Below are 144,179 nucleotides of genomic sequence, written 5' to 3'. Positions count from 1 at the left end.
TGGCTAGTAAAGATTTCAGTTCAGTCCTGGCTGATGTGGCTCAGTGGATTGAATGCTGGCCTTTGAACCAAAGGATCACTGGTTTGATCCCCAGTTAGGGCACATGCCTGGGATACAGGCCAGGTCCCCAGTAGGGGGCATACTAGAGGCAACCACACATTGATGTTTCTCTCCCTCTCTTTCTCCCTCCTTTCCACTCTCTTTAAAGATAAATAAATAAAATCATTTTTTTAATTTCATTCAAATTTTTTCCCAGACCTTTTTCATAATCCATATTCTTTGGACCTGTCTAACCTTACCTTTCACAAAGTCCAGTACAACACGGGTCAAATCCATTTTTTTTTCACTGCTCCCAAACCATGTCCTGCTTTCCAAATTAGCCTCTGCTCAAGTTATGTTTCATGTCTATGCCCAAGGTAACTATATCACCTGAGCAATATTAAAGTTGGAATCTTCATGAATTCAATCTCTGCCCAGAATCACATAGAAAAAAATATACCCCAACTGTCAAAAGTAATTCACCCTCAAAAAAGTCTTTTCTTTACATCTCTCAAAGGTCATCAAAAGGAGATCCAATTCATGAGCCACAGCCACACTGACCCAAGTCCATCCCACCTCTTCCACGCTTCCCTCACACCCCCACAGCGCTAATTACCTTTCTTCCAGGTGCCTACACAGCTTTTCTCACCTTCCTCTTACCTCCCTTCTTTAAGATTAATTTGACCTTTTTAGCTAAGTCTTCTTTCTTTTCCACATCACCTCTTTGCCTCTGACCAGTTTCCTATGAGAGAATGAGCCTCAGTTCCCACACCTGTAAAGATGGCAAAATAATAAATCCTGCCCTACCAAAGTCATAAGCCATAAGGTTTAAGTATTTTTAAACTGTCAAGATTTGAGCCCTGGCTGGCGTAGCTCAGTGGATTGAGCGTGGGCTGCGAATCAAAGTGTCGCAGGTTCAATTCCCAGTCAGGGCACATGCCTAGGTTGCAGGCCACAGCCCCCAGCAACCACACATTGATGTTTCTCTCTCTCTCTCTTTCTCCCTCCTTTCCCTCTCTAAAAATAAATAAATAAAATCTAAAAAAAAAACTGTAGAGATTTGTATATGTTGTGACCAGTGGATCCCCCTTTTCTCTTTCAAGCAACAGGTATTAATTACTAATATGTAATGAGTAACCTGCCAGCACTACTTTACACAACTATGGAAATTATACTTCATTATTCCGTCTCTGTGCTGTTTTGAACCAAATTCACCATTAATTCAATTTTACTTCTGAAATACATCTCAAGCCATTCATAGTTGTTTGTGTCTGTTAGCACCAGCCTAACCTGAGTGCTAATCTCTCCCTAAACTCAAGGAACTCCTGGCTTGTCTTCCCATCCATTCTTGCCCCCTCCATTGTACTACAAACGCAAGGCACCAAATATTTTCTTTAAAAAGTTTATCAAAAGCAATCAATTCTAAGATTCAAAATGTCCAGTGGTTTCTTTAACAGACATGATAGGTCCAGTAATTTGGGTAACACACAGATAATGAGGCTCATATATAACGGCATAAGAGTTCAAGGGAGCCCTGACCTTTGTGGCTCAGTTGGTTGGGCATCATCGCACAAAGAGAAAGGTTGCAGTGTGATTCCCAGTCAGGGCACATACCTGGGTTGCAGGTTCAGTCCCCAGTCAGGTCTGGAATGAGAGGCAACCAATCGATGTCTCTCTCTCACATCAGTGTTTCTCCCCTTCTCTTTCACTCTCCCTTCTCCCCTCACTAAAAAAATAAAAATAAAATAAAGTATTTAAATTGAAAAAAAGAGTACAAGAGGAAAACTAGAACCCATGAAAGAGGTATTTACTTGCCAAGGAACTCTGCGTGTCTGTGCAATGCGGGGGAGAGAGAAGTCTACAGAAACCTTCACTGATATTCAGACCTGTGTTTTCCTCCTTGAACGTGTAAGGTCCTGGAGGTGCCTTTCAGAGTGATTCATTGAATGCATCAAAACTGATGAATTACTCAACTTTACAAAAATATTTTAACACATTTAAATTGTTTTTCCTATGGATGACAGAACTAGTGAAGTTTGTAAACCAAGCATGCACTCTATACGAGCTAAGTATCTCAACAGCTTCTATTACACTTAGGAATCTTCAACCCTTACCATCAACCTACAAACCTATGGATGACATGGCCCCTTCCTACCTCTCTAGCCAACCTCTCCATGGCTTACTGTACACATACTGAATTTTTACTTTTTTACTATTTCAACTCTTTCCCACATGTGTGTAGTGCCATTCCTTCTGCCCTACTCCTCACCCGGATAATTTCCACAAGGGTTCAACTATGTTGAAGTATGCATGTCAAACTGATGATAGAGTTTGACAGGAATGCATTTGCATGTGTGGCTAATGAGCCTCCTGAGAGAATAGTTCTATTAAAGCAGAAAGCACCCAGCTACTGAAATGCGCTCAACCCTTTAGCACTGCTCATTGCATCAAAAAAGTGATTCTGAGGATGACATGGTTCTATTGCTAGCATGTGTTTCATGCCAGTCCCATGAACTGGGAGAGTTGTGATTTAAAGATTGTTGTGTAAAATCAGTAATTGCTTTTTCTCTTCTGGGAAACTGGTATACTATATAAAGAAAAATGAGTTGAATGCCTACTGGGTTATGCTCTGTTAGTCACTTACTCCATATCAATTTCCCCCTCTTTGCTGATTGAACTTTGATTTTTATTTGGGGTGCCAGTGTGTCTAGTTAAATGCTCACTTCTGCACACTCCAGTGTGTGGTGTCCATGTGATAATTACATTTATGGCTAATGACACACATCCAGGACAATCCTGGGGAAGATTGTACATTTTCAGAAAAAGGAATGAAAGTACCTGAGAAGATCTTTTCCCCCTCTCATATCTTGCTCCTTTGAATGTAGACATGATGACTGGATCTCCAGCAGCCATCTGGTAAACATAAAGTGGCAAACTAAAGCAAAGGTCAAGAGATTCACAGAGATGCTGGCCTGACACCATCAAGCTACTCAACAATTCCATCAGACATTTATTTCCAATTTTACATGAGCCTCCCTTTATGTGTATAAACAAATCAAATATGTTCATGAAGTCTAGACCTGCTATGCTTTTGTCTTTAGGGAACTACTGCTGTTAATGTGACCTCATGCACCAGCAAAGCCAGAGAGCCCTCGAAGTCCCAAAACCATGTGGTGGTTAATAATGAGGCATAGGAGAATATTTCTTTCCTTATTATGTCTCATATCTACTGTGTAATTATAACTGAGGCATTTTCCTGAAACTCTCATTTCCAAATAAGCAGCAATTATAGAAAAGACAGTGTCCAACTGAGAGTAAAGTTACTGAATTCTGGAGGTTGAGACAGAAATAAAGAAACTTGTTTTTGTTTTTATTTTATTTTATTTTTGTTTAAATTATATCTTATTGAGTATGCTATTACAGTTGTCCTGATTTTCCCCCTTCACCCCGTCTCCACGTAGCACCCCACACTCCCCCAGGCAATCCCCCCACCATTCTTCATGTCCATGGGTCATGGGTCATATAAGTTCTTTGGCTACTCCATTTCCTATACTGTACTTTACATCCCGAGGATGTACTTTACTACCTATTTGTACTTCTTTTTTTTAAGATGTATGTATTTATTTATTTTAGAGAGCGGGGAAGGGGGTGAACATTAACGTGTGGTTGCCTCTCACTCACCCCTAACTGGAGACTTGGCCTACAACCTAGGCATATGCCCTGATAGGGAATTGAACAAGCAACCCTTTGGTTCACAGTCTGGCACTCAATCCACTGAGCAACACCAGCCAGAGCTATTTGTACTTCTTAATCCCCTCCCCTCTTCACCCATTCCCCCAAAACCCTCTCCCATTTAACAACCATCAAAATGCTCTCTGTATCCAGGATTCTGTCTCTGCTGCTCTTGCTCTTCTTGTTTTTTAGATTAAATTATTGATAGATTGTAGGGGACTGCTTCACATGGTGTGGAATTGTAGCTCAGCCTCCACATGGAGAATGAGTGGGGAGTGGGTGGCACACAGGACCACACCCACAGGGAGGTTTTCCAGTGGGGAATCATGCCTGCATTGTACCTAGACTACTATGAGACTTGCTTTTGCTAAAACTCCCTCACCCTGAATTGAGGCAGCAAGGGCTTACTGCAGCTTCCTAAAATCTGAGCTAAATCTCCCAAGTATGGAGTGTGACTGGTTCAACCACTTTTCCCCTTGGTCTGCAACATCCTTCTCATTGAAGTAATTAGCAACATTCTTTCCTTTGTGATCTGTAAAAGGTAATCCCCCGCAGGGAACCTGTGTACAGTAAATGAGGACTACCTTCCTTGTAATGTACCCAGAGAAGCAATAAAACCTTGTCTAGTCAGGGGCTGGTCTCTCTGGTCCTCTTGCCCTCTCTCAGAGAGCAGCCATGCTGTCCCTTTTTCTCCACAGGACTTCTGCTGTCCATGTGTATTTGTTCACTAGCAGCCACAACATACATGGATCCTGCTGGCCAGGATCTGGCAAAATAGATTTGTATTTATTGCCATTTTATTATTCATAGCTTTGATCTTCTTTTTCTTAAATAAATTCCTTTAACATTTTATATAATAATGGTTTGGTGATGATGAATTCCTCTAGATTTTTCTTGTTTGTGAAGCTCTATATCGACCCTTTGATTCTAAATGATAGCTTTGCTGGGTAAAACAATTTTGGTTGTAGGTCTCTGCTTTTCATGATCTTGAATATTTCTTGGCAATCCCTTCTAGCTTGCAAAGTTTCTTTTAAGAAATCAGCTGACAGTCTTATGTGACCTTCCCCATAGGTAACTTTTTTTCTCTTGCTGCTTTTAAGATTCTTTCTTTATCTTAACTTTTGGCATTTTAATTATGACGTGTCTTGAAGTGGGCCTTTTTGTATCCATCTTGTTTGGGACTCTCTGTGCTTCCTGGACATGCATGTCTATTTCCTTCACCAATTTAGGGAAGTTTTCTTTCATTATTTTTTCAAGTAGATTTCCAAGTTCTTGCTCTTTCTCTTCTCCTTCTGGTACCCCTATTATGCATATATTGGACCTCTTGAAGTTGTCCTAGAGGATGCTCATACTATACTCATTTTGGGGGGTTCTTTTTTCATTTTGTTGTTCTGATTGGTTGTTTTTACTTCCTTATGTTCAAATCATTGATTTCATTCTCGGCTTAATCCACTCTACTGTTGTTTCCCCGTAGATTGTTCTTTATTTCAACTAGTATATCCTTTGTTTCTGACTTGATCTTTTTCATAATATTGAGGTCCTTACTAAGTCCCTTGAGCATCCTCATAACCAGTGTTTTGAACTCAGCATCTGAGAGATTGCTTATCTCCATTTCATTTAGCTCTTTTTCTGGAGTTTTGATCTGTTCTTTCATTAGGGCCATGTTTCTTTGTCTCCTCATTTAGGCAGCCTCCCTGTATTTGTTTCTATGTATTATGTAGAGCTGCTATGACTCCCTGTCTTGATAGTGGGGCCTAACATAGCAGATGGACATTAGGGTCCAGTGGCACAGCCTCTCCTATTACCCAAGCTGGATACTCAAGGTGCCCTTTGTGTGGACTGAGTATACCCTCTTCTTGTAGTTGAGCCTTGGCTGCTGTTGGCAGGTAAATGGGAGGGATTTACCCAGGCCAGTCAGCTGCAAGGATTGGCTTTGACCTCTTACCACCAACCTCCACCCTCTGTAGAGGATCAGCTGTGCAGGGGCAGGGTGGTCATGCTCCCACATACTCTGTAGCTGTCCACTGGATGCACTGGCCCTGCAGATTTCCTGGAGAGTGCAGGCCAAGGGTCAGTTCCCACCTGTGTTTTGCATAGGCCACTGTTCCTTGAGCTATAAAGCAATCTAAGATGGCTGCTATTTATGCTGGCCTTGGAGATTCCCAGGTGAAGCCAAGGTATGAAACTAGTCTGGGTGATGCTAGTGCCCAGCCTGGAGCTTACTGAGGCCAGGTGTTGCTCATTTGATAGGATTTAGGAAGTTGTGAAGCATGAGCCATGACCAGTCATTCATGTGGAAAAGGAGCTTGGGTGGGCCCATAAGTTGGGAGGAGTCTCTGGGGACCTCCAAAGTGGGTCAAACAGTGTTAGGTTGATGGAGGAGTCTCAGATATGGCACCAGCTTGCCACCTCTGTGTGTGGAGGGTTTAGAAAAGAAACCATGGCCTCTGTTCACCTTGATGCCAGATACTTCAGTTTCTCCCTGTATACCACTGGTGCCTTTCAAGCTGCTAACCCATTGCTGGAGCTCAGAGGGAGTAAGTCTGAGTTGGTAAGGTATATGTGGGTTCTTTAAAAGGAACTGCTTGGGGTCCCAGAAGTTTCTTCCACTGACTCAATCCCCACTAGTTTTTGCAGCCATAACTTGTGGGAACTTATCTTCCTGGCACTAGAACCCTAGGCTGAGGCCTGGTGTGGGGCCAAGACTCCTCTCTCCCAAGATATCCCTCCAGAATTTTTATCTACCACATGTGGGTGAGAGACCAGCCCATTCCCTGTCTGTGCCCCTCCTAACAGTCTGGATGGATGTGGTTTCTTTAATACCATAGTTGTCCAATTCAACTCGATTTCTGAAGATTCTGCTTGGTGGTTGTTCTATATTTTAGTTGTAATTTTGATGTGGTTATGCAAAGAAGCAAGCCATGTCCACTTAGGTCACCATATTGACTGAAAGTCTAAGAAATTTTTAATTCACCCCTGTCATTCCATGACAGAACAAGTGGTTGCATATAATCAGTAATAATCAGTAAAGATATCAGTATCCTAAATAATATAAACAATATGGTATCTATAATTGATATTTCTTAAACTCTTCATTCTGAAAAAATAGGACAAGCTGTATTTTTCAAGCATCCATAGAACAGTTATACAGATTGGTTTCTGAGTTCTAAGTAGTAAGAGGGATTTGAATAAAGATGGATTGTACAGTTTCACTAAAACTCTAGAGCTGCTTAATCCAATATGATGGCCACTAGAAAGAGGTGGCTATTTAAATATAAATTAAATAAATTTAATTTAATTTAAATTTGAGTTCCTCAGTAATACTAGCCACATGTAGCTATTGGAAATCACAGGTATAGAATATTTCCATTACTGCAAAAAATTCTATTCAACAGTGTTGCTGTACAGGCTGAGATACAGCCTGTGTGGCTTGGACATTCCTCAGTATATAACTAGTTTGATTATTACTAGAAAGTAAGCTCCATGAGTAAGAGATTTTAATCTAAATTGTACATGTTCTATCTCTAATATCTATATAATAGCTTATAAACACCTGGTGGCTAATAAATGACTGCTTGATGGATTCAAAATTCCCACTTCAGTTAGGTATAACATGAACTATGTTTTATTTTCAAAATTCCTTGACCTTGAACATTCAATATGCCTAGAGCACACATCTCATGTTCTTTCCATCCTATTTCTATTTAAATTTTAGTCCAGTCTAATAATTTCGGTAAGCTCATTCACTTATTAAAATCTCAGTCTCATTTTAAAAAGTATGCCATCAAGTTCAAATATTATTTTTATAATTACCATACATAGTTTCCAGGTGGGGCACTGACTCTTGCCCCCTCTCTCTCTTCCCCCTCCTGCTCATCGCTGGTTCTCCTGTCCTCACCTTCCCATCAGAGCAAACTCTAGGAGGCTCACTCTAACCTGTGTTAATCAGGAGAGGGGGCAGAAGCAGGGAGGGAAAAGATTTTGACTCCGTGAGTATCAATCCACATAAAGTGGGCAGGGCCTTCCCAAGTTCTGGTCTGCCTCTCCTACTATCTATGGTCTTTGCTGTCAAGGTGATCTTATTGTATAAGGTTGCACTGTTTTCTTGGGGCTTCCCCTAGGATCCCCCCACACTGAACGAGACCCTTCAGCCTCCTCTGAATCTCTGCCAAAGAGACAGTCACTGATACCACTCTGATTTTTCTTAATATATGCTTAATCTGATTCATATTTCCAGTATCTTTAATTTTTAAAGCACTTTCTATACTTACCTTAGATTTTTATTTGCTCTATTCCATTAATTATTCCTCTAGAATAAGTATCATATTGTGTATCTCCCTTTTTAATCCTGGGCAACTCAGATGCTTGCTTATTTTTTGTGATCGCAAATTCTTTTAATAGTGTCAGTTTCCTTGGATGCTCCTAACAAGATGATGGACTTGGGTGTATAATTTGACATTGTTGACATATATGTGATATTTAAGACTGTGGAAATGGATGAGTCGTCTAGGGAGGAAATGTGCACAGTGAAACAAGAAGAGGATTATGAGGAGCTTAAAGGGATTTTAATATTTAAGGTTAGAGAAAAGCAGAGGAATCAGCACAGAATACTGAGAGCCAGTGGAGTAAAAGGAACAAAGCAAGGCTGTTGTGTTACAGAAGCCGAGGATGTTTTTAGTATGGACCACAGGGGTATTATGTCAAATTCATGTCGACTCTGGCTCAAGTGAGATAAAAACTGAAAAACCTGATTGCAAACAATTTCACTCAATCCTTTGAATCTCACAAAATCTGCAGAGACATTCTTGTTACTGCCTTCCCAGATAGCGTGCACAAAGATGGACATGAACCACAGGCAGCTATGCCTTCGACCTTTCCCCACAGAGTGAGTTCCCTAATTCCACCACCACCTCAGTCACCACCCTACCTCAGGAGGGACTGACAGGCAGTCCACAAAAGGAGCAAACATCTGTCATGGCCTGCATGCACAAAAGAAAATATAACATTTTGCCCAAAGGTTACCAAAGATTCACTTGCCTTCTCAGCAGCCACCTTCTCATAGGAGAACTGCATAAAACAAACAGTCCAAGGGGCTCCAAACTGTGATTTTACAGGATTTGGGGTACCCTACATATTTGGTTCAAATTATGTATGTGTGTGATGTATTATGTAAGGTTTTAATAAATTGGAAACAAGAAAATCCGTATACTAGCTAGAGTTTGAGCAGACCTCAGTTGACAGTGTTCCTACCATCTTGAAACTGCATGGTGAGCTGTTATATAAAAGTAAATATAAATATAAATATAAGTATAAATATATATACACACACCATACTACATATCTTTGTGATTCAGGGATTTGTTGGAGGAGGAGAGAGGTCACTGGGACAAAAGTGCAGATGTTGGCTCCTAGTAATTAAAATAGCCTTATCATTATTGAACTTCATAAGTCTTGTTAAATTTCATATAGAAAATTATTTTTCATAACACAATGCCAGTTTTGGGTTTTCTTCTTTTTCATTAGGGTTCTTCCTTTACATTTTATTTTGTTGTTGTTGGAGTTAACATTTTTACTGAAATGTAAAAAAATACACAGAAAAGACCATAAATCTTAAGCTTGATGAAATGTCATAAAGAAAATACATTCATGTAGCCACACCAATATCAAAAATACAACACTAGCAGCACCTCAAAAACCTCCTTATGCCCACTCCTGATCACATGTTCCTCCCTCCTCCCCAAATACTACTCTGGCTTATCATTCTGACATCACAGTCATGTTACTTATTTATGGACTTTATATGAATAAAATAATACAGAATGAATTATTTTGGGACTGGATTCCTTCAATAACATTATATTTGTAAGATTCATATAATTTATGTGCAGTACTTCATTTATTCTAATAGATATGTAGAATTTTATTATATGAATATACTAAATCTATCTACTTTATTCTCCATGGAAATTTTGGGTTTGCTTGTTTTTTTATTTATTACAAGGGCAATTATGATCATTCTTTGCATGTATTTTGGTACACAAATTTTTGTGGTTATAGAATGCACATATATTTGACTTGAGTAGATCATAACAACAAATTTTCCAAGTGATTGTGTGACTACCCAAAGCCACCTATTGATTCAATGCAATCCCTATCAAAATTCCAATGACATTTTTCACAAAAACAGAAAAAATGCTACTAAAATTTGTGTACAACCACAAAAGACCCAGGGATAGCTAAAGCAATCTTGAGATAAATAACAATCTGGAGGCATCACACTCTCTATTTCAAACTTTATTACAAAGTTATAATTATCAAAACAGTATGGCAAAACTGGCATAAAAACAGACACATAAACCAATGGAACAGAATCAAGAGCCCCAAAATAAACCCACACATATATGGTCAACATATTTTAAACAAAAAGCCAAGAATACTCAATGGGAAAAAGATAGTTTCTTCAATAAATGGTGCTGGGAAAAGATCATATGCAAAAGAATGAAATTGGACCTCATTTCATGCCACTTATAAAAATCAACATGGAGTAGATTAAAGATTTAAACATAAGACCTGAAACCATTAAACTCTTAAAAGAAAACAAAGGGGAAAAGCTCCCTGACCCTGGGTTTTGCAAAAATTTGGGGGGAAGGGGTATGACACCAAAAGCTCAAGTAACAAAAGCACAAATAAGTAAAAGTGTGTTGAACTAAAAAAAAAAAGAAAGAAAGAAACAATCAACAAAAATGAAAAGACAACCTACAAAATGAGAGAAAATATTTCCAAACCATTATCTGATAAGGGGTTAATATCCAAAATCTATAAGAAATTCATATAACTCAACAAATAATCATCATCATCATCATCTGATTTTAAAATGGGCAGAGGACTAAAATAGAGGTTTTTCAAAAAAATAGACAAATGGCCCACAGGTACATGAAAAGGTATTCAATATCACTAACCATCAGGAAACACAGTAAGATATCACCTCACACCTGTTAGAATAGTTATTATCAAGAAATAAGAAATAAAAAATGGTGGCAAGGGTGTGGAGAAAAGGGAGCTCTTGTGCACTGTGGAGTAATATAGATTGGTACACCCACTATGGAAAACAGTCAGGAGGTTGCTCAAAAAATCTGAAGTTGAACAAGCATGTGATCCAGCAATCCCACTTCTGGGTATATATTTGAAGGAAATGAAATCACTGTCTCAAAGAGATAGCTGCACCTCTGTGTTCATCATAGCATTATTAACAATAGCCAATGTAAGTGTCCATCAACAGATGAATGGATCAAGACAATATTATATAGGCACATGTATGTGTTATATATATTATGTATGTGTGTGTGTATACACACATAAAAATAAATGCCACCTTCTGTGACAATATGGATGGCCTTTCAGGGAATTATGCTAAGTGAAATAAATCAGACACAAGGAACCAAACAAACATTGCCTGATCTCACTTACATGTGAAAGCTGAAAAAGCTGAACTAATAGAAACAGAAAATAGAATGTTGATTGATGAGGGACGGGGTTGGGGTAAATGGGAATATTTTTGTCAAGGGTACAGACTTCCAGTTATAAGATAATTATGTCCTGGAATCTAATGTACAGCATGGTGACTATAGTCAACAATACTGTGTAGTATACTTGAAAGTTGCTGAAATTCTGTTTTCTTACCACACACACACACACACACATACACACACACAATGGCAATTATATGAGGTGATGGAGGTGTTAACTAACATTATTGGGATAATCATTCCACAATAATATATGTGCATCTCAAATCATCACATGCACACCTTAAACTTACATAATGTTATGTGTCAAATATATCTCAAAAAATCTAGAAAATAAAATTATTTATTTACTTAATTTGAGGGAAGTGGTCATACAAATTAAAAACCCTCCAGCGGTGTATGAGAATTCCCATTGCTCTATATACAATCCTTAGTGTATATCACTCTTTTTAATTTTAATAAGTCTGGCAGATATAGACTGATATCTCATACTGATTTTAAATTTAATTTCTCTTATGATTATTGAGGTTGAAGTTTCTTTTCATTCGTTTTATGGTCATTTGTTAAGTATGTGGTCAGGACTGTTTCACATTTTTCTATTGGACATCAGATCTTTCTTATTAATTTGTAGAAGTTTGTTCAGGCAAAGATATAGATGGTTTCAGATATGGCCTCTTTGTCATTGCACATTGTATGTATCTTCCATTCTGTGGCTTACTTTTTCAATATCTTAATGATTTTAATGACCAGAAAAATTCTTAATTTTACTGTAGTTGGACTTATCAATATTTCCTTCTAAAGTAAATTATTTTTGTGCTTTTTTAAAGAAAGTTTTGCCTATCCCAAGTATAAAAATATTCTCCTATGTCATCCTCTTAAAACCTATTATTTTATTTTTTGCATTTAGATCTAAAATTTACCTGGGATAAGTTTGCATGTGTGGTGTGAAGTAGAGTTTCCCTTTAGTCTTTTATCTTGGGGGCAAGGGGATCAAAATGTTTTCACTCTTATAATAGTTTGAAAACTGCATGGCTATTCTAATCATCACTTAATGGGTACAGAAATAAAATCCACAAAGATGAAGTGATTGTTCTAGAATTGTATACCTGTGACTGAATCCTGGTAGCTATTGACCCGACTTCTAATTTTAACTTGCTTCTCTCTTCTCCTCTCTGTCTTCCTCAAGGGCCAGTGTCCTAATTCTGTTCCCACTGTTACAGAACAGACCCAGGGTGGGGGGTGGGGTGAACGATATACTATTACGAAATGGACTCACCCTTGTGCTCCAGGGGTCCCCCACCCCATACTAGGTTCCTCTTGCCTGCCATCCAGGAAAGACTTCTCTCAATGTCAGAGATTGGTGAAAAGGAAAGGGGTTATTTATTTAAAGAGTTATACAAACTTAAGAGTAGTAACTTAATGTTTTCATTGAGATCCCAAAGTCCTTTAGAATATACACAAACACACAGTCCTTCCTTCCCCCTCTGCCCAGTCTGGGGTACCATATCTCAGAAAAAGAAATAGAAGTCTGTAGTTCTTCTCTGCCCAAACAAAGTGGTCCCAAAAAGACCCCATATGGCTGCTGCGCTTGGGTTTAAATCCCAGCACCAATCTTCCTCTGCTGCACCATTTCTGACTTCTCCCACAACTGGCCACAGCTGCTAGCATTCCCGTATTTTTCCAGTTTTACTGGGCTGCCATAGTAAGTCTGGGGAGGTGTGGCCCTATCGTGTGGAACCAGTCATCTCCAAGCTCTTACACAGGCTCTGTAACCAGGGGGAGTTGCCTCTCAGTTATATCATGGGTTGAAGTCACTCCCATCCCCCTGGCTCAAAGCATGGCCACAGATGTTTAACATGTCTATGAAACCAGTTAAAGGTTATAGATACATTAAATGACCTTTCTAGAGGTTATCTGCAAAACTGTTGCTATTCAAAACAACCCTCAATGGCCCTGCTCCATGTGTCCCATCCCCCAGGTCAGACTTGTGGTGATGAGGACATCCTATATTTTTTTTTTCTAATATTTCCTGGACACCAAGTTCTGGACTTCATTACAAATCCTTATCTGCGCCCCCTCACCTTGGCTGCACCCTGTTACATGACTTATACATTTAAAAATATGTTCTGTATTTATATAAACTATCAGTGGCCATAGCTTAGTGTTATCTTCCCCATTGATATCTACATAAAAAATGATGACATTCTAAGGTAGACTCTTAACAGGCTGCTATTATATGTGGAAGAATTAGGCAGATGCAACAAGATGTTAAAATGTCATTAATTCTGATAAAGACTCAAATCTTAGGACAGAGGTAACAGAGAACCATACATTTTAGGGACATGCTACCCACAAACAGCAGGACATGTGATAAACCAGTGCCACCATGCTGTCCCAAGCTACTGATCTTTAGGTGTCTTTCCTGGTCTTACAACCATCACCCTCAAAAGCCTGTATTACCTAAGGGTAGAGATCCACTAAGGGAGGAGACTCTTTGAAGAGAATGCATAGGAGTAGAGAAAGTTATATAATTCTCCTTTTCTCCCTACAGCTAAAAATTATTGATCTAGTAAGTAGCGAGCAGTCATTGTGTGTTAAAAACTATCCTGAGTTCTGTTAAAGATTTCTCTCATTTGACCACCGTGATATTCCTAGGCGGTGGACATCTGCAATGTGGATGCCTGCGCCTGAAACTGAGGACCTCTATCAGTTTCGTGTCCCAGGTTCCTCTCTTGCTTCACCCTGGTCCTGGCCCATCTAGAGAGAAATGGATACTAAAACAAAAACAAAATCTCACATTCCCTAGTCTCTCAGATTCTGCATTTGATTTAGGTTTTACCAATTAGATCCCCTTGAATGACCCTTACAAGATGAAATTGAGCGGAGCCCACCTTTCCATTGTTGGTTATACTGACAAGTAAAGACCTGGACACAGGAGAATCAAGACATGGCAGCCAGATGTGACATTTCAGTGTCCAGCTCCCAGCTTTATGGGGCTCAAGAGGCATGAATGTCAAAGACTATGGCTTTCTGATCCCTGGATGGCAGCTGTACTAGTATGTCCTTGAGCTCAATAATTTCAGCACTTGACTGTGTTCCTGCAGTAATTCCAATTATTTTGAAGCACTTAATTTTCTATATTAAGTCCCTTTCTGCTTAAGGTACCCAGAGTGGTTTCTGTTTCATGATTGCAACAATGAGCAGAGAATGGCACTGGCATTTGGTTTTCTGCTTTGCCCTAATAGACACATCAAATCCCACAGCGAGACAGAGTCGAGCCTTTCCTGTCTGGAACTTGCTCTATTGTCATGAGTCAAGTTAGCTATGGAGCGAAGAGCCAGGTGGTACCCACACATAGGCAGCAAGAGCTGGCATGTGCTTAGCTTTTCATTAAAAGCAGCTCTGAGGAAAGATGCTATCCAATTGATCTAAGTCAGATCACCCTGGAAACTATCCACTCAGGCCTCATCACTGGCACCTGCCACACGTCTTCCCAGAGTACTGATCTTCAGGTTTCCTTCTTGGCCATATCTCTGATCCTCCCAGCATCAGTTCTCAACTCTCCCTACTGAGCACTGTACTCTGTACTTGACCTTGACTGTCCCCCGTAACTGTACCTTTTAGGTGTACATAAAACCCTTGTCCGTTCACTGCTTCTATAACACCCCACCCCTCATCTTCATCTTCATCCTGCTAACCTTCATGTTGAGACAGTAATACTTCCTATTACTATTTTTGACTTAGGAAGAAAACATCACCAGAAATTTGTAGTAAGTAATGAAGCAGTGATGGTTTCAGCAGGATACTGGCCTTCTCTTAGCAGAATATTTTTTGCTCTGCACGGCAGCTTAATCATAATCATGACGATGCCTTCCCCACTGTTGAATGTAGTGCTGCTCCTGTCTCACAAGCCAGGCGCGCTGTGGACACTGGACACCCCAGGGCTTCCACATGTCTGGATTGTCAAGCTCAGCTCTCAGGAAGCTGTTCATTTCCTCTGCAGTAATTTGACTGCAGTTAAGATACCACCAGGTGAACACTGGAGCACTAGTTAAGCCACTTTAATCTCAGTAGCCAGACTCCCTACAGGCCTGATAGAATGAAGAGAGAATGTAGTTTGATTCCCACTTAATTGTGATTAAAAAAATAAACAAAAAAGAAAAAATAGTCCTTTAGCATAGTATTTAACCAGAATTAAAATGGAGTATTACAAAGATACCATATTCCTGTGTTTAACCAAAATTTATTGAGTGCCTACTATGTGAAAAAGATTGCTCTAGAAGCAGGGAGAGGGCAGAAAACATGTCAAATGAAGTACCTGACTTCATAGAGCTACATTCTGAGGAGTAAAACAAGCAACAAAAAAATAAAAATACTTATTTATCCTACATAACGTTATATATACACATGCTTTTCATTAAAAGCAGCTCTGGGGAAAGATGCTATATTATAGTATATGGTATGTATTATAATAATTATATATTATTATATAATGATTTATATAATTATATAATATATAGTATATTCCCAAGTGCATCAGCCTATAAAAACAGATAAAATCACAATAATAATAATACCCTAGATTTTACTGACTCTCCTTGCCCCCCCCCAGTTTAGCCATGAAGAACTTCATTCCTCTATGGAGGAATGTCCCCAACCTTGTCTCCAACCCTGAAGTATTTCTGTACTTTTTAAAACATGTCTCAGATATGCTTATAGGTAAGTCTAGCCAATAATTTCAGTCTTGTGTGGCTCAGTGGATTGAGTGCTAGCCTGAAACCAAAGGGTCACCAGTTCAATCCCCAGTCTAGGACACAGGCCTGGGTTTGTGGGCCAGGTTCCCAGTAGGAGCCATGTAAGATGCAGGCACACATTGATGTGTCTCTCCCTCCCTTCCCCTCTCTAAAAATAAATAAATAAAATCTTTAAGAAATACTAATAATTTCAGTCAGCTACCATGTGATTCCCATCAGCAACAATTACTGTTTATTCTGAATACCAATGGTACCATCACTCACCAGGTACCATCACCCCTGCCACAGACGCTGTTTTTATTGTCTATTTATTGGTCAAACATTCATTAAACCTACTTTGCTCCAGCAGGGAATAAGACCATTATGTCTTTGTCCTCACAGAGCTTGCAGTGAAGAAAGACAAGGAGAAGACATAGCTGTGAAAAAGTGCACCAAGAGGAAAAGTGCAGAATATTACAACGTCATCTAAAAGGGGAAGCTAAAGAAGAACACATGCCCACAGCACAGGTTTCTGAACAAACTCCTGTGTGGACTGAGACTTAAAGGACTAATAGCCGTTAATCGGGTGACCAGTATGTGGAACAGTGTTTTCTGCAGAGGGAACAGCACACTCTGTGATCCTGAGATGGCCCATATTGGGCATCTCCTGCCCTGCACTTCTATCAATGTCCCAGAACAGTGTGAACATAGATGCTGGTCCAAGGAGAAGTAACAGGAACTGGATAAAACCTCCCACTTAAAACAGCTAAAAACTAAGACAGACATATGAAATAATAGTCCTGAAGACATTGGACATTAGGTATCGAGAGACAGTGATTAGCGATAAGAAATAAAGTTAGTCCTATTATTGCCCCAGTCTACTCAGGAGGGGGGACCCCTGCAGACCCCTGCACATTCCTTGAATTAAGGAGATGGAGGTGGGAGCCAAAGAGGTAAAGGCAGTTAGAATTTAGGAGCCAGGTACCGGTAAGGAGAGAGCTTCAAGGAACGAGGACTCCAGAGATCTGCAAAGAATTCCTCCGAAGTACTCAACTGAGTATTGCCAGTACATGCATGGGAGGAGGCTGTGTAAGATGAGAAAAGAAGCCAACAAAAGGATTATAGACAAGAAACAAGATGCTCCCACAGGGTTGGAAACAATGCCTGTCCTCACCAGCAATAGGGGAAAGCTTCCTAATTAGCAGTGCATTGAAAAGAGTATTCAGAAAGGTTTTGCCAGTGTAGTGGTAGGGAAAAAAATCAGTCTCAAATTAAATGCTTTTATAGTCCTGTTTAACAGAAATTAAAAGTAAGGCCTGGGGAGGTCAAATTGCTTGCCAGTAACTTAAATACATCCTAGAACAAAACTCAAGAATATTGACGAGAGTACAAAAGATCAAGCACCAAGAAAAGTCATAATGTCTTAAATTTAGCAAAAAAAAAAATGACCGGGCATGCAAAGAAGCAGAAATACATACCCCATAATAATGAAAGACATTAATCAATCAAAACTGACCCAGAAATGAGAAGGATAATTGAATTAGTAGACAAGGACATTAAAGCAGGTTTTTAAACTCTATTCTACATGATCAAGAAACCAGATAAAAGTGTTAACATGTTAAGTAGAGACATGAAAAAATCTTTAAAACATGTTCAGTCTACTTTAACATTTTTTAAAGATTCAAGTTGAACATCTAGCGACAAAAGCCACAGTGTCTGAGACAGAAAAAACTCACAGGATGGAATTGATGGCAAGTTAGACACAGCATAAAATATTAGCAGACTTGAATATAATGCAATAAACTATCCCAAATGAAAACAGAGGGGAAAAAAGAACTGGAAAAAAGACACATCAGAGAGCTATGGGAAATTTTCAAATGGTCCAATATGTGTATTTGGAGTCACTGGGAGAATAAGAGATAGAAGAAACAAAAAAAAATGTATTTAAAGAAATAATGACTAAAATTTTTTTCCAAATTTTATGAAAACTGTAAACCCATTGATCTAAGAATCTTAAGACCAAGTACAAGGAATGTGAAGAAAACTACATAACACCAAATTGCTTAAAACTAATAATAAGTGGAAAATCTGGCAGTGATAGAAAAAAGCACATTACACACAGAAGAATGTATGTTGTAAAAATGACAGTGGATCAGTCATTAAAAATAATGCAAGCCAGAAGTACTTCAAAGTAGTAAAAGAGAAAAATTGCTATTCTACATTTTCTTTACCCAGTTAAAGTATCTTTCAAAACTGAATGTAAAATAAAGACAACTTCAGATATAAAACAGCTGAAGAAATTAATTACCAGAAGCACATTGATCAAGGAAGGAAATAGTAGCAAAATTAGAATGTATTCTGATCTCAATATGTACATACTACAGTCCTGTTCAATATGTACATGTTACAATCCTGTGGTGTTATATGTATATTATCTTTTTCCATAGGCATACAGACATGCCCACAGTTTATGTATAAAGTTTCCTCAAACTGAAATGGATAGCTTATTATATGTCAGTTATGCCTCAATGAAACTTAAAAATGCTGCAAAATGACCTAAGGCTCTTTGGCAGGAGAGCCTCCACTCTCACAGTGGAGTAGACTTTGGTCACAGAGGTGCCAAAGCCATGCCACTAGTGCTTCAAAGTTGGAAGACTTGTAGAGGGTTCTTCCTGTTTTCACTGTTGCACACTCACTCCTCTTCCATGGACGTGGAGCTGGAATCCAGAGGCAGGGAGGATGTACTATGTATTCCTACAAACCTGAGTGGCAATCACTGCATTGTACTCAGAATCACTCTCCTTCCAGACCCTGAGTCTCTCTTGTAATGTAGCTCGAGCTTGTAGGCCACGCTTCCTTGCCCTAAGAATGAGGACCCTCTTGGGAATCACTAAAGTTTCTTACTCCGACTTCTATCTGATAGATTCTTTCTATTTGCCAAACATTGAATGACTTGTCTGAACTCAGCATAAAACTTCTACCTTATATATTTAAAGGGAAATGCAATTAAAGCAAAAAAAAATTTAAAATAGAAATAATTACCCACTTAATTTATCAATCATTGCTTAATTTACCCCTGGTTTTCCCTACAGGGTTGAGTTGAATAATTTCTTTGGTTCAGCTACATCTGTATACCTCAGTTGAAAACCCCTGTGTGGATAGATGCACAATTCTGAGCTTTGAGCATTTTAATCAGTTTTCTCTCTGCAATCTTTCTTCCATAGAGTCTTGAATTCTCCTGACAGCAGTGTACAACTTTAAAAGGCTGTGTTAAGGATCCTTTCCCGAGCACTCTGAGATCTGGGTTATAGAAGGTGGATGGAATGCTGATAGACAATGAGGATGGCCCTTTTGGTGAAAACAGGGAGAGCACAAGGGACAAGCCACAAGTGGGTATTGTCTTCCAATACTCCTCTCTTCTCCCAGCATCCCAATAAAATGAATAAAGATACACATACTCCCCTGGGAAACCTCACCTTGCTCCTAGAACTCTGGGGTAAACACAAGTAGGCAGCAGGATTTGTTGCCCAAGTTACCCGTTCACTAAGTCTCCACCCTAACCATGTCATTAGTCTGTTGATTATAAAATTCTGATTGCATTCATATATCAATAGTATCCATCACATATCAACAAATAACCTTAACCTTCTATAGAATTAAATGTGCTTTCTGTTTTACAGAAAACATCTTGGATCCACTAAAAATAAATACTTTTAATCTGTTTTACTGTTTTATTCTTTTTCATAAATTTTCACCAAGAAATCCCTTGGGCTTTAGTTTCTTGTGTAAATCTAGTGTGCTGTGGAATCGTCTAAAGTGTGTGAAGTACTTTCTTAGTTAATTCTACCATCCCCAGCAATTTGATTTACCTGTTTTCCTTGAGAAAATTTCCATCTTGCCTGAGCAAACACACAAACTCACATTGACTCTCCTCACTCCTCTCTTCTTCTTTTTTTCACCCTAATAACTCTTCCAGGAGCTTGGCCAACCCAGCAGCAGTGAGTCACCCCTCCATCCAGTGTCATAGCCCAAATTCCAACGGCTAAAAGACAAACACATTGTACCGTAATACTACTGCAATGCATTCTTATGCATGTTTCTATGGATGGGGGGAAGCCAGCCTCTTGTTCTGCCCAACAATCCACCCCCATACCCCACAATTTCTGTCAGATACGGAAAATTTCAATTGCTTAATTTTTTCTCTTAAACACTGAAATTGAGCTCCCAGGCAGTGTTTGTTGTTCAGTTTCTTTGGAAACATTATGTCCCTTTTCTAATCACAAATTCAAGTTTCTATGACTTTTAAAACAGATTTAAGCTGAACATGAATATGTTTAGAAGCAAACAAACCTCAGGAAAGTGAGGGAACTTCAGAACCTTTATGAAACCTCAGAATTAACCCACTCTTAATGGCTAAGCAGAGCACAGAACTACAAGCTTGTCCACGCCCGGGTGTCATGGGCATCATCAAATAAGCAGGCTTGACACTCTGTAGTACCATAAGAACTCTGGTTGCAAGATCCTAAACTTCGGTCATGGCATTTAAGAAAATCTCTTGACAAAAAAAGTAATTTTTTTAAAAAAGGAATCTTCCTTGATAATATGGATATGGAAAATCTAATAGACTATTTCTACCAGACTCCTAGAGCCAAGTGTGAATAATTTACCACCGTGACACACAGAGGGTCACCATGAGATTGTCTCTATGTCCAGCAATACATTTGAAATTTGAACCACTGGAAATTTGTTGCCATAAATGACTTATCTGATCTCTATGCAGAGAAAGAGAAAATGAATGCTGAGTGCATTTTTAAGTATTTGCTTTTTTTCATTTATTTTTTATTTTTATTTATTTTTATGTTTTAATTAATTAATTCACATTTTTTATTGTTGTTCAAATACAGTTGTCTCCATTTTTCCCCCAGCACTCCCTCCCACCCCAGCCATCCCCACTTCCCATTAAACTCTCCCCTCCAGTGTGTTTTAACAGTAGATGTTCTTTCCAAGGTCCTGATAGTCTTTTCTCATTGGTTGTCAGCTTGCCTTGCCGTTTGCATAGTTACCAGGTACGTGTAGCAACACAGTGCCCATTGTTATAGCTAAAGAACATGACTGCGTTTAACTAGTTCAGGGAAAGTTGGAAGGTAATCTCCACATGGGAAATGGAAACTGCTTCGTACCCTCGGAAAACTGAAAACATTTTCATGGAACTTTCTGATAAAGCTTACCTCAACTAGTGCCTTAGTGCTTGACATAATGCATTCACCACTGCAGTTCCACAGGCTGCACACACTTCCTTGGATCTCTGAGGTGTGTGGGTCCCCAAAATGTGTGTCACCTAATCTCAGGTGATCCTGAGGTAGTTTGCATCAAAGGGCTCTACTCAAAAGAAGTGACAGCAATTGGGAAAACTGATCAAACTATCTTTCTCTAAAGTTTGCACTGAAGAATGGGGAGAACTTAAGTCAATCAGTAGTGTGGGTTCCAGAGAAAAGCAGACACTTTGAGAGACCATGGAGGCTATGAAACCAATATGGAGAGAGTAGCCAGTCCCTAAAGCTCCTCTCTCTCCTGATGCCTTCCCAATGCTCATCATTTTTTTAAAGATTTTATTTATTTATTTTCAGAGAGAGGGGAGGGGAGAGAGAAAGACAGGTAGAGAAATGTGGTCATGAGAGAGAAACATCTCACAACCCCCAAATGGGGATCTGACCCACAACCCAGGCATGTGCCCTGACTGGGAGCAAAACCAGTAAAACCTGTGACCTTTTGGTTCACAGGCCAGCACTCATTCCACTCAGCCACAACAGCCAAGGCCAATGCTAATCCATTTGCATCCAAATAATTAATTCTTTTGTATTATAATAACTTAAATGAACCTCTTGTCATTATAGCATAAACATAAAAAGACACTGACAGCATAATAATAATGATCAATATTAACTGAGAGTTTACTATATGCTAAGCAAACTTCTACATGCTTTCTTTTTTTTCTCAGTTCTTTTTTAAAGATATTTATTTATTTATTATTTATTTATTTAGACAGAGGGGAAGGGAGGGAGAAAGAGAGGGAGAAAAACATCAATGTGTCCATTGTCTCTTGCATGGACCCCACTGGGGACCTGGTCTGCAACCTAGGCATGTGCCCTGATTAGGAATCAAACTGTCAACCCTTTGGTTCACAGGCCAGTGTTCAATCCACTGAGCCACACCAGCCAGGACTACATGCTTTCTTTTTAATAACTTAGTGAATGTTAACACTACTTACCCATGAGATAAGTACTTCTAATGTTGATCCTATTTACAGATAAGGAAATTGAGACACAGAAGTTAAGGAGCTTTCTTACGGTCATATAGATAGGAAATGGCAGAGCTGGAACTGAAACCCAAACAATCTTGCTACAAAGCCCACATGCTTTCACATTTAACCTCTATAATGAAAAATGTGATGGCCAAAATTTTAATGGTACAGGCAAAAATCAAACAGAAAGAAGGAAAGAAAAAAAGAAAGGAAAAAGGAAAGAAGGAAATCTGAGTTGGGATTGAAAGACTTCACAGATTAAGGAGAATTTGTAAGGCTAAGAGTAGAAATCAGAAATTAGAGATGAGGGACCAAGACCATCCAGGGACAGAGGAACAACTCACAGAGATGTAGAAGACAAGAATAGGTAAGGCATGTTCCAGAGACAGAGCAGAACCACCAAAATAGGTGGACTCACACACTTGGGGTGAACCTGGACCTCATGAACCAGCCTGAAGAACTTGTGCTTCATTTTAACTTGCTCCCTCTAACCCCTCCACCATGCCCCAGAAATGTACTTTCCTAATTTCTCATGGATGCTACCCCACCATATTCACAGTTCACTGGTAAAGAGAAGAATGCTAATAACCAACTGAGGCTGCTGTGCAAGTCTAGTCCAGCAGGAACCAACAGATGACAGATTCTAATTCACAACTCTCTCCTTCTACTTTAGCAGAAAAGCTGGTTTCTGTCTACCATATTATTGGCAAGCTGATAGAGCTTAAATTTCTTTTCTCTCTTTTGAATGTCCTGGGGCCTAGATCCTTACTGATTTTAACTTGGAAATGACAGCCAACAGCCCTGGATGTCATGTCACCATGGGCCTAGAGGAAATATAACCAAAGTTCTGAGAGAGTGGGATTAATCTGGTGCAATCACTGAATAGGATGTGTAGAAAACATAAACCAGATGAAGGGCTCTGAAATTGTAACTGTCATTAACAGCAGCAGCTGGGAAAGTAAACTTGTGAAATCATCCCCATACAATCAACATTTTAACATCTGGCCCATAGAACACTGAAGTTTTTAAAGAAAGATAACATTCAGACCACTCTTGGGAAAAGCATAATTGCTCCTACCTTGGACACTCAATTCCCGTCCTTCAAGATCCTGTCTGATGCATACACCTAGCATGGTCCTCATGACAACAGCTCTGTAGCCCCCTGAAGTTACGTCTTAGAGCTTTAGCTCACATCACAAGACTACCTAGCACACATGAATGATTGTGAAAAATTTATTTGGTCCCAAACTTGGGAAGTTCTCTTTCTTACCTGACTTTTCCTTATGCATAGGATTCAATTCCTGGGGCTCTTCTAATAAAAGGTAGTATGGGAAAAGTGTGATCTTTCCAGTAAGACAGCCATAGAAAAGGAATGACACTGAGGACCATCAGGCTGAGCATGGCAGAAGATTCAGTGTGGGCACAAGGACTGCTGTTGCTTAAATTAATCTGCCGTGCTATCACAGATTATATGCTACCGTTACATTCTCTGGCAGGGCTATCCAACCTTTTGGTGTCTCTGGGCCACACTGGGAGAAGAAGAGTTGTCTTGGACCACACATTAAATACATTTCAACATGTAATCCCCAAAAAGAAATCTCATAATGCTTTAAGTACATTTACAATTTTGTGTCGGACTGCATTCACAGCCATCCTGGGCTGCATGCAGCCTGCAGACCATGGGTTGGACACCCTGTAAGAGCTTCTGTAAGAAACCAGGACTGGTTCTATTGAGGGACTGCAGTGAGCTCATCTACAAGAGAGCTTTTCTTATGTAAGCTGCGCACACACACACACAACACTCTGATCAGTGGCTTTGGGCCCCTAAGACTTCAGAAGCCTTATCTGAAACCCTGGGCTATGTTGTGCTTGAATGATCAGGGCCAAATTCCAACTTTACATAGATCTTGGCTCCCCAGGTCTGACCCTGCTCGCCAGCCATCATATCTCAAACTTGAAATTGGCGAGAAATGCCTAGAATGTCACACTCCAGGCTGATTACCTGGTGTGTGATTGCATTGGGCACAGATGACACACTCTCTGCACTGGGGATTCCTGCCGGAAGTAGGCACATGAAGACTGCATGATACTCCGGAGACAGGAAGAAAAATCTGTGATTTCCTTGTGGACAATGATAGGGTTCAGGAGGCTTTTGTAAATTAACCATCAGCAATATGCCATCAGGGTTAGTGGGGTGGCTGTTCTCTGGTGTGGAACTGGGTGAGTTATAATCCATGAAGTCTGTTAGGTGTGCAGGTTCCCGACAAGTCCAAGAAGGAAAGAGGAGGAGATGCAGTGATCATGGACTTGAAGACAGGAAGGGATAGCATTGAGAGGGTGAGCAGCTGTTTCATTGTCTCTGATGACACTGTCAGAAGGACCAGGATGATCTGCAACCTGAGTGCCCAGGTGAGTGGAGCTCAACCACCCGGCAAGACCACAGCTTCCATATGCCTCACCATTCTTGTGGCTTCACTGAGTGCCACACTGTTTGCACCTCTCCTTGCAGTGATTTCTGCTGGTAGAGAAGAAAGAGGCATCCAATGCAGTGATAATGTCAAGGAGAAATCCGTAATTTTCGTATGGACAGTTTTCTGGGCTCTGGCAAAACTGTCCTCTAGATCCCATAAGACCATTCCAGTATCAGTCATTTCTCTTTGGAGATGCCCAACAGCTGGTGGGCTGGTTCAGACTGGCAGGCGCTCCAGCTCAAACCATTAGAATGCTCAGTTCTGACACCACCTCCACCACCTACCAGCTCCATTCCTCCTGAGAACGCTATGCTTATGGGGTTACAACCAGCTCTGTACTTCACAGACTGGGGTTTGTACTGGTTATAAATTAATGTTTTAATTGGTTTTATTTTCAGTAAAATGTGCAAAGTAGGGCAAGGGAGGGATCCCAATGGAATTTCAGAAAAACATTTTATTTCACTTTCTCACAGCATCTTAGAAGAGTTACAGTAAAAATAAAATGCAGATACTCCCCTCTCCCCAGAACCAGCCTCTGTCTCAGTCTAATAAACTTTCCATTTCAGTGGGGGAATGAAGCTATTTGTCAGTTCCAATGTCAAGAATGAATGCAATTCGAATTCTCTAGCCATTTATTTCAACAATTCTCTATTCTACAGCTGAAATAACTTAACATAAGAAATAGCTGTTCACTCAATGTAAAACTTGCAAATCTGGTTCTACAAGGCATATTTCTTTAAAAAAAAAAAAGAATCTGGAAGGGCTGTTGCATAAGACATACCATTCATCCATCTTGGCGCAATGGTACTGCCAAGTCCACCAGAGCACGTTCCTCCACGTCCCAGGCTCTGGAGCAACCCCCAGGGGGCCAATCCTCACACTTCCCTCTTCATTACCATCATTATAATTGCTGCTGTTTCCTCATAAACATTCACAATTCATCATCTTTCCTCTTTAAACTTGATGTGTTGATGACACCCAAATGACTCTGAATGGAAACCTTCAATGACTGAGACATGGAGAAAAATGAGAAATAATGGTGAAATTTTTTATTTCACCCCTGACAAGTCCCTGTTGCAAGCAGCTACCAAACACAAACCGGAGCTGCAGCCTGCCGCAGGAATGTGGCTTTGCATGGGTGATGGAGTGGAGAGGAGGCTCCTGGGAATCCTGCCGATAGACTTGTTTGTTCCGTGTCTGTCGTGTTCAGAAAGATTTTTGCTTCTTCACCAAAGCACCTCCCCACCTCTTCCCCTGTGACTCACCAACCTAGCAAGGGAGAGCGTGAAAAAATGTCCAGTGAAAATGCAAAATTTTAGCTTCTGATTAAAAACAACAGCAAATATTGGCATATTATATAGTACTTACTAAAGTACCAGATTCTAAAGTATTTTACCTATTTAACTTGCTTAGCTTTCAATAAAATCCTAGGTAAATGTTATCAGCATCCCCAAAGGTACAGAGTTTTCAGACGGTGGCACTGAAATTAGATCTCATGGTACCTGCCCCAGAGCCTGAGCTCTTAACCAGCACCCTAAGAGCCCACTCTCAAAACTGCACACTACTGATATTTCCAGAAGACGAGGTCCTAGCATCAGTTTCAGTGAGGCTCTATCTAAAGGTAGAAGACAAAATAGTCACAATTCCTCTTCCAGCTTTATTATATCAATGCATGTTTAAAGTTTCTTTCCAAATACCACAGAAGAGTAGAAAGACCAGTACTTCTTTTTCCAGTATGTGTGTGTTTTTTATTCCCTTTTGGGTCAAATTAGGGAGGAATGAGAGGGGCAAATTTTTCTGCAAACCTGAAACTACTCTAAAACAGTGAGTCTCTTCTCTGCAGAGCTTGCTGTTCAGGCTCTGCAGAGAGTACAGATGGTGCTTCTGAAATCCCAGCTCCTGAATAATTAGATTATGGCCAGGAAGGAAGCGGCAAAGGGTCAAAATAAACTGTAGAAATTTTTTCGAAAATCCCTTATCTACTACTTTACTAAACAGTTAGTGAGGCACTGGACTCAACTCAGAGGGTCTAAAAATAACATAGCCATGACCCTGGCCTTGAGCAGCTCACAGAGTAGTGGTGGGAGGGACAGACCTGCAAACAATTGTGCTGAGAAGCAGTCAATGTAAATTGCTGTGGGAGCCCAGAGGAGAGGTGAAAATTAGCCTGGAGGAGACTGCTGGCTCACAGGCAGTGAACCAGAGCTCAGGGAACCATCATTCATTGGTGCCTTTATATGTGCATGTGTGTGACAACTCTGCTGGGCATTGTACCAGGGAACAGAGAAACAATAGAGAGCCAGACGACAAAGCTCCAGTTGGTCAGGAAGACTACAGTTTAAAAGCCCCTGTTTTAATTATGGAAGAACATGATGCTTAAGCTAAACCAGGGAACATTTTCCAGTAAGTCCAATTAATAAGAAAAAATATTTTCCCTGGCTGGCGTGGCTCAGTGGATTGAGCGCGGGCTGCGAACCAAAGCATCACAGGTTCGATTCCCAGTCAGGGCATATGCCTGGGTTGCAGGCCACGGCCCCCAGTAACCGCACATTGATGTTTCTCTCTCTCTCTCTCTCTCTCTCTCTCTCTTCCTCCCTTCCCTCTCTAAAAATAAATAAATAAAATCTTTAAAAAAAAGAAAAAATATTTTTTATGTTCAAACTGCAGACTACTAACATTAAGAAGAACTGTAGAGGTGCTCTGTTACAGTGGTTCTCAAGCCTAGTTACACATTAGCACCACACGGCAGTCTTTTAGGAAACACCAATTCTCAAGCTTCAACCAGACCGATGAAATCAGAATGTCTGGCAATTGGAAGGAGACATAGGGTTTTTTTTTTTTTATCTCCCCCCAAGTGATTCCAGTAAATGGTGAAGATCGAAAATGCCTACTGAACTAATCTTGTTTTTTTATTGATTATGAATCAGTGTCACAAGTTTTAGGTCAAGAGTACAGAGTTTGTCTGCCCTGGCTGGCGTGGCTCAGTAGATTGAGTGCTGGTCTGTGAATTAAAGAGTCGCTGGTTTGATTCCCAGTCAGGGCACGTGCCTGGGTTGTGAGCCAGATCTTCATTAGGGGGCTCACAAGAGGCAACCACACACTAATGTTTCTTTCCCTCTCTTTCTCCCTCCCTTCCTCTCTAAAAATAAATGAATACTTTTTTAAAAAAAGATTACAGGGCTAGTCAATATAACAGAATCCATGATGCACCATACAACTTAAGAACTATAATATTACCAATACTTTACATCAATCTAATGCAGTCTTGTTCCCTCAAATAATAACCACTATCCCGAGTTTTATGATTGCCTTTTTTGTTACTTTATGCCATATGTACATGCTATTTACCTAAATAACACACTGGTGTAGCTTCGCTTTGAGCTCCACACAGAAGGTATTCACCATATGTAGTATTAGGACCTTGCTAATCAAAAGGTAATCTTTGGACCAAAAGCTTTTTAGACATGCACAATCTGGGGCACTAGCCCAGATTCGCTGAGTGAGAATCTTCATTTTAACAAGATGCTCACATGCAGTTTCATAAGCACTGTTCTCAAAACTTGGTTCGTCACTGAGATATATTCAAGTTGTTATGTGTAGGTGTAGTTCTGTGAATCAGTTCTCAAAGTGTTTCCAGTTGCTTTATATTAGAAAAATACTTTAGTGAAAACCCTATGTCTCCTAGTGCATAGGTGAAGAATTTTTGTAGGATACATACCCAAGAGTGGAATTGATGGGAAAAAATATATAAAAGTTCAGTTTCACAGTGTTAAATTACTTTCTAAAGTATTTTGAGTTTCACATACCCTCCAGAGTATGTAAGAGTAGCTCTCTTGATTTAAGTTTTTCTGATTTACTAATGAATTTTCTTTCTCACCATATTTTCTCTTCTGTGGAATGCCTATTTATTTATTTATTTTGCCAGTTTGTTTATTGGGTTATTTGGGTGTTTTCTTATTGGTTTGTAGTTCTTAAAAAATATTTATAAACATGAAAGTGTTTTCAATTATAAGTCTTGCAAAAAAATTTTTAGTATATAGCTTTCTACTTTCTACTCTCTTCATATGACTTCTTATGTACAGAAATTCTAAATTCTACTGTAATAAATTCATCAATCCCTCTATCTTGACTAATGTTTTTTGCTCATTTTAAGAGATATTTCTCTACCCTGAGGTCTGAAATATATTTGCCCACGTTTTCTTCTAACAGTTTTAAAGTTTTCCTGTTATATTTAAGTCCTTAATCCATCTGGAATTGATTTTTGTGCTCTTTGTACAGTAGAGACCTTATGTCATTTTCTCAGTGTGGAAAATCAATTGTCCCAGAACCGTTATCGAATAGTGCCAGCTTTCCTGCAGTTGATCTGAAAGCATCTTGGGTCATATGTATTCATCAGTCTGTTTAAGGACTCGCTGCTCTGTTTCACTGGACAATTTGTCTATCCCAGCACCAAGCAGAGTATTAATCACCACAATTTTACTATAAAACTTGGTATCTAAGGGCAAGTCCTTTCACCTTATTCTTCTTCTTTAGTGTTTTGGCCATCCTTGACCTTTTTGTTTTCTATATAAATTATAAAATAAATCCGTCATGTTCCCCTCAAAATGCTGTTGGGATTTTTATTGGAAATGTGGTAGAAATCAATTTAAGGAGAATTGATACCTTTGTAGTATTGAAGATTTCTTTCCATGAATGTTGAACATGAATGTGTTTCAATAAAGTTTTGTAACCTTCTCCAGAAGTTCTTATACATTCAGTTTGATTTATACCTAAGTATTTTTTTTAATTTTTGCTATTGTAAATTTTATTTTTTACTACTTTTCCTAATGTTTTGTTGATAACATATGAAAATATAATTTCTACATATTGTTCTTTCACCAGTCACTTTGATTAATCCTCTCATTCTTTCTAATAATTTGTCAATAAATTGTTTGAGGTTTCTATATAAACAAGTCATTGGATCTAAAAATAAAAGTTTTGTTTTCATATTCTAATCCATACCTGTGGCAGAGACCACTAACTATTATTAGTAACAGGTATTTTTAGTAACGGAACACTGAACTTCAGCTGGAACCATTGCTATCTGAAGCTAGGTATGACCTAATGACCAATTTCAGGGCATTCTCTTATGAGCAGAAATGATATGTGAAACTTCCACATTATAGCCTAAAAGACTGGTCACACCAATCCAATTAACTGAGACTAGGATTTCAGGTGTGGCTGTGTTGAAGAGTAAACTGATTTTGCATTCCCAAACAACAGACAATGAAATAAATATTCAGAGTCTTTATCAAGAATCTGCCATCACAATTGCTTACCAATGAATGAGAGAAAATACAGTGGCAATGATCAAATTAAGAATGACACCTTCCCACACCAGATTATCTCTGCAAATGGCCTCAACAGAGCTTGTATTCAGTTGACTGAGAGAGCTACATGCTGAGCACAAATGCTAGTAACTTAGAGATGAGACAGATGTGAAAGCTGCCATCTAAAGAGGTCATTGGCTGTGTTTGCTTATTCATGGAACTGGTCACAGACTCAAAGACAGAAAGTTATTTGCTTTGTCAGGTATTATGTTAATGCAAAGACCAAAACCCCTGCCCTTAGAAGTATAAATCTGTTCAATCCTTAAAGCCACACATGGGCCCAACCCTGCACTCACAGGAAATGGGCTGTGAAGACTGTGCAGTTCCAAAAAGAGGCATGTTTTTCAGTACATGTTCTAGAAACAACCACGGAGAGCAGTAGAAAAGAGGAAAGCCCTGTAGGGCAAGGAACAACAGACAATGGACTTACTTCCAGAGAGCAGAGCCCAGGGCAGCACAGCTGTGCTAAGAACAGGGAGGGGCTCTTCGGCAAGGTTGGATGACATTTGCTGTTTTGCTTTCCAAGTGAGAGTTTTCACTCTGATTATTTTTTTCTTATTTGTATTAGTAAAGATATAGACTAAGCTGTTATGAAAAAAAGGTGCCAAAATCGAAGTTTATTTTGTTCTGAGCTAATATTCCAAGAAATGGGACTCTAAAAGGCAACCCAAGGTCTCAGGCTGGCAGGGTGGAGCTGTTACCCATAATATATGATTGCAGTCTCTTTTTCTGGAGCTAAGTTGCTGTCAATTTCTTGCTAGCTAGGAGACCAGAGGGAGCATTCTGTCTTTAAGGAGGTAACACAGAAGGCATATACATCATTTTTATATACATTGCATTGACCCAAATGTGCCCACACATCCATACCTAGCTGCAGGGGAGTTTTTAAAATGTGGTCTGTAGCTGAGCAGTCCTGTGTCCATCTCAAACTCTACTTCTAAAAAGAGTTAATGGAGAGTGAACTCCTAGAGACACATTAATCCATTATTTTATATTTTATTTTAGATTGGAATGAAAGTACCTTGCCTTTTATTTTTTCATCAGTAACCCATGCAAAGCTAAACTATGACCTGATGAAGAGGAATAAACATCATCCACATAGCCTGAATTTTCAATCATGCACATTAACTGAGTGGGACTTGGGTTCTTAAACAAGAGTTTTCCTCTGTGTGTGATAAGAAGAGAGCACATGCATACTTAGATGCCATAAGGGAAAAGCTGGCAGCTTTCTCACTCAAGCCCATCAGGGAAAATGTACAAGGAGAGTCACCATCACAATATTTGGTGATAGGATGTGGAAGGAATCTCAGTGTTCATCTCTGGGAGCGAAAAGTACATAAATGTAGTAGATGAGTCCAATGGTTTATTATGCAGCAGAGGGCAGTAGTAAATCAGTATACATATGGTGATAGGGATAGACCTCAAAGACATAGTGCTAAGTGAAAAAAAAAGTGATTTATGCCTTAACACCATTCACATATATATAATATATTTAATAATCCAACAACCCATATTTGGACACACTCCAAATATATATACAAATTAACTCATTTAGAAATTTGTGGTAATGGGGTAAAGAAATGAGAGTAGGTAGGGGTCAGAAGAAAAATGTAATAAATTAAAATAAGAAGAGATCCTGTGTATATCAATGTTACCTACCATAATTGAATAGAATGATTATCCACCCTTTGCATTTCAGGTCTGAAAGGGGGGGGGGAGTGATTTATGAAAGAGGCATGAGAAGCAAGTAGTACTTCCACTACTGAAAATGATGAAGTGCAAGGGATTATACCTACCCTTCCTCCTGAAACAACTATAATACCAGAAAAAATATATGAAACAATGTTTTCCAAGGTGCTGGACATTAGACAAAAAAACAAAGTGATCCCTGAGAAACAAGAACAAACAAGGTGAATTCTACACTGCCCTTTCATTGCCTGAAGAAAGTTTCAGAGCCAAGCTTCAACTAAATACAGTTGGGCTCCCTGAGTTGAAAAGATATAACTGCAAGTCTGAAGGTCAAGTCGGCTAGAGCTTACGGGAGAGAGTGTTGGAGAGAGGAATGCCGAACAGACAGAACTCTGAATATCTGCAGAAAACTCCTCTAAAATATCCAACTGATTATTGATCAGCACATGCAAGGCAAAACACAACACAAGGCCAAGGGGAAAATCACACTTGAGAGGTTTGGAGGAAATAGTATCTCTCACTGACACAGGATGAGGACAGTGCCTATTGCCACCTGCCAGATTAGAAAACCTAATCAATCAAAGGATCTCAGGTAGGATACCCAAAAAGGTCTTGCTTCAGTAGTAGGGCAAAATCAGCCCTAAACCAAACAGTGCTGAAGCATTAATACCCAAAAGAATCAGTTGTTTTTAAGTAACCAAACTGTGTCCTAGAACAAAGCTCAAAAATATTTACAAGTGAAAAAACTATCATACAACGGAAACCAGCATAAAACATGGTAAAATTTACAACTGATGCTATCCAATAAAAAGTTACCAGGCATGCCAAGAAACAGGGAAATAGAACAAATATAATTGAGAAAAGTAAATCTCAATAAAACCAATCTATAAACAATATGGATGATGGAATTAGTAAACAGGGTCATTATAACTACATTCAATATATTCCAAAAACTAGAGAAAATATTTACCATTAGAGATGGGAAAATATTTTTTAATTCTTAAGTTGATCTTTAAGAGATGATAACTACAATATCTGAGATAGAAAATACCATTGATGATAAACATTTAATGAAACTCATCCAGAAAAAGAGAGGACCCAAATTAAAAAAATGAAAGAGAAGTAATAACTGATACCACAGAAATACAAAGAATTATAAGAAACTATTGTAAACAACTGTATGCCAACAACCTGGACAATCAGGAAGAAATGGATAAATTTCTAGAAACATACAATCTTCCAAAACTGAATCAAGAAGAAACAAAAAAATCTGAACAGATCAGTCACAACTAATGAAATTTAAGCAGTAATAAAATAAATTCCAACAAACAAAAGCCCTGGACCAGATGGCTTCACAGGTGCATTTTACTAAACATTCAAAGAAGAACTAACACTTACCTTCTTAAACTATTCCAAAAATTTCAAGAGAAGGGAAGACTTCCAAGCTTTTTTTATGAAGCCAGCAATATGCTAATTGCAAGACCAGAAACAAACACTACAAAAAGAAAATTATAGGCCAATATCCCTGGTAAACATACATGCAAAAATTTTCAAAAAAATATTAGCAAACAAAATTCAGTAATGCATTAAAAAGATTATACACCATGGTCAAGAGGGGTTTATTTCTGGGATGCAATGTTGGTACAATATTCACCAATAAAATGATGAATAAAACCATATGATCATATCAATAGAAGCAGAAAAAAGCATTTGACAAAATCCAGCATATACAGGGGTGAGCAAAAGCAGGTTTACAGTTGTTTATATGGAAAAAGATCGGCAGGTTATGATTATTACAATAGCTTTACTAACTCAAAAGAATGTCTTTTTCCATATGAACAACTATATATCTACTTTGCCCATCCCTGTATTTGTGATAAAAAAAAAAACCTGTTAACAACGTAGGAAGAGAGGGAGCATACTTCAACATAACAAAGATCATGTATAAAAAACCCACAGCTAACATCAAACTCTATGGAAAAAAAAAATAAAAGCATTTCCCTTAAAATCAAGAATGAGACAGGGATTGTCCATCCACTTTCACCACTCTTTTTTTAGAATCCTCACCTGAGGATATATTTATTGATTTTAGAGAGAAGGGAAGGGGGAGAGAGAGAGAGAGAAACATCAATGTGAGAGAGAAATATTGATCAGTTGCTTCCTGTGTGTGCTCCAACCAGCAATCAAACCCACAACCCATGTACTAGAAATCAAAACAGAAACATTTTAGTGTATGGGATGACACTCCAACCAACTGAGCCACTTGGCTTGGGCCACTTTCACCACTCTTATTCGATATAGTACTAGAAGTCATTGCCTCTGCAATTAGACAAGAATAATAATAAAAAAAAAACCCTCCAAATTTAAAAAGAAGTTAAATTGTCAATATTTGCAGATGACATGATACTGTAAAGAAGCCTAAATATTCCACAAAAAAACTACCGGAATTGATCAATTAATTCAGTAAAGTGGTAAAGTACAAAAAAAAATTAGTTCCATTTTTTATATACCACCAACAAACTCAGAAATTTAAAGTAAGAAACAATCCTATTTACAATTACATAAAAACATAAAATACCTGGAAATAAATTTAACTAAGGAGGTAAAAGACATGTACTCAGAAAATCATAAGACACTGAAGAAAGAAATTGAAGAAGACACAAATAATTGGAAGTATATACCATGTTCAAGGATAAAATAATTAACATCATTAAAATGTCTACTACACAAAGTAATCTATAAATTCAATGCAATTCCTATCAAAATATCAATGGTGTATTTCACAGAACTAGAACAAATAATCCAAAAATTCATGTGGAACCACTAAAGACCCCAAATAGCCACAGCAATCTTGAGAAAGAAGGAGAAAGTTGGGAGTATCACACTACCTAATATCAAACTATACCACAAGGCAATAGTAATCAAAACAGCATGCTACTAGCATAAAAACAAACATATAGATCAATAAAACAGATTAGAGAGCCCAGAAACAAACCTATGCCTGTATGGTCAATTAATATTTGACAAAAAAAAAGCAAGAACATAGAATGGGGTAAAGACAATTTATTCGATAAACGGTGTTGGAAAAATTTGAGATACATGCAAAAATGTAACTAACCACCTTTTTACACCATATACAATAATAAACTCAAATCATTAAATTTAAAATTTAAGACTCTAAACCATAAAACTCCTAGAAGAAAACACAGGCAGTAAAATCTCAGACATCTCTCTTAGAAATATTTTTTCTGAAATATCTGCTTGGGCAAGGGAAACAAAAGAAAAAATAAACAAATGGAGTGCATTAAAAAGAAAAAATAAACAAATGGTTTCCTTTTCACAGCAAAGGAAACCATCAATAAAATAAGAAGACAACCTACTGAATGGATGAAGGTATTCACCAATGATATGTCTGATAAGGGGTTAATATCCAAAATTTATAAAGAACCTACACAACTCAACCCCCAGAAAATAAACAGTCCAATTAAAAAACAGACAGAAGATCTGAATAGACACTTCTCCAAAGAGCAAATACAGATGACCAATAGATAAATGTAAAGATGCTCGATGTCACTAATTTCAGAGAAATGCAAATTAAAACCACAATGAAGTATCACCTTACCTCACACCCATCCAAATAGCTATCATCATTATATCAACAGACAATGAGTGTTGGGGAGGATGTGTAGAAAGAGGGACCCTTGCACACTGCCAGTGGGAATGAAGACTGGTGCAATCACTGTGGATGGCAGTAAGGAGGTTCCTCAAAAATTAAAAATGGAACTGCCTTATAATCCAGCCATTCTGCTTCTGGATATACAACTGAGGAAACTCAAAATATTAATTCAAAGAAATGCATGCAGCCCTATGTTCATTGCAGCATTGTTTGCAGTGGCCAAGGTATGAAAACAACACAAGTGCCCATCCATAGGTGAATGGATAAAGTGGTATGTATATACAATGAAATATTACTCAATCATTAAACAAAGGATAAAATGTGGCAAATTGTGACAGCATGGATGGAGCTAGAGGGCATTATGCTAGGTGAAATAAGTCAGTCAAAGGTAGACAAATGTTATTATTAGAGAGATGCAAATCAAAACCACAATGAAATATCACTTCAAACTTGTCAGAATGGCTATCATCAATATATCAACAAAGAACAAGTGTTGGCAAGGATGTGGAGAAAAGGGATTTCATTTATATGTGGAATCTACAGGACAAAATTTAAAAACAAACAAAATTGGCACATTCTCCCTGGAGCACACCTGCACCTTCCTCCCCCTTCTTTCTTCAGGAGTAGCTTTGCTCTCTTCCTCCTAAGCTCTAAGGGTCCAAACAAGACTTACCACAAGCGGAACAGTGGGCAGTGGCATCTCATATGGGGCTAAGCCTCTAAATCTGTCTCCAAGGACCCCCCTTTGGCCTAACGTTTCAGTGAGCCCAAAGGAAGCTCTGCCTTGCCTCAATCCTGTTGCTATGATCTTGCCTCTTTCACCTCAGTCCCTGCCCTTGTTTCATTGTCTTTAGCTTTAGTAAGCATACTCTCAAAAGTTTTAAAAAATTGAAACAAACTCATAAACACAGAACGAAGACTGATGGCTGCCAGACAAGAGGGGAGTTCAGAACTGGATGAAAAACATGAACAGATTAAGAAGTGCAGGTTGGAAGTGTGAACCTTGAGAAAAAAAGACACCTACTGAGAAAGGTTCCCGGTGGTTAGCTGGGCTCAGATTTTAAAAGCAGGGCCTAGCAGCCATTTCTGGCACAAAGGCCTCTCAGGCAAACTGCATTTCATGCTAAACGCCTGCCTCTGCACTAAATCACCTGTCTGCACTGTTTCTGCCACCTGAGCCAGCCAATGGAGCTGCTGGAGTCCAATATCAACCAATAGGACTGAGGGTTTCTCCATTTAATCAGAGTTGTGAAGCTCTGACCAATCAGCTCTGTTCTGACCAGTCAGGGGCCAGGGACAGTGAGCCAGACCCTCTCTGGCTCAAGGTGATTGCATTTCCACAGCTGGAGCTGAAACACCGAGGACATCTTGCAGGAGAGAGTGGAGCCAACTGGCACTAAGCAGAGTGGAGCTGGCCAGCACAAATCGGAGTAGCATGGAGCTGCCCATCTGAAGAGGGGCCTGGCCCCAGGGCAGCCTCCTTGCCATGCTGTTTGCACAGCCTCACTGTGGCTATTCAGCGGTCCCATGGCTGGGCTTTTCACAGCCAAGATATATTACTGTTGAGCTGTTTGCACTAAACAAAACGTCCTTCCTCACCACACCCAAAATCAGGGATTCCTGTTGGCATTTGAACTGTTACCAACAACCAAGTGTTGACAGTAGTTACAGAATAGCCACAGGGATCTAAAGTGCATCATGGGGATTATAATCAATAATATTGTAATAATTATGTATGATACCCAGTGGATACTGAAAATATCAAGGGAACACTTTATAAAGTATGTGATTGTCTAACCACTATTCTGTACATCTGAAACTAATATAAAATAATATTGAGTGTAAATATACATATACTTTTGAGTAAATAAAAAATACAAAAAAAGAAATACTATTGATGGGATTAGCATTATATTAAATATTGTAAAATATTAGTGAATTGGAAGATATAGCCATTGAAACTACCCAACGCAAAACAAGAATAGGAAAAAGACAGAAAAATGAGCACAGCATCAGTAAGCTATCTAGATGAGGGGCAGAAATATAGTTGAAAATAACAGCCAAAAATTTTCCAAAACAAATGAAAACTATAAATCCACTGACTGAAGATCCTCAATAAACCCCAAGCAGTAGAAACATGAAGAAATTACAAGAAGGACCATGATACTCAAATTACTTACAACCAGAACTTAAGAGAAATTTTCAAAACAACAAAAAATAAAAGGCATACTTTATACAGAGGATGAAGATAAAAGTGATAGCAGATTTTTCATCACTGAGAATGGAAGCAGAAAGAAAGTACAGCATTGTCTTTAAAGTACTGAGGGAGGGGTGGGGGGCTGTCAGCAACCTTGAATTGCACACCCAGAGGACATATCTTCCAAAGGTGGAATAAAGACTTTTTTCAGACATCAAAAAATGTGAAAGATTTTAATACCAGCAGAATGACACCACAAAAAAATGTTAAGGAAGTCCTTCTGGCAGACAGAAAATGACATCAGAAGGAGATATAAATCAACACAAAGAATTTAAGAGCACCAGATATGGTAATTACATGGGTAAATATACAAGGAAGGACCCAAATTAAAAAAATGGAATTATCTTCTGGAGGGTGGGCCCCTTGTAGTATAGACTTCCCCCACTAAGTGAGAGTTCTAGGAACCCATCTATATCAGTATGCCAGTTGGTGTTGTTGAGAGAAGCTGCATTCAACTTTGGTAAATTTTTTTGAAGATTCTTTCAACACATTTGCCCATTTCATGATGGGTGATTTATAGGTGCACCTGCCCATACTGCTCTGAGTGTTTAGTAGTTTTTGACCAAAAATGGCATGACCCCATGGCCCACCCTCCCTAGACACCTGATCTCACCCCAAAAATATTTTGTCGATGTGGAAGAGGTGAAGCAAAAAATGGCAGAAGTACTAAAAGACATCAAAATTGACAAGTTCAAAAGCTGTTTTGAGCAGTGGAAAAAAGTCTCAGTAGGCGCATTGCATCAAATGGAAAGTACTTTGGAGGTGACTGAAGTTTAAACATGTAAGAATAAATACACAATTTTTATAAATAAATGTTGGTTTTGGGGGGTTCCCCTTTGTATAATAAAAACTCTTTAAAAAAGCAGTTCACTGTCTAAAGCAAAAAACAAAGGGGGAACCTTTGTATTTTTTGAAATAATAAAATGTATTTTATTATTTCAAAATGTATTTTTGAATTTACAAAACATGTTGAAGTAAAATACCTGATAATACCACAATGGTCAGAAGTAGAAAAATGGAAGCATGCTTTTGTCATGTTCTTAAACTATATGTAAAGTGATAGGGTATTACCTGAAGTAGATTGCTTTACATGAAAATGTATACTATAAACCTTAAATGAAACAAAAAAATTATAGTAAATGAGGCCACAAAGAGGAAAATATGGTGTTATTAAAATGTTCAATTAATGCAAAAGAAAGAAAAAAACAGAGAAAAGAAAACAAAAAAAAGAAAGATGAGGCAAATGAAAAACAAGTAGCAAAATTAAAGCCCGTTTATGTAAGTAGTTATCTTATACACAGAAGATCTAAACATTCACATGGATAAAAAAGCAGTAACTATAAACTACCTACAAGAAACCCACTTTAAACCTAACACAAATGTGTTAGAAGTACTAAATGCATGAAAACTACAAACGATTGTAACACTAATCAAAAGAAAGCTGGAACACAGCTTGAAAGGAATCTTGCTGCCCACAGTTGTGGTAGAGCATTAAAAAAAGAATAGTGGCAGAAATTGGAAAATAGAGGATTTCTCAATTCAGGCTTTAAGGCCATCATTCTTGTGATACCTGAACCTAAGACACTACAAGAAAAGAGAACTGTGACTATATATACATATATTCCTCATAAATATAGATACAAAAAATCTTAACATAATTCTAGCCAGTCAAATCTAATACTATAAAAAAGAATAATGTATTGTAATCAAAGGGGGCTTGTCCCAAGAATTCAAGGTTGGATCATATTAGTTAATGAAATTTACCATATGATTATCTTAAAAGATGGAAAAAAGCATTTCATGATGTGAAGGTTAGTTTTATGCATCAACTTAGCTAGGCTATAACACCCAGTTATTTAATCCAACACCAATCTAGGTGGTACTGTGAAGGTATTTGAAAGCTATGGTCAATATCTACAATCGATGGACTTTATTTTAAATAAAGAGATTGCCCCTGAAGATGTGGGTGGACCTCATCCAATCAATTGAACGACCTGCAGAGCAAAAACTGAGATTTTCCAGATTAGAAATTCTGCCTAAAGACTACAGCATCAATTCCGACCTGAGACTTGCCCTCCCTATTTTGGACATGCCAGCCACTACAACAGCATAAGAAAATTCTGGACTTCCATCCAAGATGGAGGCATAGGTAGACACACTGTGCCTCCTTGCACAACCAAGATAGGGACAACAACAATTTAGAAATAGAATAACAACCAGAACTGACAGAAAATTGAACTGTATGGAAGTCAGACAACCAAGGAGTTAAAATAGACCAGTTCATCCAGACCAGTAGGAGGGACGGAGTTGGGCAGCCAGGCGTGGGTCACAGTGCAGAGAGCAGAGAGTGTTGGGACTGGGCGCGTAAGGCATCCACGGTGCACAAGACCGCAGTGGGTGGACCCTGGGCACACAAGCGGTGGGTGGCAAACCCCGGCCAAGGGGTGGCAACTGGCAGACCCAGCAAGGTGGTGATTGTGAAGCTAGGCACTGTGCACAACCCAGGATCCCCGCTCTGGGAAATAGAGCCTTGGGGCACTGATTGAAAACACCTGTGGGGGTTGAGGCGCAGGGAGAAACTCTCAGCCTCATAGGAGAGGTTGTTGGAAAGTCCCACGGGGTGCACAAGCCCACCCACATGGGAATTGGCACCAGAGGGGCCCAGTTTGCTCTGGGGAAGTGGCGGAAGGGACTGAGTTCTCACAGAGAGCGGAGCAAGCGCCATTGTCCCCTCTCAGACCCTGCCCCCACATACAGCGTCACAACCCAGTGACTGGGGTTCCCCAGTGACTGGAGTTCCCCAGTCCCCTAGTGAACACCTAAGACTCCACCCCTCATACATAACAGGCACGACCAGACCAAAGGGGAAAAAAAAAAAACAGCTCAAACAGAAGAACAAGTGAAAGCCTTACAATCAGTATTTTTAAGTGACTGACAGATAGCCAATCTACCAGATGCACAGTTCAAAGCACTGGTGATCAGGATGCTCACAGAACTGGTTGATTTGGGTCACAAATTAGATGAAAAAATTAAGGCTACAATAAGTGAAATGAAGAAAAATGCACAGGGAACCAACAGTGATGGAATGAAATCTGGGTCTAACATCAATGGAGTGGACCAGAAGGAACAAAAAAACATACAATCAGAAAAGAATGAAGAAATAAGAATTCAAAAAAATGAGGAGAGGCTTAGGAACCTCCAGGACATCTTGAAACATTCCAACATCCAAATTATGGTGGTATCAGAAGGAGAAGAGGAAGAGCAACAAGTGGAAAACTTATTTGAACAAATAATAAAGGAGAACTTCCCCAATCTGGCAAAGGAAATAGACTTCCAGGAAGTCCAGGAAGCTCTGAGAGTCCCAAAGAAGCTGGAACCAAGAAGGAACACACCAATGCACATCATAATTACATTAGCCAAGGTAAAAATGAAGGACAGAATCCTAGAAGCAGCAAGAGATAAGGAGACAGTAATCTACAAAGGAGTTCCCATGAGACTGTCAGCTGATTTCTCAAAAGAGATCTTGCAGGCAAGAAGGAGCTGGAAAGAAGTATTCCAAGTCATGAAAGGCAAGGACCTACATCCAAGATTGCTCTATCCAGAAAAGCTTTCATTTAGAATGGAAAGGCAGATAAAGTGCTTCTCAGATAAGATCAAGTTAAAGGAAAGTTCATCATCACCAAGCCCTTATTTTATGAAATGTTAAAGGGACTTATCTAAGAAAAAAAGATAAAAAACATGTATAGTAAAATGACAGCAAACTCACAATCAGTAATGACCACACCTAAAACAAAAACAAAAAGAAACTAAGCAAACAACCAGAACAGGAACAGAACCACAGAAATGGAGAGCACATGAAGGGTTAGCAACAGGGCAGTGGGAGGAGGAGGCTGGGGGGAAGATATGGAGAATAAGTAGCATAGATGGTAGGTAGAAAATAGACAGGGAGAGGGCAAGAATAGTATGGGAAATGTAGAAGCTAAAGAACTTATGACACATGGACACGAACTAAAGTGGGGGAATGTGGGTGGGAGAGAGTATGCAAAGTGGAGGGGAATGAAGGGGGGTAATGGGACAACTGTAATAGCATAGTCAATAACATATATTTAAAAAATTGAAAAATTAAAAAAAAAGTTCTCATACCTCATAGGAAACGTCCCTTCTCCAAATCTTAGTTTGATTCAGAGAAAAAGGGTTTTTCAAACACAGATCACAATCCATTGGTGAGTTGTGAAATTGTTAGGTGAATTGTTGACTGGCACTTATTAGTAGTAGTAGTAGTAGTAGTAGTAGTACTAAATAGTAGTACTATAGGAAAGAAAATTGTGGGGCACACTGCGCTAGGTATAGCTAAGAACTAATTAATCGAACTTGTTTCTGATATTCACATATACACACATATATACACACAGATTTCCACATTGAATAAAGTTTCAAGATATAATATCTTTCACAGTGGTTTTATCAAAAGGGAAAAAAAAGAATATTCCTTAATATAAATCTCTTGATAGATGCCATAGATAGATGTTATTTAGTTAGGGAAAAAAAGGATAAGTTCAAAGCAAAAGTTAGCAGCTCAAGCCCAGCATGAAATAACTAAAGATGTCTTTTTAGGAAAAAAGTCATCTCTCTGAAAACCAAACTCTGAGCCTCATCCTGCAGATAGCTGAGTGACAAAGCAAATAGAATGATCAGCCTCATATGGTACATTCTGTTAAACTGGGGACATTGTCTGGAAAGGAACAGGATCCTGAAAACTAGGATGGGGACATATGGGCAGATCCTGGTGAAGATGGGAATGTTGAACCCTTGAATTCTGTTGAGTCTTCCTTGCCCATAGAAACATCCCTTCCACAATGTCTGAAAAGATTAAATGGCTTTGCCTAAGGGAACTACAATGGCTTTTCCTGAGGTAACTCTCTTTCAGACTGCTGATTCTCCTCAGGGCCTATGCCCATATGACTTGTCTTTCCTTTCAGACATACTGCAAGAGTTCAAGGACCAGCAGACTATAAGGAGTAAGATACAAATTAGAACACATTAAAAAGCATACTATACTCTAAGAGAACTACGTGGTTTTTCTAACTTTATACATAAAGAAATCTGGGGAGAATGTATAGGAATAGATATTAAGGGTGTGAAAAATGGTGGAAGGAACATAAAATTGGATCCTGTCATATTTACAGATATGGGCACATTAAGCAGGAATTCTGAATTCAGTGTATAGCATCAACAGTTAGAAAGGGCTCTAAAATTCTTTGGTTGGTTGGCTGAAACATGGACCAAAGTTTGGCCAACACTAAATGAAAATGAAATGCCAGAATTGCCTTGGTATAGTATAGAGGAAAGTTTGCAAAGGCTGAGGAAGATCAGAATGTTACAGTTAATGTATCACGTAAGACCTGATTGGCCTCTGTGGGAAGGCCCAAGTGACAGGCTTCTCACCGCAACCAGGGGAAAGAAATTGTAAGGGGAGCCCCAGCACCATCATCGGTAGTCACTCTGCTCTCTAAGCCAGAGCAGTGGGCTCTGCTGCCTCTGAGCCAGAAGACTTAATGCAGTGGAGATCATTGGACCCCCAAGGTAGCAGGGGTTCGAAGACAAGGTGAGTATGGTCACCATAACGGACAGCAGGGCCAAGCAGTAATCAGAATAATCTGACTCACAGAGACCAATTCATTGCCTAGTTGATTATCATCCCTAGGGAGAGAAATGGATGGCTCTTTTCTGGCTGGAACCATGCAGGGTACAGAGAAGAAGAAGGTTCCTGCTGTGCCAGAAACCCTTAAGAAAACATGAAGGTATTTCACAGACCTGAAGATCAAGTGCCTGATTAAGAAGTTTGCCCAAAATATGCTTTGAGAGGCAAGAAGAAAACACATCTATCAAAAGCCAAGCACTATCACCAGGAATATAGGCAGATGTACAGATGAGAGATTCAAATTACTATGGTCGCCAGAAAAGCTGGCTACTTGTACGTACCTGCAGAACCCAAATCCTCATTCATCAGTCATGTATCAATGATATGAGCCCAGAGGCCTGAAAGGTGCTGCAGCTTCTTCGCCTTCACTAGAACTTCAATGGCTCCTTTGTTAAACTCAACAAGACTTCAATTCAATTAACCGCTGTGGATTGTGAAACCATACATTGCATGGGGATACCCAAACCTGAAGTCAGCAAATGAATTGATCCACAACTGTAGTTATGGCAAAATCAACAAAAAGCAAATTGCCCTGACTAGTAATACATTGATTACTTGATCTCTCAGTAAATGTGGCATCAGTCTACATGCAGAATTTGGTTCATGAGATCTACACAGTTGGAAAACACATTAAAGAAGCAAACAATGGCCTGTGGCCCTTTTAATTATCTTCTCCACAAGGTGGAAGGAAGAAAAAGATCATTCTGTGGTAGGAGGAGATGCTGGTAACAGGAAAGATCAGATTAACAGGCTTATTCAAAGGAGGAACTAAGATGTCTACTGTGGTTACTTTTGTAATCTGGTCAGTCAGTATGCACTGACTTCTTTAAAATTGAAAATATAAAAAAGATACAGATGGACAATATACTAAACTAAGTGAAAGAGTTCTAAATTGAATGAACGTGAGTTGAATCACCAAAACAGAAAGTCATACCCCTTCAGTCAATTCTCAGACTTGGAACAAGTTTTTCCAGGGTGATTGTACACTAGGAAAAAGGAAAATTATCTGACTTCGGGGGATTCTTTAGCCTTGGCTGGTCACTAATTCCAGGAAACTCAACATGTCACTGTGGCCTACCAGTCATCCTAGGAGCTTATGAAGGTCAAATGATCAATGAGGTTTTAGTTCAAGTCCATCTCACAGTGGGTACAGTGCATCACCAAACTCATTCTGTGGTAACTGCCACAGTTCCAGATGCATAATTAGAATAGACATACAATGAAACCTCGGTTCTTGAATTTAATTTGTTCTGGAAGGCTGCTCGAGAAGTGATTTGTTCAAAAGCCAACTCACATGTGTGAATGATCACATAGGTAATGAGCATGAAAGGATTATCGGGTAGAGAACCAAAATTTCATTCCACAACTGAGACAATCTTTCTATGAACAACTTGGTTAAGAATGGAATTGTTCAAGATGGGAGATGCTCAGAAACGAAGGTTTGACTGTGCTGAGTAAGTGGCAGAATCCCACTGCTGTCCTAAACTGCAGAGTGAGGACTGCTGTGGTAGGAAAGACCAAGTGGAAGGCGCTAAAACTGCCTTTAACTAGAAAAATAGTAAACCAAAAGCAATACCACATTCCTGGATGGATTTCAGAGGTTGGCACCCTCATCAAGAAGTTAAAGGATACAGGGGTAGTAGTTCCCACCACATCCCCACTCACCCCCCCCTATTTGGCCTGTGTGGATAACAGATGAATTTCTGAGACTGACAGTGGGTTTCTGTAAACTTAATCAGCAGTGACTCCAATTACCCCTGCTGTTCCAGATGTGATTTCATTGCTTCAACAAATTAACACCTCTCTCATGCCTAGTATGCGGCTATTGATCTGGAAAATGCTTTTTCTCTTGATATGTTAACAAAGACACCAGAAGCCATTTACTTCTAGCTGTCAATATGCCCTGCCTGTCCTAATTTAGAAGCACATCAATACTCCAGCTTTGTGTCATAATTTAGTCCATAGAAACTTGATTGCCTTTTCCTTCCACAAGACTTCACACTGTTCCATTACATTAATGACATTGATGTGCTACTAAACTAGAACTGGCAACTATTCTAAACTTTTTGGTAAGACATTTGCATATCAAATGGTAGGAAATAAATGCAATAAAAATTCAGATGCCTTTCTTCTCAGTGAAGTTTCTACAAGTTCAGTGGTCTGATATATGTCGAAATATCCCTGTATATCCTAGGCATAATGTCTATAGGACCTCTTTGGATTGTGGAGGTAACATATTTCTTATCTGAGTGTATTACTCCTGCCCATTACAAAGTAACCCCAAAATCTGTTACTTTTGAGTTTGCCCAGAAGAAGAGAAACCTCCACAACAGGTTCAGGCTGAGGCTGCTCCACTGCATGGACCACATGATCCAGCAGATCAATGGTGCTTGATATATCAGAAGCAGATAGGATTGTGTTTGAAGAATTTGGCAGGCCCCTATAGATATTTTCCCAAGAGAAATGACAGGATATCTACATACAAAGACTTATACACAATAGTCTACATCAGCCCTATTTATAATGGTCAGAAACATGCAACAATCCAATGTCCTTCAACAGGTGAATGAATAAACCCATCATCATACAACCATATAGTGGAATACTAGTCAGCTACAAAAATATAAACAATTTATCCACACAACCATAGAGATGAACCTCAAAATAATTATTCTTAGTAAGAGAAGCCAGATACACATGTACGATTCCATTCGTACAAAATTCTGGAAAATGCAAGCTAACCTAAAGTGAGGGAAAGCAAGTCACTGGTTCTGGGGAAGGGAGGGGCAGACAGGCAGGGCAGTGCTGAGGGTGTGGGAGAAAACTTTTGAAGATGATGGATGTGCTAGTGCAGTGGTGGCTTTCAGAGGTGTGTGCATTTGTACAACCTTGTCAACTTGTGCACGTTAAGTATGTGCCATTTATTTTACATTAATTGTATCTCAATTGAGCTTTTAAAATATTTAAATATAAGAAAGTAATTGCATGGGCAAATGCTTCTATGTTTTCCATTCATGATAACACTGTAAGTTAAGAAATGTCCTTTTCTCATAGTTTGTTATGAGGTTTCTTTGTTTATTTTTATTTTGAAACCATAAATGGATATTGAATATTATTAAATGCTTTTTTCTGCATTTACTAAGATAAGATATATATTTTCCTCCTTTAATGGTTAATGTCATAGCTGATTACCATACATTTTTAATGTTAACCACCTCATTTTATATATATATATATATATATACTTTTTATTGGATTTAATTTACCAATACTTTAAGATATTTTTGCATCTAACTCAATGACAGAGGCTGGCCAATACATTTTCTTTCTTTTTCTGTCTTCTCTAATTTTGATACCAAGCCTATACCATATTCATGAGCAAAGTATGCACTTTTTATCCTCTTAGGGAGTTTATATAAGATTATATAAATTTGGAATGGCCATATTTTATTTGGAATATATTTAGGAGAATAGGCTGGTAAAACTCTCCTTGTGGTAAAATTTTAAACTTGTATTTTCTTAATAGATATAAAGGTATATTTAGATATTCTATTTCTTTTTGAGACTATTTTATTTTACTTTTTCTAATTTATTCCATTTTATCTTTGTTTAAATTCCCTCTCATAAATTTTTTTTACTTAAATCTTTCCTACATCTTCTTTTTTCTTCTTAATATTTTATCATTTCTCTTTTTTATTCTCAGTTAATTTCACTTATATTTTTCTTTCTTATTACTCTTTTCAAACAATCAACCTTTGACTTTGTTAATCTACTTTATATTATTAATGCTTCCTGAATCTATATATTTATGTTTTTATTCCTGGTTTTAAGACTGATTAAAAAACACCCTACAAAAACTCTTTAAATGTTTCCTCTTCTCCATTCTATCTGTTATCTTCCTTGGGACTCTAACTACATAAATACTAAAATTTTTATTTTATCCACCATTTCTCTTAGTATCTTTTTCATATATTCTATCCCTTTGCTTTCTATGCTTCAGCCTAAGTAATTTCTTTAAACATACATTCCAAGTAATTAATTTTCTCCTTGGCTACACATAATCAACAATTAAGATTTTACTTCAGGCTTCTGTCAAGACAGGAGTTCAAGTAAACACAGTACTGGCCTCCTCCCACAACCACATCAAAATTACAACTAGACTACGTAACAACCATCATCCAGAACCACCTAGAATCTAGCTGAATCAAAGTCCTACAACTAAAAATATAAAGAAGAAGCCACATGAGACCTGTAGGAGGGGCAGAGATGCCAAATGGGCTGGTCCCAACCCATGTGTGGTGGGTGGATAAAAATTGGGAGGAATAATTTGACTATGGAGTTACCCCCTGAGGAGTGAGTGGTCCCAGCTCCACACCAGACCTCCTAGACAATGGTTCCAGTGCAAAAAAAAGAAGTCCCCATAACTTCTGGCTGTAAAATCTGGTGGGGACTGTGACTGAGTCAGGTGGAAGGCTTCTGCAGTCCCAGGCATTCCTCCCAAACACAGAGCCCAAACACAGTCTTACTCAGCAATGGGGCAGCAGACCAAAAGGCACCAGGGACATATAGGAAGGAACTGAATTGTCTGGCATCAGAGCTAGAGCTGGAAAGACAGCTTTGTCCCACACAGAGGCACTGGCAGATTATTGTGTTGTTCTTTCTCTGAGCCCTTCCCCAACAGAGCTGGCAGGAGAGTCCCATACCTGAGTCTCCATCAACCTGACTATCATTGTTTGCCCTGCTCTGGTGATTCTCTGAGACCCTTGTCCCACCCAACATGCAGGCCCACCCAAGCTGTTTCTAGTGGCTTTTTCATACAAATAGCCTGTCTTGGTTCATGCTTCAGACTTTATCCTAAAGTCTCTCAAACAAGCAGAATCTGGCCTTAAAGTGCCCCTTACCTCTTGCTAAATGGCCCCAGGCCCAGCACTACTGGCAGCGAGCCTTGGTTCACAACTTGACCTCTTCTGGGCACCTCCAAGCCCAGCACAAGTAGCAGCTATCTGAAGATCACTTTGTGGCTCATGCTGGATGGCCCCAGGAAGAACACAAGTGGTGGCTGACCTTGGCCTTCACCTTCTGGAAGGCCCCAGAGCCAGCTCACCCAGTGGACAGTTTTATGTCACATTGAAGCACCACCCAAGGACATACACAAGCAACACACTCAAGGGGGAGACCCAGCAGGCACCAGAGACCTGCTGAAATAAGCCCTGCTCTGTAGGGTGGGCCCCTACACAGCTGATACACCATGATGGTGGTCACTGCTAGTCCATGCAGCCAATCAACCTGGGGGTAAATGCCTCTCATTGATGTGCCAAAAGCAATCAAATCTCATTTACAATAGGATGGTGTACACAGCTCACACTGTGGAGGGCACACCTAGAGTGCCCAGCAGAGGTGAACTGGGAGTCTGTGCCACTGAACTCCAAAGGACACTACTACATAAAGCTGCTCTACCAAGCCCAGGAAATATGGCAACTCTACCTAATACATAAAAACAAACAGAGGGAGGCAGCCAAAATGAGAAGACAAACATGTCCCAAATGAAAAAAAAAAAAAAACTCAAGAAAAAGAACTACAAAAATGAAGAAAAGCAATCTATAGATTTGGAGTTCAAAACACTGGTTATAAAGATGATCAATTAACTTAAGGGAAGAGTAGATGAACTTACTTAGAACTTCAACAAAAAGATAGGAAACATTAAAAACAGAACTAGAAAACATTAAAAAAATAGTCAGAAAATAAAGAATACATTATAGGGAATCAACAGTGCAGTAGATGAAACAGGACCAAATCAAAGATTTGGAAGAAGAAGAAGAAGAAAACACCCAACCAATACATCAAATAGAAAAAAATAAGAATCCAAATAAAGCGAGGATAGTATAAGGAAGGAGCCTTTGGGACACCTTCAAGTGTATCAACATTCACATCATGGAGGTGCCAAAATGAGGAGAGAGAGCAAAGACTTGAAAACCTATGTTAAAAAAAAAAGATGGAAAACTTTGTTAACCTGGACATACAAGTCCAGGAAGCACAGAGAGTCCCAAACAAGATGAACCCAAAGAGGCCCACATCAAGACACATCATAATTAAAATGTCAAAGGTTAAAGACAAAAACAGAATATCAAAACCAGCAAGAGAAAAGCAGTTAGTTACCTATAAGGAAGCTCCCATGAGACTCTCAGTTGATTTCTCAACAGAAACTGCACAAGAGATTGGCAAGAAATATTAAAAGTGATGAAAATAAAGAACCTACAACCAAGATGACTTTACCCAGCAAAGTTATCCTTTAGAACCAAAGTACATATAAAGAGTTTCCCAGAAGAGAAAGAGCTAAAGGAGTTCATCAGCACCAAACCATTAACAAGAAATGTTAATGGATCTTCTTGAAGAAAAAGAAGGAAAAAAAGGTTTAAAATATGAATAATACAATGGTAATAAATATCTATCAACAACTGAACCTTAAAAAGTTAATAATAAAGCAGAACAAAAACAAACTCATAGATACAGAGAACATTTTGATGGTTGCCAAATGGGAGAGGGGTTGGAGGGATGGGTGAAAAGGTGAAGGGATTGAGAAATGCAAACTGATAGTTACAGAATAGTTACATGGATGTAAAATACAGTGTAGGGAATATAGTCAGTAATATTCTAATAATTATGTATAATATCCAATGAATACAAGATTTATCGAGATGATCACTTAGTCAGTTATATAATGTCTAATCACTGGGGTTTATACCTGAAACTAATATTGTATGTCAACTGTAATTGAAAAATAAAAAATTATTCAATGTCAAAAAACTTTTTGGACTTTGATATTGTAAGAGAGGAAAAATTTGTCCTGTATCACCCTAGGTTCTGTGGCTGGCTTAAGTATTAAACTGACGTATAACAATTAATAGGAGAAAAACATTTTAATTATGTGCATATGTACAGGAGTTACACAAACACATGAGACTCAAGGAGGCAGACAGATGATTGACACAAATACAATCCTGAAATAAGAAAAGGTACAGGGGTTTCAGGCCTCTGGGTAAGGGAAGGCAAATTGTGGGGAGGGGAGGGGAGGAAATATATGATAAATAAAGGTTGTCTTGTTATGCAGTTAAAAGACTCTCAGGTGAAAAAAAAGTTGACTCTGGAAATAGCTGTCTTCCTCATATAGGTACCCTTACTAGTGAAGCTTTCCTTTATACGTATAAATTTTCTTTACAAAAGTGAAGATTTATATGTTATACTTCTTTAGGCCATTATTTTGCTTGGACAGGGGTTTAATCTTCAAAATGTATAAAGAACTCACATGACTCCATCTAGGAAGACAAACAATCCAATTAAAAAATAGGCAAAACCTGAGCAGGCACTTCTCCAAGGAGGACATACAGAGGGCCCAGGGACATGTGAAAGGATACTCAGCATAACTAGCCATTAGAGAGATGCAAGTTAAAACCACAATGAGATACTACTTCACATCAGTCAGAAGGGCCATCATAACCATATCAACAAACAATAAGTGCTGGTGAGATAGTGGAGAAAAGGGAATCCTAGTGCACCGTTGGTAGGTAGGAATGTAGACTGGCGCAGCCATTGTGGAAAACAGTATAGAATTTCCTCAGGAAACTAAAAATAGAACTGCCTTTTGACCCAGCAATTCCACTGCTGGGACTATACCCTAAGACTCCTGAAATACTAATTCCAAAAAACCTATGCACCCCAATGTTCATAGCAGCACAATATTTCCAATTTCATATGCCATGAAAACAAATCTTGAGAACTATTAAAACTGTCATCCCCCTTTTCAGCATCCTGGTTATTGAAATGTGCCATTCAGATAATCCATAGACTGAAAGGACCTGTTATGGACTGAATTGTGTGTCCCCAACATTCACATGTAGAAACCCCAACCCCTAGCACACCTCAGAATGTGACTACATTAGAAATAGGGCCTTGGGATGGTGAAGTTTATGTGTCAGTTTAATTGGCTATAGAGTGCCTAGCTTAAACATTATTTCTGGATGTGTCTGGGAGGGTGTTTCTCAAAGAGATTAACATCTACATCAGTAGATTGAGCACAGCAGATTGTCCTCCCCAATGTGAGTGGGCATCATCCAATTAACTGAGGGCCTAAATAGAACAAAAGGTGGAGGAAGAAAGGAGGGATTTGCCCTTTTGTTCCCTGCCTCACCGACTGAGCTTGGACATCTCATCTCATGTTTGCCGGCTCTTGGGTTGGTATTTGTACCATTGACTTTCCTGGTTCTCAGTTCCCCAGACTCAAATTAAATTATACCATCAGCTTTCCTAGGTGTCCAGCCTGCTGTGGCAGATCATGGGACTTCTCGGCCTAACTGGTATGAGCCAATTCCTAATTATAAATCCACATCTACATTTTACCTGTGTGTGTGTATGTGTGTGTATAACCTCTCTTAACTATAACCATCCTTTTACATTGTGTCAGTGTCTGTCTCTTGTCCTAGATTGCAAATCCTTTAAGAAAAGCAACCATATAAAATCCATCTTTGAATTCCCAATATCTAACTTAGTGCCTGTTGGATGAGTGGATGGATGGAAATGTGAGTGGATGAGTGAATGAGTAAATGACCTGCAGTTACTCTTTAAGATGTCATACTGCCTACTGCCCTCTAGGGGCTATTTCTTCTCCAATGCTGCATCCAAGGCAGGGTGTTGAGATGTTCCTGGCAATATCCTTGCTCTTCATGGCTTCTGATGACTCACTTTCCAATTTAGGCCAAAGTTTCTCCTCCTGTTACCACACTCTACTCCTCTCATTACATCATTGATATACTTCCAGTCATTCTTCTCATTTACTGAGAACTTTCATACCAAGACCATAGTCCTTCTCTCCACCCTAGCAGCAGTGACTTCCAGTCCCATGTAATTCACCTTCTTGGACATTAATTCAAAATTTCTTCCTCATCCCTCACAAGCTCTCCATACCTTACTTGGGAAACCATTACATGGTGACACCCAGACTTCATCATCACAAAAATGTTTCTACATCTAAATACTTAGCCTTTGTAGTAAGTCAAATAAGTGCCCCTCCCCAAAGATATCCACATCCTGATCCCCAGCACCTATGACTTACTACCTTACATGCAAAACAGACGTGGAAGATGTGATAAAGTTAAGGCTCTTGAGATGAGAAGGTTACCCTGTATTATCTGGGAAGGCTCAATGTAATCACAGGTCCTTAGAAGAAAGAGGAAGGCACGAGAGTCAGAGGGAAAGAAGGAGAAGCAGAGACTGATGCAAAGTGGGACCATGAGCTAGGCCACGCAGGTAGCTGGAAAAGGCAAAAAAGCAGACTCAGCCTTACAGCCTGTTTTAGACTTCTGACTTCTAGAACTGTAAGAGAACGAATGTATGTTGCTGCAAGCCAGTAAGTTTGTGGTAATTCAGCTAGAGCAGCAATAGGAAACTAACACAGGTTCCAATAGAGCAGTCTATAACCACAAACTTTCTTCTTCTGGCTCACTCATTCTCCCAGCACATCCAAACCTAGATTCACATTCTCTCTCCTGGCTCCATTTCTTTCCCTAAACACCAAGACATCATGATTTTAAATTTTAACAGCTCTTTTCTCAGAATGTCAGTTCTTAACTACTTATTCTTTCATTTCATCTGCTCTGATATCTCAAGTGCTGCAAAAGAACAGCCTCCTGCTTTCTTCTCTCCTATACTGAAAATACTAAATGTCACAGGAGAAAATAACTCAACACTGGTGCCACTTCAGTTTCATGACATTTAACCTCAGCTATGTCCTTAGTCCCTCTTTATTCTTTTACATGGCTTTCATTAGCTCCCTGTTCTAATTATTTTTTTACCAGAAAGATGAATATTTATTTACTTGTTTGTTTGTTTGTATTTACTGCATTATTGGGGTGACATTGGTCAATAAAATTTATGTAGGTTTCAGGTGTGTAATGCTATAATAAATCATCTGTATATTGTACTGTGTGTTCACCATTCTAAGTTGTCTCCTTCCATCACTATGTACCCCCCTTTACACTCTTCTACCTCCCACCAACCTCCTTTCCCTTTGTGTAATCACTGTGCTATTGTCTATGTCTGAGTTGTTGTTTTTGCTGCTTAATTCCTTCACCTTTTTCACCCAGCCCTGCAACCCACCACCCCTCTGACAGCTGTCAGTCTGCTCTCTCCATCCGTGAGTCTGTTTTTATTCTGTTTGTTAGCTTATTTTGTTCATTAGATTCCAAATACAAGTGAAATCATATGATGCTTACGTTTCTTGGACTGGCTTATTTCACTTAGCATAATGCTCTTCAGGCCCATCTATGCAGTCACAAAGGGTAATATTTTCTTCTTTTTATGGCTGAGTAGTATTCCACTGTATAAATAAATTATAGCTTTGTTATCCACTCATCTTCTGATTGGGCAAATCTTCACTATTGTAAATAATGCTTCAATAAACATAAGGGTGCATATATTCTTTTGAATTAGAGGTTCAGGTTTCTTTAGATATGTTTCTCAACACCAAAAAAACAAACAATCCAGTTTAAAAATGGGTAAAGGACCTGAATAGACACTTCTCTAAAGAGGATACAGAGATAGACAGTAAACATATGAAATGATGCTCAACATCACTAGTCATCAAAGAAATGCAAATTGAAACCACAAGACATCACTTCACACCTGTCAGAATGGCTATCATCAATAAATCAACAAATAGCAAGTGTTGACAATGATGCAGAGAAAAGGGATTCTCATACACTGTTGGTGAGAATGTAGATGGGTGCAGCCACTGTGGAAAGCAGTATGGAATTTCCTCAAAAAATTAAAAATGGAATTGCCTTATGACCCAGCAATTCTACTTCTGGGAAGATGACCTGTTCTAATTCTACTAACAGTAATTCCAAGTCATCAGTTCTTCTCAAGTCACCTGTCCAACGTTCCCTTTAGTAAGTTCCTGTGAGTTCCGTTTTTGAGAGAAAATCAAGGTGTGGCCTGAGTCACCTGTAACATAGCCTCTTGTTGCAGTTCCCCTTGCTCATTGTCCCCACTTGTTTTGTCACTGCTGCCTCTGTCTAACAGACTACACCTTCCTCTTCCCCTTGCTCTCCCTACCCTACATTCACCTAAAAACACCCTTTCTTATGTCTTTTTCTTTCTCTAAAGACTTTATTGACACCAGCCAATTCCCCACTTGACCACCACTCCTTAGTGTTCCCATTTCATTGTTCATACATACATCTCTTGCAACTGTCATCCTACATGTGATAATGTTGGATTGCAGTGATCTAATGTGTCTCTGTCCATTAACTAGACTGAGAACCCTTGAGATGAACTACAGTGTCTTATTAGTCTTGTTATAGCCAGCACTCTAGGACTATGCCTATAATGTTTTGAGAAATAGTAAGAAGGAAAAAAGGAATGACCTAGAGAGATAGTGAGCACTGTGTCCAAACAGCCAGCCTCTTCCCACCAAACATCAGGCCTGCTTTTCACCTGCTCCCAGTGATTAGTCTGTTTGGAGACTGGAGTTTGCCCCAGCACCCTAGGCAGCGCCCTCACACCAGTCAAGATGACAAGTGCACTGGCATGTTCATCTGAGAGCTCTGCTTCTTCATCAAATGCACCTCAGAATCAGAAAGGTACTCTTGGCTACCTTGGTGCTCTAGACCATCTGGTTAGTTGGCACGGCACCCACTTTCAAAGTCAGTTTCTTACTACTCTGAACAGCCCAGATTATGCTGCGGATTATGCTTCATTTCCCTCTGAACTGTCACAGGGAAACCTTCAGAATCTTCATCAGTCCCTCCCTTACCCTCTTCTTTATTTTAGTTCTCAGTTAGGTGGCAGGGATATTTCTCCAGAGCATCAGTGTGATCTTCCAACTGCCCATGAAGACAATAGAATGGTCTGGGAGCACAAACACAGGCAGTCCCCATTTCCCCATGTTCCTTTGCTGCAGGAAGGAGAGCAGCAGTGGAGGGACCAGCATTCTGGGATCTCAGGGATGTGCCCAGTCTGCTTTGTGGACACTTCGATCCTAAATCAAAATTTTGCTTTAGAAGTGATAGTCATAAATTATGCCCCATGTTTAAATGGTTCTTTTTGCATTCAAAAAAATCTTTACTCCAAAAGGAGAAATGAAGATGAAAGAAGCAGCCAAAATAGGCTTCTTGCTGACACAGTTTTGGGTGGGAGTTTGCCTGAAGATTCCTCTAAGTATCAGGGAATTAATGTTGTAATGACGAAATGCTGCTAACAGCATGGAAAATGCTGAAATGGGCCATCATAAGCAGCTTTATAAAAATCATGTACAACCTGTGCCAAAATAAAAAATAAAAAACCACATTGCAGACAGAGGTTCTAGGGACCAAGGTTCTAGGAGAAGGGAGCTGGCCTCACGTGAAACTGGCACAAACATTGTTATGCATGGTCAGTGTTACTGTCAGATATTTAATCTTTTTATTGGTAATTTTGTCTGCCTAGACAACTGAAAGAACATTAAAAAAAACATAGACCCTATTCCAAAGCACACATATTAAGAGAATGGTCTGAAAATACACCTTCTACCTCTGCCTTCTTTTCTTATATATTTGGAAAGGAATGGAGAAGAAATGAAAGGGAATGGAAAGAAATTCTCACCTTTGAGGATTCAGCATAAAAGCTACCACCTTTTTAGGTCCCCTTTTAACCAGTGCAACCTACAGTGATGTTTCCTGTGAGTACCTGTAAGATTTTGCATTTTACTGTATTCCATACTGACTTGTATTATTAGATATCCACTAATGATCCAAGGACTCGTCTCTCCAGTTAGCTGCAAGCTCCTTGAGGATAAGGACTGCTTATTCCTCCACACTACCTTCCAGAGTGGTTGACTATGGCACTACCTTCCAGAGTGACTGACTACGGCAGATGCTTGAAGTATTGGTTCGTTCGGGTAATGCCACCAGCAGATAATTCCAAATCGCAAATATGATTTTGCTATACAGTATATGAGCTTTAAGAAACAAAGTTATCTTTGTAATAATGTTCTATGTCTTGTATTCTGCAATTCCTAAGAATAAGTTCAAAGAGCTGCGTATTGGGGGTGACGGGGGTGGATTGGAGGAAACCAGTGAACGCTCAAAGGTGTCCGTTCAGTGGGAAACTGCACACATGGGATTAAAATAAACTGAATTGAGAGTCTTTCCTAAGCAGCAAAAGGTGTTGGCTGACGTCATTTAGTAATCAGAGCTAGGAGTCTCTGGGTCTTTGAGCGTTCCTTGTCACTTAGGCAATTTGCGTACACTCTTGGCAACTGCACACTCTGCACTGTTGCAGAGTGCAGGTCTGGAGACCGAATTGCGTAGTGCGGTCATGGCGGCCCCTGAACACCAGGGGGCGCAGAGCAGCGCCGCGTCTGCTGGCGCGGGGCCGCTCTCCCAGCATGCCTTGCTCCCGCCGACCGCGACCCGGAAGCTGTCGTTGGCGGCCGCCGGCCGGCAGCCCGGGCGGAATCTGGGCTGCAGAGCGCAGTCTCCGGTCCCGGCTGCTCCTTCCCGGCGGAGGACCTCTCCGAAGCCGGAGAAGACACCATTGAGCCCACCACGCGCCCGGGCTCGGTCTCTACGCGCCGCTCTGGCGCTGTGTGACCCTTCCAGTCCGGCCCGGCCCTCGGCGTCTGTAAGTGTTCGGGGAGAGACCTCCTAAGGCCCTGCATTGCTCTCCGGAGGTTGCGACGAGGCCCTCCGACCCCGACATTATGAGAGCTACGAAGCGAGGGCGGGAAGCAGAACTGCCCCTGTCGCTTTGTGGTGCCTGTAGGACGTCGAGGGCCCACATCCTTAGCCGGGGTCGCGAATAGCACCCTAGATTTCCTAGCGTCCGGGACAAAGTTATGCCCCACTCCCCAACACCGAAATAAAATAGAAAGAGGGCAGTCATCTGGGGCAGTCCCCTAGCCCTTTCAATCATGCAGGCAGAAACAGTGTCCTCGCTACAAAAGACCTCAGCGGTGTCCAGCTTTGGCCTCAGTGACCTGCTCAGTAGCCGGAAGCTGATGGCTGTCGGGGTCTTGCTTGGCTGGCTCTTGGTTATCCACTTTCTGGTCAATGTGTGGCTTCTCTGCCTTCTGTCTGCATCGTTCATGGTGCTGGGAGGATGGCTGGGCTCCAATGCCATTGTGGGGGCTTCAGGTCGACTGCACCTGGAACGCTTCATCCCAATGGCCATCTGCCCCCCAGACCCCGAGGCAGAGAGGCAGCTGGAACAGGAGATCAACCGCACCATCCAGATGATTATTCGCGACTTTGTGTCATCCTGGTATCGCTCAGTGAGCCAGGAGCCAGCCTTCGAGGAAGAAATGGAGGCGGCCATGAGAGGACTGGCGCAGGAGCTGCGGAGAAGGATGGGCATGGTGGACAGTCAGGCTCTTGCCCAAAGGGTTCTGACTCTCTGCGGTTGCCACCTGCAGAGCTATATTCGGGCAAAGGAGGCTACAGCAGGAAGGCAGAGTGGTACAGTTGAGCCCTCCCAACTCTGGGAGGCGTACTGCAGGGCAACTGCCCCACATCCTGCGGTACATAGCTCCAGTGCTGAGGTTACCTATACACGCAGGATTGTGAATTTGTTGCTTCAAGGACTCGTGCCAAAGCCCCACTTGAAGACTCGGACTGGACACCATGTAGTGGTTGAACTCATTACTTGCAATGTGATCTTACCACTGATCAGCAAGCTGTCAGATCCTGACTGGATCCACCTTGTACTTGTGGGCATCTTTTCCAAGAACAGAAATGATACAGCAGTAGTTAAACCACTCTGTCCATCCAGTGCCCTGGAACAGCCCTCAGCGCCCACATCTCTGCCGCTGGTCACTGAGGTACGGAGTCCACCAGAAGTAAGAGCCCCTTCTCCAGCTGCAGCCCCGGTGCTCCTAAACTGTAATGAGCCAGAGGGACTGTTGCATTGCTCCCCAGAAGTTGAAGAAGGCCATGAAGCTATAGAAGGAGATTTGGGTGGAGTGCCAGAAGAAAGAAAACTAGGGAACAGCTCATCTCATTTCCTCCAGCCAGATATCCAAGGCCCTCTGTTCCTCTGTGAAGATGCAGAGCTGGAGTCTCCACTGTCTGAACTGAGCAAAGAAACCATCCTGCTCATGACCCCAGGCGCCTTCCTGTCAGACAGGATCCAGGATGCCCTGTGTGCCCTAGAGGGCTCCCAGTCTCTTGAGTCTAAGGATGGTGAGGGATCTGAAGGAATTGAAGGAACAGAGGCTGAGGAAGGTCCAGGAGCAGAAACAGAAACAGGCCTGCTGGTCTCCATGCTGAATTCCTGCCCAGAGATCCAGATTGACACCACAGATAAGGAGGCAGAACAAGATGTCACCTCTCTTACACCTTTGCTGGCGAGTCCTGAAAGGACCTGCCCGCCACGACCCTCATGCTTAAAGAAAGATCTTACCAATGGTGTGAGCTCCTTAGACCCTAGTCTGCCACAGGCTCTGCTTTCCTCCTCTCCGACTGGTCCTCTCAGCTCAGCCACCTTCAGCTTTGAGACCCTGAGCAGTCCAGATGGCCCAGTTGTCATCCAGAACCTGCGCATCACTGGCACCATCACTGCTCGAGAGCACAGTGGCACCGGATTCCACCCATACACACTCTACACGGTGAAGGTAACAGGATTGGAACTGTGGCCACCCACTCTGGGCTTGGAATTGGGTTTAGAAAGCAGTCAGTGAAGCTAGGGTTCTGAGGGAGAGGAGCTACTCTTTGCTGTGAGTCTGAAGTTCATTTGTAGCACAGAGTAGGCTTCTATCCAATACCCACATACACCATCTAGAATCTCAGGGTTAGGCTACTAGCTAAGAGTAGGCTACTGTTAGGCTACTGAGGGTCATAGTGTTCAGTGGTTCCCAAAGTCTAGAGCTTTGTCCAGAAATTCCCTTTCCATACCTTTTTCCTGCTAATTTCTTTTTTAAAATACTAGTATCTTTTGTACTTTGTTTTGGAAGGAAGGTTGTTTACCCATACCTACCGTGGAAGACAGTGAGTTCCTCATTCCCGGAGATGTTTAAGCATAGAAATGGTATAAACTGGGTTTATATATCAGATATCTCGTTCAGTTAGAGCAGCCGTTCCCCAAAACAGGCTGTGGCATAGGCTGCCTCCAAGTCTCCTGGAAAGTTGTATTTAAAAAACAAAAAACTGAGCACCCAGTTTTGGAAATTCTCATTCAGAATATGTAAGAGCCTATCAGAATCTATATATTGAAAAAGAAGCCCAAATGATTTGGAGGTGCAGCCAGGTTTGGGGATGTGTCTGTATTGATGGTCCCCCAAGGAGTAGAATATTCTGCAGAAAGCATTATAACTTCAAGGTACTCCAAGTTTAAAAGCCCTCCCCGGAATTTTTACCTGTCTCTTAGGCCTTTTACTGGTCTGATGGACTACTTTGCTCATGTCAGCTCATAATGAATTCTTCTGTTTTTCTCTCTGGTTCTAGAAATTTTTAAAACACTAGCCTCATATCCCACCAGCAAGGAGATCATTTCCTCCATCACTTGCCCACACTATAATACGACAACAAAACAGCAGTAACCTGCTTCTAATGAGAACAAGCACATACATAGTTCTTCCACAGCATATCATTGTGTTTTAACTACTCGGTCAAAAAGTCTTCCCTTGTGCTAAGTTATAGCTTTCAGTTATAGTTCTAGGTGTTGGCTCAGGGGGAACATGTAGTACGCCTTTTTTCCCATGTACTGCCCCTCCAAGCATATGAAGACAGCCAACTTTAACCCCTTATGACATATCCAGTCTTCACATGACTTCTCAAAATAGAGATGATATGTGCTTAGGAAAAACAATGTTCAGTTTAGCTTCAAAAATAATTCATCTGCCCTGAGCAAAACAAAAACATATGTCCCTTGAATGCATTGCAGGCAAGTGATTTTTGTTTTCATCAGCTGCTTTGAAGTGTTTTCTCCCCAACTAATACATATAATCACAGGTTGAATATAATGGCAAAATGGTTCCAACACCATAACTCAGGGGTGAAAGAGATAGAATCATTTTTACTGTGTCTCACATGTTTCATGCTGTGTCTTTGGGGTTTGAAAAAGAGTTATGTAGCCCTTTGTGTCAATGAAAGTGTTTGCAGGAGAGAGCTTTGAGAATGAAGGAGTAGGGAGCAGTAAAACTCATTTTTCACTTTCTGGGCCATGTTATGTTTGGAAATGCATTTCATTCCTTAAAAATTCAGTCACCCTTGGAATTTGAGTTGTTCATTACAACTTAGAGCAGCAGTCAGTCCTGGTAGGTTCAGGAACAGAATAAGAACAAATCCCTTCCTTTACCCTTACTCTCCTCTTACTGTGTGACTATTGAGCTGATGCAGTGAACAGATTTATTCACTCAACAGTATGAGACAGTCCTTGACGGCGAGAACAGCGGCAGCCTGCAACAGCTGGCGTACCACACCGTAAATCGTCGCTACCGTGAGTTCCTGAATCTACAGACCCGTCTGGAGGAGAAATCGGATCTACGAAAGTTCATCAAAAGTCAGGAGTTTCCCCAGCCCTGCAATACCTGTTTGCTTTTCACCTCTAGCCACCTCGATCTGAGAGGCTGGTGGCCTGTTGGTTTGTGGGAGGGATGGAGGCAGAGAATGCAGCATCAAGGGTCCTTTGCTCACCCCCACCCTCAGTTTGCATTCAGGTGACGTGTGTTTAGTACTGGGCAGCCGTGGGCACACTGTTCCTGAGGTGCTTTTTTGTCACTGAATGCTTCGTTCTGGGGTCCCACTTAGTTTAAACTGAAGAAAAAAACTTTCACGTTTCCCCTTATGTCTGTGACATAGCTTGAGGAGTTCAATTGCTCTTAAATATTAAAATATTACCCAAAAATCCTTGCCAACTTTCCTTTAACAGCCAAGCTTTTTTAAGTATACTATAAGACATAGGGACAATAAGAAAATGTAATGAAATTTAACTCTAAAAATAAGCTAGTAAGCAGCTACTTTTTTTATTTTAATAAAGCTAATGATCACCCAAATAAACATTTTAATAAGCTGAGGCATAAATTGTGGATTTCAGTTACGTATTTTTTTTCTTAATAACAATAGCCACTCCTGAGTCAAGCTTGAAAATATAGGCCAGGTTCTCTTCTAGACACTTCGTACATATTTAGCTCATTGAATTTTCATAACAGCTTGTGAGATAAATACTATTACTATCTCTGCTTTACAGAAAAGAAACAAAGTCGGAGAAAGAGTAAGCAACTTGCTGAAGGTAGTTATAGGAAGAATTGTATCCTAAATTTCAACTTGGGCAGTTGGATTTCAGGGCCCTCATTCATAACCATTGTACCAGCTCACCTCTTATACATCAATATTAACAATAATGGGAGTAGGTTGTATATATTATGTTTCTGGGGTATATTTGGAACTCCTAAAATGAAAAATCCCAGGGAACTATATTCATCAGTTATAATTTTTTACAAATACAATGTGTTTTATATGGAGTAGCTCTTAATGAATGTTAAGTGAGTAAACTTTTTTTTTTAAAGATGTGAAGGGTCCTAAAAAGCTCTTTCCAGATCTTCCATTTGGAAACATGGATAGTGACAGAGTAGAAGCCCGTAAGAGCCTCCTGGAATCATTCCTAAAGGTCAGCATCCTTGTGTTTTGGCTCTGCATTCATTTGACCCACCAGACACCCAAGCCAAAATGGAGAGATCTGAGGGACTGAAATTTCTCTTTGAAGTGCTTCTTGTGTCTTTTGCAGCAACTCTGTGCCATTCCTGAAATCGCTAATAGCGAGGAGATGCAGGAGTTCCTTGCTCTGAACACAGATGCTCGTATTGCCTTTGTCAAGAAGCCGTTCATGGTCTCCAGAATAGACAAGGTACCAGCAGGGCCACTGTGCCCAGCCTTAGTTTCTCATCAGAGTGGAGGCAGTGCTTTAAAAATAAGGGGAGGAGGGTGGCGAGAGGCAGCACAGAGGGGGTCAGTAAAACACGGACTAGGATTTTCAAGACCTGTTCCCAAATCTCAATTGGGTCATCATCATGCTGAATTACAGTGAGCAACTCTGAATATCCCTGACACTGTAAGTGTGCACATGTCTCCTGGGGACATAATTCTAGTGGAGGGATATGAGAATATACCTGTACCTCCATAGATAGGTGGGGGCAGGAAGGTCTTTTCTGCAGGTGAAGGTCATTCCCAGGGTTGGTCACTGAGGAAGGAAGCTGCTAAGGCAGGACACTAAGCTGGATTTAGATTGGTGTAGTGGTTCTCTGCTGGACAACAGAGTGTGGGGAGACTTGTACCTCAGGAGATTATCTCGGGACCTCGGAAATGGTAGGAGGACGTGGAAGCCTGCAAGCAGTGATCACCAACTGACGTTACAATCTCCAAGGCAGAAGCCTGAGGTTTATGTTTATCAAAAGGTGTTGTGTTTTAAAAGGTTAGAAAACACTGATTCAGGAGAAGAGGTCCCTCCCTCTTCTCATCTGGACTTCAGGGGATAAAAGGATCAAGTGGAATTGTACCTTGTAGGAGCTAGGAGACATTCACTGCAAACTAGAGAGAGATGCACAAGGTAAAATTCCCAGAGTTCCACACAGACGTGTTCGTTCACTGATTCTTTGAACATCTACTTATTGCCTGGCTCTTTAAAGCTGTGACTGTACTAGCTGTTCATAATACAATAGTGAATAAAATAGATAAGGACTTTACTCACAGACCACAATTTTGGGAACCTAGCGAGCAAGTTGTATTTTCCAAGCCACTTTAACCACATTCTGCATGCTTAGAGTGCTCCCCTCTGTCCTTTCCCTCGCTCGTTAGCGAGCGAGTTACAGAAGCTGTGGGGCTGCTCTATGCCAGCGGTAGTCATTAGTGACTTAGGCTCCAAAGGAAACCTAAACATCTCCTCAGTATTACAGGATTTCATTTGTACCGTTTTTTAGCAAATATTTAAATGTCATTTTCCCATTCTGAGAAACACAGATAATTCTTACTTTTCATTGAGGATTGTTTTGTTAGTCTTTCTGAGTAGAGAAGTTTATATCAACTGCAGATTTCTTAATTTTGACCTGAGTGGTTTTTGTTATTCCTTCTGTACTTAAAGAAGAAAATAGTTCAAATTAACTAGAAAAGCCAGCTCTTTCCTCTGTGTGAATTACTCTAAACATACTCTTTTTTTATGTGCCTTTAGACTATATTTCTTATTTTGGTAATCTTCACTCTTCCTGTTCTTCATATATTCCCACCTAATATTGTATTACTTTGTTTATTCACATCTTGGTGAATGTATCACTTTGGAATCTAAAAATTACTCTTTTATATACAAAGAAACTGAAAATGAAAAATATTTCACCAGACTGCAGAACTCTCAGGTTTTATTTACCCCATTGTTTCTTTCAGTTTCTTTTCCCGTGATGTTGTTTGTCTTAACTCTGAGAAAGATTTTTATGGCCATAGAGAAGAGGAAGAGTAGTTGCCACTTAAGCATTAGGTGATATCTGCCTGTGCTGATGGATAAGGCTCCCCTAGGTAGCCTAGCTATCGCCCCATCCTGATTGCATAAGGCACCAGGAGAATACAGTAAAGCTCATTTGCTGGTTTCTGTCTGACCCTGCACCCCAACCCCTGCAGATGGTGGTGAATGCTATCGTGGACACCTTGAAGACGGCATTTCCTCGCTCTGAACCCCAGAGTCCCACGGAGGAACTGAGTGAGGCCGAGACAGAAAGCAAGCCCCAGACAGAAGGCAAGAAGGCTAGCAAGTGAGAAGCCCTTCAGTCACCCGGGGCCCTTTCTCAATCCTCAACCAAAGCCCATCCCCAACTCTCAAGCTCGAGAAGAGAGGAGATGAGTCTTACATACTAGTTTTCTGCCCAACCAGACCTCAGACTCCTCAGAGCTCAACTTAAAGGAACCTGAGATTCTGCATGGGCAGCCCTGCTGTGCATTTGTCTTGCCATGGGAACCCAGGGCCCCAACCAACCCGGGATTTGTGACTAGAAGGAAAACTCCAGGATATAGATGCTTCCCTTTTCCATTTTCCTGGGAAATTGAGATATTCTTTCCCATTAAGAGCTAAAGCCTATAACTGATCTCTGCTTGCCATCATTCCTGGAACTCTTGGCTCAGAAGTTGCGTGTAGTAGCCATAAACGGGGGAGAGTGACAATGGACACCTGCAGGGCCCGCTTAGTAACTGGTCATTGCTGCCATTCCTGTACCGGGTCCCAGATGTTCCCTGGCAGAGCCCCACGTGGAAGGGAAGGGCACCACCACACTCACCCTCACTGGAAATTTTATGTCTGCATCTGGGCGACTATGGAAAGAAAGCATGTGGGGAGTGGAGAACATTTGTGTGGGTCTGTTTGGCTGTCTCTTTGTCTCTGTTCAGGCTTCATGGGCCAGCGATGACACAGTTCTTAGCCTTTTTTCACTGGGCCCATACTTTGAAGGGTGACCATAGGCCTGGGCTTATGAGAATCCTAGTCCTGAACACGGTGAGGTTAGCACTTGCAGACCCTTCCCTGGTTTTATTTGGAACACGGGGAGAAAGTGGGTGTGCGAAAAGGTACTGGCAACAGGAACAAAAACCTGTGCCACTTGTCTGCTCCTCAGCAAATATTTAATGCATGTTTAGCATGTGCTAGCCACTCTTGTAGCCTCTGAGAGTTAACTATGACATTTTTAGATTAGCAAAAGCACTTTCCCAGATGCACTGTAGACAAAGCTTAGTGCAAGAGTTACACTAGTACTAAAATTTCCAGAATATATATTGTTTGGGAGATTTCAGGGCCAGGTCCATTCTGGCAACTCTGACCACCATAAGCCCCCAGAATAAGTATAGGTACATTCGTTTTGAGGTATTAATACTTGTCATCCCTTTCTATAGGAATCAAGATCATGAATTACATCCTGTTTTTGCCCTTTGTTTCTGTACTAGGTCCAGGCTGAGGTTCCCATCCAGTAAAATTGCTCCAGCACTGAATATGAGTGAACCACATGAGAAGATTCTCTACTGTCTCCAGGAGAGCAATGTGGTGAGAAGTTCCTTGAGAACTCCTGGAATGAATAGCTGAGAAGTTGGTCCTACAGATACAGGCACTTGGGACATTCTCCAAAGTCCGAAAGGACTTAGGTGACTTGCTAAACAACTTACCAACGTCTGCATCTCTAATTTTTATTATGAAAGTATTTTCTCCAAATGGTTTGGAATCACTACTAGTTCTAGGTTGGTAGTTTAGATTCTCAAGGGTCATGGGTGTGGGATTATGTATGGCAGAATGAGAAGGAAAACCAGTTCCTCAAAGAGAACAGATAGCCCGAAAGTGTCTGCAGCCAGTAAGAATATACAGGCCTTTGTTTACTTGCAGTTTGGTAAAAAATAAAAGCTTCCCTGAAGTGCACACAGAGTCCGTTGGGTTCTGTGTTCCTGATACATTTGTAGGGAAGGGTCATGGACAACCTAGAGTGCTTTGGTTGCTTCTCTGCTTTCCACATTCTTTATGTGATGCTTTGCTGGCTCTCTCTCCAGGAGTCAGAGACCTTATCCATGTCTGCGATGGAATCCTTTATTGACAAACAGACGAAATTACTAGAAATGCAGCCAGGAGAAGCCCCAGAAAAAGATCCTGAACATGCCCCCAAAGGTCATTTGGATGATTACTTGTCAGATGCAGCCGTGCCAGCCCAAGACCTCAGCAACGATGATCCAAGTGAGTGACAAGATCTCCGCTTCCTCCCTGACTGGTGTGACTCAGTGGGTTGCCCTTCCTCCTGCACACCAAAAGGTTACTGTTCAATTTCCTGTCAGGGCATGTGCCTGAGTTGTGGACCAGGTCCCCGGTTGGGGCATCTGAGAGGCAACACATCATTTCTCTCGGTGCATTGGTTTATCCTCTGTTCTGCTAAGTAAGCCACAGTTAAACACCAGGGCTTGAGGTACTGTGCTGAGTGCTGGGATACAAAGAAGAATACAACTCAGTCCCCAGAGCTGAGTTGAGCAGGAGAACAGCACAAAGTCAGGGAGTTCCAGTCCAACAAAACAAGATCCATACTTACCATACAGTTACCTCGTTGAAGTGCCTTTTGGCGTGCTTTGGCCTGTGTTTGAATTGCTCCCTTCAGCTGTTCCCTTAGGGCACATGGTACCACTTTCCTGGTTGGTCCCTCATCAGTCCCTTTTGTTGGCTCCCTTATTAGCCTTCCAGAGCTTTCTTTTGGCTCTCTGTTGTTACTCTGCACACTTCACCTGGGCAATCTCATTTGTAGCATGGGCTTTAACTCTAATACACATGCTAGATGCCTAACATCAGATGTTGTATTTCCAGTTGCCTAATGGAAATCTGCACTGAGACATACCATAGGGTAGCTGAGATACAGCATGTGCAAAATGGAATCTGTCTTGTTCCCTAGATCTTTTCCTTTTGTCTTATTTCCTGACATGGCAAGTGACACCACCTAGTAACCCAAGGAAGGGCAGGGAGGGAGAGGAGGTGAGGACCCTACCCTCTCCTTAGAAGCATTTGAGGCAAGGCAGGCTTGCTTCCCAGAGGAATAAAGGGGAAGAGTTGGGAGCCCTGGGTATTGGTACGTCTGCTGAACTAGAATTTATAAGAAGAAAAAGTTTCAGTTCTGCCAAGATGAAGGCTCCTGCTGAAAATAGAGATCACAAAATCTTGGGTTCAGAAGGAAAATAAAAAAAGTTTGATTGCACGAACAGTCACCTGACCTGTGCTATGTGGACCTCAGCCTAACTGTGTGAAAACAGAGTACAACCCCGCCTCTTCACACATATCTCACTTGTCACGTAAACAAAGTATTCTGACAACTGCAAGAAATTATAAAAGGGACTGGGTAAAACAATCAAGCTCAAATCAAACCTGTAAATTTTGAATATCCTATCTCTAAAGGAATTGTTTATGTTTGAGCCCTTCTAGCCCTAAGAGACTCAAAATGCTTGTTGATAGATAATTTGCCAGTTTTTTCAAGAGCACCTGGTGCCTTGTTTACTTTCTTATTTTGTACTGTTATGAACGCTGTCGCCACATGGTGGCAGCTCTATGTAAATCCTAAACCTGAGAAAATAATAGAATTCAGTAGGGTGACTAAGACTTATAAGGATGCTCTTTCCCAAGGAAGTCAAATATCACATCTTTGAGCGAATGACTGGAAAGCAAACTCATCAGCTCCCATGCACCCTTAAAATATAGTACAGAAGAAAGAAAATATACATTGGGTGGAATTAAGAAAGAAAATATACATTGGATGGAAGGTTTTATTTCTAGCAATCCATCCAAGTCTGAGGTCATTCATGTTCTAAAAAGAATCCATAAGGGAGGAGAGCATGGGTAAGCTAAGAGAATACCCATTGGTGCTAGACTAACAGAATTATCATTGGTGATTAATTATAATATTAATCTCAGCAGTAACACCAGATAGCTAAGATTCATTCAGGGACATTATGTATCCCTGAGAAAAGTCTCCCAGGAACCAAGTTGGAAGTGACACAGAGTCCCTTCAACAGGGTTAGAGAAAGATGCTTCCAGCCATAGAACACATCTTTTTCAGGAGACTTCAGTTGAGCATGGGTGTGAGCCCATTTGTGGCCAGGCTTTGAAATAGGAAAGAAATCAGTAATTGTCCTGGCATTTTCCCAAAGGCGTAGTGCTTTTCCTAAAACCACCTATTGTCTCAAAACCCAGCTGAAGCTTCCTGGATCCCAGCCCAACAGCTCTGTGTAATGGAGATGCTTTCATCTGGGAGATGCTTTAAACTGGAAAATAAACCCCAAATCTCCCCCACACCTGCTGCCCACAACATCTCCGTAATCTTTGTGGAGGCAAGTGGAATCGAGGTACAAAAGAGGCCAGGCCTTGCCGGGGCCATGTAGTCACCAGTTGTGAGTGCTTACCCAGGGCCAGATATATCCAGCTCTGGGGGACATTCAAAGGAACAAGCTAGCAGGCAGAATAATTGTATACAAAGTCTTTTTTAAAAATAAAAAAATTTTACTAGGTGACTAAGAGTTGTAAAGAAATGCAGAGCCTACCACTGAACTTTTTAGATCTGAAATAGACATCTCTTGACATGATTTAAGAAATGCTGGACTATAAAAATACAGATAAGATAAAGGTAGAGAAGACCCAGTGCCTTGAAACATGTCCTTCAAGTACAAGTCTCTTCTGATGTCTTTTCATTCTCCAGGAACAGAGACAGAGTTAGCTGACACAGCCCTAGAGCTGCTCCTCTTGCTGCTGACAGAACAGTGGAGGTGGCTGTGTACAGAAAACATGCAGAAAGTTCTTCATCTCACCTTCGGGACTCTAATTCAGAGGTAAGACCGGTGAGTTCTTCACATTAGGGCCTCGAGCTGGACAGGGGTTGCTGTGATACCAAGCTCTCCACTAGGAAGGGAAAGGGACCTGGCCTAGAGGCCAGGGAACTCGTGGTCATGAAGGAAGACAGAGTCTCTGTCACAGAGGCGCAGAAACGAAGACCGCCTGCAGAGTCTTCTGTACGACCCCGGCCCTAACCCGATGAGTACAAACTCTGCCTGGGGTTTTAAATACTTCAGCTGACTCTTCCTGCTCTGGGGTCAAGTCCCACCCAGTTCCATCCCCACGCCCTCTACCTCACACCTCAGTTTGGTGGACATTTGTCTTAAGTGACAGTGTATATAGTCAGTGACAATAAAAATAAGAAAGTTGTGGAGAAAACAGATCGGTGTTCTCATACATTATTTTCTCTGAAAGTGATATAAATACAATTAAAGAAGCACTTACACAGAATAGTTAAAACTTGGATTTTGTAATTCAGGCTTTATAATCCTAATACCACCTGAATCTCCTGAAAGATTGGTGCACAGTTGGAGTATTTAGCTGCTGACTTCTAACCATGTAACTGCCGTGCTTTGCTAAACTGACGAGTACTGTCGCTGAACCAGACGCACACACATAGCGCGTGAGGTTTGGCCACTCTGGTTTGGAGTTCACTCTCATGAGACATCCTGGCAAAGTGAGGGGCCAGTCCTGACCTCTTCTGTTAGCATGTGGCTCATGCTTACAGGCACTCCAAAAATAAGAACAACTTTTAATAGAAGAATTATGTATCTCTTCTACAACGTGTAGAAAATCCATAACCAACCGTTAAGTCTCCCCTCTCACACTCAGAATTACATAGGATCAGGAAGGGTTAGTAAGCTTTAATCATAAAGAGACTAAGTCAAGGAATGGTGCACATTTATATTTGCTGAGTGCTTCTCATACACCGCCATCTGACCTCTGTTTGCACATATTTTCTTGCAGCAACCAAGTGACATAGGTAGCCCCATCTTACAAATTCAAATAAGAAAACAGGGCTTGGCAAAGCCAACTGACCTGCCCAAGGCCATAGTTAATGACCCACCTGGAATTTGGAGCTGGATGCACACAACTTCCACACCAGTGAGCTCTTCCCTACCCATTATGGCCTGGTGACTGGCTGTATGTGAAACCCACATAGAAAATGTTGGCTGGTCTCTGTGCCTTTAGGCTTACCCCCTTGTTCCTTCCGCACACTCTGCTCTCTCACTAGAGTGTGTTCTAAAAAGCAGGTGTGAACACGTGCTCTGCACCAAACGTCCTTCAGGGGCACTCTGTTGCCTACAGAAGTGATTTTCCCAGTGTGTCCTAGAGTTCCAGGATTCCACAGAGGTTCTTCAGAAGCCACCTTGGAAGCTTAAGGGCGAAACTAAGTGGACCATGATACAGTGAAACCAGTTCCATTTTTGTTTATCCTCACTTGAGGGTATATTTATTGATTTTAGAGAGCTTGAGAGAGAGAAACATCAATTGGGTGCCTCCCGTACATGCTCCAACCAGGGATCAAACCCCCAACCTAGGTATGTGCCCAGACTGGGAATCGAACCAGCAATTTTTTGGTGCACAAGATGACACTCCAACCAACTGAACCACTTGGCCAGAGCCAAAGTAGTTTCATTCTGACCAATTTAGTAGACTGGGGATCTAGGTAAGGTTTTGTTTGAAAAAGGGCTCCACTGTGTTTAAAGCACATGTATATTCATTCATTCATTCATTCATTCCACCTCTTTTCTTACTTGGCACAATCTGGTCCCAGCCGCATTTCCAGTTCTCCCCCATGTAAACCATCCATTGTTACCTGAGCGTTCCATGGTGTCTCTTCTTCAAGGCTCTTGCTCCTCCTCTTGTTTCCGCCTGAGTAGTATCTACTCATTCTTCTGCCTCTTTTCCATGCCCCATGCTATCTCTGCTCTTGTCTGCTTAGCCTACTAACTATTTTTCCAAAATTGAGCACTGTGTCAATTTATTCTATGAAACTTTATATGACATCTTCTCCCGCTTTCCGTCAGCACTCAGGAGACTCTTCTCTCTGTGCAGTTTTGATAATAATACTTATCACAGTGTATTACAGAAATGATCTACTTCCCTTAACTAGTGGTTCTCAGCTGGGAGGCATTTTTCTCCTCAGGGGTATTTGCCAATTTCAGAAGGTGTTTTTGGTTAGCTGTCCCATCTAGCACGTACAGTCCAGGGATGCTGCTAAACCTCTGGACTGCACAGGGCAGCACCTTCCCCACCCAACAACAGTGAAGTACTCCGCACAAAATATCACTAGTGCAGGGGCTGAGAAAGCTTGCCCTGGACTACCAGGTCTTTAAGGGCCAGAACTAGCATTATTATATTTCCAGCAACTTACACAGTGCCTGGGCTATAGAAGATGTTCATTCCTGGATAAAAAGATAAACATTTCCCTTCTCAATACCTTTCTACTTAAACGTAAAGGCTCCTAATGTTTTATTGTCACGTGTGAATGTTGCTAATTAAGCCTTCGTTTTTCTTCCTCTATTAGGCTTCCCTTTGCCGATCTTCCTAATGCTTTCAACAAATGGGAAGGTTCTAAAACTAGCTAGTATGTGATCATTGATCACTTCTTCCCTTTGAAGTAATTTACATGAGGAATTGGTTTCAGAACACAATAAATTATTTAGTAGGAACAGAAAAATATCGATGAGTCTGGAGAAATTCAAAGATATTAAGATGCTTAGGTAGAAAAGGTAGGAAGAAATTTACCTGAAATTTAAATAACTCAGCATATTAAAGAGCTTGGATCAGTACTGAATAAAGTAGAGAGAAATGTGTATTTGGGATCTGCAGGCAGATCATTGCAGAAAGGGTATTTCGTGTGGCATGCATTCATGGAGATCTAAAACTGGAAACTTCCATACACGGTGCTTGCAGGCTGTGGGGATCCCAGGCCAGGTTGCGTCACCTCAGTGGGCGATGACTATGAACTCCCTAGAGATGGGGAAGAGACAGCAGTAAGTGGAGTGGCTGCCATCTGAAGGAGTAAGTGTGTTGTGCATGGGCACTCTCGTTACGCCGCTTCTTCATCTGACTGGCAGAGGTTTGTTCAGGCTGTTTTGTAGCATTCATCCCACTTTCCCTGAAAATGCTTATAACTCTCTGTCCAACTGGGGAATTGTTTTGGTCTTATTCCTTATTCATTGAAAAACAGTAAGGGCTTGTCAGTCGTGAACAAAACAAACACAGTCCCTGCTCTCAGCATATTTTACAGGTTAGTGAGGGTAAGAACTGAGGGCCTTATGTTTGTGTGGTGGAGCCAGAAGTCGAACCCAGGTATCCAAAACCCAAGCCCTTGTCCACTACAGCGTACCGCTGCTCTGCTGTATGTAATCTCCCTGAGCTTTGGTTTCCTCATCTGGAAAGCAGGAGTGATAATGGTATCTATGTCTCTGGGAACATGGAACATGTCCAGTAATTGTTATATCCTAATATTTGCTCTTCAGAAAAAGGAAAGAAGGGTAAAAAGTATTTTGTTTCTATTTCCTTTAGCTAGTACCCCCAAATTTGTTCCATTTTTTAATGTCTTCGGGCTACCCCTGTTGTGCCTGTCCTCCTCAGTTATTCAGAACATACTTGCCCCTCTTCTCAGATTTCTTGTGCTGGGTTTACAGTGTTCTTGAAGCTTCCTTAAGATAGGAGTCATGATACCTGGAGAAAGAATCCCAGCTCTAGACCAGCAAGACCCCGTGTACATGGTGCACACAGAAAAGTTGGGCTTATTTCAGGGTTCCAGCGTCGACACTGATAATCCCGTCAGCTTCAGGATGTTTACCATCCAGCAAACGTTGCTTGAGAGTTTACTTTGTACAGACACTGTGCTGAACACTGCAAGCATATTATGCGATTTAGTCCCCTCAAAAGCCCTGTGAGAGAGATATCAAGATCCCCAATTCAAAGATGAGGAAACCGAGGCTTAGAAAGAATTATGGTTGTTTAATCAAAGTCACAGAGCTTATAAGTATACCACAGGCAGACTCCAAACCCAGGTTTGTCTGATTTTCAGCTATAATGACTATCTCTCAGGATCAGACTTTTGATGTGAAGGGATAAAAACCAATTCAAAATTCAGTTTGTAAAATCCAAACTGCATTTCCACGTATGCACACTCACAGCACAAAGGGCACTGACCTGCCCTAAAGCCAGTCTGTGTTCCTTGTCCCTGACAGCTTGCCTTTTATTTTTAAAAAGAGGTTTGTGCAGTGCTACATTCTTTGGCTTTGCTTTGGTAAGCAAATAAACTGGAATTTGATAGCTCCTCAAAGCCACAGCCCTCCCCCACCCCAGCCTGCCACCACTACTCCCTGAGGGAGGTGGCATGGCCCCAGCCGGCTCAGTGTTGCCCTCCCTGAGACTGTCCCCATGACCACTGCCCAGCAGGCGGCATGTTTCTTCCCTCTGCAGCCACAAGTGTCTGAGCTGGGCCCTTGTGTGAGTACTTGAATCCTTTTCTTTGAGCTCTGTACTTCAAAGAGAAGGGTGGCTGGTATTAGGGCCACAGGCAGCTTTGGCCACTTCTCTGGTTGTCTTGACGAACACACTGCGGTTATCAGGGATAGAACAGCCATCTGGACTTAGATGCGTCTCCTCCCTCCATCACTCTAACCTCCAGCATGGTCACTGTTAAGATGATGAGTTCCCTTTTCCTGCTTCCAGCTTTGTTTATTCTCCTCACTGCCTTGAAAGACCCACATACAGAACTCTGACTCCAGGGACTTCTGTCAGACCTTAAGCCTTCCTTCTCAGTTCTCTCTGTGTCTCTCTCTGTCTCTTTCTGTCTCTCTCCCTCAGCCCCTCCCTCCTGCCTTCCCTCCTTTCCTCCCCTGCAAAGAAAAAAATAAAAATAAAAAAGAGTAAATTCAACCTCATGACCCCTCCTAAGCCAAGTTGGGAAGAGTCCTGGTCTGAGACAGCCTCCATAAATCTCCCTTGATTGTTGACGGTGTGGGGATGGTGGGGGAGGGGAGCCGGAGAGAGGTTAGATGCCCAAAAAAGGCATCGTTAAGTCAAAGGGGAGTCTTGCACACATGCGCGCCTGACCTCGAGTGTCAGCTTCTGTGCCGGGAACATCCAATTATGTAAGAAGGAGCGCTCCTTATTTGGAATTAGAGACCAAATGAGGGGAAGAGGAGTGGGGGTGGCAGTCTGTGCCAAGGAGTAGATTCAGTTTGTGCCAACGGCTCACGTCTGAAAGCTGAAGGAACTTGACAATGTTTCTGCACACATCGGAGTCAGGCTCAGGGAGCTGCACAAGTGCATAGACCCAGGTTAGCCTAGGTTGGAGGGAAGGAGGAGAGAGGTGCTGTGCTCCATTGATGGTGGAGGTTTTGGGCTGGAAGGTCCAGCCAAGGCAAGGAGTGAGATTATTGTGGAGTACTGATGTAGAGCAAAGGAATGAGAAGCAGCTGGACCAGTTCCCTGCTGGATGCCTAGAGTAATGCCATGGTAAAAATATGAGCCAGGCTAGCAGTAGAGTACTCACTCGAACGCCACGTCCCGTGGCCCTGCCCTCCCCATGGCCCCAAGATGGCATCAGACTCTGTGTCAAAAGGGCAGCAGACACATTCCTGGCATCTGCGTCAGGATTTCTTAGTGAGAGAGAGAGAGAGAACACTGTGTGTGTGTGTGTGTCAGAGGCACGTGGGAATGGTACCATGTGCCAAAAGGAGTAGGGAGAAAAGGAGAAGATTCTCTGTGGGCAAGGGAGAATAGAAAAGTATGTCAAGTCAGGGTATATAGAGAGAGGAGGAAGAAAAGAAAGATTGCGTTAGCTTTAAAGAGTTCAGCAAGCAGCAGACCCAGGAGACAAGCTCTGGACTTGATTCTAGGCCATGAGATCGTTTCCTTACAAAAGAGGTCCCTCTACAAAGCAGCCCCGGTAGGGTCGGGAGAAGGTTTGTTGTTGCAGAGTAGGGGGCCCTTGGAGAGGACTGTGCTGCCCGGGGGGCATTCATCTTCCCTAAGGACTGTTGTGAGCAGATGATCATGAGCTCTTCTGCCTCCACCCCTCTCTTAGGTGACTGCAGAATCTCAGCCGTTCTCTGAGATATAGCAGTTGGCTGCTATACTCAGGTGTTCTCTGAGTATAGTCTGTGTAGGGGCCTTTCCTCCATGGCCATGTCTGTGGAGCAGATGGACAGAGGGTCTCCCTGACACTGGTTCTCTTGTCAGGGAAGCCCCAGGCCTGCTACCCAAAGGACACAAGCAGTTGCAACAAGACAGGAACTGACATTTATGAAATACTCATGGCACCAGCTGAGCTGCTGTGTTCTTTATGTACTCATGTGCAGTGCATGTCTGAGAGAGACATGTGTTTCCCCATTTTACAGGTGAGAAGAATGACACTCAGGTCACATAACTGTCCCAGAATCACCGAACTAGTAAGCATAACACCCAAGATCCCACTTAAGTCATCCAGGCCTCCAAACCCATGCACTCTTTGTTCCTCCAGGCTGCCTCCCTGCTGTTCAAGCTCTCTCACTAAGCAGTGGACACTAAAATCAGCTTCCCTTGAAAGTCCCTAGGCCTTATTCCCATGTGATCTCCTGCTGTCCATGTCACTGGCCTTAGGGACACATACATGTGATGGCAGCATACGAATTCATTTCCTTCTGCATATTCTGATTTTATTCTTAAAGCACTCCTGGGTCAGAGATTAGAGTCTCCCTTGGGTATCTCTATTCTGCATTCTAATTGCATTCAGAAAAACATGATCAGAGTTAAGGATTTATAGTTCTCCAGGAAACACCGATTACAGCTTTTTCCCTATGTGACATAAACTTTTTCTTTCAGTTCAGCTCTGGTGCCCTGTGGTTATACCGGATCTCTTTCTATGAACAGCTTCTATAGAAAATTGCATACTTTTGCAAGAGCCCCAATACAAAATTATCTCAAACTAAGTCTTCAAATGTTGCTGTCAGATTATTTCTTGGCCTTCCAATTATTGACTTGGCTGCTTTTACAGGTGCTGAGAGTAATTTTTTTTGCAATGATGGTTTGCTCAGGTTATATTATGCTTCCTCAGTTAAAAGGAGCACTGTCTGTCCCATCCTCTTCACTAGCCCTTGACAAAGGGAAGCTCTGGACTTGCCAGGATGGTCCCAGCAGTCTTTCCCTATTACGTCAGTGGCCTCCTTATCTTATTTCTTAGATGTCACTTATTCTGCACCCATTTCAGGATAAAGACATCATGCCTTTCCTGTCGTGTGTGACAGTTTATTTGAATACATCTTTAGGGTTGTAGCAGCTGGTGCCAGCTCACTGGCTATGTGCCTGTGCATGTATGTTTTTGCACTTCTGTGTGCGGTTCATGTTCCTAACTTCTCATACCTCAGAGGTATAGAATTAGTCATCGTGATAACAGGTAAGAAAAAAAAAAACAATATCATAAGGCATTTAAACCTCAGGCCCGTATTCCAAGTCAAGCTATCGGTGTCTCTCACCCATCTCGAACTACAAATAGGAGCCCAAGACAGTTGTTGAGGACATTTCAGACTGTTCGTATCTTGAAGGCAGGGACCAAGTCTTACTCACCGTTCTGTTGTCAGCACCTAGCCCTACGCATGGAAGGCACTTAATAATTTCTGTCAAATGAATGAACAGCACATGCTCTTCCAATGGAATCAGTCCTCTGCTTATCACTAATGACAGTCTGAGGGGATCCTAAAAGTTCTGGGGGGTAAGAAACTCAAATGTAAACAATATCTCATATCCCTTCCCTACAGCTCTTTAACAGGGCAGCTCCAATTTCCAGAGCCACGTGCAGAGCCACGTGAGCCTGAGCAAAGAGGGTTCGCCTTGGAGCCCTTCCAGCTACCTCCCATTCTCATTGCACTCTCCCTTCCCTGAGAACACATGTCCGCTTCCAGCACGTCCTCCCACTGGGAGCCCCGTAGAAGCTTGCCCTCTCTGGAAGCCTCTCCAGCTGTTGTGCCTTCTTAACCTCTTTCCTTCCAGATGGGGAAATAAGAATATGGACTTTGAAGTCATACAGGTGTGAGTTCGAATTCTGCTTTGAGGGCTACCCTCTGTGTAACTTAGAACAAGTAACTTAGTAACTCAAGTTACTCTGGTGAAGTTGGTTGGAAGGTAAGACACAATAAATGGAAGTCTCTTGGTGTCTGCCTGACACATGGTATCGCTCAATAAATGTGAGTACTCATCCATCTTTACAGGCTCCATATTTCATTTCCTTGGGGACTCTTATTTGCTATGTCAGTAATACATCTGATGGAGAATAGATGATGTTTACATTGTAGACATAATGAATACAGAATGTTTACATTGTAACGGGTCTTTGGAGACATCTTTATAGTGAGCTTGCTTTGTGATCTGATGATAGTAAAGACCCTGTGAGAAAGAAAGTCTTTCCTGCATCCTTTAACCATGTTCTCTTCCTTCATATTATTCATCTCTGTGCTCCATCCCACCTTATATATATACTTAAGATGTTCCCCAGTTGTATCCAGAGCAGAAACTCGGGGTTTCTTCAGAACCAGGGAGCTACCTACTTCTTTACCCAGGTACTCCCCACCCTGTGCCTTTGCCTTCTAGGACACTAACTTTATTTAGTTTGTGTTACAGTGGCCACTTCACAGATAACCTTAGAAAGGTGTGAGATTTGGTTTCTGTGTGTATTTATTAAGGATTTACTTGCTGGGTGCCAGCTCTTCAGACCTAGTATGGCACTCTTCCTACTGGAAGGTCCTTTTAGCTTCTTAGAAGCAGTAACCCATAGAATCAGAAATACCAAACAACATGGAGTCATGTGACGCATTGTCCCATGCAGCACGGGGTAAGTGTTAGGTAGGCTTTCTAGAGGAACGTATGTGTTGAAAGCTAGACCTCACGAGATGGGTATCATTTAGACTGGTTTAGGACAAAGAATATTCCAGGCACTGAAACATTTTTAAAGATGAGGATGGGTCATTTTATAATTTTAAATTAAAAGTAACCTCTAAATATATTTTGAATATTTTCAGCCAGCCCTTGTCTGAATGTGTGCGCTTACATACAAGACAGAGACCCTTTTGTGTTAAATAACATCATGGAAAACCCACCAGGCTGTTGCTGCTTGGGAGAGTTAAGACAGAAATTCCACCTCTGGGCACCAGGAGGCGCTGCAGGTTAAATAATAACCATTCGCATAGGAGGGAGCCATGCTTTGTAGTTGTAGGTTAGGTCCTTGCCTTCAGCGTGATATTAATTAGAATTATTCGAGTCTTGCTCCATGACTCAGAGACTACTTACCAGGCCTCTCACTGGTACCACCAGTTGTTAGAGAAGCCAGATTTTCATCTTTACCCTTCTCCCTGCCATCTGATCAGTCTTCAACATACACTTGCTTCTCTGAGCAGGGGACATTGCCAGAAGTCGTCCCTATAAGTGCTTTTTGTCTGTCAAGGATTTGGTGCTGGAGCTGGGTCCCTCCTGAGGGAACCTAGAGGGAGCCAGCGAGTCTACAGTGATAAAACCAACTGAACATCTGAAGTTAAAACATTTTGCCAGTGCTCTCTGTAACCTAGTTTGTCCTGTGCCCCAGGCCTTTTCGGATGTGGAAGGCCTGGATAGACATCTGCCTGAGGAAGAGGTTGTCAGTGTGGACTGCACTGATAGGGGGAACCTGATCCGCCTGTGACATCATCAAGGGCATCGCCTGTTGCTTCTTGCTGTGGACAGAGATCATTTGGCTTTTTCCTGTTAACTTGATTAGGGGAATTTAGCTGTCCCCCAATAAGTATATGATCTGTTTTAACACAGTATGTTTACTGTGTAAATGCAGCTTCAGGATGTCAATGAAAGAATATCCAGCTTTAAAAAAAGTCTCATATGAGTTTATTTGACCCAAACTGATGACAACTGCTGGAGGCAAAATCTAAACAGATTAAGAAAATGCTCTGGAGAAGGGCAGTTTTGCAGCTTACTTTGTACATTAGAATCAAAGAGGAGATGTAAGGAGGGCTACATGAAATCCACTGGTGGTAGATTGCTTAGGGAGGCTGGAAGAGGCACAGCGGGAGATCTGTGGAACTGGATAAAAAGTAAAACAGAGAGACACATGCTTTAGGACAGTTAATAACGCTTAACTGTCTTCAATCTTGGATCACGTGGAGATGATACGTGGGCCACAAAGTAATGGTGTGGTCTCCTCCCTGCTCCGGTGCCAGTGATGGTGCCTTTGAGGAGCCTGGAGGAGGAAACTACCTTATCAAAGGTACGTTACCTTAGATGCACAAGGACTGTAGACAATTTCAAAGGTAAAGATTGACCTTTATCAAGGAAGCCACAGGCCTAGAACATGACTGCCCACCATGACCCACTTTGAGGGAATTTTCGTTCAGACGGCCCTGTGTGGTTACTTTGGTCTCTGGATTTGTTGGCCCACCATGCAGGCCTCCCTGAGCTGGTCAGAATTAGTGCTGCCCCCTTTCCCTCTTCCTCTCATCCCCTTGTTTTCTAGTCACAAGTCTTCCCTCAGAGTCACTACAGCGTGGCTGCTAGTTCTGTATCTTTAGTATCGGGATAGATAGGCTTGTGTTTGGAGAGGTTTTAAGATTCAACAAGTTCAAAGGAAACTGGAAACAAATACATTTTGGTAGAGCTACCGCACCTCGATTCACCATAGTCACTTTTCCTCCTTCCCCACGCTCTTCCCAATATTTTTCTTGCTTTCTTAACTTGAACATCTGCTTCTCAGGTTTACCCTTCCTTCTTCTCCAGGCTGGTCTTTTCAGTGTCCTCCAGCCACTTTCAGAGCATAATTTGGACTTCTGCCACCCCTGCTTTCCTAAATGCAGTCCCTAATCCTTGTATTTCAAATCATGGCTGAGCATACTCTACATCTGTGATCAGCAATAATTGTAGAGGTTGGGACCAGCACATCCAGTGCAGCAGATGCTCACCTCCCTCCTTTCCTGCAGTGGTACCTTTGGTCCAGAGCAGAGCCTGGGGTCTGCCTTCCAGGTAAGGTCACCAGGAAGGGCCGGAGGTCTAGTTGTCAAGACAACCACTGCATTCCTGCCTCTTGCTCTCCTCTGTATCTTACTTTTCTTCCCAGTGTTTCAGCTTTAGTTCGCTTCCTCTCCCTGCCCTTTCACCTCCAGCAGACTCAGTATTCTTCTGAATGGATAGTCATTTTAATCAGCCTTTCCCTCCTTTACCTGCCTCCACGCCCTAGGCACTGAAAAAGGGAAGGTTCAGAATTCCTACCAGGTGCCTGAAAATGAGCCAGGCTCGCTGTTCGCTTGGGGCCAGGGAGAGAAGGAAAGGTCTGCTTCTGACCCTGCAGCCCCTGCCATGCAGTTTTCATTGGTTAACATACAGATATCTAGTTTTAGGAAGGATTTCGAAACAGTCTTCTAATTATTCATAACCCCACAGGGTCAGTCCTCCACAGTCTTTTTAAGCACATTAGAAAAAGGGCTCACTGTTCTAATGTCTACATCCCTGAAGCTACTGGGAGAATGATTATGCAAAAGGGGAAAGGCAAGCATAAATGCAAAACTTGCTGGTCCTTTGGTCCCCTGGATCTGACAGGGTTTTTAAAGAGGCATCAAAGGAGTGTCTCTCCGATGGGAGCACCCATGCTCCAGAAATCGCCTGCATTGTTCTCCTTTCCTATGGATAACCTGTGATGAATGCCAGGCGAGAGTTAGCCCACTTCATTAAGAAAGAAGCCAGAACTCAGAGGGTTCGTCTAGCTTTTAAGTGGTCAAGCCAGGCTCCAACCTCTGTACGTCTTTTCAATGTTATTTTCACATGTCACAGCACCCTGCCAGTGCGAATTCTTTGTCACTCTTCCAGTGACCGAGTTTGTAGTGTCCCCAGACAGGTAGGAACCTGTTCTGTGCTCACTGTTGGGGAGGAAACTGGTGGCCTCTTCCTAACAGGGAAATCTCTTGGACATGGAGCAGAGACATTGGCTGTTCTGGAGACTCTGGCGGGGGGTTGTTGATTGTGAGAACGAAGTCCTGCTGCTGCTTCTCCTTGGTTCAGATGCATAGCGGGCCGTTGTCCAGAAAGTGCGACTTTGATTTTGCCTGGTCGATTTTTGTAAAGTCGATCAGCCCTGGTTTTTCAGAGCTTGATTGAGGTGCATCGATAGCAGCATGGTGTGGAACTGCGAACAGGCAACCTGAAGGTCTTCAGAGGTATGCTGTGTTTGCATATACATCCACATGGGCATCGTAAGTGGCACACGACTCAAATCTAGAGCAGGTCTCTCAAGATCTCCCTTTGCGTCGGTTTCATTTGTCCCATGAGCAGACCCCCAAGTGTGCCCCTCTCATTTTGTACCTGATGAAAAGGTAGCCTGACCTTCACTTTTGGTCATTGCTTGCCCCAACATTCTGCTGCCTTCTTTTCTTCTTACTAGTTGTAAATAATGGGTCGGAAACAGTCTGATGCTGTTCCATCCATCAGGGACACTTCTCAAAATACAAGTGTGAGTCATGGCCCTTGTAACCCCTTTGCTTTTGTTTGACTTTCAGTCCATTCTGTCCTGTGGGACTATTTGCTCTGGAAACTGACCAAGATGCAGCTGCTGGCAGCTGTCTCTCTTCCATAGGATGCATAGAGTATTTCAGACAGGAAGCATGGATGGCCCACCCCACCTTTTTTTCCCTTCCAGGGGGATGCAAAACTGGGTGTGAATTGCATGGATCATTCACAATGAATTCTTTTTTGCCAGAGAGAGAGATGCGCACACACACAAATACTGGTTCATTTTACTTAAACATGTGTTCATTGGTCACTTCTTATGTGTGCCCTGACCATAGACTAAACCCACAACTTTGGCGTATGAAGACGACATTCTGAACAACTGAGATACCCAGCCAGGGCTCATGACGAATTCTCAATTCTAGCTCAGCTGACATATTGCCCAGTGTACTTCTTACAACATCCACCTTACAGCTGGTGTATTGGCACACAGCGTAATTTTAATATTAGCCTAAACAAAAAATATTAGGGAACTAAACCTGCTAAATGTTTACATAAGTACTTATAAAATGCCAGATACAAAGAATTTCTAGATAGTCCACTGTTTCTTTAACCTGTTGTTATCCTCTATGAGCACAAATAATTCAGAGCTTACAGTGCTACTGCTACTTTAAGGCCAGGGTGCATGCCACGTGCAGCATTGATTCATGCACCACTAACACTCCCTGGTTTTCTGCTCTGTGCCAGACGCTAAGTGGTCAAAATAAAAAAAAAGACCCCAAATCCCCACTCTTAGAAGTTCAATATCCTGCTGGAAGTGCAATCTTATAAAAAGGACTTACAGTATAACATTAGGGCCTTAAAAAGAACCCTGTATGTGATTCAGAGAAAGGACCAAGTACCATATTTTCCCACGTATAATGTGCACTTTTTTGCCCAGATTTTTGAAGGGAGAAATAAGGATTCACATTATACATGGGTAGTACTAATTCTGTATCTCATATATAACATATGGGTATTCTTTTACTTATGCTTATATGTTAAAACTGTAACTCTAGAAAGAAATAACGATATCTGTACATAAAATAATACCCTGGAATACAATAATCGGTTTGGTTTCTAAATATAAATAAATAAATAATTGAATTAAAAAATTAAAATGGGAGATTTTTTTCCCTGAAAGTTTGGGACAAAAATGTGAGTGCACATGATGCGTGGCAGAGCATCAGTTATGAGAGGCCCAGGGAAGGCTCACAGGGAAGAGACGTCTGAGTAGGACGTGTCTTCCTACTCAGAGACTGGGTAGGGTGCAGGGAAGCTGAGAGGAGGCGGTGAAGCGTGGAGTGGCAAAGGCAGAGCGGTGAAACACTGTGGCACGCTTGTGTTACTCAGAGAAGCCCGGTATGATGATGATGTACAGTACAAGTAGCCAGAGGTTACACTGCAGGGGTTAATAGGCACCAGCTCATGCAGAGCTCTGTGAGCAAATCAGTGTGGGTTCCCCATTTGGTGGGAAGCCATTTTCAAAACTTAAACAGGAATGACGTGATCAAATTTGTAACTCAGGAAAAAGCACTTAAATAGTGCCCTGGAGGGTTTATTGAAGAAAGCAAAGTTAGGACCAGGAAAACAAATTAGGAAAGAGTTGAACTAATAGAAGTGAAAGGTGATAAGATCATTGCTACAGAGATGGTAGCAAGGTGATGAATTCATGAGAAACCAAGGAAGTACAATCAATCAGATTCAGTAATTGTTTAAAAAATGTGGGTGTGGCTAGCGGCACATGGATTAGGGACAGGGAAAAAGAGAAGTCAAGAATGGCTGGTTTCCTACCTTGTGGATTAAGGAGCATGACTAATAGGGCATATAACACCTTTCTGAATAGTGTATCTGAGTTGTGATTAAAAGTCTGCTCTTATTAAATCAATACATGAGTATCTACTTATGTGTAAAAATAAATGATGACACAAGAGAAAGCCTGAACTATATCTAATAATTTTGAGATTATTGATAGAAAACTTAAGGACCTCAAGGCCCAGACAGTGTGTTCATCCTTTCTACCTGTCACTTCTGTCTTGGGGAGAAAAGGGAGAATATGGAATGACTAGGTAGCTGTATAGCTAGTATAAAGGGAAGGTTTTTAAATTTTCTGTACCTTGGCACACGATACTCACACGGCAGGCTGCTGACCACAGATGGAGCATAACTCACGGTTGTGAGGGAGAACGTGCTTGGCAGGAGGTCCGCCAGCTGAGTGAGATGGGGCAAGCTGAGACAAATTTGAGATAAAGCTAAAACTGGGTATTACGGAAAACAACCGAGAGAGAAAGGAAAGCAGAGGTGGATGAGAGGTACTAGAACTCACAAAACAATATAACAGTATGAGATAAGTAATTACGACACTGACTTATGTGTCATAATAACCAGTGAACTTAAAGGCTTAGCCTCAGGAGTTATCACTGAGAGTTGTAGAATAAGATTCGATTCTTTTGGTAAATACTTGGCTGCTTATTGTGTGAATGGCACTATTACGGGAAATGTTGAGGAAGATATCAAAATTAATTAAATAAGATCCCTGCTCTCAAAACCTTACAGTCTTCTTATTTTGGCACTTACATGAAGCTCAACCAGTATGTTTCAAGTAAATGGAATAAACAAATTAAACACATGATTCTAATGAGGAGGGACACAAATCAGCATCAAGTGAAACCAGGGTAGTTAATAAATCAGATTGTAGATCCACACATGTTTAAAAACAGAGAGCCCTGGCTGGTGGCTCAGTTGGTTGGAGCATCGGCCCATACACCAAAGGGTTGCAGGTTCTATTCTCGGTTAGGGTGCATACCTCGGTTGCAAGTTCAGTTCCCGGTTGGAGCACATACAGGAGACAACCTATCAATGCCTCTCTCTCTCTCCCCCTCCCCCTGTCCCCCCCACCCCCACTCTCTCATAAAGTCGATAAAACACATCCTCAGTTAAGGGTTTAAAAATAAAAAATAGAAGGGACACATGCTAAGTGAATAATATTAACTAATAAGAATGGTGTACAGTAAGCTTAAACTCAGAAGGAGCCAAAGTTACGGATAAATGTTAGAGGCAAAAAAAAAAACCCAAGAAACATTAAGAACAAAGAAAATACAAGATGGGACAAAAGTGGGTTTACTGTTGTGAGCACACAAAACAGAGTTTATTCTTAGATTATTTATTTACGGGCTATTGTACTATTTTCCATATGAACAACCTCAAACCCACTTTTGCCCCACTCTGTATAGGTAAATTTTTTGAAACAGATACTATAGTGTTAACTAGTTGCATTGAGAGAGCATTTTTTATTTACCCAACAATTCATTGGTCTACTGATTGGTAGGCTATTGAATTTCTTTCTTCTCCATCAAGGAAAATGGTCTAACAAGAAGAATTGAATGAACATGATTAAACCAGAATCAAAGACTAAAATAGGAATGAAAATAAGAGAGCATTTAACCTGTTCTAAAGCTCATGTACCTGGTCCAGGTGAATAAAATTCCATGGAACTGAGAAAGATTTAGATTTATCATGAAGATCTAAGATCACTGGGAAAGTCACTGCACAGGGTGCTTTGGGTTGGAGACAGACACGTCGTGTCTTGTGAAAAATGGCTGCAGGTGGTTGAACCTGACATTCATCCCCGGGAAGCTCTGAAGCAGCTCATTAAACAGACATTCTGTGAACACGTGGAAGGGAAATGGCTGGCTGTAGAGACCAGTGTGCCTTCCTCAGTGGAAACGTGTCCTGCTTGATAAACATAGTTTTTTTATTTCTTTAGCAGGATTATTAGACCATTAAACAAAAGGAATGCATTGGTTGTTATATTGTATATGAATTTCAACAAGTTTCTGCCATATTTTCATAATATATATATATGGGCAGAATGGATGTACATGGCCTATTCTGTAATATTTTCAAGTGATTTGTGGCTAGTTGAGTGTCTTTAATCCAAAAATATCTAATAAATGGATGTGAACCTAGAGGGAAATTTCTAGTGACAGAGCATCACTCCTGTTATCCTGTTAAATTCTTTCATCAGTACATTTGCGAGTAACTCCATTCTTAGAGGTATAATTAATAATACTGGATGCCAAAAGTTAAGATTTAAAAAGACTTAGAAAAGCTAGAATGATAGTCTAAAACCAGTAAGATGGAACATAATAAAAATAAATCACAATTTAGATACTTGTTTAAAGTTGCACAAGCACAGAAGGCGAGACTAGGCTCCACAGGGGGCCTGCGGTTTTTTTGTTAGAGTACATGTGCAGACTTAGGGTTCTGGTTGAGTGCAAACTCAGTGCTTTGATGTGTGTGCCCAAAAAGCCAAAACAGTCTCCAGCTATATTAATAGAAGTATGGTGTCTGGATTAAGGAAGGCACTAATCCTCTGCGTTCTTCGCGGGTCAGGGCACAGTGGGGGTTGTTTGGTTCTGGGGACTGCGTTGTGAGAGAGAACGAAGCAGCACACACAGAGGATGGAATCGGGATGACGAGTGGTTGGTCCGTCCCCCTCCTGCGTTCATCAGACACTGACTGAGTGTCTTCCGTGTGTTCAGCTTTGAGGTTGGTGGAATCAAGAATGCACAACTGGTAGAAAAGAGTTAGGGAGCAGTAACAGATGGACTCAAAACTGCAAAGTGTTGCCTTATGAGAGATTTGACCCTGTAACTTCAGTGCCTCCTGTTAACTGCAGGGGTTCAAGTAGGAGCAATGGCTAGAAGTTACAAAGAGGCAGATGTTGGTCGCCAGTGTTTAAGAAGCATCTCTATTGAATTGAAATTATCCTTTTCAGGAATTAAGCAATTCCACCCAAGTCACATTCCTAACCGGTGGTGAAGCTCAAACAAAAGCCCAGCCTTCCTAATTCACAAGCTAGAACCCTCTCTACACTGTGCTGTTGCACGGGGGTTTCTACTCTCTGAGGGGTTGGACTTGGATGACCTCTCCGTATGCTTCCAGCCCTAAAGGAGCCTCTTGTGTGAAATGCTCCCTGGTGCTCAGTGTTTGTATGGGAATTGATGAGATCAGAATAGATAACCTCCAAGATTCAACAGATGATTTCTTTAACTTCCTTCCTTGAATACAAATGCTCCGATTCTTAATACCTTTTACATCCATTACTTATACATTACTAGTTGAAAACAAAAACTCTTTGTGGCTAGATATAAAAGTGTGCAACTCGGATTCTTAAATTGTGGTGTTTAGGCAGTATTTAGTCTACCGTCGAAGCACATGATTTAAAGATGTGGGTCTGTGATTGAAAACATAAAAGTAAAAATCAAAGAAGAAATTATGTAGACTCCATGAGCCGTGTTAGATTTTATAATAGTCATTGAGAGAAAGAAAAAGGAGTTTTTGCCCTTGAAGTTCATTTCCTCCTCATTCTTTCCCCAACAGGAAAGGATGGGGACCTCGATACACAGTCAGGGTAACTGTGCCGCACTTCCTCAGACACCCCTGAGTAGCCTGCGTCTGGGTAGCTCTTGGGCTGAGGGACCTGGAGCTGAGAGCTGCCAGGGAGAAACTGAGCAAACACAGGGGGATAAGGCAGGAAGGCGAGGCCTGGGAAAGGAACCAGAAGGAGGAGAAGTGTTGCTTTTATCGGTGTGACATCGGCAAAATCAACTTGCGTGATGGGAAATGCCATGGACCCACACCGTCGCCCTCCAGTCTCTGTTCTGTCAGCCCTACAGATGGCTGCTGCTGATGCAACGAGCCGATGCCCAAAGGAACGTGCTAGGACTGCGGACACAACACAGTGTTCGGGGCTCATGCCGTTGTGAACGGTTTACAGGGTGCCTGGGGGCGGGTGGGAGTGGGCAGTGTTTCCAGGAGACCAGAAACATGGTTTGGGCTTTCCCCGCTTTTCTCGAAATTCCTAATTTCTCATACCAATGTCAGTGTTTTTCTAAAACTTCAGCGCACAGTAAGAAATACATTTTACGTCAGGACCCACAGTGACCACATGTACACACAAGTACACACCTGATACATCCACTTTGATGTTTTCTATTCTCATCTATTTTTATTTAGATGTGTTTAAATGTCATAAACCACAAAGTTGATTGCATGGCGTCTAACACTGTTCATCCCACAACTTGAAAAATATCATGCTGCAGCCACCAGTTTTAAAATGACTGTAAAAATGGCCTGATACACTGCATCCAAAAGGCAGTGATTCTCAACTGAGAACATTTTGTCTAGAGCAATGTGGCAACGTCTAGAGACAGCACTGGTTGTCACACAGCTCGTACAGGGCAGAGGGAGATGCTGCTAAACATTTCACAGTGAACGGGACAGCCCTCCGTAGCAAAGAGGAAGCCCTTCAGAGCCCTGCTCTGAGGGCAGCAAAGCGAGTGGACACTGCTACTCCACTGTAGACCTATTTAGAATGATGGGAGCTTTAACTCGACCTTCCTTTTCTCTCTTTCTCTGAACTGTATTTGTTACGTGAAGATCAAGTTGGTGCACAGTTACCCTTGGGTTGTCCACGGAGGTACAGCCCAGTTGGATGAAAAGGGTACAAGGAATGAGTCTGTTTTCTTTTATTGAGATTGCATGAGACGTTTTTGTTAGAATATTGCTACTGATTTTAGGAATGTCTTTCCGTGTTCTGATTTCACTATCCTTTCCGCCCCCATCCTTCCCACTTCCCCATTAAGCCATGCTTACTGGGAGCCCCTTCCTTACTCAGCCATAGCAGCTCTTAGCAAAAAAGTGAAGGGAATTTGGCTAATGAGATTAGACATGGTCCCGAAAGCTTTCTCCCCCAGTCATGAGATTTGATTCTGCTGTTTTGGTGGGAAATGACCTTCTGCTAACCTTGAAGTGCCATCTTAAGCCCTAGTATTAAACCGTTTCATGTTTTAGCCACTGCTTCATCCCTCTATCTGAAGCTATTTTAGACCAGGTTCCTTTGAACATGGATGAGTCTGCACTCCCTAATCTCGACATCCTCTCTCCTTCCACATCTGGCATCAAAGGAGCTCTTGAATGTCTCAGTGTCAATCTGTTGTTGCTTTTTTCTCATTTTATTGGCTATTTCTGGGCCCACTAGTAAGGCTCCCATTTGCTCTGAATCATTCAGAGGTGGCCTGACAGAACAGACCTACTTTGGCTTGTTTACTTCTTCTTTTGATTGGCAGAAGGTGTGATGGTAGAAGGAGGCATCTCTAAATCAAGTATCAGAACTGAAATAGTAGTGGAAAATAAAACCAGTGCTATTTGAGGCTATTTTCTACCATATTTATACCTCATGCGTCTTGTATTACATAAGCAATAGCATGTGTACATAGTAAATGGTTTCTCATAAATAATTCATAATTAATTGTCAGAGGCATAAATATGTATGTTCACCTTGAAACTTTAGATTTCTGTTAGCATACTAGTAAGTGGCACCCACAGATCCCAGAAACTTCGACACATGAATTTCCTTCCTTTTGCTTTGAGAGAACTATGGGACACAAATTTCTTTTTAAGCTTCTCACTCCTAGGCTAAGCACAGAAAGACACCATGTGGAGGAGAAGATGCAGAGAACTAAAGAGGAGGAGTTAAAACATCCGCCTCTCTTTTAATCATCTAAGACCTAAACTCTCTGCTCTCTCTGCTGTAGCCCAGTTTCAGAATAAACTGAGCAGGACTAAGGGAACTAGTCAGGTCTGATGAAGCACTGGTAGGGTGCGGGTCTTCACTCCAGAGGAGGCTGCAGAATGGAAGGGGCACCCAGAGCTGCTGTTGGGTAGGGTGGAGGCGGAAGTCCTTTGGAGAGTCGAGTCACAGGCATTGTTGGCTCCAGAGGACAGAGATAAAGCCAGACTGGCTTACTGTGTGTGTATGTGCATAAGAAAAGGAGCTGGAACTAATTCTAGCTGAAGATTTCCTGTTTAGTCCAGGGTTCTGGCTCTTTGAAGAACTTAAACATTCTGGTTTCTAAGTGCTCATCAGTTAGATGAGACCCCAATACTCATCATTCACCCCCACAGAAGTCACCCAAGTGCGTGCGGCTTAAGGTAAAGGACACAGCGCGGCATGAGGGAGTGGGATCACTTGCTTCCCGCAGAGAACCCGATCGGGTCATTGCACACACCCCTCTGCCGGCCCTCCTCTATAAACAGGAACAGGAATTCTTGCCGCTGGATCCCTCTCATCAGGCGTCTCAGCTCACTGAATGAAAAGCCCTGTAAAAAGGACACGAAGGGCTAATAATAACACCTACGATCGCTGCTGCTGCTTTGGGCAAGAGCAGCCTTGTTCTGCTCTTGATCTCCATCAGTGTCTGTCTGCCATTCTTGCCCTGCCGTTACCTTTCAGACTTCCTATTCTTAGAATTATTTGCGAGCCCTGGACTTGGGGGACTGCAGCCCCTGAGGCTGGAATGCCCAGCTTGAGCGGAATGCAGACTGTCTGGCAGAGTGGAGGTTAAATAAAGTTTGCCTTGGCAGCCCGCCCTGCTCTTGCATGGGCGACAAGGAACTCGGGTATAGGAGTGACAGCATGAGCTCCACATGGTGCTGTACCACGGAGCCGTCCCTGTATGAGTAGAAGTGGTTGATGGTCCATCCGTTACCATCACAGCCAAGCCAGTCTCAACCACGGTACATGCTAAGGAGGCCTCCCTGGTCTTGAACTTCAGCTAGTGACCACATTGCTCTGAACAAATGCAGAGACAAATAAAGAATTTAAGATGGGAATCCTTGCAAGAACTGCAGGCTTGGTATATTTGACCCCTCACAGTTACTAACTTGCTTTTGAAATTTTGATAAAGGGAAATTTTTATTATAATAAAAATTATTTCAATCAGCAAAGTTTTCTGGGCACCAAGGCACTGTGGGGATTTTTTTAGAAGTATAAAACATAGAACCCTTGTGGTGCTTATAATTTCAGTGGAAAAGTAAAGCTGTAAACACAAGAGAAAATAATTGGTATCCCAAAGTAAAATATTAGTTTCAAACCTGTGCTGCAGAACTAAGTGCCAGTGGAGGTGTAAGGGGAGAGAAAGCATTTCTGCCTGGAGCAGTCAAGGGCTTTGTGGAGGAGTTGGAGTGGGAACTGGTCTTGCCAGAGGGGTGGACTGCTGCTGCCACTGGGAAGGACAGGGCCTGTCTGGGGGAGAGCTTTGTGAGCTGGGGGCAGGTCCCCGGGACCGAGGGCTGACGGGATGTGCATGCGGAGGCAAGGGAGAGTCGTGCGTGTGGGCCCCTCGAAGCCTGGACTGGAAGGCTGTGTGTGCACGTCACTGAGACGTCACAGCGCTTCCACTGGAGGAGAGTTGGAAAGGTCGGCCCCCTTCATCATTGTGTTACGTAAAACCCCAACACGACGTGTGGCTCATAGCGGACACTCAGTAAATAACTGCCGTCGTTATTTCTCACCCCAAATTCCATGACCCTAAGCTGTTGAATTGGCTTGGCTGCATTTGTGAGAGTCGGTGCTAACTGTGCTTCGCCCTGTTCAGTTGCTCACATAGTCTGCATCTCACTGCGCCCTTTCCTTCAGGTTTCTCTCCCCTTTCTTTTCTCTTCCACCACAGGTGGCTGGAGGTGCAAGTAGCTAACCTCACATGTCCACAGCGCTGGGTGCAGTACCTCCAGCTTCTTCAGGAGTCCATCTGGCCTGGTGGGGTTTTGCCTAAGTATCCACGGCCTGTCAGGACCCAAGAGCAGAAGGCGGCAGCTGAGAAACAGGCTTTGCAGAGCCTGATGGGAGCCCTGCCAGGTAATTGGACAAAGAGATTGATTATCCTAGTAACTCGGCCCTTCCAGTCAAGCTTCACCACCATCACTCCACCCCTTCCCCGGGTTTGAAAGGCCTTAAATGTGGCTAGGCTCGAAGCCTGTCGACCCAGCAGTCCTCAGGCTAGCAGGGGAAGGATCGGAGCTGCGATTCCTTCACTCCTCACCCAAGTGACCCTGCGGGCGTGGAGAGGATCACTGAGACACACCATAAATAGCAGGTGAGAATCCTGCCGGCATCTGTAGTCGTAGTTGCACGGCAGGCCTGGGAAGCTCTGCCCACGCTGCAGGGGCAGGTCTCCAAGCCGTTCCCGCCGGAGGGAGGCTTGGGTTCTCTGACAGCTCACAGCGTTTTGAACCAGGGAGGAGATGATATGTCCTGCAGAAGCTCAACCTTGATAAATTGGGGATGTGGAGTAAGGTGCATGGTCCTTAGCAGTGGGCAAAAACAAACTCCAAAGAGGGGTTTTTTCTTTGCTTTGTACAAATTTGGTTTCTGAGGGCAGCAGAGGCAGTTGGTGTGTGGCTCTGCTCTGTTCACCTGGTGCAGTGTGAGGCCCTGGCTCTGGGCAGTGTTGGTCACTGGTTGTAACCTCTGTTCTCCAACCTAAACCATCTGGCACCTGCACTTCAGTGGCAGGTTACAAAATTATTTCTGGCGGCCCAGTTTTAGACACCTAACTTTAGAGATGTGTTTTCATAGCTTTTCTCTGTTTCGGAGGATTTTCAGTTTGCCCGTGTAGTTCAGAGGTATGCCGAAAACACGCATTTGAATAAAGGTAGTGCCAACAGTGAGGTGTCGCTGTAACACTGACACCGCGTCTGTGTTTTCCTCTGCAGATATTGTGGTGGAGATCCTTGGGGTGAACAAATGCCAGCTGAGCTGGAGCCTAGTCTTAGAGTCACTACAGCAACCACTCATCAACAGGTAGGCCAAAAAGTGTGGACCCAGCGTGGGCATAACTGAAGCCGTCTCTGGTCTCAGAGGTGCCAGGGTTTTTAAGTGAACAGCCCACACAGAGAACAGAACTGCGGTCTCTCCTTGCCCTGGGCCCTGGCTGCAGACTGATGTCCAGGTCCACACACAACACACATTCAGTGAGACCCACGCTGTTGGCTCCTGAGTCGGTCGTCACATGGCAGTGAGTGAGGGTTGCACCAGCCTCTGTGTTTGTGTTTGGAAGAACCCCGTGCAGACCCCCACACGAGCTGCTGACAATGCCCTGTCACCCTCCAGCTGTGTTCAGTGTGCTCAGTGACTCTTCCCAGCGTCTGCCAGGCTCTGTTCACACGGAACACTGAGAGTGTCCCCTGGGCCGTGCCTCACGGGCCACACAGTGGTTTTCAGCTGTAGTCTCCTGGCCTCACAGCAAAGCTCTGATGAGTGTTCGAACCAGGAACTGTTTTTGTTTAGTGATGAGATTGTACTTTAGTAAAGCAACCAGAAATACTAGGTGAACCCTCCTAGGATAATTCAAAAGAGGCAGGCATTCCCCTGGCTGGTACCTGGGGATGGGATGCTTCTGAAAAGTACTGAGTCCACCCACTCCTCTGTCAGACCCTGTCCCGGAGCAGACCACACTTACCGACTCCCACTTCTCAAGGGTCCTGGCCTTCTCCCCCTTGCCCGTGAGGTAACCGGTAAACCTGCAGTGGTGAGCGAGAACAAGCAGCAGCCAGGAGCTCTGACAGTGCTTAGAAAGTTGATACCCGCCTCACAGGAACAGTGTAGATGTGCTAATGTTGCTGCATAAACATCATATATAGCATTTCCTGAAATCTGGTCTCCACTTCCATTTCTGTCTGTCCTGGGTTCAGAGCCTTTCTCAGTTCAGCAAACTTGTTTCATGGCAGAGGCTTTCTCAAGCTGTTTAAGTTTCGAGTCCACTGAGGGTATCAGTAATGGGGGGCGGGGGGGTTAGATAAGTGTCATAAACAAGACCTGGTGTCTCGACTAAACCAGACCTTTCTCTGAGTTGTTTTGTCCATTTGTTTCAGGCATTTGATTTATTGCCTCTGGGACATCATCCTGGAATTCCTGGATCTCAGCGCCTCTGTTGAGGAGCCCCCCACGACCACCTCTGCCTCTGACACCCCAGACAGTGCCGGGAGGACGGGTGTCCCCCCTTAGGTGCAGGTCACCCGCCGTTCCTCGGAGGGTGGGGAGGAGGGTGTCTCTGCCGCCCAGAGACCACTTGGCCGGCCTGTGCCCTCGGAGCTGGGCAGTGACTCGGAAGGCACGGGTCTCGGTGACACGGGTTCCCCTCGGCTCTGCTCCACTGGAGCCGCTGACAGGGGTGTGCGTGCAGCTGTGTGCATGTCCAGTTGTCACACCTTCTCTGGTGTTTGGGGTGTCACTCCTGGGTCGATTGTTCACAGACAATCTGCGAGGTAAAGAAGGAGCCCCTTTTGCCCTCCTTCATAAGATTATTTGCCAGTACCTGGCCCAGTGTGTACGTGCACCTAATCCGCCAACACACAACATGTAGGAAAACCAGGAAGAAAAGAGAGCAGGTTTCCGTGGAGGAGAAGATAATCTCCTAAGCTCTCCGTTCCCACCAGGAACCTGGAAGTCCATCAGGATTCTTGAAAGCCACACCCCCGTCCCGTCTGCTTTCCCACAGGTCTGGGAGAGGGAGGGGGAGCATCTCTCCGGGGACGTCTTGCTCTTGGCGGTGCTCCTGCACGGCAGCCCTAAGGAGCATGTATGTCATCGGAGGCTGCCTCCCTGGGGGCTGCCCTTTCCCACCCAGAAGACTTCAGAGCAGACAGCCAAAGCCTCTGGTAGATCCACCCCACCCTCCACACCCTTTCCTGAGAGAAAGTGCATCACAGATTCTATTGCTTCTATTTACTCTTAGTCTGCTCCCCAAGATCAGCTGAGTTTGGTCCTCTGTGACCTGCCTTCCTTCAGCAGGATCACAGGCAACGTGCACACTCAGCTCAGTGCTGCCAGTGGGAAGGGAAACACCTGCTCCCCAGCTGAGAAAGCCCAGAGAGCGGGAGCCAGGAATGGCGGGCTCTCTCTCCTCCAGTCTGACCGGGAGCTGTAATCGGAACCCATACTATTAGCAAATCTACAGGGAATTGACTGCCCACAAAAACATTTTAACTTCCTGCCCTGAAGGGTCTAGTTAGTCTTTAGGAACACTGGTGACAAATCCAAAGGGGCTGTCTGGCTGCAGGGTCTTTAAGAAAAGTGGGACAGTGGGCCCCTGGCCAAGGACCTCTGTGGGTTAGAGCTTTATCCCGGGACACCAAGGTTGCAGGTTTGATCCCAACCAGGGAACATAAAAGAAGCAACCAATAAATGCATACATAAGAGAACAACAAATCAGTGTTATCTCTCATCAATAAAATTTTTCAATGGAACAACGAGGAGGAAGTGTTGGTAGGGAAGGAGGCAGAAGGGAGGGCACTGGAGAAGTGCTGTACATTAAATGCGTGCAAGAGCTGAGAAAAGGTTTGAAGGGTGTGGCTGGGAGCCAGGTGCCCACCCTTCCTCCCTCAGTGCTGGCCTGTTAGAGCCCTCCTTTCACTGAGTTCCAGACCCTTCCATCCACAGGGGCATCTGATAAGAATGGGTGGGTCTACAATAAGAGTCAAGATTCTCTTAGACTCTGAAGCAGGTGATGTGTACACAAGTAAAGTGGTTCTGCCAACTTCCGCAAATCCCCAGTCTTGTAACCCTGAAATCTGTGCTACTGTAACTGTCGTTACCGCCTCGGGGCAAAGAGATGACTGAGATAGTGTCTCCTGGAGCCTGCTAACCTTGGAAGTTGATTGTTAACAGTGATTTTTATGGCTCCAAAGTTCCACAAGCATCTTTTATCTCTTAGACCCCTCCGGGCAGAAGGAGTTCCGCATGTCCATCCTGGTGAGCATTTGTAGGGGTGTGGAATTGCGTGACTCCAGCTGACTTACTGGAGCCGATCTTTACCTCCTGTAACATGTTCAGACAACAGGGGACATCTGGGGCCACAGAGCTCTTCGGGACAGGTGGCACCCTGTCTTCTGTTACCTCCTCTCCCCATTCTTTACCCTTGTATTTACGCAGCCACCTGTATCACTTTGAATCTCAGCTCCTGGTCTTGGCTCAGAAGTAGTACAGAAGCTGGCACATCAGAAAATCCCCCTGGCTATAAATTCTAAGGAATCTTTTGGCACTTCCAACCCCCAAAACTTGTGTATTTCATGTTACATAAGAGACCCCACCTGCAGTCACTCTGCCCTAAAAAGATAAGCTGTCTTCATACCCTCCTACCCAAAGGGGGAATCATGGATATCACCAAGGAAATAATCAAAACCCATCTGGCTTCAAATCAACCTGTCAACTTGCTACTTTGGGTAACAAGTTCAGACAACAAGGAGATCGGCATTTGGGAGAGAGCCACAGGTATCGGGCAAAGATACCGCCAGGTGAGAGTGATGAGAGGCAATGAGGAATGGCGCTTGCACTAATCCAGGACAGTGTTTATCCTTTTTTTCCCCTACCGAGCCCATTCATTTTCCAGCTACACTTCCTCTCATCGTACCCAACGACAGTCGTTAGGTCCTGGGTGGAGTCAAAATATGTGTAAACATGGTCCCTGGTGATACAAGCTAGGGCGTTTGGGACTGAAACTACTAGGAAAATTTATTGCTTTTCCACGAGAGGACTGCCTGAGTGGGTGAGCCCCGAGGGAGGGTTCATGGGTTCAGCAACTCTGCCTGCAGAAAGGGCTAGATTCCTGCCATCCTCCTGCTCTGCCAGGGTGGACATGGAAGTCTGGACTCGGACCATCCGTCTTTGTGGTGGCTACAGTTTGGGTCCTCGCGTTCATACAAAAATAGTACCTGTGAGAGAACAGAGGCATCCCTTCCATTTTTTTTCTTTTAAAGAATTAGGAAACCATTTCCCAGAAGCCCTTCAAGAATCTTGTCATGACTCGTTGGCCAGAGACTGCCCGCCCACGAGCCGATCCATGGACACAGAGTGGCATTATCACAACAGACTACCAGTGGTACTCAGCCCCCAGACAGCAGGCCGCCCGCCAGGAAGGGGAGATACCTAAAAAGTCATTAGATGTTGGAAGAGGCAGAGAGTGAGTGTCCTAGACAGTTTCTGTTACATGGGCCATTCTGCCGACATCAATGGTCCCCCACGGTCCTCTCAAGGTACCTGGTACTAGCTGAGAGGTGGCATTTGCTGAAGGTGCCACGTGACACACCCCACATACAGAAACTTAGTTAACACGCACGCCAACCCTGTAAGGGAGGTTTCATCATATATCCCCATTTATAGACAAGGAACATAAGGCAGAGTCATTTCCGAGGGAATGGCAGAACCTGCTATAAATCTTGTTGGTTTGCCCTCAAGCGTACACCGTCACCATTATACTAACCTGCCTTTCTGCTTTCAGAGCAAAACAAGACCGGCTTTTCCCTTTTAAGAAGCCTGTGGTCTAGTGAAGGAGCCAGCAGACATTTTTGGTAAAGGGCCAGAGAAAAAATATTTCAGGCTTTGTGGCCACGTGTCGCTGGTCTCTGTTGCAACTACTCAGCTCTTCCACTGTCGCATGAAAGCACAGACAATACATGCACAAGTGACTGTGGCTGTGCGCCAAACTATTTAAAAAACAGGCCACTGGCCAGGTTTTGGCCCATGAGTGGTTTGCAGGCAGGCCCCTTGTCTAGTGAGAACAACTTGTATCAAACTTTGTGTGTGTGCTTTACCTGGGATCTTACTAAAGGCCTAGAACGCTGCGTGTTTAACAAGCTCCCAGGTGTACGCCAAGGAGAAGTCTTCTCTCCCACCACACTTTGAGAATCAAGGGGTTAGAACAGACAACTCCAATTGGGTGTGATTGTGCAAGGGCGCTTGAGATCGGGGGACCCTGGAAAGCCTGAGCTGCTCATATCTAAATTGACTCCTGAAGGATTAATAAGAATTAGCCAGGGAAAGGTTGCCGGTTCAATCCCCCATCAGGGCGCATTGGAGAGGCAACCAATCAATGTTTCTCCCTTACTTTGGTGTCTCTCTCTCTCTCCCTGCCCCCATCTCTAAAATCAATAAAACATATCCTCGGGTGAGGAGTTTTAAAAATAAAAGAGTAGTCACAGAAAGATAAATACCTGATTCCCCTTCCCTGAGGCCTGAGTAGTTAACTCAGGGAAACAGAAGAGCAGGGCTGCGGGCGGTTGGAGGAGAGGGCAGGCAAGGGTGGGGCGATGGGTGGGGAGTTTCACTTCCACGGCATGAAAAGGCTCCGCAGATCTTTACAACAGTGTAAGTGCAGTAACACTGCTGCACTGCACACTTCAGATGGTAAATTACACGTCATGCATATTTCACTGCAATGAAGAAAGGCAAAAATAAAAGAAGTGGAGAGCTTCGAGCCCTGCAGCACTGCTGGAGCACAGCGTGCAGGAACAGAGCGCTGGAGGCTGGACGGAGCGGGGGCTGTCTGGCGGGGCGGGCGAAGGAACCTGGGATTGTGTCCCTTCGCACCGTGGGAATATTCGAAGACCCTTTCTGAGGAGGGTTTTTCACCCTGGTTGGGAGATGAAGGGGCTTGATGGTGCACGTGCACAGCCCCTAGTCCTGCACCTGCCGCCGTCACTGTCACATTCGGACTCCTTTCCATCGTTTCAAGTTTGTTCCCGCTAGTCCCTGTACAGGCAGTAGCTTCACTGAGAAATGAATGAGATCATATATATGAACGAGCTTTACAAAGTGCAAGTTCTGTTCTCTGCAAATGTCGATGGCATCGTTTTCTCAGGCCTGTGCTGTCTGTGGGAGCAGCTGGCGACGCCTGGCTTCGGGCCGGTTCAGCCAAGCTGCCTCTGGCAGGCAGGCCTCAGGTTCCCAAGCCCCTCAGCCTGCTGACGACGCCAGCCTTCGTTTGCAGTGGAGCAAGGAGTGCTTTCCCAGGATGAGGAAGGGAAGGTTAGCCAGCCAGCCGTGCTGAATACAAAAGAGAATGGGAACCGAGGAAGCAGTGATACTTGGTGGGGGGCAGGGGGGCACCATGAGGCTTTTGCAATAAGCCATGCCATAACCTGGCTCCCGTTTCCTTCCCGCTGGGAGTGCCAGAGACCACAGGGCAGCAGTGCTCACACTGCCTTTGGGAACGAGAAAACGCAACCACTGAAGGGTAGACCCAGCTAGCAAACCTCATTGCTCCTTTGTGGTATAAACGTTGAGAGACGCTGCCACCCACAGAACGGTCTTTCTCAGGTGAGAGCCCATGAGGGGACACTGCCCCAAACATAGCTTCCACATCCTGAGGTGGGTCTGATGGTTCCTGTCACGCAGAGACAGCGCTGGCTGGTCTAAAAGCAAAACAATACTTGGAGCCAGAAGAATGTGTCCACGAGAAACAACTGAAAACCGTCAGAACCTCTTTCCTGCTGTGACCCAACAGCAGCGGGGTTTGAAAGCAGGCCGCCCCGTAGCGCCAGAGGAACTGGGGCACAGCAGCCCCTGTGGCAGACACACTGCACTGCCCTCGAGTTTGCTCCGTGTCCTTGCCGCCTCCCTATCACTCCTCACCTGTCTCTGGGCTGAACGCACATTTCAACTATGCTTTCTTGGGAGTGAAAACAAGCATGTGATGAAATACAGAGAACTGCTCCTGGCTTTGATGTTTCTGCACCAACTCCACAAAACCTGGTTTTTCTATATACCCTGATGAGTCAAACCCTACCTGCAGACACGAGCCCCCACTCACCATGTCTGGGATGTGGAAGGCTGGGAGGGAAAATGTGACCAAAAAAAAGTAATAATACCAAGATCCAAACTTAGAAAACATTTCTTGAAGTGACGTTATCCACTCATTTTAACCCAAAGTAGCCCTCTCTGTCACTAGCCAGTGTTTCTTTGGGAAGTGGCAAGCTAATTTTAATACTGGAGTGTTACAGGGATTGAGGTAAATCTGGGTTTGTATACGATCTGCACTTTGGGTTGTGTTTCTTTCCCTTATGTTCCATGTCGCTGCTGCTCCCCGTTATTATGAGCAGCGGAGAGTTGGCTATAATTACTTCCAGACACATGGATTAAACCAAGCTAGATAAACACAGAAGTCTGCAACCGCACAACCGCAGATAAAGGCGCTAACCTGTCTGCAGAAGCTGTGACTGCTCCGCACTGGCTTGCATTGGATCTGGTGGTAAGCCCAGGGAAACAGTCCTCTTGCCTGTCTGTGCCCTTGGGAAAGAATCATTCTGCCCCTGCACCTACGGAAAAGATTGACTGTGATTTAGCAAAATGTCTATATTTCATATGTTGCCATTGGGGAAGACAGGCCTTGTGAACAACAACTGTTTGGTGTTACATCCTCTGCAAACACTCACATGGAGTCCGAATTCAAGACAGCGATGGCGAACCAGCTCCTTTCCAGCCTCATGTGGTTGTGTCAAAAGTTTGCCTTCTATTCTCCATACACATGAAGGGTTCTTTCAAAAACAGTGAGGGCACCTTTCATTAGGCTTCACGTGTCCTGGAGCATCGCGAGGACTTGGTTGGCAGTGGGGCTTGACTTAGGGTGGAATGCACCGTGGAGATGGTTTCACAGAAATGCACGGGCTGATCTTTCTGCTCTCTCCTTCCATCCTTCCGCCCAGGCTCCTCTTTCCACCGGGCAGGTCACTTCCCTCCAGCTGTGCGTAGGGGGCGCCCTCTCTCTGTCGGGGCCGATTCAAGTCCCACCTTCTCCATGCCGCTTTATGTGATGGTGCCAGTCAGAACTCTCCTTCCTCGGAGTTCCTTGCACTGCCCCTCAGATCAATGTATGGGGTGGGGGGGAGGGGTATGTAGGCAAGTAGATAATTCAACAGATAGATATTCTTAGGTAAGAGTGTAATTCTTCAAGAGCAAGGAACATATCTTGTATCCCTTTGGTTCTTGTTATACCCCTAGGCCTCCTCAGCTTTCCCATAGACAGAGTGGGGCCAAAGTAGGTTTACAGAACCGCTCGTGTGGGAAATAATACAGTAATTAATAAATGACAATACAAGAATAAACTCCATTCCACATACTCACAACTGTAAACCTCCTTTTGCCCACCCTGTATAAACCTAGTGCGTAGTAGATACAAAATAAATACTGAAGCTCATCTAATTAAATATTATGCTTATTAAGTGTTAGGAGGTAAAATTTGTGAGTAACTTCAATAAAAAGAATTTCCTGTGGATAATATTTACAGAGGGATGAGGGGGGGGGACAAATTTTCTTTTTTAGAACCTTGTATCTTTATCAAATCAAATAGCAAATGAATGAAGTTTATTTTTATATTTTCTATGCCAAAATCCACACCATTTATAACAGTACTATTTGCGGTATGCAGGCCATAAGGTTCTAAAGCTGTGCTCTTTTAAAGAAAATCAGTTCTGATTTGAAAATAGCTTTTTAAATTATTCAGTCACAAAATTACCCAGCACACACTGTCTACTCCCCAGTCTCCACTGTCTCACTGAGATCAGAAAACAGAGAAAGGAAAAAGAGTGGGGAGAGGAGGAGGGAGGGAGGGGAAATCTGCCTGCAGGAAATATTCTCAACTTTTTCTCTATCAACTTTTCCCCTGCCTCAGACACAAATTTATAGGGAATGCAACTACCATGAAGAGAAGGTGAAGGAGCAGAGGAGGAAGTTCAGTTGGAGAGGGAAGACACACATTTCAGGGAAGAAGGAAACTAATAATTTAGTGCTCATAATTAATAAACTAATAATTTATGTGCTATCTTGGAGTTGGCCTGCACAAGAAGGCCGTGGAATGAAGTCCCAGTGCACATTCGCACAACACCTGCCATGGAACAGTCTCTGGGCCGAGACTGGCTCTGGATCCTCCTCGGGGGCAGGCTGGTCAGTCTCCAGCGTAAACCTCCTTGAGATTAACCACTTATTCCAGTGGAGAGCACTGGGTAATTAACACCAGATCTGTTCCACACAGCTTTGCACATCCTGCCTGTGGGTGAGGAACCCAGAAGTTTCCTTTTCCGTGATCTGTTCAAATGAGAGAGAGAAAGTCGGAGCTGCCATGTTGGAAATGAGCTGTCCCCACATATAGGTGTGTCCCCTTGCTCAGACAAGGGCTTGGGAGTGGCACATGGCCTTTACAGGGCAAAAACTTGTCTGGACAGCTAAGGGGGCGGTGAGTATGCATGTGAGTCTGCAACAGTGAGCACTGTAGCCTTCATGCCTGAAGGGCCGGGCTGGGCACCTCCTCGGAGCAGTCTGGAGGGGGCTGAGCGTGGGCTTAGGTGTCAGCGAGCTCCACTTAGCCAGGTTTGGGATGTGGAAGAACACCCACTGTTGGCATGGAATGACCTGTGTTCTTTATAAGAGGAAGGTTTCTGTGGATTTTTCCCAAGTGACAGAGAGTTTCCTCCTCTGGTCCCCATTAGAGCAGGCAGCCTTGGACCAGCAGTTTTCCTCACCCAATTCCTCTCTCTGCTTATTTCTGAACACCTTTTCTTCAAAAACAAAACTAAGTAACAAAAAAAACAACTTCAAAAATGATGTCTTTGAAAATCAACATTTCTCCTTTTTCTTGTGCCACTCCAAAATTGCTTTCTCTCTATCCCTAAATTATTCTCCTGTGGCAGATTACCAATCTTCGTGGGTTAACTTGGCTGTTTAACAACTCTAATTGTCTTTTGGATAAATGAATATGGAACTCAGCTTAAGGTTACCCACGAACCTTAAATACAATGACACAGCTTGTCCGTGACTCCACATTTTATGTTGTATGAGCAAGCTTGCCCTGGTATTCCCCTGTGAAGTCAGAATAACCATCAGCCCTAAGATTAAACATCTTGATGAATTCATCACGTACTCCAAACTCTTCACACGATGCCATGGACTACATGTTTGTGCCTTCACCTCCCTCAGCCTACTCTGTACAGTGAAGTCCCAGTCCCTCGTGTGATGGTATCGGGGAGGACCTTTGGGAGAGACTGGATTTAGATGAAGTCATGAGAGTGAAGCCCCCACATAGGGACTATGCCCTTATATGAAGAGAAACACACACTACAACGTCCTCTTTCCTCATGCACTTGAAGAAGAGGCCATGGTCCCTTAGCAGGGGGTCCCTTACCAGGGAGACCTGAGTTTGGGGGATCCCCCTCCTCGGTTCTTGTCTTGCTCACAAGAGACGAATTCAGACAAGAGACAACATGCGTGGTGGAAATGAAGTAGCAAGTTTATTTATGAAATATACTTGAGCACGAAGCTGCATGCAGGCACCCAGTTAGTCTGAGTGCCCCACCTTTTCGGATTTAGGGGGTTTATGCTTGTAGTCGACTTCTAGGTTTCCCCTCCTCCTTCCCTCTCCAGACCCAGGGATTAATATGCAGTTTCAAAGGCTTTCTTTCCCAGATAGTGGAAATGACACATACAAAATTTCAAGGGATCCTCTCTTCCCATGCTATCACGGTTTTTCTTGTGATTTTTGGAATGCCTGGCAACCTTATCTGACCAGGCCCAGGACTGCTGAATTAATGAGGGAAACGTGCCCCCCCTCCCCCTCTCTGTCTGGGTTGCTATCTATCCTGCCTAACAAAGGGAGTGCCTGTGAGAGGGTGGCCACCCACAGACCGAGAGAAGAGGCCTTAGGATGAAAGAGGCCTTAGGACAGCACCCTGACCTGGGACTTCTCAGCCTCCAGAACTGAGAGGCATGAATTTCTGTTGTCTGAGCCGCCCTGTCATACTGTTTGCTAAGGCAGTGTGGGCTGACTAAGACGCCCACCTGGAAACCTCAGCCACGTCAGTCTGTTCCCCTGATTTTCAGTCCAAATTCCGAGAGTCGGAGAGTTCAGCGATTTGCTGGGCTTTTCGTAGAAAACCTGTTGTAAAAACAGTTCAGACATTAAAACAATATAAAACAACCTCTGGAGATATTGCTAATGCTTTCCTGCCCCTCAAATCACCTATGCCAGTTCAGCCTCCTGGAGGAACTTGATGAAGACTGGTGAGGAAATGACAAAGAATTAATGCTCAAATGGGAAAGGTGATGCATAAAAGCCAAAAACTGTTGCTGATTGCATCTGTTCATAGTTCTATATGCCTCTCACAGCTGCACTGACATGCCATATGTAATGAAGAAGTCCATTTAAAACAGTAAAATGTAATTAAACAAAAGTGTATCTTAGGTGGGCTGGAGTTAGCACAACTTGCTTGCAACACATCCAGCCAACCTCTTCAAGAAGCACCTGGTAGACAAGCATCTGTCCTAGCCCGACCCGTAGGAGAAGGCCTCTCTGTGGACCCCTGGGGGCAGACCATGTCGTTTGCTAGAGTTTCCCAGCATCAAGCACCGCGCCGTGGCAGTTTACGGTTTCCTGTCATCTCACAAATTCTCAGGAACCCTGGCCAGTTCCTCCACCCTTTCCACTTAGGTTTCTAACAGACTTTGCCTGCGAACAGTTGCTTGATCTGTAAGTGAGGTTGGCAGCCTTCTTGTGTCAGTGAGCAATATTTTTCTTTCCTTCTGATAGGCGTGGAATCCTTGCTGCCATCCAGCAATTTTCTTTCCATCTTCCCACACGCAATAGAGCCCACACCCCTCAAAATCCCCTTCACTGACCCAGAGGCCAGGAAGAGCACCAAGCACCACGTGAGTGGGTGCATGCAGCCTTCGGCTTCGGTCTGCTGCGGACTGCCCCCGTGTTGTGAAAACACGCCAGCTGCTCCGTCAGATCCTAAGCCTGTTCCTAGCGGTAGCAGCCTTCCTCTGAAACTGGGAAAGTTCTGAGGGGCCTGTTGCCACAGTAACCAGCCAGCTCCTGATTCGAGTGCCTTTTGAGACTGGCTGAGGTGTCAATGTCCAGAGAAATGGCTCTTAACCGTGACCCATCTCATAAGCACGTGGAACTTGGTACGTACCAGCTGCGTACTTGGTAGCTGGAGCGGAAGGTCCTCTTTATCATCGAGGGAGGGATTCTGGGCTCAAAACATGGTGGTGGTTTCCTGCCTAGGAGACATATTCTCCGACCTCCAGCCCGACCCTGGTGAAAGGTCCCCCCTCCCTCCGCTTTTTGTCACACTGTGTTGTTTCTAATGCTAAGCTCAACTAACTGCATGGGAGCAATACCATCAAAGGATTTGAATTATCTCCCTGCCAGTGGGAAGGGTCTCTGCCACTGGTATCTGAAGAGGGAAGGCAGGGAGGGAGGGCAGCAGAAGCCAGTTTTGTGGAGATTGGTTGATAGTTAATGACGGTGATTGATTGTCTCAGCTCACAGGAACACACAGCATCCTAAATGGGTGCAGGTTTTGGTCCTAAAGGAAACACGCCTCACCCCAGGGAATTGGGTGATTAACAGTACCCAGGAGACCCAGAGAGATGGTGCCTACTTCACTCTTCAGGCCTATAAAGGCAGTGAAGGAGCCATTGCAAAGATGAGTTTTTAAAAAATCACCTAACATTGTCTGGAATGGTCACAGGGCCATGACATGGATCTGGAATACATCTCCACTCATCCCAAACTCACCCAGAAGGGAAGCGACAGAAGGGGGCAGAACCCCTGGGCGCGGGCATCTGAAGAGCTGGCTTCCAGTCATGGGTCACGGTGATCGAGGACGAGTCTCTTCACTCCCCCGGATGTTGTTCTCCTCCCTCCCAGACGGAGAGGTCGGACTGGATAAGAGATAGACCCCGCCCAGGTCGGTGACATCTGAGTGGAGACTCTGTCTTCCCACTCGTGGCTGGTATCTAGAGCAGCGATGACGCTCTCTAAACGTCTGTCCCTGGAGCGAGTGAGTGATCAGATTCCATCCCGGCTCGAATCTCAGCAGCGGTTTTCCAGCCTCACGTGGGCCTCGGTTTGAAGAAGGCAAAAAGGAAGCGTAATGAGCGTGATGAAAGAAGGAAATAAGCTTTGAGATGCTCTTTCCGAGAGGAACGGCTTGACTTTCTCTGGATAAAAAACTTCTAACCTACAGTTTTCCTCTTCAAGCCTGCCAAAGTCAGACTGATGAAGGATACCATGCAGATGTGAAGAATAAGCCACACCCCCAATTTTTCATGGAGTCCGAGGTCCTAGTGTCCTCCAGGTGGCCTTTCTCGGGGTGACCGCAGCGTTGATGATCCAAGTGTGTCCTTTTGTTTTCCACATCCCGAAATCTTTCTCATCCACCTTCTCATTGCATCCTTCCTCTGAGAAATGCAGTATTTTACACCTGTATAGGCCTTCCTAAATTGCAGGTATTTCATATCCAATATCTTAGTTAAAGCTTGGGAATCAGTTTTTGAGGTAATTTGGGAATTTATTAGTATTCTCATTTTACTGAAGAAGAAACTGAAATGCAGGGAGTTTGTCTCTTGCCCAAGATCACTCACCCATTTTTTTCAAGGGGCAACAGCCCAAGGGTTAAGAAACTGGCTCTGCCAATAGACAACCAAGCGGGAATCCGAGCTCTGCCAAGGGATTAGCTCTGTGTCCCAGCCCCAGGCTCCTCATCCATTGGAAACGGGAACAACACTGGCACTCTTCTCATAGACACTGGGTGGGGAAAGGGGCTGGTATGTTTAGGATTCTTAGAACAACTTCCAGCCCACAGTGCGTAGTAAATGTTATCACTGGCAGAGCCGAGCCTGCAACCTGGGTCTTCTTCCAGCTTCTGGCCATGTGACGTCTCTGCTGCCATACACCAATATTATCCTTAATGTACAGGCGAGACCCAAAAGCCTTCAACATTTAAACGAAAAGCTCCCCCAAAGCCTTTCCGTTCACTGGGTCTAGAACCAAGCTCTCCTGGAACTCTAGTTAGTCCTTTCATGATGTCTTCATTGCTCTGGAGAGGGACTCAGCCCTCTTTTAAGTTTTTAAAATGTATAAACCAAGGACTCTCACTTAGTATTCCTGACATCCTGAAGACGGACTCTCCCACTCTCCTGGGGAAGGGGTCGGTTACCCTTGGCCTTGAGACAAGAAAGGCCTGAGGGCGGCTCACTGATGTGCACGCAGGGCTTCTCTCCTGCCGTTGCCCACTGGAACAGCCCCTCTTCTCCTCCTTCCTGCTGCCGTCGCCATCGGCGCCACAGGCCAGGGTGCGACCGATTGTCCGTTCACAAGCCTTGTGTGTGTTTTGTGCTGCGTGTGGGACTGCGTTCTGCACTGCACGCAGCACATGCCAGGAAACAGTAGGTGCACACACAGCCTGGTCCGTGCACTGACTGCTTGGCGGCGGGCTCTCCAAGGACTGGACAACGGTCCCTGCTTCTTGCTTAGCTGCAAGTTCAGAATGATCAAAGGACTTGCCCAGACAGCACCGGCCACCACAGTGTTGTGCCCTGAATGAGGGTAGAAGTTTCCAGAGTTGTCTGTCGGGGGCAGGAGCAGGGGCTGCCACAAAGCCTCACAGCCCGGCCCGTACCCCTGATGGCATGTCCCGCGTGCAGAAAACACAGGCCTGGCCAGGCTGGCCTCAGGCCTGTACAACCTCACCATGTGCCTGAACCAGGCATGACCTTGTTCTGCAGCTCAAAACAAGTGGAAGTCATCCACCAGGGTCCCTTGGCACTGAGTCCCGTGACAGAAGGGGCTCTGTGTAAAGGGCAGCTCAAATCCGGAGCATTAAAATAACCCAAATGGTGTCGTTTTCTGATGAAATGCCTTTCCCTGTCGGGTTTGTGATTTTTGAGCCTGAGAATGTCCCCTCACAGCTCAGGTTTCCCTGCTGTCACACGGGTCTTGGCCTGGAATGTGAACACTGGCTGCTGAGGTCTGATGGCACTATGTCACTGTCCCCAAATGGAGAGACATTATCTCATAGATGGTGGTAGCAGGCGGACGCCAGGGAGCCGCTGGCATGTGCAGCCCTGAATCCACCCGGGAGGATTCCACATCCACGGTGCTCCATGCACCAATGGCCCCCAGACTCCAATCTGGGTCCTGCTACACACGGTCTTGTGCATCTTCACACCAGCAGTGGGCATGGGCCAGGGCCAACACAGGCCGAGATGGACACGGGCTCGTTTTTGGACAAGTCACCATGGTTTGCAGGAAGGTGATCGCTGGTGAAGAGGCTTGGTCAGAAACCAGCCTGCAGGATTCCTGCGATGAAAGACAAGTCACTCAAGGCAATGCTCAGCTGCCATCCTCCCTTAGCTGTGTCTCTGGGGGCGGGCTGATGGGGCCGGTGGCCTCTGAGGTAACCATCCCTTTCAGCACTTGGAGAGGATGAGGCCCGCAAAGGAGACCACTGACCTTCCCAGGGAGGGATAAGGACATTGGAGTCCTAACCATTTTCATCATGAAATAGCACTGGCGATGAAGAGAAGCACCTTCTCGCCCAGCCTTAGAAAGAGGAGCCTGCTGGTCCTTGCAGCTTTGCTCCCCCTCTTTACTCCACTTTTTTCTGTTGCTCCGCTGTGAGCCACTTTCATTACAACCCAGCTCTTTTCCATATCAGCCCTGCCCGCTGCTACCTCCTCCCAGTGCCTGCTCCTTCCTCCACTGAAAAGCTTCCTCCTCTCAGCTTGCCCTTTCTTCAAGGCTGGGATTTGACTCCTCTTGCTGGGTGAGGCCACTATTGATGTATGCCTGCACTATACATTTGAACCTGGTACCACCTCCCCACCCCCACCTTACCGTCACACTCAGGAATCAGTGTGCATCCTGCCAAGGGTCCTTCAGCACAGAGATGAAGACTGTAGGTTATCTCCCGGTACCCCCAGTGCCTAGCAACGTGCCCCCAGATGGCTCTTTCTTCCCGAGGGACTAGCTCTCTGATGACGTCTCACCTCGCTGAGCATCAAACCTTAAGACGGATGCAGTGATGCAGCTTCATCCCCTAACTCGCAGTCTCCGGCACACCGAGTGAATTTGCCTCCGGCCTTCGCACTTGCTCCCTGCTCTGCTGGGTGTGGGCTCTCCCTGCACTTCGGGCAGCTCACTGCCTGCTCCATGGTCCCTGCCCAAAGGCCAGCCTCTCGGAGACTTTCCTGACCACTTGGTCTCAAGGGCACTCCTCACCCCGCAGCCCCTCCCCTGCTCTGTTTTCCTTCGTAGCATATAGGACTCCCTGAGTTTGTATTTAATCGGACCCCGGCAGACTGTGAGCTCCATGAGGGCCAGGCCTTGCTTTACTCACCGGGTATTGCTGGTGTCCCCCGCAGTGTCAGGAATGTTGGAGATCACTTCCTGCTTGCTGGAAGTGAATGAACAAGGAAACATTTCTCTCTGAACTAAGAACCCTAATGTGTGACAATGTGACAACAAGCAGTCACCCTTGGGATGATACAAGGCTTCCTTTCAAAGAGCCAAAGGGCATTAGAACTATAAAGATCCCTGAAAGGTCAGCCTCCCAGCGGTGTGAAGAAGGAAACTGAGTCCCAGAGAGGGAAAATGAATGGGATGAACCCTTGGGAAGTCAGCATCTTGACTCCTGATAGTGAACTCTTCCAAGAACAAGGTCTGACGTGACAATTCATCTGAACCGATTCTGAGCTCTCAACTTTCTCCTGGTTTTGCATTAGAGATGATTTTTCTTGGAATCAAAAAGAAAAACAAGAGAACAAGGACAGTAGCATAAAATGTCACCCCTCCCCGTGCCTCCAACTATTTTGAAAAGCATTCCTGAAAAGGAATCACCTATACCGAGTCCCTTCAGGAGCCCGGACCCGTGCAGATATTGGCAAATCGTTTCCTCATTCTTCCCACCTGCATGAGCTGGGCGGAAGCCGGCGGGACTGTCTGCCTCTGGAGCAAGGAGGCAATCCTCCCCGCACATGCCCAGACCTCAGCTGCAGCAGGGGCTCTGGGGCTTCATTGCCTGCCCCCCTCCTCTGGCCACGGCTGTGAGATGCTGATGGAGGGCCACTGAAATGGACTGGACCCCGTAGGTGCCACTGGTGAGCAGCTGGCTGCGCCGTGAGGGGTGGTGTTCACCAGAATCAGCCATTCTAGATGTTGTTTTTTTTCTTTTAGTTCTCCAGAGGGCTCAGAGAAAGTCCCACCCACCCTCAATGGTGACCCCTCCCTGGCTCTCCCTGGTAAGATTGTGTTTGACAGCAATGCAAACCAACAGTTCAGCAGCAGTAATTTCTTGGCAAGACACGTTGGCATGAGATTTGTCCCAAACCAAAATAAGGCTTTCAGGGACGTGCATTTCAAGCTGAGCTGGCTCTGCGATTCTTACATGGCTGATAGAGGAGGCGCGGCGGAGCCCCCGCTGGGCCGCCACTGGTGGTCAGGAGCGCGGCAGAGCTGAGTGAAGATTCGGGGGTCACGCATGTTGAGGGAAACCAGCAGTGCCATGGAACCCCTTCTGGGGAAGGGTTTTCACTCCACTCCGTCCTGCTGTTGTGAAAAGGCCTTGTCAGGGACTGAAGTCCTGGAGGAGGGGCGTGAGGGTCATAATGGAATAGTCTTCCTTTCTCTCCTCTTCTTTTCTCTACCCACTTCCTTCCCATCCTTCTCCACAATTCTGTCCTCACCACCTACCACTGTTTTCACTGCTCTCCGAGCCACTCAGAGGAGCTATCAGGACAGTCTGTCCCTAGAGGGCATGCCATGTCATCTAACCTTGGCAACTTATTACATCATACACCTCTGATCGTCTGCATCCTGCGCTGTTATAAGACCTTGCTCTCGCTTCTGAGGCTCCAGAATGACTCAAACATCAAAGGAGGAAATGGCCTCGGGGGGCCTCATTGCTTGCTGTGACCTGGAAATAACCAAGTCGTTTTCTCGCCGCATCTTCTAAAAGCCCACAAGAGGGCACCCAAGACCTCCCAAGTCAGGCTACAACGGGTGGCAACAGGGCCAGGAGGTGGCGGTGTTGCCTTACTCAACAAGACGTGAGCGACTCCGGCTTGGGGCGCGCTCAGAACAACCTCGCTGGAAGCAGAGAGCGCCTCTGCGAGCTGGAGATGATCCCTGCAGGACTCACAGTGCCGTCCCAGCAAACACTACACCTCCCCCACCACCGGAAGCAGGTCCACACTCCAGCGAGCTGGATTCAGTGCAAAAGCTCTAGATGAGGGACCAGAATTCGTGGGTTCCAAATGGGGCCACACTGCCACTTTGCTGGAGACTTTGAAGGAAATAGTTTATTCTCTCTGCCCTGCAGCTAATTCCACCTTCGATGTGTTCAACCAACTAAACTGAAAGGACGTTATGAAGGGCCGGGTGGGTGTAGGCTCCAGCAATTTGAAAAGACAAAGTCATTGTCCGCAGGGTGGGGAGGGGTGTGGGTGGACACGTGAAGTCACTGTGGGGAGGAAGTGAGGGATGGAGGTGCACCGGAAGGAGCCTGCCGTGTCTGAGCGTGCAGGGCGAGGTGGGGTGTGCGGGCTTCCCGGTGACCCTTCATGGAGCTCCGCGTGAGTCGGAGTCTCGCTGATGAGGAAGGCTGAGAAGGGCAATGCCGGCAGAGGGGCGGCTGGAGCAATAGCAGAGAAACTAGAAAGAGCAGGTGGGTGGCCGGCAGTCACCTGAGGGAGTGGTGGTAGAAGGGAGCGAATGAGGATGCGTGTGGGCCTGACGGCGGGGCTGGTGGACCAGTCCAGATGCTCCTCTCCAGGCTGGAGGTCAGCATGCTCTGAAAGGGACGGACTGCAGAGAGCACCGGTGTCACGGGTGGGTGTGCTTCCCTATCGGTGCACAAATCTGCACTCGTGTGGAGATGAAAGCAACCAACTCGAGGGTGAGGGAGAACTGGGGCCCAGGACGGCCACCCGGCTGGGTCTCCTGGGCCTGGAGTCCCCTGTGGGCACTGCCACTCTCTCTCCTCCCTCAGAAACACAGTGAACTCAGTTGACGTGGACAGGCCAAGGTCAAAAACTGAAGAACAGCCATGTAAATATGCACATTATTTATGCAAGAGGGTAAGTAACAAACTTATAAAGGCACATATTGTCATTTATGGAACAAGACAAAGGCACACGCCCACTGTTTGCGGATGAGGAACAGGAGGCTCGGGTCACAGAGTTCAGAAGTGGTGGCGTGGGCTCTCTGAAGCTCGCAGCCGGTGGGCGACGGTGCAGACACATGAGGGGAGGCGGCTCGCTCTGGAAGGTTTGGGTCACGCCCAGTTGGGTTCACAGGGCGTCAAGTCCTGGTCTCAGTGTTCTGTGTGAATAACTCCTTTACGCCTCCCAAACACGGCGTGAAGTCAGGATCCCTGGTTACAGATGGGAAAGGAAAGCACAGAGAGGCTGGGGACTCGCCCGCCCCTCCGTTTAGCAAGGGGCAGAGCTGGGACCAAACCCAGGGGTCACCTCCCACGCCATCCTCACATCCCTGTTGCTGTTTTGCCAGCAGCAGGAACTGGTGCGCGTGGCAGAACCAGGGCTGACGTCCCTGCGGCCTGCTCCCAGTTCCCGCTCCTGCCCCCATTCCACTCCTTCCTCAGACCGTCCCAGAGGTTCTCCCCTCACAGCCTCAGACCTGGCTGGTCCTTCTGTCTGGAATGCTCTTCTCCACCTCCACAGAGCCTGCTCCCTGCATCCCTTTCCTGACCACCCCACACAAAATAGCAACACCTGCCCTGGCCGGGTGGCTCCGTTAGTTGGAGCATCGTCCCATGCACCAAAAGGTCGTGGGTTTGATTCCCAGTCAGGGCACGCACCTAGGCTGCAGTTTCGGTCCCTGGTTGGGCACGTAGGGGAGGCAACCCACAGATGCTTCCCTTTCACATCACTGTTTCTCTTTCCCTCTTCCTTCCTTCCTCGTTCTCTGAAATTAATTAAAAAATATCCTAGGGGAGGAATAAAAAATAGCCACACCCTCCTGCCCTCTGCAGCCCGAGCCTGTCCGACGCTCCGCATTTAGTCTGCCCAGATGGGGCTGTCAGCATCTGCGGCTGTGTGCTCCTTTGCACTGCTCTCCAAGGTCTTCTGCTGAAATGCAAGCTCCCTAGAGGCAGCGCCTTTGCTTTCCTCAGCGATACATCCCCAGCGCCTGGCATATTAAAGCAGTGAGTAAGCACCTGATGAAAACGTGGATGAGTAAATAAACAAACGGGCACAGGGTGAGTAAATCCCCAGGCCTGACAGAGACTTCAGGCTCTCTGTGCCGCGCATCGAATGCTGTCCTCGGCTGCTTGTTGCTGAGATGCTACCCAACTGTCCAGACCAGTCCAGACCCTCCCTCCTCCCTCCTCCGGGGAACCTAACCCTTCCCACCACCTGAGTCACTGGCAAGATCCAGTCCTTACGTTTTAATATCACGTTTCTCAGAAGCTTGCATGAAACAGTAGGTACTTCTGAAAGGGAGAACATAATACATCAATTATCAGTCTTTAACACTTTTGAATATACTGAAATAATACACATGCAACATTTTATATGTAACAGATGCAGACTGAAATAGAGCTAGCATGGCCGGAGCTCTCGGGGCATGCCGGACATAGTGCTAGGTACTTTACACACTGTGCTAATTGCCAAGATTTCCTGCTCTCTGCCTTCCTGGTACCTGCGGGAATTGTGCTTCCCAGGCCTGTGTGGTGGGTGGCACCATGTGACTGGTTCTAGCCAATCCAACGTGCCTGGCCCTGTTACTCATTTACAGTGCTAATGAGAGACTCTTCGGAGTGTGCTTTCCTTTTGGCTCAGCCAACTGGCAACCTTGGAGCCTTGGAGGTAGTGGCTGCTGCACCAGCCCAAGCTCCTGAGCAGCTGGGATGGACCGAGGATCCCGACACCCCCAGTCTCTGCGCTGCACTGGTTCTTGATGTAGTCTGTGCTGCCACTCTTGTATGAGAAAGAACAGCCTCTGAGTTATTAAACCAGTTTCACACGATTATACAGCTAGTAAGTGAGAGCTAGGAGAACCTGCTTGTGTTTGATGTCAAACCCATAACTTATCCCTACCGTCTCCCCAAATCTTCATTGAATAAATCAGAAAGAGAAAAAGGGGAATACCAGCTGTTTCCCGGAAAACAGAAGCTTTGTGAGGGATCCTGGGAAAATGGTTATGAAAACTGGTGGTATGAAAGGGGAGGCTCTGCCGACAACATTCTCCCTGTTTGTGCCGTTGCTCATTGAGGAGTCAGAATCCTCGGTCTGCAGTTCGATTCTCTCCCATTGGGCACTCATCAGGAAGCCAACAAGTGCACAGTGAGTCTTGGGTGCACCAGGCGCTGCACCCAAGGCCCCTGATGGATCCAGCACTCACACCCCTGCGTCAAGGACCTGCCGCTGCCCAGTGGGTCCCACTCTCCTGTTTCTGCCGCAGGCAGCAGTCACCGCTGCTGAGGACGACGAGTCAGCTGTTGCTGTGAGAGGCACTGAAGGTCAGATCTCAGCCTCTCAGATCTACACGCCATGCCATTTGGCACAACTTTTGAAACTTCTCTCTGGTTTCATTCCTTGTCTGCGCGGAGCTCTACTTGGTCACGTGGTTTCCCAGGTGGAGAGATGGGAAAACGCACCTGAGCATATACATCAGAGAGAGACGTGTTTGTATCTCTCCGGGGCATTGGCACTAAAGAGACCGTCTCCACTCTCACTTCCAGCTTCTGAAAGATGGAGGGTGTGAATGTATTTCCACCAACACTGAGAGTCATTAAGAGGGAGGGCGGGAGATGCGGAACCTACTGTGACCACACCGGTGGCTTCTGAAAATAACGTGCTGGGCCGGAGGCACGGGCGTGTCCCCACCGTGCAGTGCTAGCGAGTGTGGGGAAGGTCTCGGCAGCTCCCGAAGGAATCCACACGCCGCTGTCGCCGCCACTGCTGTGGTTGTTATTACGAGTTCACTGTGAGGCAGTCGTTTGCCTCTTGAGATTCTAAATGGGCTTGTTTCATTCCTGTTGTTACGTTAGTCCTTGTACCACTGCTTCCGGGGCCCTGGAACAAAATTTTCAGGATCAGCAGGCTGCTCTGCTGCTTCTTCAGGAAAAGAATTTAGAAGGAGCTTCGTGCTAGAGAAAGAAAGGAGACTGGGGCGGGGGAGGAAGTCAGAAGAAGGGGAGAGCAGAGAGAAGGGGAGAGAAGACAAAGGCAACAACAGATCTTAATTCTCTGTTTCCACTTAAGGCCTTCGTTGGTTAGAAGAGCAAGTGAGGTGTATTTTGTGTGAGAAAGTGGATATTGAAGTTGTCACTAAAAATATCTTAGAACAAGTGAAATTATTTTATTTTTTTTAATCCTCATCATAGGATATATTTACTGATTTTTTTTCGAGAGACAAACATCAATCAGCTTACCCCCCTCAACACCCCCCAACACACACGTGCCCTACCAGGATCAAACCCCCCCAAAAGCAAAAGAACGTTGACTACACAGAATAGGTCTTTATTATAAAAATGGCTCTAAGTTCCTAAGCATTCTCATGTGTGGCATCCACTCCCCTCCCTCAGGTGCTGCACTGTCAGGGTCCCTCAGCACTGTCTGGGTTTGGGTGGTGGAAGTCTCGCGTGCCAGGAAACCCCTCAGTTCCAAGCAAACCAGGAGGGTTGATCACCCTACCTCTGCCTAACATACCCTCCTTGAAAGTGTCAAAATGCTCCCTCAAAACAATCCGCAGGAAACCACCCATGATCCCTCAGAAAGAACACCCTTGCCTCTGTGATGCCGTGGCTTCTTTCACCGAATTTAACGACAGCACTCAACAGTGTGGGCTGGGATTGTTTGTCCACCATGGGCGTGCTTCTCCCTGATGGAGTCTAAACCACTTAGAGGCAGGACTCTTCTTCACGTTGAATTTGGGCTGCCCAAGTAAACAAATGTTTGCTGATTATGTGAATGAACAAGCAGGGCAACGAAGGAATTTTGGGAAAACTACGTTTCATTCACTATCAAACACAGAAGGTTCTTGTGATACATTCACCCATACCACACCACACAGAGGTGATGAAAACTCTGAAGTCTGTATGCCTCAGGGACAAAACAAGAATGCTTGCAAGATGGGAGCCTCCCGTACGAAATCTTACCCCCTGCTGACGTGGTACTTAAAGTTTCCACCATTAAAGATTGATTCCTTCGGGTAAAAGCAGATTTCTCCTCCTGCTTAGAACCGGCCCAGACTGTTGTATAAGATCTTATTTTGCATGCATCCAAATGGGTAGCCCAGTAATTCCTAACAAGCTCCTCAGCGTTGAGGTCCTGCTGAGTACATGAACCTGACAGCCTAGGAATGACTGTGCTTCTAGAGGATAAATACCCCAATTATGAGGATTAAAAGGTTCTCAGGGCAATCTCTGCATAAGTGGCTTGGTTGCAGAAGAACTCTAGTAGACATTATTTGCTTGCCATTGGAAGGCCTGGGTCCTCATGGGGACTAAGCTGATGAGAATTCTTGCTCTGCTGGACAGAACCCAGATTACCTTCACCTGTATCTCAGGGAACTAAATGGATTTCCTAGAGTTGGTCCTAAATTGTTCTGTGAGAAGTGTGTTCCTTTAAAAGAGCTGGTGGAGGGAGGGGAGCCACGGTGGGCACCTTTATGGAGAAAGCAGCTACCGGCCTCTGGGAGTATGAGTAAGGAAACAGCCTGGGAAACGATGCAGCCTGGGACGGGGGGTTTCCGTGATCAGAGGGAAAAGGGGGCTTCTTTGTGGATGTGGGAGGGAAAGCATCAGAACTCACAGAGAGGGAGGTCTTGAAAATAAATATCCAGAACCTCACTTGAAAAAACAAGGACCTCCCTAGCAGGAGGGGCTCAGGTGGTTGGGCATCATCCCGGAAAAGGAAGAGTCGCCAGTTCAATTCCCTATCAGGGCACCGGCCTGGGTTGCAGGTTTGGTACCTGGACAGAGTATGTTACAGCAGGCACTGATCTAAGTTTCTCTCTCATGCCAATGTTTCTCTTCCTCTCTTTCTCCCTCCCTTCCCCTATAAACAAACAAACAAAATCTTTAAAAAAAAACAAGCACACAAAAACCAAGGAGATGTTTATGATGACCCCAAGCACAGAAGAGAGACAATACAAGAATGTGTTTGTAGACTTAACAGTGATATAAAGTTGTATAACTTGAGGCCGAATGTGTTTTGCATGCTCCTACCTTCTTGATCTCTTGTTTATAATCTAAGACCATCTTGTGAAACATTGCAAGCTCACATTTAAGTTGGACATGAGAAACAGCGGAGTGTGAAGAAGAACATACACAAATCTGAGTGAGCGGTAATTGAAGGTCATTGAGAAATCTGTAGACAGAACCGGTCGAGAAAGGGGCAGGGCAGGCTCTCCGTCCGCGTTTGCCCAGCGCTGCACCCGTAGACAGACGCGCCCCAGAGGGACAGCTGTCTCCTCGCTGTGCGTGACTGGGGTGGCTGGCCTCAGAGGGGCGCTAGCGAGATTGCTTTCCTCTAGGTTATGAATCTCTCGCACACCGTTTGCCAGGGGCACGGAGCTGACAGAGAAAGTAGATCAGACCACATTGTGACGTTTGACTGTAAAGAAAGGGTGACCTCCGGAGTTGGGTGGACGGGGCTTGAACAGCAGCGTGGTGTTTACCACTCTCTGACGGGGGTCAACCCCTGAGCCTTGCAGAGCCTCGGTTATCTACTAATAAAATGAGGATAGCCGTACAGTCACACGCATTTTGTATAGGCAAACGATAGAACCAGGCTCACCGTGGGAATTCGCGTGACTACCCCTCCTCCTTGGAGGGAAGTGGAACTCGCAAGGACCCTGAGTCGGTTACCGATTTTTACACCCTCCATCTGTCTAGAGGACCGCTCAGCCTCTTCGGGTTTCTCTGACTCTGGTCTTGGCCCCTGTAGTCAACCAGCCGCTCAGCAGCCGGGACGCTTTTACTAAACTTTAAATCTCCTTTGAAAACCCTGTTTGAAACCCTGCTAAGAATGCACTTGCCCTGGTCCTCCTGCAGACTGAGCTGCAAGCCTCTGGGGCAGGGTCTGTGTTGTCTTCTTCACCCCCCTCCCCAGCCCAGAGCCTGGCACAGAATAGGTACTCGGTAAACATATTTTTATGCCCTTTGTTTGAAATATTGATAGACTTTGAAAATGTTTCAAAAATAATACAAAGCTCCCACATAGTCTTTGCCCAGCTTCCTCTTATGTTTACATTTTATAAAACCATAGTAAAATTATTGAAACCAGGATATTATCATTTATCCAACATGCTTAACTAATCTACAGACATTATTTCAAGTTTACCAATTATCCCACTGTGATGTTATGATTTACAATAGGAAATATGTTTCTTGACCCATGTCTAGCACAGAGCTGTAAAACCCTTGGAATTTCCTATAAGGAAAGCACCCCCCCCCCAAAAAAAAGTCCTTTGTTATGTTAATGAGGTGACTTTTGGAAAGTCTCTAGGTAACCTCAGGGTGGGGGATGGTTGCCATGGGAACCAACCTTGTGATTAGAGGGTTTGCACTTTTGGCCCCATCTTATGCCCCAGCTCCAGGAAGGGAGAGGCGCTGGAGGTTGAGTTCAGTCACCGATAGCTGAAGATTGAATCAACTGCACCTGTGTAACGGAGCCTCCACAAAATCCCAAAGCACTGGCTTAGGGGAGCTTCCAGGCTGATGAACAGGAGGAGGTGCTGGGAGGGCAGCGCATCTGAAGAGGGCAAGGAAGCTCCCCACTGTCTCCTTAGACCTTGCCCTGTGCATCTATCTCTTCCATCTGGCTGTTCCTGACTTATGTCCTTTGATAAACTGGTAAATGTCAGCAAATATTCCCCTGAATTCTGTGAGCTGCTCTAGCAAATCAATGGACCCAGAGGAGGGGGCCCTGGGAACCTCCAATCTATAGGGCATGGGTCAGAAGTACAGGTGATAACCTGGACTTGCAGCTGACCTCTGAAGGGGGGAAGGACTAAAACCCTTCGCCTGTGGGACCTGGTGCTAGCTCCAGGTAGATAGAGGTAGAATTGAGTTCATTGCCTGGTGGTATGGACACATCAAAATTGGTGCCAGAATCAGACCCACTGATATCCTTTTTCTTGGCCAGAATCCCACCCAGGAACCATCTCCCCAATCTGTGAGATAGCTCCTCAGTCTTTCTTTGTCTTCCATGATTTGACACTTTTGAAGAGTTCTGGTCAGTTATTATAAAATAATATAAAAATATTCCTCAGGTTGGACCCACTTGTGTTTTCTTGGGGTGAGATGGAGGTTATGTATCTTTGGCAAAAATACACCAGCATGATGTTCTGCCCCTCCCAGTGCATCCTGTCAGGGGTACGAGATGCTCCTGGGACTTACTGCAGTGATGCTAACAGTGACCACTTGATTAAGGTGCTGTCTGCCTCGTCTCTACAGAGAAGTTATTGCTTTTCCGTTAGCAATTAACAAGTGTGCGAGGGGATGCTCTAAGACTGATAAATCATTTTGAATAAATCAATGAATGTTGGAACAAAGAATTGAACCTGAAGACAATTAGAAGAGTTGTAAATATAAGTTCTGTACCTGCATTTAAAAAATGCAGCATGGCGGATAACACAATGAAATAAGACAATAAATGAATGAGTCTAAAGCCACGATCTAGGCACATGACTGCAGCATGCAGGCGATGTTTTTCCTAAATTGTACACTTGAAACCTGTATGGTTTGTTTTTATTTTATAAGAAATGAATGTACAATAGGTGTCAACCCCCCAAATTTAAAGGTGCTAGGCCAAGAATTTTCCCTGCTCGCATTAGCCTGTCTCCCACCCCCAGAAGACAGGAAAGATTAAGAATCAAGCAGGAAGGATATTTGTCTAGAAAAAACTGCTGAGCACCCACTAAGATGAGCTTTAAGGAACCTTCCAGCAGGTTTGCCATGTGTCCCTGGGAATTAGGGAGGACGGCAGCGCTGGTATCTGGCTCCCATTTGGAAGAAAGGCTGAAGGAAAGAGACTACGGCTTGAGGTGGGAGAGGGCTGTGTTGGCAGAATGAAGAGGACACTGCAGTGAAGTGAGTTGTACCACATGCAGAAGAAAAATGCATATTTCCCAAGGTCGGGACACAGCTGCCAAGGGGAGAGCCCACCTGTGAAGTGGCTTGAGAACTCTCTAAGCAAGGGGGACACCAAAGTAGGGGTACAGGGTGGGTGACCCCAGCAGAAGAGGACTGAAGTAAACCATTATCTGTGGGCTGGGGCAGTGTCACAAGCAGCCAGCCAAAGGGGAAAACTGTACCCTCCCCCACAAAAAAAAACCCCTGAACTTCAGAGTTCCTGAGGGGAGAGGCTCAAAGGCACCTAGAAAAGTAGCCATGAGGCCTGGCTGGCATGGCCCAGTTGGGTGTGTACCATCTTGTAAAGGTGTTGGAGATCACCCTGCCTGGTCTCAGGAAGCTGTAACCCCCTGTGACAGGGTGAGTGAAAGACCTCCGGACCAGGAGCCACTAAGGAGACAAAACTTAATACCCTGGCATGATCGGCAGTCAATGATGGGTGACAATTCTCTAAGAAAGAGAATGAATCTAAGACAGATGCAATCACGTGGGAATGCCCTAAGGGAAGAGACTCGGGGCTGTGGAAATGAAGGGGTGATGGACATCAACCCCTGCCCCCTCGGCTTTGTCAAAGCCTGAGTCTTTGTTCTTAGATGTGAGAAATCCAAGTCTCCTGGATGCTTCTGTCTCCTGCCCTTTCAGACCTGCAGAAATTAGCAGGGGCGATGCAGCCCAGACCAGAAATGACGGACCCCCGGGGTAATCAGGCCTGGGACATAGAATATGCAAGATCCTGTGAGATCTGTTTGCTAGAGGATGCTATTAGATTGGAATTTAAAGGCACAGACAGGAAACCAAACTGCCCTTTGAGCCCTGTTAGATAAAACCCCAATCTCTGCCCAGAATCACAGTGGGGGTTCTGTCTGCACCTTTGTAAGTCAGCTACTTCTTTTGATCTTTCCTGCTAGACTGTGAATCCACAAACTAAGTCTGTTTTCTCAATAAAAATCTCTTTGGGAATGGATACAACGCGCTCTCCACTAGAGAGAGTGGCCCTTCTGTCCCTATTTCCCCACAGAACCTGGTTGTCTCTGTGTATGTTTTTCTCGTGTTTCGACAAGATGCATACTGCTGGAAGGTATCCAGCCACACAAAGTCAAAGGCCACCAGTTGGACAAGGTCAGTGTTTCTCTCTCACATCTGTGTTCTCTCCCTCTCTTCTCCCTCCTTCCCCCCTCTAAAAATAAATAAATAAATGTTTTTGGTTTTGTGGTTTCGAGGAAAAGTGCCCATGAAACACTGAGGCGGCACTTGGCCTCCCCATGGAGGGTTCTTGTGCCAGGTCATGTCTGCCCTTCAGGGAAAGAGGGCCTCCCCTCCCCACCGCCTTTCTCCCCAAAGGAGCCAAGGGCATCGTGAAGAGTAAGGACAGGGTGAGGGTGAGGGGACCCATGAGGAGGACAAAGAGGAGAAGTGGTCTCCACAGGCTTCGCAGTCTCTACAGGCCCTGGCAGAGGGGACACAAGTTGTGACGAAAGGGAGCTTGGAGTTTGATAAAGATGGCGCTGGACTTTTTAGTATCTGAAATGACCAGAATATTTCATGGGTTCTGCAGGAAGGCAAAAGGACTTGAAAAGGAATTTAACACTAGTGCAGCAAAGATGAAGTTCCTTTCTGTCTCTATTCTATCAAGTCCAGTCGTTCAGAGACAACACAGAACAGTCACATTCGGGTAGGCTTGCTGGATGGCCTCATGCGGCCCTGCACCCAGAAGGGCTCCATGTGCAGCTGCATGTTCTGCCATCCCCATCATGAAATTTCTAACAATTTTCAACAAGGCACCCCGTATTTTCCTTCTTGCCCTGGGGCCTGTGAGTCTCAACAGCCAGTCCTGGCTACATATATAGCAGAGACTTGGTCTTGTGCTATGTGGCCCCAGGGGACACAGTGGGATCAATCAGTGGGAGGAGAAAGAAGCAGATTCTGTTCAATATTAGGAAGAGATTTTTGGTTTTGGTTTTTATTTTTTTTAAACTCATGGCTGCCCAATGAGGGGCAGGCTGTGTGAATAGGTAGGACTTGTGATCACCAGGATCCTTGCAGGAAAGAAGGTCAGCTACTTGGCAGGAATATTGGAGACACAATTTAAGCTTGGGACTCCATGACCTCCAAAATCCCTTCCAACCGTGGGATTGTCTAATTCTGGAAGAATTCATGAATCTTCTTCAAGATGTCCACCAGCTTCACCAGGAATGAACTCCTGAGAGCTGAGACCGGGTCAAGAGCATTTCCAAGTCTAGCCTATGACCCTACATGGTTGGTAGTTTCGCTGGCTCCCTGGGCCTCTGTCAGGCCGTGAGCTGTTGTTTTCCCTTATGAGAACATTATTGCCGTCACTCACTGTATTTTTGATCGTTCTAAGCTGGATCTTATTATGGCTGGCACAGGGTGACTTCTTGCTTCTAAGAAAAAGGCCTAAAAAGTCTCAAAAAGCATTAAGCCACTTTCATTAATCATCATTTCGACAACGAAGCATAAACAGACCTGACAAGTATTCATTAAATTTAACATTAAGAATTTATGCACATGTTCTGGTCATTATTATTAGTCTAGGGAGAGAGGTTCTAGGAGAAGGGAAAAAAAGCCAGCTGCTCCCTGAGACCTTCCACACAAAACCTTTCAGGCTGGAAAGTTCATTTTTTTGGCTCCACCTTTATGGAACTGGTCTCTGAAGTCACAGCTTGAAGGATCAAAGTTCTACTACACAGATCCACCAAGAAAGACAGCTCAGGGGCCAGGAGGCCCCAGGATTTGGGAATCCTCGATCATGCTCAGTAAACCCATTTCCCTGCAGACTGCCTTCTCCTGCATATTGGAAAACTTTGAGCTTCTTTCACACCGCATTTTGGCCTTGACCTTCCTAGCATTTAGCCTCTCTACAATGGGATCTATGTATCTGCACACCCTCAGTACAGCTCCTAATTATAGCCATCTGTTAAGCTGTCAGGAGAAGTCCCCAGCTCAATCACGTCTTTATCAGACTCTGGCTTCCAATGGGGTCAAGTAAGGCGTCAAATCTGACCTGCCCAGAACCCCTGTCATGTACTCTTCCCCACACTCACTGGGGTCTTTGTGACTAGGCAGGCCAGACAGCCACCTGGTTGCCCTCAGCCAAGTTCCCTCTCCCACTGCATGGCCTTGTCTCTGGCTTTATCCTTGGCTGGGGGAGGGGCTGTGCACAGGAGTTAAACAGAGGTATAAAGCATCAGTTGGAAATGGAGACGGAACGGAGAGGAATCTGATGTCAGGGGAACAATCTCAGTTCGGACCTAATTTCAAGACATTGCAGAATCATAGAATTTTACCACTTCCAAGGCACTTGGTGATTATCTGTGTAAGACTTTATTTTACAAATCAGAGTCAGTGTGGCCAAGGGGCTTGGGTTTAACTATTATAGCTGAGTCTGGCTTTCTTGAGTTTCAGGCAAATAAACACTTTAAAGTGAGCTCCACACCAAGGAGAGAAACCCAGCGTTGTTCATATGCAGCCTCCTATTGTTCCCTAGTTGCTTCATATGAGTGTGCTTCACCTCTCATACCAGATCCTACCATGTCCCACGGACAGGTTACTTTTTCCCATTCCCCATAGAAAAGTCGTAGCAAAGACAGTACTTTAAAGTATTTGCTGAGTTAGTGCCTATTCTTTGTTCACTTTTCTGTTTGAGTGTGTCTGTCTGGCAGATGATACACACTGTGCAAATTAAACTAGAGCCACCAAATTGTATTGCTAGTCCGATTCACCCATTTAAAAGAGAAGAACACGAAGATCCAGAGAAGCAAAGATACTTTCACAAGATTACTCAACCAGTATATGACTTAAACTCAGCGTCCTTCCCGCAATGCCAAGTTATCTACTTGGTGTGATGCGTTATAGGTCCACCTCGAAGGGCACAAAGGAAACAAGATCTCAGAGCAGGCCTGGTGATTCAGCCCTTAACTGATACCATCACCACCATGACTAGCAATACCTCACTGTGTAGAGCTGTTGGAGTTTCCAGAGGTCAATTCTTGGAAGAGTTCCTTGTCATACCTTCAGCAAACAGAAATTGCATCACAACTATGCCCCATACACGTGCTTTTACTCACGTGTACATGGAGGCAGTTTCCCATGCACGCTGCTCTGTGCTTTGCTCTGTTCACGTAACAGTCTTACCCAGGGACCGTTCTGTACCAGCGCATGCTTTTTTAGAAAGCGCTTACGGTTGGATGTGCCATAACTGATTTAACCAGTCCCCTGTTGATGGACAGTTAAGCTGTTCCCAGATTTATGCTGAGAAATGTGTATTTTTAACAACCTCCCCTGGAGAGTGTTAAGTAACTAGTTTGATGTCAGATCAGTATTTAAGAATCACCAAATTGCTTTATTCCCTTATTTTAGCAGATGATAAAACTGCATTCCAGGGAAATTTGGGAGCTTTAGCTATTAGCAGCAAAACCAGAGCCAGAACCCAGTGTTCCCGAGTCCTCTTCCACCGTCCATCCCACTGCAGTTGGGCTGCTTCAGGGTCCTGGGCAAGCTTGCTTCGGTTGTTTGTAGAAATCAACAGCCACCAACCACCCCATCTCTGAGGATCACCAACATCTGGCAGTCTCCAAGGCCCCAACAGAGTCTTTGTTAAAAGAACCGATTCATCCAAAGATCCTCATTATGGTTTACATTTTACCAGCCCAAAGATCACTGAGTTAAACTTCCAGTTTCAGTAGATGAACGAAAGTGCCTTGAATAAAGACGTAATTCAATAAAAACTTAATATCTTATAAAATTGAATATTCTCTGAACCCCAGTGAACTCCAGAACATACTAGATTTCTTCTGCAGATGGTGTGAAATGGATTGTTTTACCCAAACCAACCCCATTATGCCTTTAAAAATACAGTATTATTTAAATGTTTACATTCTTTTTATCTTGCAAATGCACAAAACAACAAGCATGGTCTTTCTAGGAAAGGAAGAGCTGGTGGAGGAAGACATGAGTGGGGGTTCAGAGCGTTCACTCAGGAATCAGGAATGCAGAGCAGATGGGGTGACACATTTAGCTCGTGAGGGGCCCTGGACAGTGGCCCCTGCAACTCGCCGCATGAGGGGTTCATCCCAGAACGAGGGGGAGGGGTCCATTGGGATAAGAACTCACTGGGGGCGAGGATCTGAAGGCTACATTGACTTTTGAGACTAAGTGCTTTCTACTTGTTCGTTGTGAAGAAACAAAGAAGATGTCTTCACCAAGCAGCAAGCCCCAGAAGTTTTAGTTTGGCCTCAACGAAGACAGTAACTGCGGCTACCACACGCTGAACATTGAACTTGAGGCTGCGGGTGCTGTGCTCAGTGCTACACACGGTCACTGTTACATGCTTTGGGACAATCTAAGAGAGAGAAGAGAAATACTCAAAACTTTTGGATATCAATGTCTCAGTGATTCCTACAATGACCATGTGCCCTGAGGCTATGTTCCATCATGGTCTTAGTTTGCGGGGAGATCTAGAACTGATGTCGACCCTGCATCACCTCTTGGACCCAGGAGAGAAACCGGGGACTTTTCTTTCTACTTGACATCCAACCCCACAGTGACCTGAGCCTCCACTCTCTATTTAATCCTTGTCCTTAACCTGAACAGTGGGGATTAGGTGGGGTAGTTTGAAAAGATAAGCAAACTTCTGGATGATCAATGGGAAACAAGAAGGTAATCTGACAGCTTGTTGGGCAGGAGTCGGGCCCTCTCTTCCAAGGACAGTGGGAACCTGACTCCGCCCTGTCGGCCCCGCATTGCCCGTGAAGGGCAGTGCTGGGAGGCTGAGGCTGGCCAGCTTCTCGATGCTGACCCTGACCCTGACCCTGTCCTGCGGTCCTTCCTGGCCTGGTCTCTCACTCTGAGTCACGTCAACCCCTCTCCCTGGGCAATTCTGCCCCCGTCTTTCTCCCCTTCTTTTTAGGGGAGTCTTACCAGAGCAACTTTATCTAACTTTGGGGTGTTACTTTTATGGTTTGGGTCATTTTTCATTCTTTTTCTAATCTGTTGCTAAGTTTCCAACTTCAGTCACTCCTTTCTTTCCAGTGAATTTGAAGATTGTTTTCACTCCTATGAGTCTAAAAAGTCAATTTTAGAAGACTGGGAATTCCAACGCACTCTGTATTTACCTGTATTAACTCTCAGATTTAAAGGAGGAAAAAAATAATCCTGAGAACAAATACTATATTGTTATTGAGTGCAAATACTTTCCTGCTGTGTATGTGACTTTCGCTTTATTACATCTCTGGACTCAGAAACAAGAATTCTATTTTAATAAAATAACTTAAGATGAACTCAAAGATCATGAAAATCACTGTTTTCTAATTCATGTGGAGTTCTCTGCTTGCTTCTGTGGACTTTTTTTTTTAACTGAAAGATTCTGTCTCTGTTCTTTCTCTTTGGGTAAAGTGTTCAGGCAAAAAGGTTTTACCTCTCTCTCTGGGCTTTTGTTCATCTCCGCCTCTTAATGTATTTCAGAAACCTGTGAGGAAAACATCACATTCTGTTGAGGCACAGCCTCATCCATCTAGTTTCTTACAATCGAAGCTATGACTTCCTAGTAATTAAAGCTCAAGAAAAGTATAAGCAGCTTTCAGGTTTTCTTGCTTCTAGATCAGGAGTAGCAAACTGTGCAAAGGGCCAGATAGTAAACGTTTTAGGCTTTGCTGACCATGTGGTCTCTGTCACAACTACTCAACTCTGTCCTTGTAGCGTGAAAGGTGCCATAGAAAATACATTAAAAAATGACTGTGGCTATGTTCCAATAAACCTTTATTTATAAAAACTGGTGGAGGGCCAATGTTTACTCAGCCCTCTTCTAAGTGATACCACTGAGGAGGATGGGAGAAGCTATTGATGATCAACTACAACTAACATTGATTGCTTTCTCCTTGCAAAATACTGTCCTAAGTATTCTATGGGTATTATTTTATCACCATAATTCCAAAGATTACATACAGTTATCATACCTATTTTATAATTGAAGAAACTAAGCTTTAAAAAGGCTAAACAAATTTTTCACAGTCAAACAACTAGTAAACAGTGGAGCCAGGAACTCGGATCTGACACCAAAGCTCGTACTTTCTATCACTAAGCTCTGCCATAAAGCCCACGTGTCCACGGTTCAATGTTTTTTAGTCAACTTCTCTTAGACACCATTTCTAAACACACTGGGAAGGCTTAATAAAGTCACAGAATTCAACGTTGGTAGTAAGATTGCACATAATTTAATTTACTTAATCCAAGTAGAATTTGGGCTGTTGAGATAATTCAGTTGAACAAACATTTATTATACCACTACTAGGAGCCCCAGATTACAAGGGTGATTTGAGGAGGAAATGAATAAACCATAGTCGCCTTGCCCCAGACATTCTTACAGCCTTTGGGGGCAGGGGTGGGAGGAAGTCTTTCCTCCCCTTTCCTGTCTTAGAGTCCATCTCAGTTTGAGAAAGTAAGTTGGAGACCCACAGCTGGCATTGCTTAAGGAAGGCAACCCAAGTTTATTTGCAGTTGTCCACAGCCACACGTGTTTGCCGTTCCCACGTCCCGTGATTACTGTTTTTGCCTGGATTATTTTTGTCCTTTTTATTATACTGATATAAGCAGTTCCTAAGGAAATTCAAGTCATCTTACAAAAAAAGCTCCTGTCCCAAGATTTAAAGCCCCAAGTCCTGACAACCCTTCCCAGAACATCTTCACCAAGATGTTTACCACCAAATATCCAACACAAGTAAGCATCCCGCACTGCCTAACCCGGTGTCTCCAGTTGTCTTCAGGACAGAACCTCTTCTCTCAACTCCCCCCCTTCCAGGTAGCCAGTTCGTACAGGCTTCCTCATGCTCTTGTGGGTGGGCCATTGAGCAGTACAGAATCACATGAGCACAGTGCAATTTTCTACTCTCATAAAGCTAGTGACTCCTACTAGTTTCTACCTCTTTCAGTGCTAGGAAAAGTTCTCTCTGCTGTCATTCATAAAACTTCTTTCCTCCTTTACCCCCTCTCCTTACTCCCAGTGAAATCCTTGGTCATTTCCTTCCCTTCCAAATACATCTGTTTAATTGTTATTATGCCTCATTGGCACTGAATCCAGATGGAAGCCAGCCGATGGTGGTGTTGCTTGTCTCTCTGAAGGTCAAACCTCACGCAGCTGTTCATCATGAGCTATCTCCACCTTCTAGCAGCTGCCCAGGGTTTATGTTACGTTAGTGATGTTCTCTCGCTGCAGAGCCCAGAGAGCTTGCTGTTCAGCCAAAAGAAATCCTAAGGGAAAAGAGTCAGAATGAATGGTTGCACATTAAGTGCAGGGTTCCTGGGCACTTCCTTGGTGTTACATTTCCCATAGAGAAGCTAATGCAAACCAGTGCAGAGTCAGCCAGCAGCTATGGTGCTATTGGGGGCTCCCCAGTCCCCTGCTTGGACATACAGAAAGTAACCCAGAGAGACCCAAGAATATGCTAAGGCCGTGTGGTCTCTGGGATTGAGATATATCTCTCTGATTACCAGCCATTACGAAAACAGGAGACAACTTAGATTACAGCAGTGGCTTGGACAAGCACAGAATTACTTCTGTATTGTTTTAGTACTAAGATTATTTATTTATTTTTTCTATTTGGTTGCCTGGTTTCGCTCACTTTATTTATTTATTCTTTTAATTCACTTTTAGAGAGAAGGGAAGGGAGGGAGAAAGAGGGGGAGAGCAGCATTGATATGTGGAACATCTTGCACGCCCCCAACCAGGGACCTGGCCCACAACCCAGGCATGTGTCCTGACTGGGAATCAAACCAGTAACCCTTCAGTTTGTAGGCCGGCACTCAATCCACTGAGCCACACCAGCCAAGGTGTAAGACTCTTTTTAAATGAATGGAATGTGACAAGGAAAAAAGGACAGAGGGGGAAGACAAGAGATGAGGGTCTACATTTAGACTGTTGAGTTATGTTTGCTAGAACAACACACACACATACTCCTGAGGCTGTGGCCGGACTGCCACACCAGCAACAGCCTCGATCTTGCCCAGCTGCGTCAGCATCTCCAGTCATCAGAGAGCGCCACTGTAACTAAATTCGAACACCTTGTCCAGTGCCAGACCCCACCACTGCCCTACGTGCAATGTAACACCTCTGAGACAGGGAGGAGCCTACTGGACACAGGATGTGCAGCTCTGAGGAGTCAGGAGAGGAGTTAGTGTCCCCAGGGGCAACGCCTTACAAGTAGCAAATACCTGGCCTCCCAGTTCTCCTGGGAGTGATGACTCTGTACGGCTTGGGGAAGTCCAGCAAAGCTGAGCCCCCAGTGTCCACAGCAGCAGCACTGATGCAACGTTCTCATGTTGGCTTTTGTGTTTTCTGTATCTCACTCTCTCTCATTCCTCATTTCTGCAACCTCCAAAGTAAACCACTTGTACAAGTGCCCTATCTTGGGTTTTACTTTCACAAAAGCTGACTCTTTTCACAGCTGCCTGTCTAGAGTGAGAGATGTCTCAGAACCACCATGGCAAAATCTCTACCTGGCCCAGATTTGCTGGGATAGAGTTATTTAATGGTTGGGAGCAGCAGTTGGGATGGAAGAGCTGGCCTTCTCAAGCCCTCTACTTACATATAATCATTCTTTTTATTTTAGATTTTATTCATTTATTTTCAGAGAGGAGAAGGCAGGGAGAAAGAGAGGGAGAGAAACATTGATGTGTGAGAAACATCAATCAGCTGCCTCTCACAAACCCTAAATTGGGGACCTGGTCCACAACCCAGGCATGTGCCTTGACTGGGAATCAAACTGGTGACCTTTCGGTTTGCAGGCCGGCGCTCAGTCCACTGAACCACGCCTGCCAAGGCCATATACAATCATTCTTCATAGCTTGTTTCTCCTGAGCAGCATAGATACTGCTCATGGGAGAAATTCATCTGTTATAACATGTGTGACCATCCCGTATGCCTTCCTTTTGGTCTGTCAAGGACATCCAGCAGCTGGGAGTGGCTAAAAGGAGTCGTAAAGATGACAATGAAGAGTGCCATCAGCAAAATGACAGACCAGGAAGCTCCAAGCCCTTATTTCCTCAGGGAGACATCAAATAACAACCAAAAACTGATTAAAGCAACCTCATATGAGCTATGGAAATACAGTCAAAGGTCTGCAGCAACCAGGCAAACATCCAATCAAGAAAAAGCCACACTTGAAGCAATAGAAAGTTGTGTGATGTTTTTGCTTGCCCTTCCCCCACTCTCTCCCTGCTGTGGCACAGCTTTGGCCTGCAGGGGGCGGCAGCTCCCAGTCCTCATCCTTGAACTGAGGGGCACAGAGCAGACATCCTTTGTCATGCTCTCACCTTTCTGGGTGTTAGATAGGACAAGGGTTTCAAGGTCTGGGCCATTCTTACTAAATGCTGTCCTTGTGGAATGGTAAAATGTAGCACAGTGTGTCGTGGCTGGTGTGACTCAGTGCAGTGAGCGCCAGCCTGCAAAGCAGAGGGTTGGTGGTTCAATGCCCAGTCAGGGCACATGCCTGGGTTGTGGGCCAGGTCCCCAGTGGGAAGAAGACCTTAACATTTTTCCCTGGGCTGATCCAAAGGCTTGAAAGACAACCACACATTGATGTTTCTCTCCCTCACTTTCTCCCTCCCTTCCCCCCTGTCTAAAAATAAATAAACCTATTTTAAAAATCTCCTGAATTAAAAAAAAATGTAGCACAGTATTTTGCAGACAAGCTCTAAACAAGATCAGTTTGACAGAAACTCAACTGGATAAATGGATCTGACTTCAAAGAGTAAATCTGCCCCGGCTGTTGTGGCTCAGCTGCTTAGAGTGTTGTTCTGTAAACTGAAAGGTCATAGGTTTGATTCCCAGCTGGAGCACATCCCTGGGCTGAGGATTGGTCCCTGGTTGGGACTCATAGAGGAGGCAACTGATCGATGTTTCTCTCTTGCGTCTATGTTTCTCTCCCTCCCTTGCCCCTTCTCTAAAATCAATGAGCATGTCTTCAGGTAAGGATAAAAAACAAAACACACAGAAAAAAGAATAAATCAACATGTAATTGACCAAGTAGTATATATAAGCAATGGATAAGACTCCCTTTGAGGAGACAGAGCTTTGGGTGTGAATCCCTGTCTTCTTTTCTTGCTGCAATAAAACTACTTTGCTACAATCACTTCTTGTTCTTGAAGAGCGCACCCCATGCAGCAAGCCCTGAAGGACTAGTCTGCTTTGCCTGAGGCAAAGCGAAGCGAAGAGCACTGTGCAGGAAAGCTTCAGGGAAACTACGGCCCTGCAGGTGTCAGGGACTGGACTACGGTGCAGACCAAGACCCCAGGGAAAAACTACGGTGAGACTCTTTGAACAGTTAAGACACTTATAAGCAGCTGCAATCCCCCTCATGGGATTGTTGAGAAGCCACATAACAGAGGCCCAGGTAAGACACATACTCAGAAAATACCTGGGGAGAAGACCTTAAGATTTTCCCCTGGGCTGATCCAAAGGCTCGGAACAGCCTGGCTAGTAACTTATTAAGGACTTCACAGGCACAGAGCCCATCTGCAAGAGGTAGTCTTTTTGTCTCCAACACTCGATCTTCAGGTCCCTCAAAATTAAAAGTATACAAAGGAGGAAAACACTGCCCATCCAAAAGAAAAAAAATAATAAACTGGCAGAAACTATCCTTGAAGAAACACAAGCATTGGACGCAAGACAAAGACTTTAAAACCATCATCTTTTTTTTTTCTTTTTTAAAACTAGGTTGACCACTAAGAAAATCACTGGTTCTCAGAGTGACTAATTCACTTCTAAAGAGAGACAGGTAAATACGGTGTGTGTCTGTTTCTATGAAGAGTTTCTTTGATCCTTGAAGTATTGAACACAGGATTGACTTTAGACAGTGCTCCATGAAGAAAATTGGTAATTAGCTCGCTCACTTTTCATTCCTTTATTTACTCTGTCCAGATCCTGCACTGGGCGCAGTGGAGGCCGGAGCAGACGGGGTTATGCCCTCGGGCCCCTGGAGCAGCTGCTCTGTCTCTTTAGCCCTGACAGAAAAGCTCAGCATCGTCGCCTGATACGTGGTTCCCTCTGAGACAGGCGTGCTGGCTTCCGCTTATTCCTTAAAGGAAATAAACGGCTGGGGGAGAAATTTCAGATGCAATTCTCCACCCTTAGTTGGAAAAATTAAAGTGAAAGAAAGTTTCTACTGGGGAAAAACATGATTTAGAGTATAATTTCTAGAGAACTGTATTTTTTATTTCCCTCAAGTGTATGTAATGCATTAACCACTCAAAAATATGGATAGGTAAATGTCCTGCAAAATTTGCGATGAATAGGAATTTTACTGAGATATTTTTATAATTTTAAAAATAATATAAGTACTATGTAGAAAGTATTGAAAACACAAAAAATACAAAGATATAAAGTATATGATTCCAGTACTCAAAATAACTGCTTTTGATACAAATTCACCTTCTTATCTGATACTTAGGACCAATTGTGTTTTGAAATTAAGAATTTTTCAAGTTTTAGTAAAGTTTTCCAATGTGTGTACCAAAGACTTGATTTGACTTGATATCGAGATATAATTGACATATGGTATTATAGTAGTTGCAGGTGAATAACATAATAATTTGATGTATGTGTACACTGCAAAATGATCACCATGATAACTCCAGTTAACATTTATCCCCACACGTAGATATATAATTTTTCTTCTGATGATAGCTTTTAATATCTACTGTTTTAGCAACTTTCAAATATGTAATTATTAAATATAGTGAGCCTGCTGTACATTAAATTCCCACTGGTTAGTTATTTTATACCTGGATTTTTTACTTTTGACCACCATCACCCATTTCACCTATGCCTCCCCCTCTGTTTCACACAACCACCAACCTGTTCTGTGTGTCTAGGGGAAAACAATTGTCTCAAATATTTTCAAAGAGCTAAAGGAAAACATGAACAAAGAACTAAGAGAAATAAAAAAAATAATGTATGAGCGAAATGAGAGAGTCAACATAAAGATATGAATTATATAAAGAAATCAAACAGAAATTCTGGAGATTAAAAGATACAGTAATTAAATTGAAAAATTAACTAGAAGAGTTCAAAAATAGATTTGAAGAGGAAGAATAAAAAATCAATGAACCTTAAGATAGGACATTTGTTATTATTGAGTCTAAGAAGCAGAATGATAAAGAATAAAGACAAGTGAGCAGAGACTAAGAGACTTATGGAACACCACACAGTGGGCCAATACGTGTATTATGGAAGTCACAGAAGTAGAACAGAGAATGCACCAGAGAGCTTATTTGAAGAAATAATGGCTGAAAACTTCTCAAATTTAAATAAAGACATGAATCTATGACCTCAAGAAACTCAATGAATTCCAAGTAGTATAAAACTGAAAAGACCCAAAATAAGATTCACTATAAACTGCTGAGAGACAAAGACAAAGCAAGAATCTTGAAAGCAGAAAGAGAAAAGTAATTCATTGTACAAGGGATCAGTAAGATCACCAGCCAATTTCTCATCAGAAAACTTGCAGGCTAGAAGGCACTGGGATAATATAGTTAAAGTGCTAAAAGAAAAAATATTGTCAAGTGAGAATTTTATGTCCAGTAACACTGTACTTAAAAATAGAGATTTAAACATTCCCAGATAAGCAAAAACTGAGGGAATTCCTTAGCACTGGTTATGTCCTACGAAAAGTGCTAAAGGGAGTCTTTCAAGTTGAAATGTTTATGGCAAGGATGCTATAAAGTAACTCAAAGACCTGTGAAGATATACTCTCTGGTAAAGGTAAAACATGGACAAATATAAAAGTCATTACTATTCTAATTTTGTTTTCTAACCTCACTTTTTTTTGGACAGAATTTAAAAGACAACACATAAAAGTAATTATAAATCTATGTTAGCGGGTACATAATATATAAAGATGTACTTTCTGCACTCAATAACATAAATTTGGGGAGATGGAACTGTAAAGGAGTATAATAGTTTTTGTATGAAATTGAAATCAGTTGTTATCAATTCAAAATAAGTTGTTATAAATTTAGAATGATTACCCATGGTAATCTCAAGGAAAAGAATACATGCAAAAGAAAAAGGGAAGGGAAACAGAACATGTCACTAGAAATAATCAGCCAAACACAATGGAAGACAGTAAAGAAGAAATGAGGGATAGAAAAACTCTAAGACATACAGAAAACAAATAACAAAATGGCATTAATAAGTCCTTTCCTATTACTAATTAAATGTAAATGGTTTACATTCTCCAATCAAAGGGCATAGATCAGCAGAGTGGACTAAAAACAGCATGATCCATCTCTCTATGATGCCTATAAGACACTAACTTCATTTTCTTTCTTTCTTTCTTTCTTTCTTTCTTTCTTTCTTTCTTTCTTTTAGAGCAAGAGAGGAAGAGTGGGGGGGGACATCAATTTATAGTTCCACTTATTTATACATTTATTGGTTACTTTTTGTATGTGACCTGACAGAGGATCAAACCCACAACCTGGGCATATCAGGATGACACTCTCATCAACCCAGCCAGAGCTTCAGAAACTCACTTAAGATCTAAGAACACACTAAAGTTGAAAGTGAAAGGATAGAAAAAAAATATTCCTTGCAAATGGTAGCCAAACGAGAGCTGAGGTGGCTGTACTAATACAATACAAAATATATTTTAAGGAAAAATATAAGAGACAAAGAAGGACATATATTAATAAAAGGATCAATTGATATCAAGAAGATATAGCAAGGATAAACATATATATCATGAATCAGAGCTCCAAAATATATGAAGGAAACATTGACAAAATTATAGAGAATAGACAGCTCTACAATAATAGTAGAACCAACCTTTCATATAATTAACACCAGCTTTTCAATAATTAGTGACAACCAGCCAGAAGACAAATAAAGAGGCAGAGAATCAATCAGGAACAAATCTAGAAACCAATTAGATCTAAGATACATATGCAGAACACTCCACTCAATGGCAGCACCACATACATTTTTCTCAACTGCTCATGGAACGGTGTCCAGGATAGAACACATGTTAGGTCACAAAACAAGTCTTGACAAACTTTAAAAGACTGAAATCATACAAAGTATTTTGCCAACCACAATGGAGTGAAAGTAGAAATCAACAGCAGAGAAATCCACAAATATGTGGAAATTAAACAATACACTCTTAAATAATCAGTAGGTCAAAGGATACATCACAAGGGAAATTGGAAAATTCCTTGAGACAAATGAAAATGAAAAACACAACAAACCAAAGCTGCAAATGCTTATGTTTAAAAAGAACATCTCAAATCAACAACCTGTGTATGCACAAAAAGAAAAACACTAATGGCTGACAGCTTACATTCCAATACCTCAAAGAGACCTTGAGGATATGACCCCCTCTGGCTTCCACCATCCCCTCAGTGCCTCAACATCCAGCACTCCAAACTTTCTCCTGCCCACACCCACCATTTTGTGGGATGTTTCCATATGAGTATCTTGTTCCACATTTCCAAAACTGAACTCTTCACCTTCTCCACAAAACTTGCTTTGCTTCTTGTGGGTCAAATTGCAAACCAGAAAGTCTTTTCTAATTTCTTCCTCTCCCTCACTGTCCCCCACTGCACAACAAATTGGGGGCAGTGCCTCTAATGCATCACTTCTGTCTGTTCTTTGTATTTTGAAATCTCTGTTCCCATTCTGGCCCCCATACCTTTTCGTATGGATTCTGAAATATCAGTGGCTTCTAACTGAGATGCTTGCTTCCTGCTTCTTTCCTGGGAGAGAATTCAGTGTTAAGAGCATGAATTCTAGAGCTGAAAATCAAGATCTGTATCCTGCTTCTGTCGGTTGCTGAAGATGTGAACTTGAGCAAGCCACCTATCTTATTTGTGCCTCAATTTAGCCACCTGTGAAATGGGCTATAATTGTCCCTATAATGTATCGAAATGGGTTGAAATGAGGATGAGATGAATTGACTCATAAAATGAAAATAGTTGCTTGAAATAGCAGGTATTCAATAAAGCTTGAATTCAATGCATCTATCTTTCTATTCTGTAGTTCTGATGAAGTCATCCGTGATCAAAAATAGTCGTTTCCCATTGCTTACAGAATAAAATCTTGGTTCTTTAAGGTAACGCTTACCTTTCTGGCCTTATTTCTCACCATGTTCCCTATTGCTCAGGCCACCCTGGTCTGTTTGATGTTCTTAAAACACGTTATGCATTTGCCCACCTGACGAGCTATGCTCAGGCTGGTCTCTGTATCTGTAATCTTTCTCCATCACTACCTGCCAAGCCTCGGCTCTGTTTCAAGGTTCAGGTCAAATCAACTGTCCCCTCCCAGATTACACTGGTCATGGTTAGTTTTTCTCTCCTCTGTACCTATACTCTGTTCCTTTGTTACAGAAACGACCACAGTTTTCTCTGTCATGTGGTTAGTTGCTCATCCTTAATCCTGGGTCTTAAACCAGTCCATAAAAGCAACTCTCTTGTCCAATTTCTGTTTATATGCCCCAGACCCACAGTGTCCAGGATAGTCATACCTTCCTTTGTATATTCAATGATTCTAACATCCAATATTCAATACTTGATGCTAAATCTATATGGACTTTTTATTTTCCCAAGCCTGTATTCATAGGATGTGGACTGAGAGAGAGGAAAGAGTGTTGAAGAATAGCTCTGGAGGACTTTGCTGTTTATCACTCTATGTGCCCCTGTGTGCTGGGAAATGCTGCTTTTGTCTCAAAAGATTGGCATGACCAGAGGAGCTGATGCAGTTAATGAAGTGTGTTGCTGCTCATGGATTTTGAAAGTTGCCTTACGACTTGCATTAACTTAATAGTACTCAGGACAAAAAGAAATCTTACCAATCACTTTCATCCCACCTTTATGTTCTTACAAAGATGATAGCATTAACTGGATTCATCTTGAATACTACAAAAAAATGGACAGCATTGTGTTCTTTCTTTTTCTGTCTTTATCTCCTCAATTTCAAACCATCGTTGAGCACCTCTATGGGTCAGACTCTGTCTGGAGCTTTGGAAATACCAAGATGAATATCAGTCTAATGCCCTGAAGGAGATGCCAGTTTCATAAATGGGAAGTCAGGTTATACCAAGAAACAGCAAGCAATGAGTCTGACCATAGAGACACACATCAGACGTTGCAGGGATGCAGAGGAGAAATGATGGACTAGTCTTGAAATACCAAGGCTAGAGGAGGGGGAAGGTTTTAGAATGGGTAACACTCACACAGAGTCTCAAAAAACAAAATGGAGTGAAGTGGACCAGAGGCATGGCCCAAGAAGGACAGGATGAAGAGCGCATGGGCTTGGCACTGTTTGAAGGGATGTTAGCTAATTCTGTATGACTCAAGATATATTCTTTAATTCTTTAAAAGATTTTATGTATTTATTTTTAGACAGAGGGGAAGGGAGGGAGAAGTAGAGGAAGAGAAATATCGATGTGTGATTGCCTCTTGCACACCCCCTACTGGGACTTGGCCCACAACCCAGGCATGTGCTCTGACAGGGAATTGAACCAGTAACCCTTTGGTTCTCAGGCCAGCACTCAATCCACTGAGCCACACCAGCCAGGGCTGTATGACTCAATATTTTTATAACAGCCTCAAATACATTATTCCTACAACTGCCCTGTGAGGCAGGGAGTATGATCATGCCTATTCTACCAGTGAAGGATTTGAGGAGAAAAAAGATTAAATGATTTGCCCAAGGTTACATTACTACTCAGAAACCGCACTCACTGAGCTTCCAACCTGAGAGAAGGGGTATGGATAATTGCTCCCAATCCCATGCTCAGAGCAAAAAGAAATCTTTTGACACTGAGACTGAACAGCTCTGCTGAAACGTTGCATTTCCTCTTGGGAACCAAAACAAAGCTCAGACCTGAAGTTACGTTCCTACCACTGCTGCTCCCTGTCTCTGTGCCTCTACAAGACATGGTATCTTGTTTCTAAGGGGAAAAGAAATGCTTATAAACAAGACTGCAAAGGCATCTTAAGACAACAAATCACTCATAAAAAAGGGAACATTCTGATGAGTTAAGTGTAAATGAATCAGAAACATATGGATTCAATTTACTTTAAAAGGCCCAGTGGAGTTTCCGAGTGAAGGGCAAAAGCCTTGGAGGAGATTATATTTGGGGTTATATCCAAACCCAGGGCCATTAGTGCTGGCCAGGCCCAGGGCTAGGCTGGGATGGGTCTCCGAGGAAACCAGCAGGACCTCAGAAGAGTGTAAGGGTCACTTTATCCCAACTCCTCAAGCCCAGATTTGGACATTTTCAAAGCAGCATGCCTCCTAGAAACACTTCCTGAGCATCTCATTCTGGCCAAGGGCTGGGACGCCAAGTTCGGCCAACAACGTTCCTTAGAAACTCAGCTTCGGCAGCCCCAGAGATCCTCTCCCTTTGGAGGGAGCCCTATGACTACGGACGATGCCCGGGCTATGGCCTCGAAGATGAAATAATGATCATGGTCCTTTCTGGCAGCATCAGATGGGAAATGAATATGCACAGAAATATTGAACACGGTCAACTAAACAGGAAACAACAGAAGAAAAAGAAAAAGATCCAGACTCATCCGTCTGGTTGGGTTACATCAGCCACGAAAATAAACACAGGCCAATAGGCCTACAGCCCAAAGAGATCAGGCCGGTTTAATGGAAACCAGGCCACGAGCAGGTGTGTTTTGCTGGCCGTAATCATCTTTGGAGCTCCCCCGGGTTCCGTGCCTTTTCCGGGGCCCCACGTGGGATGAAAGGTCAACCACCAGGGAATGTGGGCCCAGAGTCCCCTCAGGGTTTGCTGGGCTTCCATTTCTTTACCCACCCAAGAGCCCTGTTCCAGGCAGAATCGCAGCCTGCTCTGTCTTGCTGATTTTTCTTTTTCTCACAGGGGTGTTGCTATGGAAACGGGCCCCTCTCACCCACCACGGATTGAATCAAAGTTTGGGGAAGGGGGGAGGACTAAGAAAACTGAGCAAGTGGAACAGTATTCTCCCCAAATGCTGCCTTAAATTGAAATCATCTGTTCCCACAGCCCAGCCTCCCCCCAGTCCCCAGGCCACACCCAGGCAGCTGTGAGGGCGGGCGGGGTGGCCCTCCCTCCCTGACAGGGTGGGATGGCTGCAGTAAGGTGATATGCTGAGAAGAAATTCACTCTGGGCTGCTTTTGTTTAGCTCCCCCGGAACCCTGTCGTCAGCTTTCACGTTTGGCATGGGCCTCGCTGGAAACCGTGTCCTGGCCTCTCAGTCACTTCCCCCGGTGCCACAGAGATAGCATGGGAAGCGCTGGGTGGGGCTGCCCAGGGACCTGGAGAGCAGGGTTTCCTGGGCATCTTCTGCAGCCCTAGAAATCCCCATTGCCACTCCTCCCCAAGATAGGACTTCTCAAGCATTGTCAATGCCTCAGATCAGTCATTTTAGAGATTATTTTTTAGCTTAAAACTTTGATACTTAAGGCAAATAACTGAGGTGAGACCAAATATGAGCATCTTAACATCAATAAAAAGTCAAGGAGGAAAGGGAAGGTGTGGGCACAGGGGGGCAGGACAGTGAGGTAAAGGCAGGCAGGGATAATAGGGAGGCTGAGAACCTGGGGGATAGTTCACTGCATTCCCTTCCCAGGTGCCCCCCAGCCCCCCGACCACTCTGGACTTGAAGCAGAAAGGGCCTGAAGCATATAAGCCCCGCTGCTCCTCCACACGATGCCAGCAAAGATGGGCATCATCGGTCCCAGTCAAAGCAGATTGGCTGAGAGGCTACTGTGTGCCAGGCATGGCTCTAGACACAGTGGCACACCATTGGGAAAAACAGGGCTATGGGGAGACAAACACTATTCTGAGGAATCCAGCAGTGCTGTGGAGCATGGGAACCAGAAGAGACCGAAGATGTCCCCATCGTGTCCTCCCGGCAGCTGGCATGCAGAGCCTCAGGGCCACTCGAGCCCCAGACCCTTCTTCCACTGGTCCCACCTTGGCAGGGAGGGCCCACAGCTGTCCGAGGGAGTTCTTCAGAGGCAGTGCTGAGCTCTGGGGACCGCGGAGCCTGTGGGGCTGCCTGGGGTGGATGGCCAGGCTGCTCACAGTCTTCCTTAGCCCTGCCTCAGTGTCCCAGAGTCTGCTGCATGAAGCAGGAGAACAGTTCCAGGGGAGCATGCTGTCTGGCGTGTTATTCCGCGCACAGATGGCTGGGACTTTGGCTGAATGTGGCCCAGCCTCCCAGGGCAGAGATGCTTTCGGAACCATTTACCCTTTTCCCTAGCAGCCCAGACTCTCCAAATCCACAAGATTGAGTGGGTGCCTTTGCAACTAGTGACCTGTTGGCTGATGGTCTTCACAGGCCTGTGGAGGGACAGAAAGGTGACTAGGAAAGGGATAAAGGAGAACAGTGGGCTGGTGGTGCTAAGGAGGGGACAGGATTTGGTGGTGGGCTTCTTGCCCAGTTTAATTGTTTTCATCCTCAAAATGATTCCTAACAGCTGGGCCAGTGCTCATCTTGGTTGTGTTCCATGGGCGGCTCGGGGCTGAGGGAAGCTGAGCACTTGGCAGGGGAGCTGCGAGGCCAGTGTCTGCACACGTGAGCTCCACGCAGGGAGCAGGTGGGGGGCGGGCGCTTGGAGGCAGAAGGGGCTGGGGAGAGACCAGGCTGACTGCAGGCTGCCAGGGCCTTCTCCCCGCAACTCAATGCCCAGGATGGCCACTGCAGGCCCTTCCCTGGACACCTGATGTGTGACACAGCCTACAGTCTCCTGTCACTTTGGCCAGCTTTCCCAGGTGGCCAAAGCACTGGGCCAGCAAGGCCAAGGGCAAACCCCAGATTCCTGAGGAGAACTTGTAATTTTCTGAGCTGCATTCTGCTCTGTGGCCCCAGGTGGCTGCTCTGACTCTGACAAACCATCCTGCCCCCACCGGCCCCTGGTGCCAAGGGGAGCTGAGCAGTGAATGCAACCCAGGCCTTCCAGGCATCTGCCGCCCATCAGCTACAAAGGGCTGCACATTTCTGCCCCTGGTGTGGGGCTCTGGAAGGGACAGTATAGGTCCTAGCTAACTGACTCCGGGCAGAAGGTTTCTCAATACCTGTGCTAGTTCCTGCAGGGCTGCCTCAGTGACATGATTTAAATAATTTTAAAACTCTTCAAGGTATGAAACAGTTGACAAATACCAGGGTGAAGTTAAGCACTAAAGCCAAAAACTAAGAACCTAGCACCTACAGTAGATTTCTATCTGCATTTCAGTCATTCATTCAACCAAGTCCTATTGTGTCCCTAAAAGCAAAAGGGAATGTGCTTCTCTTCTAATTAGTCATCATCACATTTAATGCTCAAAATAAAGCAGCTGCTGTTATTATCTCCTCTTAACAGATGAGCACTCTGAGGCACAGGGAGGGCATTTAACTTGCCCGTGTCACAGGGGTAAATGGCAGCGGGGGAATTCGAACCCAGGCAGCCTGGCTGCAGGATGCACCCCCCTGACCCCTGAGCTAGTCTGTCGACTGTGGGCAAAGTACCAAGCAGGGTTGCATGAGGGAATTCAAAGAAGACATGATGTAGTCACTGCCCTCGGGAATTCACCATCACTGAGGCGTAAGCAGTCTTTCCAGACTGGCCTGGGCAAACCTTCTGCCTGAGCTAAATTCTTCAATCTCTGGGTATGTCTTTGAGTCTTCGAATGTCAGTGCTGCTGCTAGGCCATCTCAGACCCCTCTCTGTTCTCTGCATGTCAAATCCCCACACACGCTGAAACCCTACCTCACAAGCCTTCACCTATTCTTCCAGACGGGCCAGCCACAGCCCCTTCCTTCCCTGACCACCACTCTGAAGTAACAGAAAGAATTAAGTGGTCCCTTGCCAAGCTGCATGACAAAGATGTTGTGTGGAGGCCAGAGGACACAGCTGAGTCGGGCCCGCCGCCCGTGCTCCAGCCACAGCCCAGTGTGAACCAGGTCAAACAGCAGAGTCACTAACAGGACGTGCTGCCCCGCCCGAGCCCGCTGCCCAGCTCCACCAGCAAGGTCACCCTCGGCTGTCTACTTGCTAAAAGGTCATTTGGTATTTTAGAGACTTCCTGCCTAAACTCACCTGTGGGTTTGGGCGGTGGGGGGGGGGGGGGGGGGGGGGGGATGCTTGGCCTTTGTTCCAGAACCCAGTCCACTGAGGATGATCTGTTATAAATTAGCAAAAGTCAATGAGATGATTTCATCAAGGGCTTGAGTGTTAATTAGGCTCCAGTCAAGGCTGAGTCAAACAGGGCTAGAAGGAGCCTGATGCCACAGGGCTGGAGATGCAGAGCAGGCCCATGGGCACAGGGTGCCGTCTAGAGCATCAGACCCACTAGGAAGGGCGATTAGAGGCCCACGCAGGATGTGGACCTAGAGCCGAATCTCCTTCCTGGGGCGGGGAGCATAAAAACAGCTGCATTTTGAAGATAGAGCGTTGGAGATGTTCTGTCAGTCTCATTGTTTACTTCTGACTCTAGAGCCACCAAGAGTTGTTCTAAAGGCCAGCGTCTCTCCTCTTCTATGGGGTGGGGGGCGCCCTTGTCACAGAGATGTCAGGGTCTGGGGTGGGGACAGGGGCCCTTATGAGCAGCTTGTAACAGCACCTCGGATCTGGACCAAGGAAATAGCACTTGGAAAAAATGCAGTGGTTTTAGCGACTTGGGACATAATGTGCATAAGAAAGAGGCGTGATAAATCAGGGATGACAGTGAGGACACCGCTTTCCCTTCTGCAATCTGGCTTGGCTTTGTAAGCCTCCCAGGGGACTCCAGCCTCTTCCAGGAGGGGAGCCAGCCTGCACTGGGGCAAGGCTGCGCTGGCACGAACCCTCCACTGCCCAGAACCTCCAGTGCCGGGTCCAGAGTAAAGGGCACTGACACCCTCACAAGAAAAGGCCTAGATTCTGAGGAGCTGCTTGGTTCTGGCAAGTTCCAGGAGGTGGTGGCTGTATGTAGGATTGGGCCCAGTGCACAGGCCTGGAGACAAGCACCTCACCAAAGGCTGCCCAGGAGAGTGGAAGATCAGCTCGTGGGCCACAGTGAAACCCAGGAGACAACACGCCCACGGTGCACGGAGAGGCTGTGTTCTGGGGTGGCTGTGAACAAGCTCAGCAGACTTCCAGAAGAGCAGGGGACACTGGGCTCCAAAGTCAGCCCAATGCCATCAGCACTGCCATCCCAGGCATGGCAGGGACACCCCAAAAGGCATTCCCAAGTTACCTGCATAATTTTAGCTTACCATGCGCCTTTCCCAGAGGGCAGGTTATAGGGTTCTTGTTGCAAGTCATCCATTGGCATTTGATTTCTGCCTCTTCAAACTGAGGAAGGGAAAGAAGAATTAATTAAGACCTTGGAGCCCCTTCTAAAAATGAACAGCAAACTGGGACAAGGACAGTAAGTACTTTCCAGGATCTCAGGACCTTGTCCAATTTCACTGTGTTTGTAAGGCCACTGGGCCCAGTTTGCCCAGAGTTCCTGGCGGGAAACTCACCATGATCTCTCCTCCAAAGAAGAGAAAGGCATTGGAAACATTTGTCCCTCATTCTACAGAAAATCACATGTGACAGGAGCCCCCCCACATTAAAAATAAATGGTTGTGGTTTTTAAAAGAAAGTTGCTCTACATTTCACAGGATCTCCAAGTGTTCAAGTTGGAAGGGACATTGCAAGTCCTGTCAGCCCACCTTCTGCCTGGGGCAGCCATCGATTCTGCCGCAGGGCCAGCAGGGTGGTGCCTCCAGGGACGGGGGACTTATCCCCTCAAGGGCCAGCTCACACATTTCTGGATAGCTCTGTGTTTCAGATAAGTTCTCCCAACATTCGGCCGATTTTTCTATGGCTTCCGGCCAGCATTGTGAACTGAGTTTTCTGGAGTCTCTATAAACACCTCCACTCCACTTCCCCTAAGAGATCTTCAGAGTTTTGAAGATTGCCGCAGCCGCCACGCCCGCTCCCGTCTTCTTCAGGCTAGATTCATCGGCTTGTCAAACAACCTAACTTAATAAGCCATTAGCTGCCTGGATCTTTCCTATTTAAGGGCAGTCTGCGGCAGGGTCATAGTTGCGGTTGTTCTGCCTTCCCCAGCAGCATCCATGTGAGCATCCACTGTGCCCCCCCATAGCTGCGTTGATGGATAAGCACTCTCTCCAGCTGGCAACTCGGGCTCAGCCTCCATCCGACCCCGGGCGGGCTCAGACTCCAGAAGCAGAATGACTTGCCACAGAGTGCCTCTCGGCACACAGGTGAAGTGGACCAAGAGCTCTGATGGGGAAGGAAACACCTGTCTTGGGTACCAAATCCAGGAGCTGGCACATGGCGAGTGTTCCTGTTTTCTGACGCATGGATGCATAAAGGAATGAAGGAAAGCAAGCTGGGATCAGGTGAAGAGATAAGCACTCCATAGATTGAAAATCTGCCCCTCAAACGTCCCGAACTCCCTGCTCCCGTGAATCCCAAGTCCCTCCAAATGCAATGCATGGCCTCTGAGGCTAAGTTCCGCCCACATTTAGCCACACCGCCCACCCCACTTCGATCCTTCTCTACTCCACTGAATTAACAGCACCTCCTCCTCTTCACACCCACATCAGCCTCTTCCCAGTTCCTCTTCCTGCTCTCCCCATCTCTCCCCAAGGTTGCAACCAACAAGCCTCATCTATAAGAGTCCCAGGATGGCCCTCTAGAACCCTAAGTCCACAGAGAGCCAAGCAAGAAGAAAACCTGGTAGGAGACTTTGTATTGCTTTGGGGACACCAGCTTATATTTTTTGACCCTGGCTGATTTGGGAAGGACCCTGAGCAGGTGGCTGCATGGACAGAAATCCCTTCCTGTGGGGCCACCTGCACAGAGGCCTGTAGCCGTGAAGCTTGGTTCACAGGCCTCCTAGGAGATATGTTGTTACCCAGCACAAGAGGCAATTGATCTGGAAGTGGGAAGTTTCACATTTTATTTTCTCTCTCTGGAGTGAAAAGAAAAGGGAACTCTGGCCGCTGGCCGCAAGCCTCTGGACCGAGTCTATCTACACAGGGAAATACCTCGCCAGGCCTCCCTTCTCCACCCTCACTGTTAGAGATAAACTCTGATAAAGCAGTAACAACTGGCTTTGCTCTTCTGACAGAAAAGGGATGACTTTCTTTAAAAGTCTTTCATGCTCCACTACTGCCAAAGCCATTTGAACAGCAATCCTCCCTGACGTCTCTGCTTATGGAGTGGGGCCAAAGTGGATTTCTCTGGAAGAGGCTCCGTCAGTCACGTGTTCTTGGTGGGGAGCCGCGGTCT

General features: G+C 43.9%; 1 protein-coding gene across 5 annotated transcripts; it reads left to right on the top strand.

The window, feature by feature from the left end:
• The first annotated feature begins 56,927 nt into the window (after positions 1 to 56,927).
• SNX19 (sorting nexin 19) lies at positions 56,928 to 95,631 on the top strand. 5 transcript variants are annotated; one of them, XM_036014286.1, is made up of 11 exons: positions 56,930 to 59,134; positions 60,882 to 61,020; positions 62,027 to 62,127; positions 62,245 to 62,364; positions 64,122 to 64,252; positions 65,430 to 65,526; positions 66,021 to 66,201; positions 68,699 to 68,822; positions 90,864 to 91,048; positions 91,906 to 91,993; positions 93,064 to 95,631. In XM_036014286.1, exons 1-11 carry the CDS (start codon positions 57,437 to 57,439, stop codon positions 93,194 to 93,196), a joined length of 2,997 nt encoding a protein of 998 aa, XP_035870179.1. In that variant the 5' UTR covers positions 56,930 to 57,436; the 3' UTR covers positions 93,197 to 95,631. The 5 variants fall into 5 exon arrangements, with proteins under 5 accessions (XP_035870180.1, XP_035870179.1, XP_028383358.1 ...); XM_028527557.2 differs by having other exon boundaries at positions 68,693 to 68,822; XM_036014287.1 differs by lacking the exons at positions 90,864 to 91,048; positions 91,906 to 91,993; positions 93,064 to 95,631 and adding an exon at positions 81,357 to 82,466 and having other exon boundaries at positions 56,928 to 59,134; positions 68,693 to 68,822.
• Positions 95,632 to 144,179: the final 48,548 nt, after the last annotated feature.

This window comes from Phyllostomus discolor, chromosome 13, assembly GCF_004126475.2.
Source record: "Phyllostomus discolor isolate MPI-MPIP mPhyDis1 chromosome 13, mPhyDis1.pri.v3, whole genome shotgun sequence".
Taxonomy (NCBI): Eukaryota; Metazoa; Chordata; class Mammalia; order Chiroptera; family Phyllostomidae; genus Phyllostomus; species Phyllostomus discolor.
Note: the sequence above shows the minus strand (reverse complement) of the source record. Positions and strands in the feature narration are given on the sequence as shown.

What these genes read in the sequence shown, in the direction of transcription:
- SNX19 (XM_028527557.2), top strand. Translation starts at nt 57,437, where the DNA reads ATGCAGGCAGAAACAGTGTCCTCGCTACAAAAGACCTCAGCGGTGTCC. An exon ending in TGGTCTCCAGAATAGACAAG is followed by an intron (nt 62,365 to 64,121) that starts GTACCAGCAGGG and finishes CAACCCCTGCAG; the next exon opens with ATGGTGGTGAATGCTATCGT. An exon ending in CCTGATGGGAGCCCTGCCAG is followed by an intron (nt 91,049 to 91,905) that starts GTAATTGGACAA and finishes TTTCCTCTGCAG; the next exon opens with ATATTGTGGTGGAGATCCTT.